The 141,993-nt window shown below is 42.3% G+C and overlaps 4 protein-coding genes across 6 annotated transcripts; 2 read left to right on the top strand and 2 right to left on the bottom strand.

Moving 5' to 3' along the window:
• Positions 1-20,442: 20,442 nt before the first annotated feature.
• mafk (v-maf avian musculoaponeurotic fibrosarcoma oncogene homolog K) lies at positions 20,443-41,073 on the top strand. The gene is made up of 3 exons (XM_060943089.1): positions 20,443-20,602; positions 35,824-35,870; positions 36,993-41,073. The coding sequence occupies exons 2-3, from the start codon at positions 35,835-35,837 to the stop codon at positions 37,425-37,427; spliced, it is 471 nt and encodes a 156-aa protein (XP_060799072.1). The 5' UTR covers positions 20,443-20,602; positions 35,824-35,834; the 3' UTR covers positions 37,428-41,073.
• Positions 40,858-79,743, bottom strand: tmem184a (transmembrane protein 184a). Of its 2 annotated transcripts, none has more exons than XM_060943087.1 (10): positions 79,360-79,743; positions 71,469-71,711; positions 59,716-59,881; positions 58,565-58,655; positions 54,081-54,156; positions 49,910-50,001; positions 47,974-48,143; positions 45,985-46,182; positions 42,449-42,688; positions 40,858-42,114 (listed from the first exon to the last, which is right to left on the bottom strand). In XM_060943087.1, the coding sequence occupies exons 2-9, from the start codon at positions 71,709-71,711 to the stop codon at positions 42,456-42,458; spliced, it is 1,269 nt and encodes a 422-aa protein (XP_060799070.1). In that variant the 5' UTR covers positions 79,360-79,743; the 3' UTR covers positions 40,858-42,114; positions 42,449-42,455. The 2 variants fall into 2 exon arrangements, with proteins under 2 accessions (XP_060799070.1, XP_060799071.1); XM_060943088.1 differs by having other exon boundaries at positions 40,858-41,552.
• An 11,201-nt stretch (positions 79,744-90,944) lies between these two features.
• psmg3 (proteasome (prosome, macropain) assembly chaperone 3) lies at positions 90,945-101,580 on the bottom strand. Of its 2 annotated transcripts, none has more exons than XM_060943085.1 (3): positions 101,473-101,580; positions 91,512-91,729; positions 90,945-91,412 (listed from the first exon to the last, which is right to left on the bottom strand). In XM_060943085.1, the coding sequence occupies exons 2-3, from the start codon at positions 91,719-91,721 to the stop codon at positions 91,260-91,262; spliced, it is 363 nt and encodes a 120-aa protein (XP_060799068.1). In that variant the 5' UTR covers positions 91,722-91,729; positions 101,473-101,580; the 3' UTR covers positions 90,945-91,259. The 2 variants fall into 2 exon arrangements, with proteins under 2 accessions (XP_060799068.1, XP_060799069.1); XM_060943086.1 differs by lacking the exon at positions 101,473-101,580 and adding an exon at positions 101,316-101,419.
• Positions 101,581-131,196: 29,616 nt separating this feature from the next.
• On the top strand, positions 131,197-133,107 carry LOC132900241 (zinc finger BED domain-containing protein 4-like). Its single transcript, XM_060942256.1, has 2 exons — positions 131,197-132,158; positions 132,761-133,107. Exons 1-2 carry the CDS (start codon positions 131,327-131,329, stop codon positions 133,105-133,107), a joined length of 1,179 nt encoding a protein of 392 aa, XP_060798239.1. The 5' UTR covers positions 131,197-131,326.
• The last annotated feature ends 8,886 nt before the right edge of the window (positions 133,108-141,993 follow it).

Here is a 141,993-nt window from a genome sequence, read left to right as displayed (position 1 = left end):
TGCTGCTGCATTCTGGACTGACTGGAGATTGTTTATGCACCTAATAAAATATCCAGACAGTAAGGCATTACAATAATCCAACCGAGACATAACAAAAGCATGAACTAGTTTTTCTGCAACATGTAGTGACAATGTATTTCTTATCTTAGCAATATTTCTGAGATGAATGAAGGCTATCCTCGTAATATTATCTCCATGAGCTTCAAATAAAAGACTGAACTCAATGATCACCCCAAGGTCTTTTACTGCTACACAAGATGAAACAGAAAGGCCATTCAGAGTTACAACACTCTTAGACGGAATGGGTTGAGAAATTACACAAATGATGTGTAGCACTCTAGTTTACACATTTTGTGTCAGTATTAAATAAAATCGTGTTGGAAGAATTCACCTTTTTTTACACATTGATATGTGTAGTTTTAAAATTAACATATCCTATGAATTTGTTCACAACGTTTAACACAATGTGTAGACTGAGCTGCTCGGCACATAATCACTGTCAGTTTATTAATGCATGAGCTGTTTAGCTGTTTGATTTCGCTAAACAGCAGCCAACCCATGGTCAGATAATGACATCATCCAGGGGTGTTTCTAGTTATTGAAAAGACCAGGGGCCAAGTCAAGTTTTCCTGGGGCTTGTATTTTTTAAGGGAGATTGGCATAGATAGGTTAGGGAGGTTATCTATAACTTTACAAAAAATATTATCACCTATGGGGCGGCACGGTGGTGTAGTGGTTAGCGCTGTCGCCTCACAGCAAGAAGGTCCTGGGTTCGAGCCCCGGGGCCGGCGAGGGCCTTTCTGTGTGGAGTTTGCATGTTCTCCCCGTGTCCATGTGGGTTTCCTCCGGGTGCTCCGGTTTCCCCCACAGTCCAAAGACATGCAGGTTAGGTTAACTGGTGACTCTAAATTGACCGTAGGTGTGAATGTGAGTGTGAATGGTTGTCTGTGTCTATGTGTCAGCCCTGTGATGACCTGGCGACTTGTCCAGGGTGTACCCCGCCTTTCGCCCGTAGTCAGCTGGGATAGGCTCCAGCTTGCCTGCGACCCTGTAGAAGGATAAAGCAGCTTGAGATAATGAGATGAGATGAGATTATCACCCATACACATTCAAAGGTTCTGTCATCTTTATTACTGATTTTTGCACTACTCTTTTTAAATTTATGTAGTTCACTTCAGTTTCTGTTTCCTTAGTATTAAGTTATTATCAACACCTATAATGTCTCAGGAAACTGAGGCATGTGCCAACTGATGATTAAATAAATCACTAGTAAAATTTATCATTAGTTTATTAAAAATATATAATTTCTCACTCAGATATCTCTCCTTTAGGACCACAAAGTCACAAATCCTCAGCTACATTATTACATTACAACGTTCAAAATCCCAGATGACATCCCATTTCACAAGACTATGATCATATAAATATGTCTTCCAACACACACACTCTCTCTCTCTCTCTCTCTCTCTCTCACACACACACACACATATAAATAGATACCATTTTTCCAATGCATCCAGGATCAGTTTACTGCAACAGCTCCTTTGTGGTGTCTGAACAACACAAATTTATGTTGATATTAATATTGCGTGGCAACTCCCCCCCCCCGACAAGTTGCCAGATCATCACAGGGCTGACACATAGAGACAAACAACCATTCACACCTACGGTCAATTTAGAGCCACCAATTAGCCTAACCTGCATGTCTTTGGGGGAAACCCATGCAGACGTGGAGAGAACATGCAAACTCAAACAGAAAAGCCCCCATCGGCCACTGGGCTCAAACCCAGAACCCGCTTGTTGTGAGGCGACAGTGCTAACCACTACACCACCATGCTACCGTTTCTCGGAGATGACGTAAAGAATTTCTACGTCTGTGTTGTACTGCAAACAATCTCCTCTGCAGGGATATACAGTACAGTGGAAAGTTTAATAATGGGCCCCCTGGATCAAGGTAGACACGTGTATCTTAAATTTATCAAATTAAGTCCCATCTTAAATTTATTAGTAGGTATAGCTTGTCGTACCACTGGTTGGTCTAGTGGTTAGCGTGTCCGCCTCTCGATCGGGAGATAGGTCATACCAAAGACCATCATAAAAATGTTACCTACTGCCGTCTGGCAAGGCACGCTGCAATACAGATGCGAGTGGGGAGTCAAACTCTCACAGTTACCAGAGGACCAGCCTGCCACTGTAACCCTAGCTGTATAGTAGGTGAGAGGCCAAGGGCTATGGAAACAGAGATCAGCGCTGCCCAATGCGCCTTATGGGCCTGGTTAGTACTGGGACAGAAGACTGCCTGGGAAGACCAGGGCATGGTGCGGCAAGGACTTTAGACTTTTAGATAGCTTGTTGTAAACTTGTTGGTAGGTGGTTCCACTCAGCCATGGTTCTTGGCAGAAATAAGTATTTGAAACAATCCTTTTTAGTAATGGCTGAGAGAGGAGATACGGTAGCTGATGATATTCTTGTGCGTCTTCTTTCTGCAGTAGGTTTAGTTTGATACTGGTCACAATCAATAGCTGTGACTATAATGGATAGATTTATACAAGAGTGTGAGTCTGGATGCAGCCCGATGATCTTCAAGAGCTTTCCAGCCCAGCTTAGTTATCATGGAAAAGACACTCCTAGTTCTTCTCATGTCTTTGCAGATGAATCTGGCTGCCCAATGTTGCACTACTTCTAGTTTGTTTTATGGTCTTGCTTGTATGGGTCCCACACTGAGGCGTAATATTACAACTTTGGGTGGACTAACCCTGACAACACTGCTAACACCAGTCATTCAGAAGCGAGTCAGTACTTATTTACTACTAGTATCATGCACCGGCCCTTAGCAGATAAGATTGAAGGCCCTGCTTACAACCCCCTGGAAATCGGTGGAATGATAGTAACTCAGGTGAGGGGTTTCAGTGGGGAATTTTAACTCGTGGGGTTACTCAAGTAGTGTTACTGTACATTAACACTAGCTCTCTCTATCTTCAGCTTGAACGTTAGCTTGCTACTTGTTTTTACAACTATATTTGATGTGCTGTTGAAGCAGGTAAAGGCTGGTTTATGCTGCAGTTACAGTAGTAGTTCACTGGTTTTGGCTGGCAAGTATGTGTTTCGTGTATGGTGTCACCGGGTAATGCTAACTTCTAGTGACTTTAGCTTAAGCGTTCAATAAGCATTATGGGTGTTGTATAATGCTGAAACCACCATTTTGACAGGGAGAGGATTCTCACCGGTGACAGCAAGAGCAAAATTGTTGAGGTAAGTTGTACTTGAAATTATATATTATCTTAATGTATATTTTCATGCAAAAATGATGACATCTGCTGATGTTATTTTTAATACTGGTTTAGTTTGGTTTCTAACAGAACTGTTAGACCGTGTATTTTACTCTATATTAACTTTAGATGTTCAGACAAATTTGCTGACTTTACCATAAAAATGGCAGAGGCAGCTAATTTAGCCCCTCATTTCACCGAGTACGATCTGGAAAAATCGCATGCGACTATGCGCGACTATGATCGTAGCTATGTTTTCCTGTAGTCGCGGGCAAAATCTGTGCGACCTAAACCCATTATTTTCTGTGTACGCTCTATGTTCGATGTTATCTCGTTCGACCTTCGATGTGTATGCTCTACCTGCATCCTATACACTCTGTAGACACTTTACATACGCTCTACTTGCGTCTATCCACTCTATCTGATGTGATCTTAACACCACCAAGGCTCGTTCTGTTCGACCAATCTGCGACATAGAGTCGATCTCTCGGCGATCTATCCTCGCACGTGCGCGACCTTGGCTGATCAAGGCTCAATCTTGGCCGATCTAGCTACGTACGAGTTGCAACGTACCCTCGATCAATACGATTTAGCCTGCGATATAAACGTTCTAGCCTCGCTCTGTACGCTCAATTCTCGATCTTTTCTAGACAGATTCTCGCCTGAGCTACGCGCAAATTTGTCATGGTCGCCCGGATTTGCGTGCAACCCACTGCGACCGTATAAAAAGGCCCGGCGATCGGTGGCCGATCATCAGTTTTTGACCAGCCTCCGAAGGGACAACATGGACCCAATCGCTCTGTATCATGCTATTGTGCCCTATTTATATGATGTTCAGTAGGCGTAGCTTAATCGGATTAGACAAAGGTAGGTCGCAACTTAAGCGATGGTCGGTCTTTATTGGTTGAAGTAGGTCGCACCTTAATCCTCTTTATGCTCCCTATTTATGCGCCCTATTTATATGACATTCAGTATGTGTAGCTTTAATAGGATCAGGCGAAGGTAGGTTGCAACTTAAGCGATGGTCGATCTTTATTGGTTGAAGTAGGTCGCACCTTAATCCTCTTTAGAATCCAATCGTGCCCATGGGAAGAATAGGGAGCATACGGGTCTCGGGAAGGTCTGGGACAGGTTGCACGGAGTGAGGCTCGATCGCAAAAGAGTGAAGCTAGATCGCACGGATTGAGTGAGTGTCGAGGACGGGCCGAGCAGCACAACCATGCACGCAATCAGTTCTCGCTCGAGAAGACTGAGCATTGCTCATCCCCGTTCTAGCCTCGATTGTCTCTTGACCAATGCATCCTTTCCTCGACCTTGTTCGCTCTTTCGATGCTCTCTGTGCGACTTTTAGGTCGAGGCTCAGTTTTTTGACATGTCAAAAAACTGAGCTACGATCTCTTTGTCGGGGAGACCATTCCTCGACCACATGCAACCACGGAAGACCAAGGCGTGACCAACCCTCGGTCAACTGTCGACTGCGTACAACCTGCGGCGACCAAGCCACGCTCTGAGATTGCAGCTCGGTCTTCCGGGAAGATTTCTCAGTGAAATGACCCCCTTACTTGGCACAAACACGACAGGGAGATTTTCTTTGTAAGTATTGTTGCTCCGCTTGCAAGATGGAAATTTAACTTATAAGCTATTTTCTGTGGGTGGCACGGTGGTGTAGTGGTTAGCACTGTCACCTCACAGCAAGAAGGTTCTGGGTTCGAGCCCAGCAGCCGATGAGGGCCTTTCTGTGTGGAGTTTACATGTTCTCCCCGTGTCTGTGTGGGCTTCCTCTGGATGCTCTGGTTTCTACCACAGTCCAAAGACATGCAGGTTAGGCTAATTGGTGGCTCTAAATTGACCATACACAGCAAAATCCCCAGTGTTGAATTAACACCCAGAGTGTTTATATATGTCCAATTGGTCACAAATTAACTCTGAAACTGTTAATTCAACACTGGGGATTTTGCTGTGTAGGTGTGAATGGCTAGCTGTCTTAATGTGTTAGCCCTGTGATGACCTGGCAACTTGTCCAGGGTGTACCCTGGGATAGGCTCCAGCTTGCCTGTGACCCTATACAGGATAAGTGGGTACAGATAATGGATATTTTCTGTAGTTGGGTGCCATTTTTATGAGCATTTAGTTTGTACTTGGTATTATTAAAGAGCCTGGACTGAACTATAAGTTCTACTAATTATTCATCATCATGAGGCAGGAATAAAATCATTTTTTCTTCTTCTTACTAACTATCAAATTTTGTAGTATGTATAGCTAACTAAGATGTACCTCATACAGTCATGGCTACAGTGCCTTGCAAAAGTATTCATACCCCTTGAACTTTTTCACATTTTTCCACCTTACAACCACAAACTTAAAAGTTTTTTATTGAGATGTTATGTGATAGACCAACACAGAGTAGCACATAATTGTGAAGTGAAACGAAAATGATAAATGGTCTTCAAAATTTTAAACAAATAAAAATCTGAAAAATGTGGTGTGCATTAGTATTCAGCCCCCTGTACTCTGATACCTCTAAATACAATCCAGTGCAATCAATTGCCTTCAGAAGTCATCTAATTAGTTAATAGAGTCCTACTGTGTGTAATTTACTCTCAGCATAAATACACTTGTTCTGTGAAGGCCTCAGTGGTTTGTTAGAGAACACTGAAGAACAAACAGCATCATGAAGACCAAAGAACTCACCAGACAGGTCAGGGATAAAGTTCTGGAGAAGTTTAAAGCAGGGTTAGGTTATAAAAAAAATATCCCAAGCTCTGAACATCTCAAGAAGCACTGTTCAATCCATCATTCAAAAATGGAAAAAGTATGGCACAACTGCAAACCTACCAAGACATGGCCGTCCACCTAAACTGACAGAGCGAGCAAGGAGAGCACTGGTCAGAGAAGCAGCCAAGAGGCTCATGATCACTCTGGAGGAGCTGCAGAAATCCACAGCTCAGGTGGGAGAATCTGTGCACAGGACAACTATAAGTCGTACACGCCACAAATCTGGCCTTTTTGGAAGAGTGGCAAGAAGAAAGCCATTGTTGAAAGACAGGCATACGAAGCCATGTAGGGGACACAGCAAACATGTGGAAGAAGATGCTTTGGTCAGATGAGACCAAAGTTGAACTTTTTGGCCTAAATGCAAATCGCTATGTGTGGCGTAAAACTAATACTGCTCATCACCCTGCACACACCATTCCCACTGTGAAACATGGTGATGGCAGCATCATGCTATGGGGATGCTTTTCTTCAGCAGGGACAGGGAAGCTGGTCAGAGTTGATGGGAAGATGGATGGAGCTAAATACAGGGCAATCCTGGAAGAAAACCTGTTGGAGGCTGCAAAACCTTAAGACTGGGAAGGAGATTCACCTTCCAGCAAGACAATGACCCTAAACATACAGCCAGAGCTACAATGGAATGGTTTAGATCAAAGAATATTCATGTGTTAGAATGGCCCAGTCAAAGTCCAGACCTAAATCCCATTGAGCATCTGTGGCAAGACTTGAAAATTGCTGTTCACAGACGCTCTCCATCCAATCTGGTTGAGGTTGAGCTATTTTGCAAAGACAAATGGGCAAAAATTTCAGTGTCTAGATGTGCAAAGCTGGTAGAGACATACCACAAAAGACTTCCAGCTGTAATTGCAGCAAAAGGTGGCTCTACAAAGTATTGACGCAGGGGGGCTGAATACTAATGCACATCACATTTTTCAGATTTTTATTTGTTTAAAATTTTGAAGATCATTTATCATTTTCGTTTCACTTCTCAATTATGTGCTACTCTGTATTGGTCTATCACATAAAATCTCAATAAAAAAACTTTTAAGTTCGTGGTTGTAAGGTGGAAAAATGTGAAAAAGTTCAAGGGGTATGAATACTTTTGCAAGGCACTGTAATGTGTTAACATTACACATGTTCACACATCTTCATATTAACCTTCCTGACACATTCACTGTGTTAAAATGTGAATGTGTCAAAAATAAACACAACAAGCTTTGTCCCAAAACTCACCCATTGATGTGTAAGAACATAGTTTATCACAGTTTGTGTCAGTTTTAACACATCCCTTCTAAGAATGAATGTAATCAGAAAGCTTACTTTTAGCTGGATGTGGTCCAAGTACAAGTACGTCTGTCTTGTCAGAATTAAGTAGAAGAAAGTTAATAAGCATCCAGAGTCTAATGTCCTTTACACATTCCTCAGTTTTATTAAGCTGGTGTCTCTTATCTGGGTTTGCAGAATACAACTCTTATTAACTTTGCAACATACAACTCTTTGTCAGCAGCATAACAGTGGAAGCTAATATAATGCTTACGAATAATATCACCCAGAGGTAACATATATAAAGAAAAAAAGCAGTGGGCCTTTGTCACTAAGAAAGGCCCATCACCCAAATAACAAACTTGGCCAGTAATGCTTGTGTATATATACCCAAGATATATGGTGATATTCGACAGATGTACTAGTGCATCCCAAAAACATTGAATATCATGAAAAAGTTCATTTTTTCATAATGAACTATATGAAAGTTTACCTTTTAATTCCAAACTTTCATATAGTCTATATTCATTACACAGAAAGTGAAATATGTCAAACTTTTTTTTTTTTTGTTTTAATTTTGATGATTATGGCTTATAGCTCATGAAAATCAGAAATCCAGTATCTCAAGTTATTACAGTATTTCATTCTGAGTTTGAGTGATGTTCGTCCTTCGCGTGCAAAGATGACCACGACTTCTATGAATCACTGGGGGGTGGGGTGAATGTGAAGATGGCTGATTTGGCCAATCTTCGCCTTGAAAAGTCTGTTGCAGTGGGGACATGGGATGTGCGGGGCTGAGCCAAGAGCAGAGGTGGAACTATCGGTGTTTTTCCTTTTCTGCCGATGTAGCTCCTTCTCCCTGGTGCACCTCTCCTCAAAGGCAGTCACGCCAGATATTATGAGGGAGTGCCAGACAGGACGGTCCTCAGTGGACTTTTCCCAGGATGTATATGGAATGCCTTCAAAGTGTCTTTGTAGCGTAGCTTCGGTCTACCAAGACGGCGCTTGCCTGTGGACAGCTCACCATAGAGAAGTCTTTTAGGGAGATGACAGTCATCCATGCGGTAGATATGACCAGCCCATCGAAGCTGAGAGCATATAAGGATGGCATGGATGCTCTCCATCTTAGCCTGCTGGAGCACTTCGGTGTCTGGGACTTTGTCGTGCCACGTCACATGGAGTAGGGTCCTGAGACATCTCATATGGAAGGCGTTGAGCTGCTTGGCATGACGACTGTATAAGGTCCAAGTCTTGCAGGCATATAGCATAGATGGCAGAACTACTGCTCTGTAGACTTTGAGCTTGGTGTCAAGGCTCAGTCCTCTGTGCCCCCATACCTTGTCTTTAAGCCTGCCAAAGGCAGTGCTAGCTCTCGCGATTCTGTAGGCCACTTCCTCATCAATATTAGCGGAGCATGAAAGAGTGCTGCCAAGGTATACAAACTTGTCTACCGCTGTTAGACTCTGACCACTGACGGTGATGTGGGGCTCTATATATGGAGCTGCAGGGGCTGGTTGATGGAGGACCTCAGTCTTTTTGGTTGAAATTGTGAGATCGAAGTCATCACAGGCTTTAGCCAACCGGTCCAAGCTACGCTGCATTTCTAACTCTGAACTAGCGTTCAGTGCACAATCGTCAGCAAAAAGGAAGTCACGAGCTGTCTCTTTGTGAACTTTTGTCCTTGCTTGCAGCCTCCGAGGATTGAAGAGTTTTCCATCCATACGATAACGAAAACCGACACCGATGTTGCCGTCACAGTAGGCGTCTGACAGCATGGCTGAGAACACCATGCTGAATAGAGTGGGGGCCAGCACGCAGCCCTGCTTAACTCCACTGGTGACGGGAAATGACTGGGAGAACTCCCCATTGTCCTGTACTCTCGCGTTTATGCCATCATGAAACTGCTGGACCATTGCAATGAACTTGCAAGGGCAACCAAACTTGGACAGGATCTTCCATAACCCCTCATGGCAAACAGAATCAAACGCTTTGGTTAGGTCCACAAATGTGGTGTACAGACTAACGTTCTGCTCCTTGCACTTTTCTTGGAGTTGCCGAGCTGCAAAGATCATGTCGATGGTACTTCGTCCCGTACGAAATCCACACTGGCTTTCAGGTAGCAGGCCACGTTCCAGGTGTTCGATGAGGCAATTAAGCAGAATGTGGCCCAGGATCTTTCTGGCGATGGAGAGCAAGGAAATGCCGCGATGGTTATCAAATACAAATCCGTTCCCTTTGCGCTTGTAAAGGTGGGCTATGAAAGCGTCTTTAAAGTCCTGTGGGAGCCTTTCTTGAGACCACATCAGATTGAACAGGCTTGTGAGGGTCTCGATCAGTTTAGGTCTTCCAGAAGCATAAATTTTGGCTGGAATGGAGTCAGCACCAGGTGCCTTCCCACTGGACATGGACTTGATGGCTTTTGATACTTCTGCTTCAGTAGGAGGATCAGCGAGAGTCTCGTTCACTGGGACTTGTGGCAATCTTGCTATGGCTTCTTCATTTATCGTGGATGGGCGGTTGAGGATGCTGTTGAAGTGCTCCGCCCAGCGCTCAAGGCTCTTCTCCCTCTCCGAGATGATTGTGTTCCCGTTGGCACTGAGGATAGAGGACGTTCCAGATGAAGTGGGACCGTACACGGTCTTTAGGGCGCTGTAGAAGTTTTTCATATCATTACTATCTGCATAGGCCTGAATGGCATTGGCCTTCATACAGAACCATTCATCATGCATACGACGTAACTCAGATTGGGCAGCTCGCTTGGCCTCTCTGAGCGCAGCTTTCTTAGAGGAAGAGGAGGGATCATTGAGAAGTGCTCTGTGGAGACGGCATTTTTCCTCCAGTATGGACATGATGTGACTATTATTGTCATCAAACCAATCCTGGTGTTTTCGGGTAGTAGGACCGACAACAACAGAGGCTGTAGCGTAAACAGTATCACGAAAATGCACCCACTGAGTTTCCACATCAGCCTCTGCATTTGTGTTGGGAGTTAATAAATTCTTATCAAGCTCCTCAGCCAGTTCATGCTTGATGAGATTGTTCTTAAGTTTGGAGACATTCAACCGCTTGGGGACTCTGACACCTTGGGGCCTTCTTGGTGGAGTGATGCGAAGATTCATCTTGGAGATCAATAGACGATGGTCAGTCCAGCATTCAGCTCCGCACAAGGTCTTGGTGACCCTAACATCTTGTCTGTCCCTCTGCCTGGTGATGACATACTGTAGTCCAAGAGATGCCAATGCTTGGAATGGGGGTGCATCCATGACGTCTTGTTATGGGTCGGAAGACGGAAGACTGAGTTGGTGATGAGAAGATCAAAGGCGGCACAGGTCTCAAGTAGGAGGAGTCCATTGCTGTTACACTTGCCAATGCCATGCTTCCCCAGCACACCTTCCCATGACTCGTGGTCTCTGCCAACATGGGCATTAAAATCGCCGAGAATGATGAGCTTATCTGATATAGGTACAGCAGCAATGGCGTTCTTGAGATCCTCGTAGAATCTTTCCTTCACATCGTCAAGGTTTGTCATGGTGGGAGCATAGGCACTAATCAGTGTGTCAAATCTATTCATGGGAAGCGGCATGCGAGCAGTCATCAGACGATCGTTTATCCCCTTAGGGGGAACTGCCAGCTTATTGGCCAAATTGGACTTAATAGCAAAGCCAATGCCTGCCTCGTGTCAATCGTTTGATCTGCGCCCGATCCAGAAGAACGTATAGCCGGCAGACTTCTCAGTCAGTTGTCCTTCCTCTGCTAGATGAGTCTCGCTAAGTGCTGCAATCTCCACATTGTAACAGGCTAGTTCACAGGCAATGAGGGCTGTCCTTCTCTCAGGTTGATTAGAGCTGGCACAGCCCAAGAGGGTACGCACATTCCATGCGCCAAGAGTGACCGAGGTCACTTTAGGTGATTTAGACTTATTTGTTCTCTTCTTGCCGCTGATATGAGACACCCGCCAGCCGCAGCATGCTGGCCAGGAGAGAGTGAGACAGGCAATGTTTAGGACACCTTTTCTAGTCCCTTCCCCAGGCTATGGGGGGAAGCAGTGCTATCCTGAAGAGGGCTGCTTCGTCGACCAGGGGGCTGCCGAATTCCAGCGCTGTCTCATTCACTGCAAAATGACCATATGGCCTGGTCCGCCTACATGTAGAGTTGTGACTATGACTGCCAGTGAGTCCACACCTGTCGCTTCACCACGAATCCATCGCCACAGGACTTGAGAAGAGTAGATGGAAATGAAGGGGTAATGTGATAAGGGATGAAGTCATGACATGCGCTTGACTTTGATTAAAGTGAGGGAGAGTTGCACAGCGTCAGCCTCACTCTCTCGTCCTGAAGTATCTGAACCCAGCAGCAAGACATAGTCGAGACGGCCAGAGATAAGACAGGATGCAGTGGATGGCCAACAGAATGCGTTTGTCCATCTGTGCCCTGAGCGATCCACAGGCACTTGGTGCATGTTGGCCGTTGGCTCACGAGGAGCTCATCTGCCCTTTGACAGGTCTTGCTTTTCATCCTGTGGGGTGACATGCCACCCTCCTCACCAGCACTAGGCTGGTGGGGGAGCCGGTTTAGACGCTGACCACTCATCCATTGCGGCAGGTTGTACTGTGTTACAATGATAGCAGTAGCAAGGGAACTATCCCCTGACCTGACAACATGAGTTTGAGTAAAACAGTATAAATACCGTGTATCTATCGGTCTAGTTCAGTCCACGCAACCACAATCATGGGGAAGACTGCTGACTTGACAGTTGTCCAGAAGACGATCCTCGGCACCCTATGTAAGGAGGGTAAGCCACAGAAGGTCATTGCTGAAAAGGCTGGCTGGTAAAAGTGCACAAGCAACAGGGATGGCCGCAGCCTTGAGAGGATTGTCAAGAAAAGTTGATTCAAGAACTTGGGAGAGCTTCACAAGGAGTGGACTGAGGCTGGTGTCAGTGCATCAAGAGCCACCACGCACAGATGTCTTCAGGAAAGGGTCTACAACTGTCGCATTCCTAATATCAAGCCACTCCTGAACCAGAGACAATGTCAGAAGTGTCTTACCTGGGCTAAGGAGAGAAAGAACTGGACTGTTGCTCAGTGGTCCAAAGTCCTCTTTTTAGATGAAAGTAAATTTTGCATTTCATTTGGAAATCAAGGTCCTAGAGTCTGGAGGAAGAGTGGAGAAGCACAGAATCCAAGATGTTTGAAATTCAGTGTGAAGTTTCCACAGTCCATGATGATTTGGGGTGCCATGTCATCTGCTGGTGTTGGTCCACTGTGTTTTATCAAGTCCAAAGTCAATGCAGCATCTTCCAGGAGGTTTTAGAGCACTCCATGCTTCTATCTGCTGACAAGCTTTATGGAGATGCTGATTTCCTTTTCCAGCAGGATGTAGCACCTGCCCACAGTGCCAAAACTATGGCCAAATGGTTTGCTGACTGTGATATTACTGTGCTTGATTGGCCAACCAACTTGCCTGACTTGAACCCCAGAGAGAATCTCTGAGGTATTGTCAAGAGAAAGATGAGAAACACCCGACCCAAAAATACAAACGAGCCAATGGCTGCTATAAAAGCAACTTGGGCTTTAATAACACCTCAGCAGTACCACAGGCTGATTGCCTCCATGCCACGCCGCATTGATGCAGTAATTTGTGGTAAAGGATACCCAACCAAGTACTGAGTGTATAAATGAACATACTTTTCAGAGGTTGGACATTTCTGTATTGTAAATCCTTTTTTGATTGATCTTAGAAAATATTCTAATAAGTTGAGCTCCTGGATTTCTGATTTTCATGAGCTATAAGCCATAATCATCAAAATTAAAGCAAAAAAAAAAAAACAAGGCTTGAAATATTTCACTTTACATGTAATGAATATAAAATACATTAAAGTTTAACTTTTTGAATTAAATTATGAAAAATAAACTTTTTCATGATATTCTCATTGTTTGAGCTGAAGGGTGGCACAGTGGTGTAGTGGTTAGTAATGTCACCTCACAGCAAGAAGGTTCTGGGGTCGAGCCCAGCAGCTGACGGGGGCCTTTCTGTGTGGAGTTTGCATGTTCTCCCTGTGTCTGTGTGGATTTCCTCTGGCTGCTCTGGTTTGCCATTTACAATTCAAAGACTTGTGGTTAGGTTAACATATGGTGGCCTTAGGCTGAGGTGCCCTTGAGCGAGGCACTGACCCCCAACTGCTCCCCGGGTGCTGTTAGCATGGCTTCCCGCTGCTCTGGGTATGTGTGTGTGCTCATTGCTCACATGTGTGTGTTCACTAAGTCAGATGGATTAAATTCAGAGAGGAATTTCACAAGTGTACGTGATGAATAAAGTTGTTATTGTTCTTCTTCTGCACTAGTATACATCTTATAGAGCCAAAGTTTCTCAAGATCCTCTCCAAACCTTTAACTGTAGGTTATCAATTGTCAATTCATTTTAGATGCTTTTGGGATACACATTTACACCATATTAAACCATGTAAGAAAACAGATCAGATCAGAGGAACACTACTTTACTATTGTGTAAGTGTAGTACTACTGCAGTATGTAGTAGCAATGACTTCATGAATTTTTTTAATGACAAAATTGAGAATATCCGACAAAAATTTCAAACTACTAATTTAAGGTCAGACAATGTAAGTGATCCTGTAGTTAACAATATAACTGTATCAGATCAGCAATTAGAATGTTTTACTCCCCTTAGAGAAATTGAATTGCTTTCATTAATCTTGGCATCAAAAGCCTCAACTTGTGTACTAGATCCCTTACCTACACGTCTATTCAAACAGATAATACCTGAAGTAATTGAACTGCTTCTAAAAACAATTGGCTATGTACCCAAATCCTTTAAACTAGCAGTTCTGAAACCCCTGATTAAAAAACCTGACCTTGATCCCTGTCAGCTGTCCAATTATTGGCCAATATCAAACCTCCCCTTTATCTCCAAGATCCTTGAAAAAGCTGTGGCACAGCAGTTATGCTCATATTTACATAGGAATAACATCCATGAAATGTATCAGTCAGGATTTAGACCTCATCATAGCACAGAGACAGCACTGGTTAAAGTAGTAAATGACCTACTGTTGGCGTCTGATCAGGGCTGTGTCTCGCTGCTTGTGTTGCTTGACCTTAGTGCAGCATTTGATACCATTGATCATTCCATTCTTCTGGCTAGACTGGAAAATGTTGTGGGAGTTAAGGGAACGGCCCTCTCCTGGCTCAGGTCTTATTTAACTGATCGCTATCAGTATGTTGATGTAAATGGTGATTTTTCTAGACGTACTGAGGTAAAGTTTGGTGTTTCACAAGGTTCTGTCTTGGGTCCACTGCTTTTTTCTTTATATATGTTACCTCTGGGTGATATTATTCATAAACATTGTATTAGTTTCCACTGTTATGCTGATGACACACAGTCGTATGTTTCTGCAAACCTGATGAGAGACACCAGCTTAATAGAATTGAGGAATGTGTCAAGGACATTAGACACTGGATGCTTATTAACTTCCTGCTGCTTAATTTTGACAAGACTGAAGTACTTGTACTAGGACCACATACAGCAAGAAGTAAGTTTTCTAATTACACAGTGACTCTGGATGGCCTTTCTGTTTCTTCACGTGCAGCAGTAAAAGACCTCGGAGTGATTATTGACCCCAGTCTTTCATTTGAAACTCATGTTGATAACATCACCCGGATAGCTTTCTTTCATCTCAGAAATATTGCTAAGGTAAGAAATTTAATGTCATTACATGACACGGAAAAACTAGTCCATGCTTTCGTTACCTCCAGGTTGGATTATTGTAATGCCTTACTGTCTGGATGTTCCAATAAGTGCATAAACAAGCTCCAGTAAGTTCAAAATACAGCAGCAAGAGTCCTTACTAGAACTAGAAAATATAACCAAATCACCCCTGTCTTATCCACACTGCATTGGCTCCCAATCAAATTTCGTATTGATTATAAAATACTACTATTGACCTTTAAAGCACTGAATGGTCTCGCACCACAGTACCTGAGTGAACTTCTGCTCCTCTATGACCTGCCACGCCTACTTAGATCAAAAGGTGCAGGCTATCTGCTGGTACCTCGTATAGGGAAGGCTTCATCAGGGGGCAAAGCCTTTTCTTACAAAGCCCCACAGTTATGGAACAGCCTTCCAAGTAATGTTCGGAAGTCAGACACAGTCTCATTGTTTAAGTCTAGGCTGAAAACATATCTGTTTAGTCAAGCCTTTTGTTAATGGTGTTTATGAGGTAAAGGAGTAGATCTGGAGGGTCCTCAGACATAGAGTGTTTTGGTAAACTGGGATGTATGGATGCTGTCAGTCCCCACTCGCTTGCTCACTCGAGTTTGTTGACGGTGTAGTGGCTGGCTGCTTTATGTCCCGGGGCTCCCTCATGCCTGCGTTACCTTCTGGCTCTCCCCTTTTAGTTATGCTGTCATAGTTAGTTGCCAGAGTCCCTCCTTGTACTCAGTGCAATATGTATACTGTTCCTACTTATTCAGGTGACATTAGGCATACCTAACAACCTGTGTTTTTTCTCTCTCTCTCTCTCTCTCTCTCTCCCCCCCCCAAAAAAAAAACATCTGTCCCTCTGAGTTACATGTCAATCCTGGGATCGAGATGTTGACCTCTTCTGCTCCTCGGACCTGCCTGATCCATGCTGGTGCCCTGTGTCTGGTTGGAGTCTCATTGCATCGCTCCTGTGGAGGATGGCCCCATGTGGACAGTTGAAAGTCACACCTGGAGGACACTCTGGACACTTACAGTAATGCTTTTATGGCTGAGGACTACAGTTGACTTGCTAACTTTAGGACTGCAGTTGTCATGAACAGTTTTGGACTCAGGTTTCCATCAATGAAGAGTTTATAACATCAACAAAACTGACTTCATGTTAAAGCTGTTAATGTTATACACGTAGTCGTCGACTTATGACTGCGTTTGGTTACGACTGACCGTTCGTAAACCGATCTGGTCGTAAGTCGGCCTATGTTAAATGAACGTAAGTATATTGTGATGTGTAATGATATTGTAATCATCTTAAAGTCTTATTTTATCAACATTTTCTAATCCTTGGCTCATTATTTGGTTTAAGTCAAACACTGCATACTACACTGCATACAGTACAATTCGTTTAATATGTGCAAAACAGAAAATATGAAATACAGGTGTGAAAAATAGAAAACATTTTAGTTTGAAACATGCCAAAATACAAATGTAAAACATAGCAAAATACAAAATTTAGTGACCGCTTGCATCACTGGTGCTTGGCTGTAGGTCGTCTACGTCATCATCAGCTGTTGCAGCGCTCGGGCTGGCGGGAGCATTTGCTCGTTTCATAAACCAGGAGCTGGGGCGGAAACTGTATGACAGAGTGCGCGAGGGCGCGAGAGAGAGACTGCGCATGTGCCTGGAGCTGGGGCGGAAACTGTTGTACGCGGCGAGAGGCGCTGCCGGGAGTTGGGGCGGAAACTGTCGTACTCTCAGCTAGCTCAGCTGGGAAACACTTGCTAGTCTTAACCAGACGGTAGTAAAGTCGATCGGTCGTAAGTCGCATAGGTCGTAAGTTGACGACTACCTGTAGTCATGTTGTCTGTTATTGCCCAAATGAGGATGGGTTCCCTTTTGAGTCTGGTTCCTCTCGAGGTTTCTTCCTCATGTCGTCTGAGGGAGTTTTTCCTTGCCACCGTCACCACAGGCTCGCTCATTGGGGATAGATTAGGAATAAAATTAGCTCATGTTTAAAGTTGTTCAAATTCTGTAAAGCTGCTTTGGGACAATGTTTATTGTTAAAAGCGCTATACAAATAAACTTGACTTGACTTGACTTGCCCAAGCCTTAGTCAGCAGCCTCGCAGTGGGCCTCATTTACCTCATACTGAATAAACATGACTTTATGAGCAAACAGGTTGCATTGTTGTTGTTGTTTTTTTTCTGTGAAGCAGAATCAGATGAAATTTCATTTTCAAACGAGCAATGCCCAGTGAAAATGACACACAGATTTCCCACATATAACAGGGTTAAAGGTGCTGCTATTCCCACAAAAGAGTTTTGAGGAGACTAAAAGGAGCAGGACAATGTTTCCCAAGAATCCTCACGTTACAAAATGATGTCAGGCGTGAAGACAGACATTACTCGTGCCTGCCAGACAGACTTTCACCCAGAAGAGAACAGCACACGGGGCTGTAAGGGCTGTGTTGTAAACAACATGTGCTTGTAACCTGACCTCAGTGATGTAAACACTAACAGGGCTTAGCCACAAATATGTATGCACTGTATATATGTGCTATATTTTCACGGTATGTATCAAATATTTTCTGAAAAATCAAACAGAATAGGATGTGCATTTGGCTTCCTTTAATCCAGCACTGGAAGTTCAGGAATTACTTCATACTTTTCCTTCCACTCACACATTACTATGAGCACACCATCATGGTGGTTCAGGGTTTTTTTTCCCCCGAAAGACTGATTCAGGGAAGAGTGATATTAAAAGTAAATGCACCATGTGATTCTTATGTGATCACCGTTTTTAAATAGTCTTAACATGAACCGTGTCCAACACTCTTAATAACTGAGAAGAATTCAAAGTAATAGTGCACGAAATGATTACTTCACCATCTGTCTGTTTCACACCAACAAGTTACTTAAACTGTTTTTCATATTGGCATATTTTACTTTATTTATTTATTTTTTTGATGAAGTCAGTGGAATGCTTAGTCAAGACTCCAAATATAACTCTGGTCTCACAAGCGAGGTCTATAAACCTGCTCAAGCATTTTGCAAATAAGCTCTTTCTCCCAAAACCACTATGTGGTACTGAGGTTATGATTCACTGTTTTTGAGGTCAAATGTCCAAAATATTGGAATCTCTTCTTTAAAAAAAAAGAGAAGTAAAGAAATTAAGAAAAAGAAAAAGTTATTTACTTATTTTTCCAAGTACTATTCCACGTGGTTTGAGTTTGGTTGTGTTATTGAAGCTCTGGATACAATTTGACGTCTGCACCACACCTTCTGGGGGTTCTGCTAGATTTAATACAACAATTTGATCACTATCATAGAACTGCCATTAAACCATTTATGCCAGTTTACATTTTAGGAACGTTTACAAAACCATGCTTGAGATAGGGCACTTGCTTTCATTGTAAAATGAGCTTTCCTTGTCTCTGTGTTAAGGCAATGGTTTCCGATCACTGTGCAGTAAAAGCCACCCAGAATGCAAACATGATTACTCATCAAGTCGTGTGGCCAACTTGCACTCGACTTTATACTGCGCCTGAAAGAACACAGCGCACTACTATGCAATTAGATCCATATGCCTCTTCAGGAAAAAAAAAAAGAAAAAAAAAGATGCATGTGTGGTGAGTCACTCAGTGGCGGTACTGCTCAACAGAAGAAAAGAATGAGCCAGCTCGGCTGGCATGCTGCCTGTAGGCCCACTGGATATGGCCTGCACTTACCCAGTTCCTTTGGAACTGAATAAGGAAATGATACGGTAATTTAGTATTTAGTTGTTAATTGTCTTTAGATCCAATATTTGCTTAAGGGGGTCTTTAATTTACTCAGCAGATTATCCATGACAATGCCAGACTGCTCTAGTTAAAACTGGAGCATATATGTGACTTGGTGAGATCAGGAGATCAGAAAGTAATGTTTTCATTATTTCCGAGGTATCTCATGTATAAATGCATGACAATTGAAAGTCTGTAAAACTTTTAATGCCAGCTGCTCTCGCCAGGACTAAGTGCAGTTTGTTAGAAATGTGGTATGCACAACCAAGTGATTTCCAACGTGCACCTGCTCTTGACTGTAGACAGAGGGCGCTGCTGATGCCTTTTAGTGTCTCACCGAGATCAAATAACAGGATTAAATGGGAAAGTTAATTAGACTGAGTAGGCTGATTGGAAATTATTAGTTATTTGTCCTTTTGATGATTCACAGCAGGCTGATTGCGTCGAGTGGAAAATATTTAACGGAGAAAAATGCAGTATAGTTTAAAGCAAAGATATTACAACAACAACAACAACAATAATAATAATAATACTTTAGTGAGAATTGTAGGTGTAGTTTAAAGCAAATAAATGACCAATAAAATTTAAATAAACAACAACAATATTAATAATAATAATAAGCCTTAAGTGGGAAATGTAGGTGTAGTTTAAAGCAAATAAATGACAATAATATCTCTAGCCGCTTTATCCTGTTCTACTGGGTCGCAGGCAAGCTGGAGCCTATCCCAGCTGACTACGGGCGAAAGGCGGGGTACACCCTGGACAAGTCACCAGGTCATCACAGGGCTGACACTTAGACAACCATTCACACCTACGGTCAATTTAGAGTCACCAGTTAACCTAATTAATTCATCATTCCTCTCTCTCTCTGTTTTATTGATTTTGTTAATAAACACAGATATTTTACTCAGGGCTCAGATTCTTTGGGGGAAACCAGAGCACCCGGAGGAAACCCACGCGGACACCATGCAAACTCCACACAGAAAGGCCCTCGCCGGCCACGGGGCTCGAACCCAGGACCTTCTTGCTGTGAGGCGACAGCGCTAACCACTACACCACCGTGCCGCCTAATAATAATACTTTAGTGAGAATTGTAGGTGTAGTTTAAAGCAAATATGTGACCAGTAAAAAATTAAATAAACAATAATAATAATAATAATAATAATAAACTTTGATGAGAAATGTAGTGTGGTTTAAAGCATATAAATGACAATAATAATAATAATAATAATAATAATAGACTTTAATGAGAAATGTAGTGTAGTTTAAAGGTAATAAATGACCATAATAATAATAATAATAATAATAATAATAATCTTTAGTGGGAAGAGTGTAGTGACCAAAGACCTTTTTTAAATTAATTCATCATTCCTCTCTCTCTCTGTTTTATTGATTTTGTTAATAAACACAGATATTTTACTCAGGGCTCAGATTCATTGAGTCCGATGAAAGAATTTGCCAGCTGCGTCTATTTCTGTCCTCCCTCTCTCTCCCTCGCTAGTTTCCCGCCTGGCTGACGTCAGCAGAAAGTTATTTTCATGAATGGAGGGGGCGGTCACGAGGAGCCGGTGACGCGCGTGCTTGCGGAAGCACAGAGTGGAATGTCGATACATTGTTGTTGTTTTCGTGGCTCGCTGACTTAGTGCACGGTTACCGCTCCGACTCGACGGCGGCGCGCGCGGCTCCAACAAGTGTCACGAGGAACCCGCGGAGTGTTCAGGGCTCCTGTCAGGATATACCCACCCCACCCCACCCCACCCCACCGGGCTCGCGCCGACAGCCATCCCGGCACAAACTCCGCGTCCACAAGGTAAGCCGAGGTGGTGTTACGGGACGGGACGGGACGGGACGGGACGGGGTGGGTGGAGGAGAGAGAGAGATGGAGGGGGAGATGTTTTGAAATTCCCGATGATCTCTCCTCTCATGTTCTCCTGATGACGGGTCTGAGAGTGGAGCAGAACCGAATCAGAACCTGTTCGGGAAAAGCTGCGGGTTTAACGGGTTAGAGGTTTACTCAGGGTTCGGGAGTTTGAGATGTATTTTATAATTAATTAAAAGGAAAAAGTTTGCAGAATATTTCGGCACGCGGGAAAGGTGAGGTAGACTTGACAAGCAGGTTGTAAACAACAACAAGAGCTCGTGCGTATTTTCCGACTTGGTGTTAGACAAGCGGTAGACATTACACGCGCGCGCGCAGTGTGTGTGTCTGTGTGTGTCTGTTTCCTTGTAATATAGGCTGAAATTACAAGTTACAAAAATTATATATATATATATATATATATATATATATATATATATATATATACACTTCACCTTTCCCGCGTGCCGAAATATTCTGCAAACTTTTTTCTTTTAATTAATTATAAAATACATCTCAAACTCCCGAACCCTGAGTAAACCTCTAACCCGTTAAACCCGCAGCTTTTCCCGAACAGGTTCTGATTCGGTTCTGCTCCACTCCACATATGTGACCACTTTAGGCACTTAACAGATCGTACACCATCCCCTTCCTAGTGCAAGGAAGAACTTTGAACAGAAGAGTCGTATTAAATATATACAGATTTAACTTTTATGCGTGTTTTTGATTTTGGCTGATATTGCTGATGGCACAAGGAGACACGTGGTCTGTACTTCAGAGTCGTAGCACAAAGGGCGCAACAGTCCACTGGCGCGAGACTCCGGGTAGGGGGGGCTTTCTAATGTAAATACCCCCCCTGACATGCTCTCACACCCCACACACACACACACACACACACCCCTTCCCTAAACCTGCACGTCTGAGCTGTGAACATCTGGATTGGGATTAATTTGGGTGATTTCTTTTAGCGCACGAGGAGTTGAAGCGACGTTACGTCACGTCGCATTTTGTGAGTTCATGCGCTCGCGCTCGTGGGCGTGTCTCAGGCTCAGGCAGCCCCCTCCCTTAAGTTCATGATGACAGACTGTACTTGGAAGCGATCTTGTCATTTGTTAACATGCTGCCTTCATAGACTTCTCTAAAAGAATAATAAGAGTGTTCTTGTGTCTTGAACTTTAGTGTCCATCTTTTGCCTAAGAAAGCTGCGCTACTGTTTTATCCACCTTAGATGTCCACTTCATCCACAGGTGAAATCTTAAAGCTACAAAGGACAGCAGTGAGGAGAGGAGAGGAGAAAAGGTTGTTCCTACTGCAGGTTCTTCCCAATCGATGAACCTGAATTGAATGAGGTCTAGTGTATATGAAAGTGTTTTCGAGTGTTCCTGAACTGTCCACTTTGAAGAAACATTTCGACAATAGGTCATTCTGTGACTGGTGGTAGCCTGCAGCTACACCCTCAAAGGGAAAGTGAGTCATAAGTGGATAATGTGATTCATTTCCACAATGGCTGATAAAGGAGCTGCCATTTAGCCCATTCAGAGGCACCAAGCCATTCGAGGGCTCCTCAAGGCAAGCGGTGCACTTGATTTCTGATGAACGTGCACTGTACGGGGTTTTAACCGAAGCTTTACCATTTATGGGGAATCATTTGAACGGGGCGTCCAGTTTATATCTGTGTGATGGAGTGCGCTCTTTATCTTTGCTAGTGTTGAGACTGGGCTTTTTGTTGTTTGAGTGTCAGCAATGACTGTGGGACGACTTTGATACTCCAGGCTTGTGGTTATAACCTTTGCTACGATGGAGATGATTTCGAATGACTGCTCCGAGTTTAAATCTTTTGATTTAAGACGTGCCAAAGCATCATCATCATCTCCTCTTATATTGCTGCTGATTGCATGGCTCAGGGTTGGCAGTGTGTAAGCTCATTAATGACCTTTGCCTTCTGATGTGGAAAATCTTAGGAGTCCCACCTCAGCACGTCTCTTTATGTCACACTATACGCAAACGGCGTGACCTCATTCGTGACTTACTCTGACTCACAGAGGCTTAGGTGTCTGTGGTGTTGACCTCCCACACCTATTGCGTCGTCTGCCTGCCTCTTTTAGAATCCCAGAGGAAGTGCACACTTGGCTCTATCATAAGATTCACGTGTGGGCTGATCACAAGTGTGGGTTGGGTTGTTAGCACTGGCCGACAAGCACGTAGTTCTGATCATAATCAGCGGCCCCATGCCTCGCTGTAGGTTAGTTAGTTTTGTGTGCGGAGTTTTGATGTTGTATTTCTGAGCAAAAACTTATTGTCAAAATATGACTGTGTGTGGCTTGACAAAAGGGTTGTGGTAAGAACTGCATGCTTGGGTGAACAGAACAGGATGCTTACTGTACTCATTGTGGTTTTTCAAAGCAGACATTGAAAGTGAACAAAACTGAGGTGGCTGGTGAATTAATTACTAAGATTGCAACGTGGGGAACTCCAAAATGCTTCAACGTTTCTATTTGAGTAGGAACTCTTGACCAAAGCGGCAATATTAGCCTTAGTCATCATGATACAAGCTTTAGTTATTCTGACTAATTTCATCTCCAAGGCCTCAGGGCTCACATTTTGTTGATGCGGAATCCTAGCAGCTGGCGATGAGCAGGACTGAAAGCAGATGATTGGCCAATATCTGATTATTTCAAAATCTAAAGCACATGCAGTCAGATTGTAATTCAGGAGTTCTTAGTGCTGCTGGATTTTGGTTGGTATGTGTATGGCATGCCGTGGCTCTTTCTAGGCCCCTGTGGGGGTGTTTAAACCATAATGTGCCAACTTTACCCTGCCCTTTTCCTGCTACTCTCACCAATTCCTGGATCTGACAGGAATGACCACACCACGCTGTGGTTTTGGGTTGCGGGTGAACCGTCTGGAACTAAGAACCCATTTGGCTGATTCGGTGTTTACGCTTGTAAGAAGCCTCCCTGTCTCATTAGCTGCTGTCTGTAGAGATACACGAAAGCATAAGGGAATGAGATTTGATGTTCCTGGAAGTTCAGTGCTTATTTAGCAGATCGGTTTTCCCAACACACCTGCACTAATGTCGAGTACTCTGGGTTTCTTAACTAACATAGCTTGTGCACATGTTCTTTCTGTGGGATTGTGTTGGTTGCTTTCTCAAATGTTACCCACGGGCTTGTCTTTGTTTTGTGCATACTTTGCATTCCTTCAAATCCCTGTGTCCCAAGTTGGGAGGAAAAAAAAAATTGCCTTGCTTAGATATTCACCTCTCCTCCTTATCCTCAGAAAGTTCCGGCAGTCACGCCAACCCTTTTCCCCATACTTTTCCTTCCACTCTGTGAAACGGCGGGATTTTCCAGGAAATGTCAGTTCGGGAGGGTGTGATTCCCTGCTGCTCGTCCTAGCTCTTACCAGTAAACAGCATGACTCACTGCTTGGGTATGTGCTCCATTTCCTTTACATAAGATCCTGCCGATTGTGCCGCCGCTGCACTACAGGCCTTTTTTTGCCTCCTTGTGAAAAACGGAGCAGGGAGGAGCTAATTCCCTCCAACTCCTCTCTTCTCCTCTCGTCTCAGCAGAGGGCCACAAAACCGAGAGCAGCAAATGTGCTGAGTCTGATTAGTAGATGGAGAGACAAGACACCAAACAGCAAGGACACACCAGTGTTGTTTGGCTTCATCTGTGAAATGGCCAACTCAGCTTCCACTCCACAAGATCAGCCTGATAACCTCAATGCTGAAGCGTCATATTTCCCGACGAATCTGGATTCTGTAGCTGTACCGAGACTTTGCTTGTCTGAAACGAGTCTCAAACTCTCAAAGCACTAAAACGGCAGCCATCCAACCATATCACTGTCTGGCCCCAGACACGACCTTTGCAACAATAAAATCTGAACCGTGTAAATGCTTAGTAAATATTATTGCTTTTGGCTGGAGGTTTAAACATAAAAAAAAAAAAAATGGGCAGTTTGTTTTATTGGTATCAAAAACACAACCACACCAGCACTTTACGTCATCATGTGAGGTTAATGGAAAGTGTTCAGGATTTGGCAGTGGGCTTGTTCAGAGATGCACATTTTCCTTGTTGTGAAACCCAGAGCTACGTCCAAAAGTTAAACATGTCTTCACAATAATAATATTCTCTGTGACCACCTCATGGGCTTTGGTACAGTGACTAACATCCTCATGATACCACCTACACGCTTGAACACATGGTGATGACCAAGTTTCCATTGTGTTTCCATCCTCACAAAATTTTGGTGCTGTTTTGGCTGCTTCCGCTCGAATATTTGCATAACTGCAGCCTGGATTTATGATTCTTGGCTCATAAAGTATGCCAAGTGTGGAATTACACAACCACAATTACAGTACCTGACTGCTGAAATGATCAGTGATGTAATTAATGGTCATTGGCCAGGAATCTCTTGCTGATGATGCCACGGCTTTGGACTGTAAATTGGTCGAAGGTTTTGGATGCACAGAAAGTTGATGTTTTTCCTATAACAGCATGTCCTATTATACTATTTAACTATTTTTTCAAGTTCAAGTCACATTTATTGTCAATAATGCCATATGTGCAGGACATACAGAGAATTGAAATTGTGTTTCCTTCTTATCCGCAGTGCAAACAGTAATAAACATGAAATATAAAATATAGGTACAAGATCTCATCTCATTATCTGTAGCCGCTTTATCCTGTTCTACAGGGTCGCAGGCAAGCTGGAGCCTATCCCAGCTGACTATGGGCGAAAGGCGGGGTACACCCTGGACAAGTCGCCAGGTCATCACAGGGCTGACACATAGACACAGACAACCATTCACACTCACATTCACACCTACGGTCAATTTAGGCTACATCCACACGACAACGGCAACGAGATGTTATTTAAAAAAATATCGCGTCCAAATGGGCAACGATTAGTAAAATATCAGGTCCATATGGCAACGCAACGCTTGCTGAAAACGATGCAATACACATGCCACACCTCTAGGGGCGCTGTAAGACGGTCCCCTCGGAGACACCAGAACAATAGAAGAAGTAAGGACGCATGCGCATAAACTATTATGCGCGAGACTTCATATTAGCCACAAAGTCAGGAAAATCTGTTCGTAAAATTACATTATAATGACCAAATACAATGAAAAGTATTTTTCCAGTCTCACCTGTGAAAGGTAATCCCATGTGATCTCGTTTGGATGGCAAACCTGTTGGTACAGTTAAACGCAGCTAATCTTTATTCTCCGCTTTGACCTATCCAATATGGCGGCGAGGATGACGTATGATTCTACATGGAAGGCGGCGTCTTTAATGGTCCGGAATAAATTGAATGCTACACGTTGATGGATTAATTTGTTGTTTCTCACCTGTGAAAGGTAATCCCATGTGATCTCGTTTGGACGGTAAACCTGTTGGTACAGTTAAACGCAGCACATTAATTTTTATTCTCCGCTTTGACCTATCCAATATGGCGGCGAGGATGACGTATGATTCTACGCGGAAGGCGGCTTCTTTAATGGTCCGGAATAAATTGAATGCTACACGTTGATGGATTAATTTGCTCTTCTACGCCCTTTTTGAAGAATGTATTGTAGGACTAAAACCAACATCTGAAGAGGTGAGATCGCTCCTTTTTTTCCCTATTTTTGCTGGCAGGATTGACTCTGCCCTAACTCACTCTCTCTCTCTCTCTCTCACTTTGCACCATTACACAATAAATATTCACAGTGAAAATATTTTGTAAGCGCGTTTCATGAACCAAGTTATAGGATTTGTTGACAACTCGCATCGAGTTCGTTACACTTCTACCCGGCGTGAAGCACTCAGTCATGTGGTTGTGACATCATCGTAAACAAATCCGTTCTACTCATCCAGACGACTTCACAATGGCAACGTTGCCAGATCTTTCCACTCTGGAACCCGTTCTCAAAAAGATTGCGTTTTGGGCACCCAAAACGCCGGTGCCGTGTGGACGCCAGGCCTAAACGATAAGCAATTGTATCGGAGTCACCTGAATCCGTTGCCGTGTGAACAGGGCCTTAGAGTCACCAGTTAACCTAACCTGCATGTCTTTGGACTGTGGGGGAAACCGGAGCACCCGGAGGAAACCCACGCGGACACAGGGAGAACATGCAAACTCCGCACAGAAAGGCCCTCACCGGCCACGGGGCTCGAACCCGGACCTTCTTGCTGTGAGGCGACAGCGCTAACCACTACACCACCGTGCCGCCCTAGGTACAAGATATAAACTATAAAAAGGAAAAAAGGGGGAAGGGAAAAAAATGGGGGGGGGGGGGTTACACACACAAGCTAAAGCTATCTAAGAAAAGAAAAGACAGTGGCAATCTAGAAAGTGCAAATGTGGCAGTGTGAACAGAATTAACGGTATAAATTTAAATGTGACGAATGACAATATAAACAGAATGAACAATGTAAACGGGAACAGCAGTCTGATAGTATAGTAATTATCAGTATAAATAAATAGCAGTATGAGCAGAATTTTCAGTGTCAGTATAAATATGGCAGATATGACCGTATAAACAGTGTAGCAGTGAAGTCTATCAAAGATTAAAGATGTATAAAGTGTAAACAGTTTTTATATAGTGCAATCAACTATTTAAAAAAGGAAAGGGCAGAATTGTTATGGACAATCAATATTAAGGAACATCTGTGAGACTCCTTCAGCTCCTTCAACAGCCTCTTTGATTTTCTCCCTGATTCGAAGTTAATAATATAAAAGTGCCTTTTGGATGAACGTTATCAAGAACCTGCAAAACACAGATGTGATCTCTCTCTAGTGAAGATTTTCCCATGGTGGAAAAACATAAAGGATCAGCTTTACCTTGATTCCAAACCTCTGACACCGGAAACTCCTTCGATAGTTAAAATAATAAACAAACGCTAATTTTTTTTTTGTTTGTTTATTGCTATTTAACAAACAATTTTAAATGAGTTTTATATTATAATAAGCATAATGCTGTATTATTAGATTATGTTGCGCATCTGTCATACAAGTCCCTGCGAATTAGAGCTAATTAGAACGAGCGCAATAATATAAACCTCTGATTTGTCTTGCAGTAGGACGTATGGTTTGAGGAGAGCCATGCTGTTTTAGGGAATTAATCAACACCTTTTGACCAATCTAACATCGTTTTAACTAGTGACCGGGAGAATCCTGATAAGCATGTCTTCTAAAACTGTATACATGTTGATGCCTATTTCATGTTTTCTCGTTTATAATGATAAGAAGAAGCCTTTATTTTTGTCACAAGTACACTCAAGCGCAGAGATATTCCTCCTTTGCATTTAACCCATCTGAAGCAGTGAACACACACACATACCCAGAGCAGTGGGCAGCTATGCTACAGTGCCCAGGGAGCAGTTGGGGTGAGGTGCCTTGCTCAAAGGCACTTCAGCCATGATACAGAAGGAGGGGAAAGTGCTGTTCATTTACTCAACACCCCTCACGTTTTTCCTGCCAGTCCTGGGAATCAACCCAGTGACCCTTTGAGCCCAAGGCTGCTTCTCTAACCTTTATGGCTGCCCCCAAATGTTGGCCATCTGATCAGTCAAACTATTGAGGAAACCCTTGATATTATAGGAATGACTGGCTTGCTGATAAGTGCGCAACAGAATGACTGACTGTACATTGTATACATTCTGAATGTAAAGTGGACGAAAAGCAAATCAATGCTGATGGATTATTATTATTTTTTTGTCAGCCTGAGAAGCTGAACATTTTTGAAGCATGACCAAACTTCACAGTCACTAACCCAATCCAAAGAAAGCACATTTATAACCTGCTAAGTATTTCAAATGACAGCAGGTTTGGAACGCTGAAGCTCAGCCAGAATGTACGCCAACTCCAAGAGAACAAGCATAACACACACACACACACACACACACCGTACAGATAGCAACACGCACATAAAGTCTATGGCTTGTAAAGCTATCAGACTCTCACAGAATCCGTAAATGAAGTATTTAGAGGATGGTTAATTAACTCCACCAAGATCTTCGGCCTTGAGGAGTCGAGTTTTTCTCTGTCTGAGACTTTATTTGGACAAATTGCAGCCAGTCGGATTTGGCCCGAATACACCGGTGTAGTCATTTCAGCAAATCATTACAAATCAAGTCACAAATTGTCTAAAAGAAACTGAAGTTGCTGTAAAGTTGGAATCTTTTTTCACAAAGCACTTCTTTCTGAGACTTCTCACTTTCATATTTTCCATCCACTTTTCCATTTAAACATTTAAGTACTGGACAACAGTTTCACCCTGCCTCGTATCACCATGTCTCCTGAATATATGGTTTATTAGTTTAACTTTGGTCTAAAAGTTGAATTTTGGTCTCATTTTGATTTCGCCTTGGTACTGAGAGTAGCTAATATACAGGAAAGTAACGACATAAAAAGCTTTCCAAATGATAAATAGGGCTTTTTTTTTTTTTGGGAAAAATACATGTGCGTTGATAAGTTACCCTGTTAGCCCTGCTTTTGCACATTTCTCTCTTCTCTATAACCTCACTCTCAGGGTCTGTCCCCTGTGACATGTTTTTCTGTTTTCCTATCCTGGCTCTTGATAGCCTGAATAAGAGCTCCAATGTTTCAGCGGCCCGTTGAACGCACGTCGCCAAAGGCAAGGCTGAGTTGGGTGGAGGGAAAAATGCGCCCGTTGTTCTGAGAGCGATGATGAAAACACGGCCTTGGAATGCCAGGGCTTTTCCTTTTTAGCAGGACTAAGCAAGTGAAGTGGGGCCCCTCTCTCATCAAGTCCCCTCACTTCCCCGTGCACTGGGAAAAGTGGACGACCACACGGCGAAGGAATGCGAAGGAAATTCACTGTATGTGTGTGTGTTTTTAAATACTTGGGTGAAAGGGAGAACTCAAAATCTAGAGCCCTATATATAGAGTGTGGGTTTTTTCCTTCTTTAAAAGCTTGATTTGATGGTCTTGCTTGGAAAGAAAAGCAGGAGACCGTTTTCACAGACAGCATTTGCTGTCTAGGAAAGCTTCTCGAATTTCTGCTAGCCTTGCATCACTTGTCTAATATTTCTGGGACTTAACCCTTGGGGACTGTGCTGTTTTTTTTTTTTTTTTTTCCATGTAGAGAGAGAGAGAGAGGAGGGAGAGACAGAGAGAGAGAGAGAGATAATTTCTGGATTGCAAGTGCGGAGCCAAAATACAAGCCATGTTGTCATCTCTCATGCATACCACGGTTGTATTCCCCAGACTTTATCTATATATGGTTTTGGGTGCTGTCTTTTTCTAGTTAAATTTCAGCATATGCGTTTTACCATAATTAGTTTTGTGCATTTGCCATTTTCATCCGAATAAAATGCATGGTGGGGCCCATTTTGGGACCTACACACTAGAGGTCCAGATGGTATGAATCAGGACTTGAGCGTATTCTTGTGTGGATTTTTGTTTCAACTTTGCGGTTCATTATCTATCCTGAACCTGACCGAGGATGCCCAAGCTCCGTGTTTGATCCCGTCATGGCCAAACCATTTGGACTGCTGGTTAATGCATGGCAGGTGTGCTTTACTCAAACTCGACCAAAGAGTGACTAAGAACTTACTATTATAGCCCCAACATCTGTGCTGAAATGGAATCTCACTGGTGGCACAGGAAATTCTCAAAGTTTTCCATTTTAAATCGATCCTACCCATTATTTCTTCAAACATTTCATTCCAATGTTCAGTCAAAATGTTTTAGGATGATGTGAACAAGCCTGAGGAAAGCAAAGCCATAACCAGATAGCATGCATTCCCAGGCAGGAAGTCATACGACACCAGACTGGAATAGATAGTTCTTCCTTGGAATAAAGAAGAACTATGTCTTTGCTCTTCTTCGATAATCATTGCACGAGAATATTGCTGCCTTTGGTGTGCACCAAGAGCCCTTTCCTCACTAATGAGGTATCACTTATCACATTTCCACTTAAATCGGATTGTTGGCAGAATTTTACGGTCAGCACACTGAGCTAAATATAACCACGAGAGTTAAATAAGGGCATGGAGCGAGCCAGGAAAGCCCAGCGTAACAGAATCCTGTCAGCCTGTCAGCCTTGGCCCTAAACCTGATAAAGCACATTGTGTAAAAACAAAAATATAACAGTGACTGTGTAAGGGAAAATATTCGTAGTGACACAGTGCCTTCTGGAATGTTCCGCATATCTCCTAAACAGACAAGTACAGTATAGTCTGGGCTGCTTAGCAAAAGCATATCCCAACATGCTCCAAAAAAGAAAAAAAACAACAACAACAAAACTTGTGTGACCGTTGTCGGGTGACATGTGTTGTTCTCTTTTCAGAGTGAGGTCATGTTTGTGTATTAAAATAAACTCATCAGGGACTTTCTGTTGTCATCTGATTTCATGCTGTACAGCGGAACTAAGTTGCCAAGTCAGAGACGCTGTAGTAGCAATGAGGATGAGGGACGAGTGTTACGACACGGTTTATAATATTATTACATCTCGACCATGTATCATATACAACATGTGGATGAGTCCATGGCTGGGTTGCCATTTAGTTTCTTTGCTGACAGGCTGCATTTTCTTCTTAAATGAGTAACAGAGTTGAGTTTTGGGTCTCTTTCTTTGCGTAGTGTTAGAAAATACCGTACTTTTCTTCTTCCCGTGATCTTCAGGAAATTCAGATGATGCAACTTCTGTAAGCACAAGACGTTAAATGGATTCAGGTACAGTACCAGGCAAAAGTTTGGACACCTTGTAACTCAGTGGTTTTTCTTTTATTTTTATTTAATTAAGTCACTTCATGTCTTAAAGTAACGATGGATGTCGTTTCTCTTTACTTAGTTGAGCGGTTCTTGACCTAATATGGATTACTACAGTTGTGGTGTGGAATAGGGCTATTTTATTATTTGTATTTGTATTATTTACTGTTTGATCTCAAACGCGGCGGCACGGTGGTGTAGTGGTTAGCGCTGTCGCCTCACAGCAAGAAGGTCCGGGTTCGAGCCCCGTGGCCGGCGAGGGCCTTTCTGTGTGGAGTTTGCATGTTCTCCCCATGTCCGCGTGGGTTTCCTCCGGGTGCTCCGGTTTCCCCCACAGTCCAAAGACATGCAGGTTAGGTTAACTGGTGACTCTAAATTGACCGTAGGTGTGAATGTGAGTGTGAATGGTTGTCTGTGTCTATGTGTCAGCCCTGTGATGACCTGGCGACTTGTCCAGGGTGTACCCCGCCTCTCGCCCGTAGTCAGCTGGGATAGGCTCCAGCTTGCCTGCGACCCTGTAGAACAGGATAAAGCGGCTAGAGATAATGAGATGAGATCTCAAACACATTAAGAAGGCAAGAAACTCGTCCACTAATTAACTTTTGACAAGGCACCTGTTAATTGAAAAGCGTTCCAGGTGACGACCTCATGAAGATAACGCTAAGTGTGCAAAGCGTCATCAAGGGAAACGTCGGATACTTCGAAGAATCTAAAAATATGAAACACATTGTTTAACACCTTTTCTGTTTCCTACATAATCCCATATCTGTTCCAAATCTTATTTCATAGTTTTGAAAGAAATACCTAACTGTCCAAACTTTTGACTGGTCCTGTATAAAATTCAAGTCAAGTTTATTTGTATAGCGCTTTTTAGCAATAGACATTGTCGCAAAGCAGCTTTACAGAATTGAAATGACTTTAAACATGAGCTAATTTTATCCCTAATCTATCCCCAATGAGCGAGCCTGTGGCGACGGTGGCAAGGAAAATCTCCCTCAGACGACACGAGGAAGAAACCTCGAGAGGAACCAGACTCAAAAGGGAACCCATCCTCATTTGGGTGATAACAGACAGCGTGATTATAACATTAACGGTTTTAACATGAAGTCAGTTTCGTTGATGTTATAAACTCTTCATTGATGGAAAATTCACAAGCAAGATGAAAAAAAAGTTTGTTTCAAAGTATTTGAATGATATTTCAGGGTAAAGTGTAGTTATAGTCGGCTGGAACTTGCAAAGAAAAAAAATGGCTTGCGTGAGTGTCTGAGGCTGGCACGTACGGTAGGTTGTTGTGGAGGACGCATCACCTGGGTTTGAAATGTCTGTCTTTTTGCTTTTATTTTACGTACGCATTTGAGAAAATAAGATCCGTGGAAGGCAAATGACATCTCAGTCATCTGTACTCATTACTGACTGTAGTTATTTGTTGCTATACACGTTTTTTTCCCCAGCCCTGTTCTGCCTGGACCCTGTCTATTAATGGAAAGTGTGGTGTTGGTGTATTAAGCACAGCACCGCTGAGCTGTTTAGAAACCCAAGCAATGTCACTGCTGGGTTAAGAATAGTTTGCCAACCAAATATATCCAGCCAACAGTGACCTAGTGGTCAGAGACTGACCGTGGATTAAGGCCTGTATGATGACTAATGCAAATTGTGCATGGAAAAAATAGATGAGCTCTAACCGTACACCTACAAGGTGAAACAAAGTCGAATAAAGGCTTCTGACTAAACCCTAAGTGGAAACGATGAAGCGTTTTTGCTGAAGTGACTCGAGCTGTCTGAGTGAACTCGAGGTTGCTCGACATTCTGTGGCACAGTTATGAATGAACGTTGTTTATCACAGGCCTGGTCATGTGACCAGCACACACACACTCATTAGGACGGAGTCGATATAGTAGCCGGTTTTATGGTGCATTCTCATGCTGGCTCACGCACTCCAGAAATGGAGACCGACTGCTTGTGCGTGTAGTTTTGGCGACAACCACAAGGCTGCTGAGCAGACGGATCAAACGAAGCTCAACGTTGCTTCTATTCCTGCACTTGCAGTGGTCCAGTAAACGATGTTGTGAGAACGCTCTCTCAGCACATAAACAGCGCTGGCCTTTGCCGCTCCTCGATTTGTTGAGCATTGCTGACTCCTGATGGCCAAAATGAGGAAATCCTCATTATCTCCGAGTGAGCACTTCAGGCGAACACTCTCGTTCCTTTGCTCAACGCACTTGACTCATAAGTTAATTATCAAACCCTTCATGTGCTGACTCTGGAGGAGGGGAACTAAAAATATGGCCTTGTGAGCTACAGAGCTACTCCAGTTGGTGCTTATGAAGGTCTTTTTTGTTCCACTCAAGCATTTTATTGTACTCTCGTCCAGATTCTCATTGGACTAATTATATTCTCTGGATACATGGTGAAAATGTGGATTTAATTGCATTTAATCTAAACCTTAAAGGAACCTTTAAGTATTTAGTAGTGTATTTAAGTTACATTTAAGACCAGGCCTTAAATTCAGTAGTAAAGTGAAGTACCTTTACTGAACTTTTTTAAATTCATTAAATATACTTGTAACTTTAAGACCCTTTATTGGTGGTATTAAAAGTAGTAGTGACTTTTTTTTTTAAAGTACATTTTAACAAGGGGCGGCACGGTGGTGTAGTGGTTAGCGCTGTCGCCTCACAGCAAGAAGGTCCGGGTTCGAGCCCCGGGGCCGGTGAGGGCCTTTCTGTGCGGAGTTTGCATGTTCTCCTCGTGTCCGTGTGGGTTTCCTCCGGGTGCTCCGGTTTCCCCCACAGTCCAAAGACATGCAGGTTAGGTTAACTGGTGACTCTAAATTGAGCCTAGGTGTGAATGTGAGTGTGAATGGTTGTCTGTGTCTATGTGTCAGCCCTGTGATGACCTGGCGACTTGTCCAGGGTGTACCCCGCCTCTCGCCCGTAGTCAGCTGGGATAGGCTCCAGCTTGCCTGCGACCCTGTAGAAGGATAAAGCGGCTACAGATAATGAGATGAGACGAGATTTTAACAACGTTTCATCTTAAACGGAGAAGCCATGGTCTAATGGTTAGAGAAACAGCTTTGGGACCAAAAGGTTGCTGGTTCGATTCTGTGGACTAGCAGGATTGGCTCAAGTGCCCTTCAGCAAGGCACCCTAACCCCCAACCGCTCTGGCAAGAGTGGTGGCGTACCTTGTGTCTGATTAGCCAGAGAAAAACTGATGATGCGATTATCAGTTCGGGCATTGAACCCGACCAACTGAACATCTTAAACGTTCTTTTTAACAGCATTTCGTTATCTTTAAGAAGTCATGCATGGAAAACCAGTTATCAGATAAGAATTCTTAAAGTTAGAAGTAAATACACTGAAATTTAGCATTTCGTAAACTTTTCTTAAAGGAACAGTCCACTGTACTTCCATAATGAAAGATGCTCTTATCTGAATTGAGACGAGCTGCTCCGTACCTCTCCGAGCTTTGCGCGACCTCCCAGTCAGTCAGACGCGCTGTCACTCCTGTTAGCAATGTAGCTAGGCTCAGTATGGCCAATGGTATTTTTTGGGGCTGTAGTTAGATGCGACCAAACTCTTCCGCGTTTTTCCTGTTTACATAGGTTTATATGACCAGTGATATCTGAGCTCCGTATCAATGCGCTGCCGAAGCGCGCAGAAGGTGTTAGTACGCCTGTCATTATAGTGCGGACTTTCCATAGCATAGAAAATCGCTACGTTTCAATTTGTGTAACTGAACTTGTTTCATATCACTGGTCATATAAACCTATGTAAACAGGAAAAACGCGGAAGAGTTTGGTCGCATCTAACTACAGCCCCCAAAAAATACCGTTGGCCATACTGAGCCTAGCTACATTGCTAACAGGAGTGACAGCGCGTCTGACTGCGTCTGACTGACTGGGAGGTCGCGCAAAGCTCGGAGAGGTACGGAGCAGCTCGTCTCAATTCAGGTAAGAGCATATTTCATTATGGAAATACGGTGGACTGTTCCTTTAAAGCATCCTAATATCTTTAAAGCTCTTAATTTGTCTAGTGATGGCTCCACGCTGCAGAGCTCTTTATTCCAGGCTGGAAATTTACCAAAGCAGCTGACTTTGTACATTAGGAGTAAATTGATATAGGTTTCATATTGTATGCTTCTTACAGGTGCCTCTTAGTAGTAAATTGAATTCGCAAAACCTTGTTCAGTACTAATTTTTGGTTCAACAGATGATTTATAACATTGAGTTAATTTGTTTATATGACGTCAGGCCACATTATACTCTCTACTCACTCGCGATGCCTCGCTTACTGCTGCCCGACTGTAGATAGAGCTCGATAATAGTGAATGAGTGAGCAATTTCTGATCCAGCACAAGCTCTGTGACGTTTCATGATCCAAATAGTAGTGTTGCTGTTATTCCCCCCCCTCATTTCATACAGTAATACATCTGTCATTCTCTCCACAGACTTTCAGGGTATGACGACTCATTTTAAACCAAGCAAAGCAGTAAAGGTAAGTCCTGGTTTTAATAACCTTTTAAAGAAAAGCTATCATTCTTATAAAAGTCATGTAAGTGATCTGAATAGATTCTGCATCTCCCCCAGCATAGAGGTTATTTCCACTCTTCGATGATACACTTTCTGAGTTTCAGCTAGGAGTGGAAATTCTGATCAGTGTTTGTTATGCAAGATTTATTTCAAGAGATCTCCTCAGAGGTAATAGAGAGGTATAAAAAAAAATGCTCCCTTTAAAACTGAGTAGAGAAAATGAATAGAATTATAATGAACAGAGGGCGGCGCGGTGGTGTAGTGGTTAGCACTGTCGCCTCACAGCAAGAAGGTCCTGGGTTCGAGCCCCGTGGCCGGCGAGGGCCTTTCTGTGCGGAGTTTGCATGTTCTCCCCGTGTCCACGTGGGTTTCCTCCGGGTGCTCCGGTTTCCCCCACAGTCCAAAGACATGCAGGTTAGGTTAACTGGTGACTCTAAATTGAGCGTAGGTGTGAATGTGGGTGTGAATGGTTGTCTGTGTCTATGTGTCAGCCCTGTGATGACCTGGCGACTTGTCCAGGGTGTACCCCGCCTTTCGCCCGTAGTCAGCTGGGATAGGCTCCAGCTCGCCCGTGACCCTGCACAGGATAAGCGGCTACAGATAATGGATGGATGAACAGAATTGAACGTTACACCAGAAGCCTGTTACACCAATACTGGACTTAATCCATCTCAGGGAATTTTATATTACTGTCATGTTGACTGTCGCACCTATGAAATGAAACACAGTGGGGTTACCGATATACATTTAAAAAAAACCCCAACATACTTTATTTTATCAGTTTACAGGTTAGTGTTGGATATGTTTCCAATAAACTGCGAAGCTACAAAGCACTGACACTGGAGACACCTTCAACAAATTCTAAGTGAACATCTCCTTATCAACAATTCAACACGTTTTTCTAATCTGGCTATGCAGAGCGTCCACTATACAAGAAACAATAACACGTGGCATTAATAGAAATCTGTGATGGAAAACTAATCAACGCTGACTTCTTTGTAGGTGTTAAGTGTCCACATTACATACATCCAGGACTAGGCTTAATGTTTCTCTATAGCTGTGAATTGCTGTGCTGCTCCTGATGCAGGTGAAGAAGGAGGCGGGTGAGAATGCGCCAGCGCTGAGCGATGATGAGCTGGTGGCCATGTCAGTGCGTGAGCTGAACCAGCACCTGCGCGGCCTCACCAAGGAGGACGTGGTGCGGCTGAAGCAGAGACGGCGCACGCTGAAGAACCGCGGTTACGCAGCGAGCTGCCGGATCAAGCGCGTCACGCAAAAGGAGGAGCTCGAGCGCCAGAAATCACAGCTGCAGCAAGAGGTGGAGAAGCTTGCCCGTGAGAATGCCAGCATGCGCCTGGAGCTGGACGCGCTGCGGGCCAAGTACGAGGCACTGCAGTGCTTCGCCCGTACCGTGGCATGCAGCCCGCTCACACCTGCCAAGGTGGCCACCACCTCCGTTATCACCATCGTCAAGTCGGCCAATCACGGCCCTTCGTCTCCGCCGTGCTCCGCTCCGTCATAGGAGGAGGCAAGGAGTGAGGAATTCTTCTGTCTGGTCCAAACTGGTTCCAAACCTTCCTAGCCTAATTCTCTACTGAGAGGACACTCAGTAATCAGACTGAAGGGGAGGCAGACTGCCATTTTACCATCACCTCTCTCTCTTTTCTTTCTTTCTTTTTTAAATTTCTCAGTTTTTCCTGCACACTTGTATACGTCCAAAAACAAAACCGTCTCCATTGTCTGTGCACTGTGCTCTAAAGCTCCAGCACCGGCAGGCCACACTGACCCTCTCGCCTTTTCTCTGACCCAGACTGACACTTAGCAGAGATGAGACTTGCAGACATGGGAATTAAGTACTTGATCAAACCTGCCATGACAGTCTGTGAATGCGCTGATGCCTGTGGTATCTTACATTTTTACATCAGAGAGTGAAAACGTATATTATCAATCTAGAACACCATTTGCAGTATATTCTTGTTACTGTGCTTTTTTTTTTTTGTAAAAAAAAGAAACATTGCTGACACTTGCAAGATATTTGAACACCTTTGTCTTGACCTTTTGTTAGCTGTACATGGATTATGTATAGACAATTTCAGGACTAAAATTGAGGGCCCTGGTTAAAATCCGGTGCGTGATTAATGGGTATGAGAAACATGGTGGTGGTAGACCAGCAAAGTCCTAAAGCCATGTGATATTTTTACTTTTTTTTTTTCCTCTTTTACACACACACATTGATGTGCATTCATAAACTGAGACAACGAGGAAACAAATGGAAAAAGCTGTAGGAAAAAAAACAACGAGTGACCCTTATACTCGGCAACTTCAGAATATTTTAATAGCACTTAAACTTTCTGTTGAATTACGGTTTAATATTATAAAAGCGCTTGCCACTTAGAATTACATATAGGACTATTCAGGACAAAGAAATCTTTTTTTTTTTTTCCTTTTTGCAAAAAGGCACTTGTCAGACTACTATTATAATAATCCTGTCATAATACCCATTCTTCTTCTATCCTAACTTCTATCTCCTGATAATATCTACTAAAGGGCACATTTTATTGTCACTTATCTTAAAAAAACAGAAACCAAAAAAATGCTTGGCAACTTGACGTTTGGTGTTTTTTTTTTTTTTCTTTCTTCCTTTCCTCCTCGTCAGCGCCATAAATGGAAGGTAATCCATATTGGATATAGAGACGTGAGCTGTCTTGGCAGAAGTAATGCAAGTCCATTATTACCTGTATATTACAGATTCGCTATCGCCTCACGAATGACAAACGAACAAGCGAACTGAAGATCTCGAATTCCGTCCGTTTAGAAAGCATTCCTACTGCTAAGGTCACAAGAGGTGGCACTGCCGGTGTTGGTATCCCCGATTTTAAAATGTTTTTGAATCTGCAAATAATTCGAGACAGGCTCTTGGGTAAAGACAATCCTGGTGTTTATGACGTGACTCAAGTTTTAAAGCGTGTCAGAAATACTGGAGGCGCTGTGAAGCCTATGTACGTGTAACCGCTTGTTCTGTCGGTTGGTTAATTGATCGTTTTAGAGAAATGACCAGTTGTGAGTTCAATCACATGGAATCAGGATTCTCTCTTACCCAAGTGACTATGACTGTTCCTTCTTCCCTGGCGAGGCAGTTAGGGGGGAAAATACCGTGCTGCTGTGTAGGCCGCTGTTAGCCCTGGCTCTGCGGCCTACTGCTGTGCTTTTGGCATACTTATTTTGTATCTCTTCTCGATGTTTGTTCGTTTTATATGTCCTTTTCATATCCAAATTGAATATTTAGATTTGTTGTTTTTCTGCTGATTTTCTTTGTATGTATTTTATACAGTTTAGGGCATGACCTGCATATCTTGGGAGTCGTATAAAGTTCACACATTTTTTATTTGTTCTGTTTGACAAAAGGCATCCTGATCACATCTTACAAACCCTCCTTGCAAATAAGGACGTGTCTAATCTAAAATCAGTGAACGTATCAGTGTTGATAATAGTGATCCAGGGGGTGTTCCGAGGACGTGGTTAACGCAACTCTGAGGAAGTGTATCTTCTCGCAAAAACAAAGCCAGAGGGCTCTTGTATTCGAACGATTACCACTTACTCCAAGTTAACTTAACCAGGTTTGTCACTAAACCATGTACTTGGAGTACACTCGAGTGCTTTTGCTTCTCGGATGCTTTAGTGGATTTAGTTATTTAGTCACGTTATTGTCTGTGAACTGCAGGTGTGTTTTTTTTTTTTTCCTCTTTCTTTTTGCAAGGCATTGTGATGATGGGCTGACAGCATTTCAACCTAGCTCAAGCCAGACAGTTTTTTTTTTTTTTTGTGTGTGTAGTTCTAAATAAATGTCACATTTAAATGGACATTTTCAACTCCCACACCTTTTGCTTCTAGTTTTGCATCATATAAAAGAAAACACCTAGAAATTCCCCAGGCCTACATAGTTTTTCACTTCCTATTCCATAAGAAGGAGTTTATTTCCCTATTCACTCCTATCACTTCCTCTTTAAGAATTCCAGTTCAATTCGATCTTTAACATTTAAAAAAAAAAAAAAAAAAAAACACCCCTTTTCTGTGACTTGTACTGACCTCTAGTGGTGAGCTCTCAGAATGCTGTGAACAAATACTAGTGAATCCAAGACACTTCCTATACTGTACATCAGCATTGTTTCTTTTATGGACCAAGCAATTAATTTTAATGTATTTTTGTTTTGTCAGAACATTAAACACGTGGATAAACATCTTGCAGGCAGGTAATACTGTCACCAGTGTTTACGTTGGCTGTTTAGGACAGTGTGTGTAATTTAATGTTGGAGAAAAGGACATTAATCATCAAAACACCGCTTAACCCCGTTTATCATTCATTTCTCTTTTAGCATACTTGAGATGCTTTTCTCACTAAGTGGGTACTTTTTTCCCCCCCTCCATATTCTACGTATGCTGTATGTGGCCTTTTTCTGGCTGAACAGGTTAAATTATTCTATATTTTACATATGACTATATCTATTTTTGTGAAAGTATATTATATACACGCTCAGTCCTTAAAGCTATTTACCATGAACGCACATATTTTAACTAGTGCTCTTGACCACACTTGCCTATAAACACACAAAGCCCACAAGGTATGCTGCTCCAAATGATTGATTACCCTGTATTTATCCATGTTAAGGTTGAATGAAAAGGTAACAGAAGCGAAGTCGTCGATATTAGGTGACAGCCATGTCTATAAGGAGCTTATCGTTTGTTTATGTACTGTAGGAAAGGATAATTTTATTTTTTTAAATAGCCAACCAGGCACAGACAAGTTCTGGAAAGTTTCATGAGGTATAAATCTGAACAGCGATTGTAAATACAGACAAGAAAGGCAGCAAACCTAGGCTTTAGATTAAATCATATCATATATATATCATACACATTTCTGTAATGGTGTAAAGCATATCTATTACACTTGAAAGTTGATATTTATTTTGATTTTATTTTTTTCAACCTCTAAATTATTGTATTTACATTGTCTAACTAATCTCATGTACAAATAAACTTGTGCTCTCCCCCCCCCACACACTCTGGCTGAATATAAGAAAGTAAATTATTCCTGTACATAGTATGCAGTGTCCATTTTGTACTTTTAAAATAAAGCTTCATTTCACAAGTGTCCATGATGGTGATTTAACACAAGATGGTAATAACAGACATCATGATGGAGGAAAAAGGTCAAACAAAAACAAAAAAACGTGCACCTTTATGATCTATCCCTCACTTTCATTCATTTTAGTTCACAAATCACCTTTTATGTGAATTTCGGAAACGATCAACAGCAGCATAACTTCATTTAAAATGTTATACATGTTCTGTATGTAATAAGTCCAGGTAAAACATTACAAGAAGCAGTCCAAATACTTTACAAACAGGGTGTATAAGAAAAGATCACCTTTATAGCTTAAAACACACTGGGCTGAGTTTCCCAAAAGCCTCTTAATGCTAAGCGCATCTTAACTAGGAGTGTGTCTTCGCTGTCTACCATTTAATGATGATCTTTGTGCTGCGATGCTTTTAGGAAACTCACCCCGATCGCTCGTCCTGTATAAATGGTGCAGCTGTGACCAACTCGTAATATGAATCACTTCAAGATTTGGTCACTCAGTATACTGCTCTGAGAGAGAGAGAGAGAGAGAGAGAGAGAGAAAGCTGAACAGTTTTTTTTTTTTAAAAGGATTTAAAAATATCTGTGAAAAAACCTGAAGCAACACCAGTAGATAAGTAATTCAATACAATTCCTTTACAATAATAATTATATTAACCTTTCCATTTCCCCTCATCACCTGTCCAACTAAATATTTCTATACAAATTATTTACAATTAAAAACACAGCTTCCTTCTAGAAGACTACGGAATTGTTCAGATAGGATTAAAAAGATACTTCAGAGCGCAAGGTAGGAAAAATGGCAACGCTTCCCGCAGCAGGAGAGAGAAGCTTTTAAGCCGTTCATTCATTGTGTCCTTGATGCAGGAGATATGAAGGGTTTCAGAGAACCTGGGTAAACAGTTTGAAGTGTCGCGCTCCAACACCACGGCATCTCGGAGACGTGCTTCTGTGCTTCAGGAGACCTGGAGTCGAGGGCCGCTGAGCAAATACTTCAAAAAGAGGTGCTTTGTGAAATGATGGCTCCAGCCAGTGTGAGCTTCCTGAACACATCCTTTACACTTATGGCATGCTAGAACACAAGAGCAGGAGTCACACAGGATCCCAACAACGGCAGGATCGTTCTGCTGGCTTGAACAGACGAGCGAACTGATTAAACAGCGACAACGGGTGAGGACTGCGAAAAACTAGCTTGAGAGTAGAAGGAACGCTATGTGCGTGGACTCTGCTAATCCTTTTATTGCCGAATGAATTCACTGGAATTTGGTGGATGTTCATTAATAATGTATTTATAAATGGGAGGGATTAAGACGACTCGGATCAGTCTGGGATTATGTAAGCTTCACCAAATACGTGTCTGGGAGGACGTTCTGTGTACCCGTCGTAACCCTTTCCCCTATACACACCTGCTCGTTAGAAATCATCGTCCGTGTCGATCAGGGTGATTTTGTCCGACTTCTTCGGGTTCTTGCTGACAGTGAGGCCTGGCTTGCTGTTCTGGCTTGGCTGCACCACCTCCTGAGTGGACTGCTGTGTGTACTGCTGGTAGGCTGGAGAGAAGTTATGGATGGCGTCTTGCACCATGTCTCCGGGGTTAATGGTCTCTTTCAGTCCGCTCGAGATGCTGTGCATGGGGGCGACATTATCTAAGAAGAAAAATAACAAATCATCTTGGAACACGATCAGTGATGTTGAAAGCACAAAACGTCTGAGCTCATCCTAGTCCTAGGAGCCTTGCTCTATTCAGCAGAAGTGCTGAGAGACCTCTGTAGGTACAGGTCTAGATTAATATAACTTACAATCCATTACATGAAGAAATGAAAAACGACAAATTTCATCTTGGGTAAATAAATTCAGATGACCCACGGGCATTGAAACAAGCACATGCAGGTAAAACGCAACTGACGTGATAAACTTTCAAATTTTTTACTATAATGAAACCCACAACGGACTCGATTTACACCTGCATTTTCTATGACCTTTCTAAAAAATATAATTTGTCCTCACAGCCACATGAGATTCTGCCACACCTGAGTTACAATGCATTATTTTCACTTTTGTGAGCATGTTCTGCCAAGAGCACTGCCCCCCCCCCCCCCCCACACACACAAAGTCCTGGCTGCACGTAGATAAATTATTATTTTTTTTATCAACCATGGCCCAGTGCTTCCTAATGTGCCACCTCCTGCTTCACTTCTCTAATAGTGGAGATGTTCAGTGAGTAGAGAAAGAAAAGGGGGGGGGGGGGGGATAATTACTGCTACCACGGTGAGACCTGCCGTCTCGTCTTCTGCCCTCTAGCGGACAACAGGGGGCCCTTACACTCCTGACTGCTAGAGGACTGCTCCATTTCAGCGTAGTGTGTGTTTGAGGGTCAGAAGAAGGGATGTGATGTGGAGGGTTAAGTCAAGTCTGGGTCGGTCCACTCACTGAGCTTCAGCTTGTAGCTGCTTTGCTTCGGGGGGGGGGGAGAGAAGGACTGACGCACTGAAAACACACGCTCCTCCGCTGAGACGTGCCGCCTTCTGACCTTTTCCCCAGCAGCAAAAGGTCATTAGAGCAGACAAAGCATTACCTCCGGAGTCCAGTTTCAGCCAGATTTTAAGTTATTTGGGTGTGTGATATCATTTAGAAGCTCATGTGACGAGTTTAAAGCAAAGCGCTAGCAAGTGAAGCTGCTATAATAATAATAATAATAACAACAATAATAATAGCAGCACGGTGGTGTAGTGGTTAGCGCTGTCGCCTCACAGCAAGAAGGTCCGGGTTCGAGCCCCGTGGCCGGCGAGGGCCTTTCTGTGCAGAGTTTGCATGTTCTCCCCGTGTCCGCGTGGGTTTCCTCCGGGTGCTCCGGTTTCCCCCACAGTCCAAAGACATGCAGGTTAGGTTAACTGGTGACTCTAAATTGACCGTAGGTGTGAATGTGAGTGTGAATGGTTGTCTGTGTCTATGTGTCAGCCCTGTGATGACCTGGTGACTTGTCCAGGGTGTACCCCGCCTTTCGCCCGTAGTCAGCTGGGATAGGCTCCAGCTTGCCTGTGACCCTGTAGAAGGATAAAGCGGCTAGAGATAATGAGATGAGATAATAATAATAATAATAATATCATCAAGGATGTAGTAGTTCATCTGGCCTGCCATCAAAACAACCAGAACTGCATGTGACAATGTAAGAGAGGACCAACCTCCATGACAAATTGTTTCCAACAGGAAAATCAAAAGGACTAAATTTTGTTTCCCAAGGAAAGATCGATCCAAAACAGTCAGAACTGAATTCGTATGCTAAACGGGAGGAGATACAATTCTAGTCAGAAAATTTGTTGACCTAATTACTATTTGTTAGCAAAAAATTGACAATACAATGATCAAGTTTTGTGCAGAAGGTCGAGCTCCTTCAAAGAAGAAAAAAAAACCATCAGAACTGAAATCAGTTGAGAACTGAGGGAGGAGACACGATTTAACTGAAAAGTGGTAAACAAATTGTCTACAACAGGAAATATCAACAAACAACCAAGTTTTGTTCCTCAAGGGAATATCTACCCAAAACATCGATCAGAACTGGAATCGGATGAGAAATGAGAGAGAGGAGATAAAACTGTAGTGAGAGGCCTGGAAAATTATTTCATTTGGCCTAATTACTCACTCGTTAGCAAAAAATTTGACAAAACAACGACCAAGGTGTTGTGCAGAGTGAGGAGTTCTTTCAAACAAAACAATTGGAACGGAAATCCGTGGAGCACTGACGAAGGAGATACGATTTAACTGAGTTCTAGACAACGAACGCCACACCATGGCAACAGCTCATCAACCTTATGGCCAGATGAGCTGATAATAATAATAATAATAATAATAATAATAATAAACAACCTCCTCAATTTGCATTTCTTGAAGGAAATACTCATGCTTGCAAAGCAAAAAAAAAAAAAAAAAAATTTATATATATATATATATATATATATATATATATATATATATATATATATATATATATATATATATATACACACACACACACATACACATATATACACACACACATTTTTTTAGAAAGATTATAGGGAGTCACAGAGAGAGAGAATGAAATAGATGTGGAAGTTAATATCCAACATTTAAAAAAAAAAAAAAAAAGACATAGAAATCACAGCCACCATCTTAGTTACGAGTCCTCCGCGACAAAATTTGAACAAAATTTCTATGTTAAGGGGTTCGAGCTGAATTAATCTTGGAAGAAGGAAGGAGGAGGAAGCCAAGCGATAACAATATCATGATTTGCTTTGCAAGTACTATAATAATTCACCAACAGGATGTTCCATTCCTTCCTGTCTATAGTGCACAAAGTGACATCAGCTTCCCCACTGAGATTTCATATCGGCATTCAAACCCACACAGGCAGACCAATGAAATGGAGAATTTGAGCTGCATTTCCTGCAGAATGCACGGAATCCTAATACAGGTCTAATGAAGCGCTTAACATTCAGGGGCCACAACGTCATTAGCCCTGAAATTGGAAAATATTAAATAGAAGTTTTCTGCACAACCCAAAACCTTGCACACTGCCAAATAGGACCAAGGTTTCAAACAAAAGGTGCTTTTACAATATGAAAAAAGACCCCACTCTCCAAAAGCATTGAACAATTTTTTTGTCTGCTCCCTCGCGGAATTTGAAAGCTAAAAACCCCGTGTCTAAAATGGGATCTATTTATCTTTAACCTCAAATGAAATGTTCTTATGCCACGTGCTGTGCCACAGATGTCGGGTTTTTTAGCTCAGAGGAGAACTGAACTTTACAGAGTTCCTCTGAACCCTGACTCCTGCTGTCTCTGGCCACCCCACTGAGAACCAGGACTCTGTGCCCATCTCCTCTCGAGCAGTCTGGCAAGCCGTCTTGACAACTGCAAAAGTGTAAACTCAGTAAGGTAGTCAGATTGCTAGGCAGCGTGCCAACCTGGAGCTTGGCTCTTCTTCTCCTGGTATACGTCGTACGTGAAGGCATAACGGAGTGCAATAGCAGCAAAGAACATTTCGATGCAAGTGATGAAATTCTGCCAGCCGGCCGCCACTGTCCCTGCGCCCACCTCGTGCCCGTCTATAAGTAGTGCTTCTGGGATCACACCACAACGCTCCAGGATGGCCAGGATCATGCCTGGAAAAACAGGCAAGAAATGGTTTTAGTAGCAGCCTATCATTACCATATCTCTGTGAAATACAAGTTTAACCCTTAAAACGCTGCATTCGGTGTAAATATTAATAAGTAAACGGATTGCTCTAACAGTATGCTCGAAATCTGTAAAATAAATAAATCTTCCAAATGTCCAAAAATGTTAACATTCAACAAGTCTTACTTCTATAATGAGCACAAATTATTACATCTTTCTGAACATACAAAATTTATACAGTTTGGGACCACTACATGATGAAGAGGTTTAAAAAAAAAAAAAAAAAAAAAGCCCCTCCCCGCAGCACGGTGGTGTAGTAGTTAGCGCTGTCGCCTCACAGCAAGAAGGTCCGGGTTCGAGCCCCGTGGCCGACGAGGGCCTTTCTGTGCGGAGTTTGCATGTTCTCCCCGTGTCTGCGTGGGTTTCCTCCGGGTGCTCCGGTTTCCCCCACAGTCCAAAGACATGCAGGTTAGGTTAACTGGTGACTCTAAATTGAGCGTAGGTGTGAATGTGAGTGTGAATGGTTGTCTGTGTCTATGTGTCAGCCCTGTGATGACCTGGCGACTTGTCCAGGGTGTACCCCGCCTTTCGCCCGTAGTCAGCTGGGATAGGCTCCAGCTTGCCTGCGACCCTGTAGAACAGGATAAAGCGGCTAGAGATAATGAGATGAGAAGCCCCTCCCCCCAAAAAGCTCATCTAAGACAATAGTTTACAAACAAATATAATTAAAGGAAAAAATGTGTTCAATTGATTTTTTTTAAAATTATATGTAGGAAGTTAAAGATTAGGAACAATAAATTATCTAGAGAGCTACAGAAGTTCCCAAGTGATCTGGAGGGGATTTCAAGATTTCAGGAAAATGCAAGATGTAAAAACAGCCTGAAGTACAGACTCTCCATGAGTGGACACACTGCATGAAAGGGTTAAACACGGTATCCGTGCGCCTCAAACCAGCGGTCTCACTGAAACATTTTTAAGTAAATCAGATCCGATTCAATAGTTTATCTCACAAGTATGTTTGACACCTAGCTGTGAAAAGGCAATATAAAATCAGTTCAGAGTTATGAACACAAGGTTTGTACTGAATATTTTATCCTCTATGGTAAAGCTCACCAACAGAGCACGGTGATCCGAGACCGATTAGTCTTTTCAGCCACCGTGTTGACTGCTCATGACCATATGGTCATGAGCTTTGGGTAATGACAGAAAGAACAAGATCGCGGATACAAGCGGCTGAAATGAGTTTCCTTCGCAGGGTGGCTGGGCGCTCCCTTAGAGATAGGGTGAGAAGCACAGTCACTCGGGAGGAGCTCGGAGTAGAGCCGCTGCTCCTCCACATCGAGAGGAACCAGCTGAGGTGGCTCGGGCATCTTTTTCGGATGCCTCCTGGACGCCTCCCTGGGGAGGTGTTCCAGGCATGTCCCCCCGGGAGGAGGCCCCGGGGAAGACCCAGGACACGCTGGAGGGACTATGTCTCTCGGCTGGCCTGGGAACGCCTCGGTGTTCTTCCCGAGGAGCTGGCCGAGGTGTCTGGGGAAAGGGAAGTTTGGGCTTCCATGCTTAGACTGCTGCCTCCGCGACCCGGTCCTGGATAAGCGGAAGAAGACGAGACGAGACGTGTTGACTGCCTGACAAATTAAGATTGCTGTGATGATATACTTCAACTGTTAACACTGCTAACATCCCACCACAAAGACCCTCAAGAGTGATCTCCATCTCTCTCTCTCTCTTTTCTCCCCCCAATGTTTCTTTCGCCTCTGATGTAAACAGTTACCCACCTTGCCAGAAGGACAGGAAGATGACCGATTTGATAGTCAGGAACTTGAGTACAGGTTCAAAGGGCCTCAGAAGGTCACTGGTAGCAGAGTAGAAGAGGAACAGAGCGTAGAGGGACAGACTCACAGAGACGTTGTAGATGATCGTAATGTAGAGGTAGCCTCCATTCACGCTACAGGAAGACACATGTTTTAGAAGAATAAATGTTTGTGCTTTGTGTTGGTTTTTTTCTTCACTTAAATACAAAATCACTGATTTGTTCACAATATAAAGCACATTATTAGCACTGTACTGGATTATGACCTACAGTACCAGTCAAAAGTTTGGACACACCTCCTAATTCAATGTTTTTTTCTTCATTTTTATTCCTCAAAAAAAAAAAAAAAAAAAAAAAAAGTCACTTCATGTATTAAAGTAACGATGGCTGTCGTTTCTCTTTACTTAGTCGAGCGCTTCTTGACATAATATGGATTACTACAGTTGTGGAATAGGGCTATTTACTGTAGTTTTATTATTTACTGTTTGATCTCAAATGCATTAAGAAGGCAAGAAACTCGTCCGCTAATTAACTTTTGACGAGGCACACCCATTAATTGAAAAGCATTCCAGGTGACGACCTCGAAGCTGATTAAGATAATGCCAATAGTGTGTAAAGCATCAAGGGAAATGGTGGCTACTTTGAAGACTAACAAATAGGAAACATTTTGTTTGTTAAACACTTTTTGCTTACCACAGAATTCCATTTATTTTTTTTCACGGCCCAGTTTCCATCAAATCGTGCGCTCCGATTGGCTCGTGAGCGGTCCGGAATTCTACGATCTGGACCCCGGTTACGGACCTTTAGCGACTCGCTCGTTCACAACAAACACAGTAGCAATTTTTTGTCAACATTTATTTTCACAATTCTCAGTATAATAGCATTAATTTTATAGTATCGATAGCAATAAAATCAGTGTTCACAGCGAAAGCGAGCTTTACTACCCCAAAGAAGACAAAATAAAAGAAAAAACATTGCAGGAGAAAGTTGAGTAGGCAGGCTTGTTCTAAATATGGTTTCCCTTTCAGGCGCTCTCATTTTCAGTTAGAATTTGGTAAAGAAAAAAATAAATACACTACCGTTCAAAAGTTTGGGGTCACTTTGAAATGTCCTTATTTTTGAAAGAAAAGCACTGTTCTTTTCAATGAAGATCACTTTAAACTAATCAGAAATCCACTCTATACATTGCTAATGTGGTAAATGACTATTCTAGCTGCAAATGTCTGGTTTTTGGTGTAATATCTCCATAGGTGTATAGAGGCCCATTTCCAGCAACTCTCACTCCAGTGTTCTAATGGTACAATGTGTTTGCTCATTGCCTCAGAAGGCTAATGGAGGATTAGAAAACCCTTGTACAATCATGTTAGCACAGCTGAAAACAGTTGAGCTCTTTAGAGAAGCTATAAAACTGACCTTCCTTTGAGCAGATTGAGTTTCTGGAGCATCACATTTGTGGGGTCGATTAAATGCTCAAAATGGCCAGAAAAATGTCTTGACTATATTTTCTATTCATTTTACAACTTATGGTGGGAAATAAAAGTGTGACTTTTCATGGAAAGCACAATTGTCTGGGTGACCCCAAACTTTTGAACGGTAGTGTATATTATTTACCAGCTTAAGGTCGGTCCGTATGGTGAAATACCATGACCTCGGCCCAGAGGGCCTCGCTCAGTACTTTCAAGACCTCGGTCACGGTATTTCACGATACGGACCTCCCAGCTGGTAAATAACATATGCATGTTCCATATGTTATTCCATAGTTTTGATGTCTTCAGGTGTTGTTCTACAATGTAGAAAATAGTCACAATACAGAAAAACCTATGAATGAGTCGAGTAGGGGTGTCCAAACTTTTGACTGGTACTGTATATAAAGTAAAATGTAAGAATGAATGAAAACTTACTTAAAATCTCCATCATGATATTTGCCAAAGGCTTGTAGAAAGATGGTAATGATGGCCATGATGGGTTTCACCACGCAGAACTGAAGCGTGGCCTAAATGACAATCAAAACCGAGCATTATTGAATGGAAACATTTTAAAGAATGTTAAAACCTAATCCTAGTATACAAGGGGCGTAACGAGACATTGTGACATCATGTATCGCCATTCAACAATGTGACAACGCACATCATGGAAATGTGTGAGTCACATTGTGGAAATCAGCATTCTAATCATTATGCATGTGCTGCAGTTGCACTGTTTGAACACCAGAGGTCCCAATTTGCAAATCCTATAGAATTAAAACACTGTATATACTGTAGAGCGCATGGTGGTCATTTGATTGTGTTCTTTCTTGGAAAACATTGCAAGATCTTCACTTAGGAATTCCAACAGCTCCAGACTGCAGCCAGCAAAATGCATACGTTATACAATTACACAACCATGTCAGAAAGAGCTCTCAAACACTAAAGGCTGTGGAACACGGGCATTTTAGCCGACTTTGGAGCTCCATTTCTGCTGTGGAGCTCATTATGCCTTAGTCAATTGTTTAAGTTCCCACTCTTTTATTCAAAAAATTATTTTTAAGATCCAGGTGAACCTGTAGTAAGTTTTGTTTACAATATCAAGCCTTGGTTCACAGCAATTTGTGATTTAGTTCTATACATCTTCATAGTTCTATATATAGTTGGTAATAGGACATCATCCAGCATCATCACAAACACTGGCACCCCACAGGGATGCGTCCTCAGCCCCATCCTCTACACCCTGTTCACCCATGACTGTGTTGCCTCCCACAAGGACATCATCCTGAAGTTTACGGACGACACCGCAGTGATGGGATGCCTCGCTGGCGGTGACAAAACGGCCTACAGGAGGAAGGTAGCCAGTCTGGTGTCATGGTGTGAGGACAACCACCTCACCCTCAACACGGACAAGATGAAGGAGAGGAGACCTCATCGGCCACTGTTCATCCGGGAGCTTGAGGTGGAGAGGGTGAGCAGCTTCAAATACCTGGGTGTTCACATCAGTGAGGACCTCATGTGGACACCTAACACCACACAGCTGGTTAGGAAGGCTCAACAGCGACTGCACTTTCTGAGGAGGCGAGGAAGTTTGGTATGTCACCCAAGATCCTCAGCAACTTCTACAGCTGTGTGATTGACAGCATCCTGACCAACTGTGTGGTACGGCAGTGCTACAGCTATGGACGGCAAACGCCTGCAGAGGGTGGTGAAGACTGCTGAGAGGATCACCAGAACTCCACTGCCCTCTCTGCAGAGCATCTACCATTACAGAGTCCACAGGAGAGCTGCCTCCATCCTCAAAGACCCCACCCACCCCCAGCACAGACTGTTCACACGTCTATCCTCAGGCCGGAGGTACAGAAGTCTGAAATGCAGGACTGTCAGACTAAAGAACTCTCTCTTTCCCACCGCCATCAGATTCCTGAACAGCTGATAGGAGTCTATAATCATGGACTACCTCCTTGTAAACGGTCCTTAACGGTTTACATTTGTTTGCACATTACTGCCCTTTTTGCTGCTGTTCCTTGACCGTTTACATCCGATTACATTGTTTGCACAATATTGCCATTTTGCTGCGGTGTCCTTGACTGTTTACGTCTGGTTACACTGTTCGCACGTTACTGCCCTTCTGCTGCTACATCTGATCATTGCCTTATTTTGGTATCACACTACCTATTTTGCACTACATTTAACCTTTATTTTGTACTACACTGGGTGTTTTTGTTGCTTTTTGCACCATGTTGCCTTACTTTGTATTACTCCTTCCGCCTATTTATTTATTTGTAATTGGCATTCATGGTGGACAGCAAACTAAGAATTTCATTGTGCAAGTGGACATGTCCTTACTGTGCATATGACGACAAACACTTTGAACTTCTCATCTCATTATCTCTAGCCGCTTTATCCTGTTCTACAGGGTCGCAGGCAAGCTGGAGCCTATCCCAGCTGACTACGGGCGAAAGGCGGGGTACACCCTGGACAAGTCGCCAGGTCATCACAGGGCTGACATAGACACAGACAACCATTCACACTCACATTCACACCTACAGTCAATTTAGCCGATGTTTACATTAGACCGTATCAGCGGATCATCAGATTAACGTTTTTAAAACGATTAGTGTGCACACAGCAACACCAATACACGATTTGCGTGCACACAGCAACACCAATACACGGATACGCTCGGCTCCGCAGGCATCCTGCGCTCCAAATCACTCCGCCCTGAACAGCGAGTGCCCTCTGGAGGGTGCGCACTCCGGCCCTGCGCAGCTCACAGAGCACGCGAGTGAAGTGCACAAGCTGTGATTCGGGACTGAGCCACTGTGTGTGAGATCCCAGCGCAGATCACTTACCACTTGTAAGTGGAAGGATGGCAAGCCTAAAGACAATCATAACTACACAATGGGCAGTATTTGCATCAGTATTTGCAGTATTTTCATACTTTTATACTCTTTAATGAAAGGTGATACAAGGCGGAAGTCCGCGCCGTTTTTCAGCAGTCGCATCACATGACCAACACCAGCGAATCAGGAAGGTGGATGTCACAGTGACGTTGTCCAATGAGACGCCAGCTAGAGCTCAGCACAGCGTATCCGCGTATTCTGAATGTTTACACAGCACCAGAGCTGACACGATCTGGATTGAATACGTGGACGCTGGCGGATTCCCGTTTCCCGGCGTTTCCAGGCGGTTTAATGTAAACATACAGTGCATCCGCGAAGAAAACGAGACAGATACGGTCTAATGTAAACGTAGCCTTAGAGTCACCAGTTAACCTAACCTGCATGTCTTTGGACTGTGGGGGAAACCGGAGCACCCGGAGGAAACCCACGCAGACACGGGGAGAACATGCAAACTCCACACAGAAAGGCCCTCGCCGGCCACGGGGCTCGAACCCAGACCTTCTTGCTGTGAGGTGACAGTGCTAACCACTACACCACCGTGCCACCCCCACTTTGAACTTAGACAAAAGAAAAAAAAAAGTACACTGACATTGTTCACGATTCAAAAAAGTCCTTTCAGTCATCATTTTTCTTCATTTAAATTTAATTCAAAATACAGAGAGAATCAAATCATATCGTGAAGTCATTATCATGAATCAAGATATTATTGTTACACCCCTAACTTACACTACTAAAACATTCTAATGTCTGAGAGTCAGCATCATTCGATGCGATTTGAAAATGCACCAAGGTAATAAATTACACAACTTTAACAACTTGGGTCTCATATGCAGGCAGGTGTGCAATATCAAGCTAATTAAAAAGAACCCCCTAATCAAAGCAGACTGAAAAACAGACTTAAAATAAATAAATAAAAAAAAGTCTCCTCGCTCAGTATGCTTCGACTGAGCTCATCACAAGGAGCTGCTTTGAAAAACGGCCACGTAGCCGTTCAGTCAAAGAGAACCATGTGTTTAGCAGTTTCCATTTTTCTATCTAAAAAAGTTCATTTCACAGACTATTCACTGTTTTGAAGACGGAGCGCTCAAATCCAATTTCCATCAGTGTTATGCTCGGAGTGCTGGGGGCTTCTCTGCTCCCTTTGCAGACAGCATCACTCTGACAACTATTATTTCTCTGTGTTTATTACCAAGGTGATCACACCTAGTGCTTATTGTTTTGTTTTTTTTTCTTGAGCTTTTTTCTGTTGGATGTTATTTGAAAGAAAGTGGACAAAAAAAAAAGTGTGGCTGCTGCTTTATGATTTAGAAGAAAACAGGTTATGTGATCGTTTTGGTGATGGAACATCCCAAGGCAAACATTTCTGTACTGTTTTCATTCAGAGGAAAAACAAAGAACGTCACTGGTTTCTGGCATTTGAATATATAGCAATGAATCCTCTTCCGTTTTGCCGATGGCATTTTTCATCAAATGGTTCCTCTGTGATATGGTACACAAAGTGCTGGCAAACCCACCTCCAAAGATTACATATTAATATTTGCACTCGGGCAGCCATTGAGCAATGCACAAACCTTAATTCAGCTCTTAGTGAACATCAAACTACATGGTGCTGAACCTTCAGCAGCAGTGATGTTATAAATAGTGATAGTGGAAGCAAATGAAATGCCGAAATATTCGCAGTAGGATGCAGGAGAGAAACAAACCTGTTTGCAGAATCTTAAAAAGCCAATCGAGTAACTCATTCCAGCCAGACAGCAGGTGCCATATATGCAGTTTGACCTGTTGGGGGAGAGCAGAAATAAGTGACAGGTATACAGGTATTTTGTGAGACAATAGATTTCCAGGAAAGCTTGATTTAGATGAGCCAAAGGATGCTTCTACTTTGCTTCGTCTCTACCATGTCATGAGTATGAACATGATTTAACTGCATGCATTTGAGCAGGTAAAGAAGGAAAATGGTGTCCGAGAATGGCACACAGTAGGGTGCATCAGTTGCCCTCACTTTCATAAAATCTGATGCATTTTTGTTTGGGTGTTCCTTTTCACCAATAAAGACATCCTGTAAAATTTTTTGACCATATTCAAAAAGTCTAATGGTGGCACCATGAGGTTCATTTTTTGCCAAAAACCGCTTATTTTATGTTTTCGCGTAAGGTTTGAATCACAATGTTGGAGTCCATTTATTGATTTCTTGTGAGCCAGAGATCATGTTAAGAACCTTTGCAAGGGATTGAGAAGCATTAATGTGATTCATAATACATTTGTATTGTTTAAAAGTAGTTGAACAATGATTCAATGAACAGCTGAAACTCAAACTGTGCTTGATAATATATTTAGAATATGTACTAAAAATGTGGATCCAAGATATTTGGTATACTCTATAAGGTGCCATAATGTTTCATGAAAAGTGATCGAAATTGTGTCATAAAATAGCAGCTTTTTCCATAACTTTGAGCTCCTGGTGCCACCATTAAACTTTTCAATTTTGTCAAAATATACTCAGCAAAAATAAAAACTTGACACTCATTTTTCAAATAGTGTTTAGAAACTTTTCTTGAAAGAGTTCTTGTTGTGATTATGGTTAAATGCATTGTCAAGGGCATTACGTCACACATTCATTCTACTGGTCGGGCCTACGTAGCACGTGCGAGAGCACTGCACGCTAAAATCACGTTTCCACGTGACCTATTGATACGCGTGCAATTGATCTCACGGTAGCAGAGTAGAGGGTCATCTCAGAAAAACAAGGTTTTATGGTTAATTATTCGTTAATTTGCAATGCCACGACTGTCAAACATTCAGCGTGAACGTGCCATTGGCATGCTGAATACGGGAACATCCGTCACTGACGTTGCGAGGGTTATGGGATGCAGTCGACAGACCATCCATAATCTCCAGACACGTCTCCATCAAACTGGCACCACAGGAACCCTCCACAGAACTTGCAGGAGCTTGGTGCCATGTTGGTACAAATATGGCGGCGCATTCCCCAAGCTGTGTTCAGACGCATCATCCAATCCATGAGGAGACGTTGTATCGCAGTTGTGAACGCCCATGGAGGACGCACCCGATATTGACATGATTTCATTAAGTTGTGACTCACAGTTTTTGATCATGGACATTGTCATCGCATTTCCAGTGGAACCGATTCCATGACAAACATGATCTGTATGCTATAGCATCTTTAATGACGAGATAATTGAATACAATCGTTATTTCAAACCTATTTTCCAAAATGTTCAAATTATTGACTTTGAAACAAGTTTTTATTTTTGTTGAGTTTATTTCACTCAGTGTGTTTTCTTACCAAAAGGAACATAAAAACAAAAATGCATCATGATCGGAGGAACTTTTCATTTTCAGGGGGCAACTGATGCACCCTAGCACACAGCTATAGAATATTAACTTATTTTAGTGCAGGTAGACCGTTCTAGTATTTTAATTAAATCAGTGACTAAAGAAAATCAATTTTCCCTTAGCTTTGTGTGGGCAGATGGCAAAACAACATTTAAAAAAAAAAAAAAGTTTCCATACTTCCCCACTTTATTGTATTTAGTCGGAACCAACAACGTTCAAAGCAACTGAAAAAAGCCCAACACATTATGCTAAATTTAAAAAGAAAAAAAAAAAAAAAATAGCATAGGCACAAATAAGCCAGGATGTTGGTTTGGGACATTTAGCACATCCCTTAACTGTAAATGAGCACGGATGTAGCCAATTTCCTTCCAAACAAAATGCTAATTAGCCCCCATCTGTGTACAAATGTAGTGATTCTGATTAGAGCAGAATAAATCCAGCTGTTCCTTTAGCACTCCTTTTCTGGATATTGCTTCTTAAAGTAAAGAGGGCTACAGGGAGCTTTTAGATGCTCTCAGTGTAATATTATTAGAAAGACACAAAACAGAAGGGGAGGGGGCATTAAAAACTTAAAACAGGCTTCCCTAGAAAGCTACACCCCTCCAGAGTCAGAGGTTTAATCAGTGTCTTTCAGGAGCACCTGGATATTACAACCAGATGTGTTCGACTAGGAAAGTAATTTCACGATTAGGTTTGGTATGAATCCGAGTTGCGAGCACGAACTCCATCCATCCGTGTGTGTGTGCGCACTTTCTCTACAGAACATGCAAACCACAGAGAGATTCTTGAAGAACCATATTTAGCGTATAATTGGGCCAGACCCTGACCTTAAGCTCAGTGCTAAAACAGAGCGGAGAGGATAAAGAACAGACACGAGCTGGAAACAGCCCAGGATGATCCCAGACCTCGGTCTGATTGAAAACCTGAGGTGTTGCCTGAAGTGCACCATCGACCCGACGCCCTCGCTGTCTCAGCCTCACAGAGTTTGATTAATTTGAGTGAAAGAGGAACGCTGATGCTGCATACCAACAAAACGAGTCAGAATTCAGTTCAAATCAAAATAACTAAACTTGTTGAATGCTGATAGCTTGATGTTGCTATTTAAGGCCAGAGAAAATCACTGCAACTGGCAACACTGGAGCAACATTCCTCACATGTGAAGTCAAAGTACAGTTATGTAATCAAACTACACTATAATACAGTGGTGCTTTAAAGTTTGTGAACCCTATAGAAATGTTCTTTATTTCTGCATAAATATGACCTAAAGCATCATCAGATTTTCACACAAGTCCTAAAAGTAGATAAAGAGAACCTGGTTAAACAAATGAGACAAAAATATTATACTTGGTCATTTATTTATTGAGGAACATGATCCAATATTACATATCTGTGAGTGGCAAAAGTATGTGAACCTCTAGGATTAGCAGTTAAAATTAGAGTCAGGTGTTTTCAATCAATGGGATGACAATCAGGTGTGAGTGGGCACCCTGTTTTATTTAAAGAACAGGGATCTATCAAAGTCTGATCTTCACAACACATGTTTGTGGAAGTGTATCATGGCACGAATAAAGATGATTTCGGAGGACCTCAGAAAAAGCGTTGTTGATGCTCATCAGGCTGGAAAAGGTTACAAAACCATCTCTAAAGAGTTTGGACTCCACCAATCCACAGTCAGACAGATTGTGTACAAATGGAGGAAATTCAAGACCATTGTTTCCCTCCCCAGGAGTGATCAACCAACAAAGATCACTCCAAAAGCAAGGCGTGTAATAGTCGGCGAGGTCACAAAGGACCACAGGGTAACTTCTAAACAACTGAAGGCCTCTCTCACATTGGCTAAATGTTAATGTTCATGAGTCCACCATCAGGAGAACACTGAACAACAATGGTGTGCATGGCAGGGTTGCAAGGAGAAAGCCACTGCTCTCCAAAAAGAACATTGCTGCTCATCTGCAGTTTGCTAAAGATCATGTGGACAAGCCAGAAGGCTATTGGAAAAATGTTTTGTGGACAGATGAGACCAAAATGGAACTTTTTGGTTTAAATGAAAAGTGTTATGTTTGGAGAAAGGAAAAACACCGCATTCTAGCATAAGAACCTTATCCCATCTGTGAAACATGGTGGTGGTAGGATCATGGTTTGGGCCTGTTTTGCTGCATCTGGGCCAGGACGGCTTGCCATCATTGATGGAACAATGAATTCTGAATTATACCAGCGAATTCTAAAGGAAAACGTCAGGACATCTGTCCATGAACTGAATCTCAAGAGAAGGCGGGTCATGCAGCAAGACAACGACCCTAAACACACAAGTCGTTCTACCAAAGAATGCTTAAAGAAGAATGTTTTGGAATGGCCAAGTCAAAGTCCTGACCTTAATCCAATGGAAATGTTGTGGAAGGACCTGAAGCGAGCAGTTCATGTGAGGAAACCCACCAATATCCCAGAGTTGAAGCTGTTCTGTACGGAGGAATGGGCTAAAATTCCTCCAAGCCGGTGTGCAGGACTGATCAACAGTTACTGGAAACGTTTAGTTGCAGTTATTGCTGCACAAGGGGGTCACACCAGATACTGAAAGCAAAGGTTCACATACTTTTGCCACTCACAGATATGTAATATTGGATCATTTTCCTCAATAAATAAATGACCAAGTATGATATTTTTGTCTCATTTGTTTAACTGGGTTCTCTTTATCTACTTTTAGGACTTGTATGAAAATCTGATGTTGTTTTAGGTCATATTTATGCAGAAATATAGAAAATTCTAAAGGGTTCACAAACTTCCAAGCACCACTGCATGTCTATATTTCCTGAAAGGAAAGGAACACACTTACGGAATCGGTTTTCCTCGTATTTCAGCCATGATGGCGCTCTCGCCTCCCAGGTACTCAAACGACAGGCTTAAGAAGTTGTAGATTACAAAAGCTGAAAACAAAATTGCATCATCAGCAGTTTCACAGAAGTATTTATAGAAAAAGGCAACACACTGTCTTCCTCTAGACACGTTACAAAAATCACATTAAGAACAAAGGTTGTCCATGATAATCAATCAATCAATCTCGATCTATTGTTTCTATTTAAAGAACATCTCGAAGGGTCCGTCTCTCGAGCCGCATTTCCATTAACCCGCTTAACGTGCAATTTGAAACTGCGGATTTAACAAAAAAAAAAAAAAAACCTTCACAATAAATCAATATTCCCCAAAATTGAAATGGAAACTTTTTTTGCCTTCAAACAAATATAAATGCTACTTTTCTGAAAGTGTGTGCTCTGTAAGAGCTACTGTGAGATGAAAAAAAATCCCAGCATTAATCACATAACATTACTTAATGGAAACACACCACTCGCAATGGTGGTCAATTTAAAAAAAAAAAAAAAAAACTTCCATTTTGCACAATACTGCAATGGAACCCCAGCTTCTGCCTCTCTCTCTCTTTCTCTCTCTCTGTGTGCCAGTCTTCCTTTCATAGAGTATTAAGTGAATGTAGAGAAAAAAAAAAATGAAATTACAATTAAAAGTAGTAAATACTGTATCGTAAGAAGTAAAGCTACATATTTGCACGAAACCTTTCCACATGTGCACAGTGCTTTTATGTAGTACAAACTACTTTGAAGAAATTCAGACTACATGAATATTTTATGCAGAGCCAAGAAGAATAATGAAAATGCCTGTTTAATATTAAAACTCCCTTAAAAGACTGAATCTCATTTAAATTCTATTGGTTTATAAAAAAAAAAAAAGTAAAATAATGTAAAAGGCATCTTTATAACTTGGAAAAAACCCTTGCCTTCCAGTTCTGAAGCCTAACAGAGGAGAAGGTGGTGAAAAACACATGACAACAGATATGATACTGCATTGTAGGTTGTTCTTTGTACTATTATGAAAGATGAGAGGAACAAGTTTGGGCAGTTAGATGTCTGCAACCTATTTGAGCTCAGTCTAAAGCCCTGTCTTAAGCCAAAAAAAAAAAAAAGTAGTACCTACCTTCATAGCAGTCACGGACGGAGTCAAAGTAGACATAGTACTGGTCGTTGCTGATTAAGAGGAGGCTAAGCCAGGAGTCAAAGGCATAAATAGGCACGATAAAGAGGATGCGGATGATGTAACGCTGCTCGTTTGGCACTGTATACGACCTCAGGTGCGAGTAGATCTAAAAAACACACACAAAAATATATTCCATGAGCTTCACTAAACATGAACCTACTGTGGAAAGTCCCACTTCTCCTTAAGCCTAGGTCACAACTGGATGTACAATTTTTTGGCCGTGCGATTTTTGGCGTTTCCCAAATCACTGCGGTTTTTTTGTTCGTGGAGAAAGACGCACGTTGGCCGCAAGTTTGTCTTGCAACCTGAAAAAAAACGTAAGCGCCCGTAGAGTTTGTTTGACATGACAAAGAACCTCTGCGGCCGGTCTGCGGCTCGAAAATCAGCACGTCACACGTGCGCCCTCCGTGCGTTTCTTGCACGTAGACCGGCCGTAGGAGCACGTACGGCCGGTTGTGACCGAGGCTTTAATCAACCCACTGTAAATAACAGAAGCAAATCCAAGTAAGAGACAAGATAGGATCTCAATAAAACAGGCAATGAATACAAAAGGATTTCTCTCCTTAAGGATTTTTTTCCTGAGGCAAAATATGGCTCCTGAGGTTGGGTTGATAGAGCTCTGTGATGAAAAGGGAATGGAAATTATTAATATGGAAGTAAGATCGAGGAGTGGCAGAATGTGATAGAATATCAAACGGATCATTTATCAGTGTAGAAGAGGAGAGCCAGCAACAGAAAGGAAGGTAAGGATTAAAAAAAAAACAAAAAAACAAAAAGTAGAATAAGAAGCAAGACCAATAATAATAATAATAATAATAATAATAATAATAATAATCCACTGACATTTGTCCCAGCAAAACACCTTGGCATCAACCTTATCTCTTCCACACCCAAGATGGATATCAGAGTTAATGATTACACTTGTAGGAACTTTTTTTTGATGAGAAATGATCTTGTAAAGATCATACTGGTCTTGCTAGATATCACTATAAAAATATAAAGTAACACATTTGCTGATATTTCAGGACATTTTTTGGCATTTAGAAAATCCTGAGAATGTTTCAGGTGAGAGATTTTGTACAGTCTCGCTTCCAGACCAGCATCTCGTCTCTATATGTGCACGACTGACTCACATAGATTTTTTTTCCCAGGCCTGGCTATTACGTGGGTGGAGGACTAATGTATGAAGGTGCTCGACAGAACCAAGGTGAGTCAGGAACCAGATTGATCTGGTCCATTTCTCCTGTAGTGCAGGAAGAGAAATAGGCTCCTCCAGGCAGAGCTAAAAGTAAGAAAGGATAATTATTCCCTCCACTGACTCTGTAACATGTAGATTTGTTGTTCATCTTAATTATTCTTATTACACAGTTTGATTTATGTGTTTGGTCTCGTTTCGAGCCACAAGCAGTACAGCATATGATTTTATTGTCTTAACTTTACAATTTTGTTCTCAAAGATATCTCGCCGTGGAGAGCATGCGACAAGGTTCTATCCAAAAGTACAGGAGCAGATTCGGAATCAAGCGCCGTGTTTATGAGAAGGTTTATGAATAGTTTATCCTGCCTTAAGAGGAAAAGCGTTCGCTCTTTCGTCAGGTGATCGAGAGTTCGATTCCCGATGATGCCACAACCATGTGTTGCCAGGATCCAAGAGAGCAAAACTGGCAGTGCTCTCAGAATGGGAGGGGCATACTCTCCCTCCCATGTCAATCAGAATGACATCAACCAATCACAGGTGTCTGCGAGCTCATGCACGCAGAAGAGGGCAAATTGCACTTTTCTCCAAATGTGTTATGAAGAGACGTGGTGACTGGTTTCGGATGTCTCGAAGGAAGCACGTACTTGGTAGCCGTTCTGTAATGGGGGACAGTTAGCTAATTGACAAGACCAAATTGAATGAATTAAGAGTCATCTTATTTATAATTAACACTAATACACTTGATACAAATCCAATTTGTGCTCCCTTACCACAGATAACACACTGGGGTTCTGTTCGAAATAGACTTGTTGCCACACTGCCATAACAGACGGGTGTCTCGTAAGGCATGGCATTCAACTGAAGACATCATCCAAGAACGTTTATTTCAAAAGAGCTTTTAAAGTAGCATTTATGGTAAAGCGTGACGTACACACACTGTCACTAATAACAACTAGCTAACATTAGCTAGTTAGTTAACAGACGCCTCACAAATCATATCAAACCGTGGTTACAAGTTACAATGTTTATGTTTACAATAAGTACAACTGTTTATTTCTTTAACTTTTCAAAAATCCCAGCCAAAAAATTATATTTGTACACAAATTCACATCTCTGAAGTTTGGTCTGCCACCTTTATTATTCCCCCCACACACACACACTGCTTGAGGGAGTTTCTGCACAGATTTATGGGTAATAATAATTTATGGGTAATAACTGATACATTTGCAAAATCAATCACAGGGCAGTTGAACACTAATGGAAAAATTGTCCCGTTCACATGAACCATCACAATATAAAGATTTTTGTCAGTTGAAGAAACCATGCTTAGCCATGTGTTGTGTTTATTTTTGTCGGTAACATATACCAACAAATCATTATTAACCCTTAAGGCCAATTTATGCTGACAACGCAGTCCTCGCAGATGGCGTCTGCGTAGCCCCCCCCCTCCCTTCGCAGACGCTCTGCGCAGCCCCCCCTTCGCAGACGCTCTGCGCGCACCTCCCAAAAATTGTGACCACCGCAGAAGCCTCGCAGACAAGAGGGCACTGATTGGTCCACTCTACATCCGCTGTGCACGCACTTCCGCTTCCCTACTTTCCCGGTTTGGTTTGTTTTCACGACCGCCATTTTTAAAAACACGAGCGAAGATGATGGAGCAGCACGAAGAGCGGTTGATCGAGGAAGTACGTACATCTATACGACTCCAGTTCTAGTCATTATAAGTAACCGGAGGATAAACACTCCACTAACCACACCCACCAACTACTCCTAGCGATTTCGCGACTTTGCGCCCCCTTGCGTTGTGGCGATGAATAACATCGCGCACGCCTATTACTCCCCGCTCAACGATAAATTACAACTGTCTGCGAAAGCCTTGTTGCAAGAGCATGCAGAGGCCCTTACGCAAGTCAGACCTAGCAGGGTTTCTGACTTCATTTATTTCAAATACATACACTATGTTCACACCACCACCCACCCTACTATGGAATCAATTTTGTGCCAAAATGTTCATACAATACTTTTGAAATAAACAAAAACGACAAATCAAAATACAAAAAAAAAGTCACTTTTTTTAGACTGGCAAACAAATGATTTGTGCAATCGTGCAAAATCAGTCTATTACTCTTCAGAAACCTTTTACTTTTGTTCTGTGTCTTTCTCAGTTTTGTTTGACGTAATTTATTTTGGTTGCGATTCCAGCTTTCTCGTTTGCGCTCCCTGACTTTTTGCTTGCAGTTTTGGCACAAACTTCACGTGTGGGTGGGCTGTCCAGGAATGCATTCCCATTGGCTAACTTGTGTTTGACTGACAGCTACGCTCAGCCATTCCCTACTCGGATTTTGGCGGACTGTTTGACGCGTTACCGATCCATTGACGGTAAACAAGGATCGAGTGGACTTCAGTGGCGACTATGATATTGAATTAAATTCAACAAAGTGTAAGTACGGGAAGGTGACATGAAACAAGTTCAGTTACACAAATTGAAACGTAGCGATTTTCTATGCTATGGAAAGTGCGCACTATAATGACAGGCGTACTAACACCACCTGCGCGCTTCGGCAGCGCATTGATACGGAGCTCAGATATCAATGCGCTGCCGAAGCGTGCAGAAGGTGTTAGTACGCCTGTCATTATAGTGCGCACTTTCCATAGCATAGAAAATCGCTACGTTTCAATTTGTGTAACTGAACTCTTCATATCACTGGTCATATAAACCTATGTAAACAGGAAAAACGCGGAAGAGTTTGGTCGCATCTAACTACAGCCCCAAAAAATACCATTGGCCATGCTGAGCCTAGCTACATTGCTAACAGGAGTGACAGCGCGTCTGACTGACTGGGAGGTCGCGCAAAGCTCGGACAGGTACGGAGCAGCTCGTCTCAATTCAGATAAGAGCATATTTCATTATGGAAATACGGTGGACTGTTCCTTTAAGCTTTGTTTTTGTCCCAGTGGCTTACAATTTCCAGCGTCATCAACACTCCAGTTTTCATTAACGTAATGAATAGAATGGCCACTGTATAGACAAAGCAACATGGCTACCAAATCTTTCAAAATCTACTCCACTACCTTTCAGAAGGATTCCAAGCACACTGGTCTAAACACCAAAACCCATACATGACATTGGAATACCTGTAAAAATGTCAGGATATTTTTAGAAATGCCCACGTTAGCAGTTTTGGTTGAATAGTACACCTGTGATGTTTGATTTCATGGCCATCCAGCTCAGAGTATTTCCCTTCAATTTCTTTTAAGTGAATGAACACTGGATTTTTATCTCACTCCACACACCTCTTCAGCATTCACGAAGAGGCAAAGCGCAGAAAAATCATTTGGTTAATGTTTACACACGAACATGTGACCTTACAGATCAGCCGAGCGGCGTCAAAATACCTCACGGGACTGTTCCTAAGACTTTGTTCTGATTTGATTTAAGCTTTTGATAGACTGCAAACAGAAGGAAAAAAAAATGTTTAGAAAGCTTGATTTTAAAGTCTCTGGTCTCCATGGATGAAATATTTTTGACAAAAAACGTGTATGAAGTCACAGATCATTGCTATGGAATATACACACTCAAGGTTAGTCATGGGGGATGTTTCTGTTAAAAAGCGATCTATGAAAAAGATTAAGACAGGTAGAAGATAAACATAGACGAGACTGTTCTTGAAAGGCAGTCAGCTTTTTGCGAATACTGGTCACTGAAGGGAACGCTGTCGAGCCAAAGCAACAGTGCAAGAACAAAGCAATATCAACCGCACACTTTCAACATGCATGGAGAACTTACATCACCACTGAAGGAAAAACTGCTTTATCGCTTCAGGATTTACATACATTTTCCTTGCAAACCCTTTCCACCACTCCTGTACAGGCTGCTCGCAGCACCTCAGATGAGCTGGCGGTGGGCAAATTGCTTGGCTGCAGGTCTATATGGCAAAATGAAACCGCACACACTTCCTTTCCTTCCCCCCGCCCAATGAATCCAGACTGTTTCGTGGAGATTCATTTTCCGGCGTAACACTGAAATGTTACTGTATAAGCTGCCCGAAAACCTCCTGCTTCTCAAAGGCATTATACTTTTTGCAGAGAGGACAAAAGACTTCGGAGGCAATCAAACATGTCCTCCAGGAGCCCTCTAGGCAAAGCACAAAAAGACATTCATTCTCTGACCCCGTCTCACAAAGACTACCAGGGCAGTCTGATTACAGAATACATCATTTAAAAGGGATTTGAGCCTGCGTAACGTATTGTTTGTTTACATCTGTGAACAATATTGCCTTACAAAATCCTTATACAGCACAAGGCAGGAACATGCAGATAAACATATTTGAATCTGCGTTGTGAGCATCTTGATCAATCACGTTTGAATCAAAACATACCTCTGTTACACAAACGTCACCATGTTCTAAATGTAGTGCAACCATACGAGTGAGTATACACGAACAGTCGTATTTGAAACAGAATACTTTTGTTGATATCCAGTTTGTGACTTAGGGTGTATTCACACCTACGTTGTTTGGTCCGGACCAAACGAACCAAATTTCCCTTGGTCCGGACCTTTTGGGTTGGTCTGAATACAAACCACCGAACTCTGGTCCGGACCAAACTAGCGGACCGAGACCGAGCTGCAAGGTCGGACTCGGTCCGGACCAAAGGAACCCTGGTGCGGATCTTTTGGAGGTGTGAAAGCAGACCGGACCTAATCTGACAGTTTTGCTTTTTTGTACCTCGGGAGCTTCCGTTGTTTCTCGAGCATTATGGGAAACAGAGTCTTGACACTCCACCGCAAAGTGCAAACACTGTTTCGGATGTCAAGGGAACCTTACAACAGTCATTCAGACCAGTGGTAGGCTAGACTACAGAGTACAAAAAATGAGTAGGGGGCAAACGTGGGCCGAGGAAGAAACGCGCACCCTTGTGGATATCTGGGCAGATGTCCACATACCTGAGCTTTTGGAGAGAACACACAAAAATGCCGACGTGTTTGCTGTATTCAGTGAGAAAATGAAGGAGAAGGGGTTCACGCGCTCCCCAGAACAATGTCGGCTAAAAGTGAAGAAACTCCGTCAGACCTACATTAAAATCAGGGACATTCTTTCAAAAAGTGGCGGTACTAGCGACTTGCGTGAAGAGCCAGAACTGTCACAACATGATGTGCGCTCATCAGCGCTATCCTCCATGACTACTTTTGAACTTAACGCTTTGTGCGCGTGTTGTCTCTGACCAATAGCTGAACGACCTCAGGGCGCGTGGCTTTGTTGACAGATTTTGGTCCGCTTACTAAAATGTAGTGTGAAAGCGAACTGCACCAAAATGAAAAAAAAAATAAATAAAAATTTGGTTCGGGCCAAAGCAAGTGAACTATCGAACTATCCTGGTCTGAATACACCCTTACTGACAATACAAACTACAATAAGCTCTTGTAAAAAGAGCTTGACTTAATGGCAAAATGTATCCACAAAGCTCTGGCCTCAAAAACATTGCAGCTGATACAGGGATATTGTAAGACTATATAGACCCCTTCGCAGTAAACATCATTCATACGCAAAAGGAAATTGCACGCGCAGCCTGGACCCAAAAAAGACTCGGCGATGGTAGAGACGAGAAGAAATATTTGGAAGAAATGCCTAGTTGTTGTGTTGTCGGGTGTCAGAATCGTAGCAGTGATGGGGTTGAAATGTACAGAATTCCAGCAGGATCTCACCCATTCCAAAAAAAAAAAAAAAAAAAAATAATAATAATAATAATTCGCCGACGTCTATGGCTACAAGCCATCAAACGTGTAGACTGGGATGAAAGCGCCATCAAAAATGCACGGGTTTGCAGCGCCCACTTCATCACAGGTAAGATCAGGCTATTTATTAAATCTTTATTTATTCTTTCTAGTCTTCATTTATTGATGTAGCAAAATACTTTGGTAGCGTTTGTCTGATTAGCTGGGTCATAGTTACACAATGTAATGAATATTGTTAGCATGTTTTTATCAATTTCAGTGTAAAACATGTTCTGTACATGCCCGCACAATCATATGCGTCTAAAGACTTGTAGGCACAAAGTTTTTCATGGGTGTACACTGAAGTCTTGTCAATAAGGTACGAGTATATATCTGGCCATTGTATACCAGGGAACTTACTAACATCGTCCGTCCACTCTTTAATTAAATACGGATCCGGTAGGCGATGTCCACTTGTTAGAGTTAACTTATTTATGTAGCATTCTCGATCTTGTAACGACAATTGTTTTGCATAATCTGACAGCTCATAATGCCGGTCTATGGGCAGCGCCATTGTTTGAGTCCAGGCTGCGCGCGCATCCTGGCAACGGTCGGTTTGTTTACAAACATGCGAAGGGGTCTATAGTACATTATGGCTCACATAAAAATCTACAAATAAGTCTACAGTGCATGAAATGTTAATCAGCTCAAGATATCCGTCAGTGGGGGAAGCCATGGCCTAATGGTTAGAGAAGCAGCTTTGGGACCAAACGGTCAGTGGTTTGATTCTCTGGACCAGCAGGAATGGCTGAAGTGCCCTTGAGCAAGGCGCCTAACCTCAACTGCTCCCCAGGCTGCTCTGGGTATGCTGTACATCGCTCTGGATAAGAGCGTCTGCTAAATACCATGGAAAATGATGCCCGCCATTTTGGATAATGCTGAATTATGGAAGTTCACTACAGTATGTGGCCCCAAGTATGTGCTTTCTCCCCCAAACTGTTGCCACAAAGTTGGAAGCAAACAATTGTCAAGAATGTCTTTGTATGCTGGAACATTACAATTTCCCTTCACTGGAACCAAGAGGCTCAAACCTGTTCCAGCATCACAATACCCCTGTGCACAAAGCAAGCTCCAAGACGACATGGTTTGCCAAAGTTGGAGTGGAAGAACTCGACCTCACGAATGCTCTTGTGGCTGAATCTCCACAAAAATCTAGTGGAAAGTCTTCTCAGAATCGTCCCATCTCCCTACTAAATCTGGATGGAAAGTTGTTTTCTAAAATCTTGGCCAATAGAGTGAGCCCTCTTTTAAATAAACTAATACACCCAGATCAGACTGGTTTTATACCAAATAGAAAGTCTTTTTTCAATCTCAGACGGCTATTCAACATAATATATTCTACTGATAGACAGAAAGAAGAGCTTGCCATTCTGTCACTCGATGCAGAAAAGGCATTCGACCAAGTCGAATGGCCTTACCTGTTCGAAACTTTGAAAAAAGATTTAAATTCGGTCAAAAATTCATTTCAAAATGGTCAAGCTCCTATATAACAGCCCTTCGGCGCAAATCCTCACAAATCAAATATTATCTCCTCGTTTCCATCTACACAGAGGCACAAGACAAGGTTGCCCTTTGTCTCCCTTGATCTTCGCCCTTGTAATTGAACCTCTTGCTGAGAGCATTCGTTCAGACCCTTTAATTTATGGTCATATATCAGAAAAATCAATAAATAAGATATCGTTATATGCTGATGTTCTTTTGTATATTACTCAGCTGGAGGCCACTATTGCAAAAATTTTAGAGAAAATCAATATATTTGGGACCTTCTCTGGGTATAGGATAAATTGGAATAAGAGCCAACTAATGCCAATACATATGCGAGATGCCTCTTGGTTACAGACTCTCCCTCTTAAAATATCACTGGACAAATTTACATATTTGGGAATCCAAATTACGAAACACCACAATACAGGGGTGATAGCGTTCCGGCGCCGCGGTACGCCGGAAATCCCTTTACTGTCTATCTGCGCATCTCAGAATGACACAGGATAATGGGCGAACTAGATTTTTTTTTTTTTTTCCGGCGCCGCGGTACGCCGGAAATCCGGCGCGGCGCCGGAACGCTATCACCCCTGCACAATATATGTTATTCAACGCAAATTTTCCTCCATTACTGTCTGAACTACAGTCGAAAATACAATTTTGGAGGACTCTTCCAATATCACTACCGGGCAGAGTTAATGCTATTAAAATGGTATTCCTACCCCAATTATTGTATTTATTTCAGAATATCCCAGTGTCTCTTACCAACTCATTCTTTAAACAATTAGACACGACTGTAAATCCCTTTTTGTGGGATTACAAAACACACAGAATTGGCAAGAGGCATCTCTGCAAATCTAAAGGAGAGGGGGGCCTTGCACTCCCAAATTTTCTATTTTACTATAGGGCTTCAAATATGATTATGACGCACTGGTTAGATGACAACATCTCCACCAAATTGGCTCAAGTTGGAACAAGAGGCATGTCAACCCTACTCGTTGGAAGCAATCCTTCTGTCTCCATCCATCGTTGAAAAGTCTGTATACAAGAGCAGTATAGTGATCCACACCACTCTGCGCATTTGGAAAAAAATTAGATCACACTTTAACTTACCTCCCATATCCTATGTCCTACCCATTGTCGGAAACCCTGGTTTTCCACCATCTAATCTGGACTGTGCTTTTAAGCTTTGGAAAGGGGCAGGCATCCACACAATAGGAGACTTGTACATTGGAGATACATTTGCCTCCTTTGCACAACTACAGAGTAAATATAAGTTGCAAGGGAATGACCACCTTAGATATCGGCAAATAAGAGACACCTACCAAATTTTGAGACCTTTGCAGGTTCTAGTCTAGATGGAGGTCTCCGACTCACATCATGCTCGGTTAAAGCAATATCTTACATATTAACACCTTACAATCCCTTAGTCCAGTTGATTCCAACCGAATAAAATCGAAGTGGGAGGAAGAAATGGGCATTGTGATCTCTGACATAACATGGAAGGGGGGGGGTTGGAGCACGTCCATCGATGCTGTAATAATGAAAGACACTGCTTAATTCAATTTAAAATCCTACATCGTCTTCACAGGGTGGCACGGTGGTGTAGTGGTTAGCGCTGTCGCCTCACAGCAAGAAGGTCCTGGGTTCGAGCCCCGGGGCCGGCGAGGGCCTTTCTGTGCGGAGTTTGCATGTTCTCCCCGTGTCCGCGTGGGTTTCCTCCGGGTGCTCCGGTTTCCCCCACAGTCCAAAGACATGCAGGTTAGGTTAACTGGTGACTCTAAATTGACCGTAGGTGTGAATGTGAGTGTGAATGGTTGTCTGTGTCTATGTGTCAGCCCTGTGATGACCTGGCGACTTGTCCAGGGTGTACCCCGCCTTTCGCCCGTAGTCAGCTGGGATAGGCTCCAGCTTGCCTGCGACCCTGTAGAACAGGATAAAGCGGCTACAGATAATGAGATGAGACATCGTCTTCACTATTCCAAGGAGAGATTACATAAAATATATCCTGAGCTCTCCCCGATATGTGACAAATGCCTGTAAGCAAATGATACACTACTACATAGCCTTGTTGACTGTCCCAAAGTTCAGGCTTATTGGATTAATATTTTCAAATCAATATCTGAAATACTTCAAATCCAATTGGAACCAGACCCACTAATTATCATTTTAGGAGTATCTGAGGATACCATGAAGTTGACCAACACTCAGCAATGTTTCCTTTCCTACAGTCTTATTACTACAAGGAGGTTGCTTCTCATGCACTGGAAAGAGAAGGAGGCCCCTCCTACAAAGTTGTGGCTCAGTGATCTTATGAACACACTCCACCTAGAAAGAATCCGATACACTCTTAGGGACAAACTCCCCTACTTTGATAAGGTGTGGTCACCTCTAATTAAGTATCTGGCAAATTAAAATCATGGTTCACTTAATGTCAACAAGCTTGACGGAGGAATGGGGTGGGGCCTGGGGCGAGTCGGGAATAGAACTCTGAGACTAAGTTAATGGAGAGTTGTTTTTTTTTTTAATTGTTCGTGTTTTTTGTTTTCTTTTGTTCTATTGTGTTTTGGTCCTGTGGGTATTGTGTGTGTGTACGGGTGTTCACGGGGAAAAAAGGAAAAAGAGCAACAAATGATGAAACGTGTGTGAAAGATACGCGACATACTGTATATGTATACATTGCTCAAATAAAACATATTTGAAACAGAAAGTCTTCTCAGAAGAGAAGAGTGGAGCTTATTAGAACAGCAAAGGGGCAATACATCAGGGATGTGATGTTCAACTACGACTTAATTGCTATGGTCAGGTGTTCACATACTTTTGGCCATATCGTGTACAAGAACAATAACGGTCTCGCAGGTTTGTATTCGTCTCTGCAATTTATTAATGGTTACCTGTGAGAAAAGGCTCAGGGACAGCTCAGACAGGCGTGCTCAAATTTAACTAGCTGCAGTGTGAATCACCTCGAAGCGAAGGTGGAGGGAGGGGACACCAAGCAGCTTCACACAAAGAAATCCGCCCTCCGCCTAGTCTATTTGTTTTTGATTTTCCTGACCTGACTTTCAGCTACAGCTTGCTCTTCCTCTTTCCTGGCTTGCAGCTCACAGAACCATTCAAAAGCTTCCTTAGACATCAGCATACTTCAGTATTGTTTTTAAGCTTTACTTTCATTACATGTTGGGAGAATACACAAAGCGAAACATGACTTGACCTAAAAAAAAAAAAAAAAAGGGCAACTTACCTGGTGACACGTGATAAGGAGTGCAGACCAAACAAATATCCCTGAGAGAGCCCGAGCAGCAACAGTGGTAAGAAAGATCTCATCCTCCACCAGAGTCCCGTTCTCAGATATGACTACGGTCATGTTAGACCTGTTAGAAAAGTTTGACAGCAACAGTGAAGAAGACCGAGAGGCTGAATCGCTCGTGCTGTTGCTGGAATCCATCCTCAAAGTACTGTTAGCAGAGTCCAACAATTCATCCATCTGGGGGGGAACAAAAACAAAACCATACACTGAAATGCAGGCAAACTAAAGCAACATCAATCTGTCCTCTATACGGCTCATCCATCAATCCCAGCTGGCTTTGCATGAGAGACAGGGTTCACCCTGGGCACCAGTTTATCGCAGGGCTAACATAGAAACAAACCACCATTCACACTCGGATTTACACTTCTGGGCAATTTAGAGTAGCCAGTTGACCTAAATCCTCATGTCTCTAGACTGGGAGAAAGCTGGAACACCTTGAGGAAACCCATGCAGTCATGAAGAGAACATGCAAACACCACGCTTCAGTCGGCCATGAGGTTTGAACCCAGAACCTTATTGCTGTGAGGTGACGGTGCTTGTTATTACATGCTTTCTTGCTAACCGCTGGGCTGCACTCAAGCAAAAACGCTGCATTGTCAAATTTTTTTGCCACACAGGATTCTGGGACAGATTAGCCACCTCTTTAAGGTCCTGGAGTCAGTTCTTTGTACAGAGACACCTGAATTAGCTTTGCATTGTTGAAGATTTTACATGATCCTGGATTCCTTCAAAACAAGTCCATTAGCAATAATTAACAAGGAGTGCTCCGAGAGCACAATACCCCCTACCACAATATACTGCAAACGAAATTGCAATATGCGTATTACTGTCCTGTAACAAAGTCTTTTGCCAAGTTTTGTGAAATTCCTCCAAAAATTGTAATAGGAGTTGATTTCAAAAAGGCAAGAACCCTTTCTGGAACGGACGGATGGACAGAGACGGACTTCGCCACGACATAATCCCCCTTTGGGCCTTGCGGCCAGCGGGGGATAATTAGCATGCAAGTAGTTCACCAATTCAAAGCATTTTTTTCAATAATGAAAATCGCACATGATACTTACACTGTATCTATAGATAGACCTTAACATTTAAAAATGAAGGTGTTATAGGTCTTTTTTTTTTTTTAAATATTGGTCTGTACTGAGATTAAAGTTCACCCACTTCAATGAAATCATCCTCAGACAAGCAGCCAAAAAAAACCCCAAACCTTGAAATCACAAACCAAGTACAAATTTATCAGACTTCTTTCAGTGGGATTAATGAAGTCAGTTAATTTCTTGAGTCTCTGCATGAAACAGAAGTTTAAAAAGTCTTTTTTTTTGGTCATCTCATTGCAACCACTCTCATGTAGTGATCATGAGCATTTGAGTTCGTAATGACTGCATATCGGGGTGGCACGGTGGTGTAGTGGTTAGCACCGTTGCCTCATAGCAAGAAGGTTCTGGGTTCGAGCCCCGGGGCCGGCGAGGGCCTTTCTGTGCGGGGTTTGCATGTTCTCCCCGTGTCCGCGTGGGTTTCCTCCGGGTGCTCCGGTTTCCCCCACAGTCCAAAGACATGCAGGTTAGGTTAACTGGTGACTCTAAATTGAGCGTAGGTGTGAATGTGAGTGTGAATGGTTGTCTGTGTCTATGTGTCAGCCCTGTGATGACCTGGCGACTTGTCCAGGGTGTACCCCGCCTTTCACCCGTAGTCAGCTGGGATAGGATCCAGCTCGCTTGTGACCCTGTAGAACAGGATAAGCGGCTGCAGATAATGGATGGATGACTGCATATCCATGATTCCAATTGTGAGCCATCATGAAATCACAACCATAATGTACTGAGAAAAAAAAATAAAAATAATTCAGAGCACGTAAATGATACACAAATTCAAATTTAATTCAATGTGATACGATAGTGTCTTGATATGGTACGTTCTCAAACACAGCAAAAGTAAACATTACCCCGAATACAGTATGTGGCTTTGGTTTCCAATGCCAATGGATTAAAATATTCGGTACTCGTAGCAGCATAAAAATCAAATAAACAAACACACAAAAGCTGTTCTTTAGAATAACACAAAATTAAACATGGCTAAACTGGTGTGACTCATAAGGGGGCGTGTCTGAAATTCAGGGCTTTTAACTAGACATGCTCTCTGAGTCACAGAGCTCTCTGTAGCACTAGATGCATTTTTAAATTCTACATTCTCCACTACCCAACATGAACATCCCAATCGGTGATGGCATGAGGAACTGGCCCTCACTGGAAAGGTGTTTGAACGTGAATGGTGCACTCACGTGACAGGAAGGGGCAGCATTAAGCTAAAGGTGAAAGATACTGTATATAGTGATGGTCAGGTAGCAGCAGTGTGCCTAACAGTGTGAGCAACAGATGCTCCATGTTGAGCGTTATGTCATGGTAGGGGTCAGAAGGCTGTGATCATGTTGTCCATCATCCAGTGTGCCATTGCCTGCTGGGAAAGTGGAGCTCCTCATGTCTTGCGTCCATGACAGATGACATGAAACTCTCAGCAGGTTCCCTCTCTTGGAACCTTGCAAGGTCAATCAAGTAATTTTAACCAAAAAAAATAAATGAGAGAGAGAAGAAAAAAGTATTGACATGACTTTGGGTAGAAACGTCAGGTTCAAACACAAGGGCAGTTTTCAGAGAGGCCCATTTCAGTTCGCTGTCCTACATGGCTCATATGATATAAGGATGGAGGCATCACATTGCCAGCCAGTAAGCTGGCATGTGTGGAGACTCGCTCTCTCTTCAGTGACTTCCACGCAGAACCCCTGCTGAGAGCTAGGGCTTATACATCTCTCACCGAGACGAGGACGTGTCTGTCTGTGACATTTGTATTCAGACTCAGGGTGATAACCCACTTCTGAAAGGTCCTTCACTCCAAGGGAATTATCACCGTATTTACAGTCACTGATCCTGGAATCCTGAGCGAGAGCCAGCACCACACATTACCACTTGCTTGAATTCAACCGTCAAGTGTAATAATGTCTGGAAACATGGAGGTGACGTGGTGTCAAGCCTTCTCAATCTCAACGAATCTCGCTTTATGTCAGTTAATTGTATAGTCTGCTTTGATTATTTTCTCAAATGCACCATGAGCCCGAGTGCCATAATGTTGTGTGAGGAGGGTGAACATGCCCCAGATGGCCTTCTCCTCGGGTGAGGGTGCATGGGAGCCAGTAGTTCTGGCCAACAGAGACGAACGGGCTGCCTGCCTACATCTTGTGAACACCCAAGGCACTAGAGAAAGGCCAAATGGTTGGACCTGGAACGTATATCCTTGAAAAGAGAATCTGTGTTATGGGGTAATGGAGACATGAACACAACGCATCCTACAGCTGCACCGTCGTGAATCAGTCTTGTGACTACATGGCACCTAGTCATTACCAACAAAAGACATGCAGAACTAATTTGGTCTTCAGTGGGCCAGATACTTCGTAGATATGTTTGAGCAAAAGATATTTGAAATTAATTGAGAAAATTGTCATGTTCATTCATCATTTCAAAATAAAACGGGAAAACAAGGAAACGTTTGATTTTTTTTTTTGTGAAAAGACACCATTTAACTACTTAGCCAACAGTAACAACCCAGTCACCCACAACGCTACCTAACGTCAGCCAACATCAAGTGATTAACAACTGCACGAAATACAGATTAAAATCCTGCTAAATTTTTTTTACCCACCAAGTCCTCCTCCTGCTGTTTTGAAAAAGCACACAGTGATCTAGATTAGTAAATCAGGCACTAACAGCAATCTTTAATCTACCCTTCTTGCTCCTAGCAACCAGAATCAGAAAAAGAATCAGAATCAGGTTTATTGCCAAGTACATTCTCGCATACGTTAATAGTACGTTAACTGGGGACACACATACAGGGTATTCAAGACTGTTCATTAATAGGGTGCATCAGTTGCCCTCACTTTCATAAAATCTGATGCATTTTTGTTTGGGTGTTATTGTTTTCACCAATAAAGACATCCTGTAAAATTTTTGACCATATTCAAAAGTCTAATGGTGGCACCATGAGGTTCATTTTTTGCCAAAAAATGCTTATTTTATGTTTTCGCGTAAGGTTTGAATCACAATGTTGGACTCCATTTATTGATTTCTTGTGAGCCAGAGATGATGTTAAGAACCTTTGCAAGGGATTGAGAAGCATTAATGTGATTCATAATACATTTGTATTGTTTAAAAGTAGTTGAACAATGATTCAATGAACAGCTAAAACTCAAACTGTGCTTGATAATATATTTAGAATATGTACTAAAAATGTGTATCTAAGATATTTGGTATACTCTATAAGGTGCCATAATGTTTCATGAAAAGTGATCAAAATTGTGTCATAAAATAGCAGCTTTTTCCATAACTTTGAGCTCCTGGTGCCACCATTAAACTTTTGAATTTTGTCAAAATATTTCACCCAGTGTGTTTTCTTACCAAAAGGAACATAAAAACAAAAATGCATCATGATCGGAGGAACTTTTCATTTTTAGGGGGCAACTGATGCACCCTATTCATTAACTTTGGCCCTAACATGAATATGAAATGATGAAAAATGAGAAAAGGCAAAATACAAGTGAGTCGTGCGAATGCAAGTCGGTGTTCCAGTTCATCCCAAATGCATTCAGTGGGATTGAGGTCATCCAACATGGAACACGGAATATATTTGGACCTTTTATTGTAATGCGACAGCATACATCGGGGACATTACACGGTTGTGCAAAGATATGAAGTTTATGTTCAAGTGGTGAATGAGTGAAACATTTTTCAACACGAGAAGATAAACTTCATATCTTTGCACCACTGTGTAATGTTCTTTACATTATTTGGACACACCCACAAAAAAAAAAATCAAAAGGATTTTAATTTTGAACTGGTTCATCATTTTGACAATGCACGTCCAGTCAGTGGGAAAACAATGGAAGTCATGTCATTGGAGTGAAATACCAGGAAACGTGTCACTCAGATCCGCAATGGATTTCGTATGAAAAACGTGAGTTTTTCAACATGAGAAGACAAACTTCATATCTTCAAGTGAATGTGTGATTTTCTTTATATTATAAATCGACACAAACAAAAAGTACCCAAATTTATCAAAACTATTCATCGATTTCTTCACGAGTGACCTATAGAGACTTAGGTCACGGTTTTGGTTCTCCATGTCCCGGGTTTAGGTCATATGCAAAAGACGAGTGGAGTATTTCCCAGTAAACCACTCATGTCCATATTATAGGTATTGTGAGCTTCCAACTTTGTGGCAACAGTTTTTGCAAGGCCTACATTTGGGCGTGACGATCACAAACTTTTGGTCATATAGCTCAGACAAATGTATATGAAAATCTCATCTCATCTCATTATCTCTAGCCGCTTTATCCTTCTACAGGGTCGCAGGCAAGCTGGAGCCTATCCCAGCTGACTATGGGCGAAAGGCGGGGTACACCCTGGACAAGTCGCCAGGTCATCACAGGGCCGACACATAGACACAGACAACCATTCACACTCACATTCACACCTACGGTCAATTTAGAGTCACCAGTTAACCTAACCTGCATGTCTTTGGACTGTGGGGGAAACCGGAGCACCCGGAGGAAACCCACGCGGACACGGGGAGAACATGCAAACTCCACACAGAAAGGCCCTCGCCGGCCACGGGGCTCGAACCCAGGACCTTCTTGCTGTGAGGCGACAGCGCTAACCACTACACCACCGTGCCGCCCCGTATATGAAAATGTATTATAAAAATATATGGGCTTCCCCCCATTTTAAAAATGGATCAGAGTTTAATACCAGCGCAGCTTGCAAGCAAATATAAAGTTATTGGGCCACAAAGTTTAATACTATAGATACCATCTGACCATGACTGCCTCGGTCACTGGGATTTGTAAGCAATTCAGTTTCACATTCACGCTTTGCCATAAATAGTTTTTTTTTTTTTTTTAAATAGGTTTCCTTAGCTTCAGTACAGAGTACAAAGTCTGCGTTCAGAAGAATTATCTTCCTCATACCCTCGACGTCTGGCCAACCAACTGACAGGCCAACTAAGACAGCGAGATTTAGTCGATTCAAAAAACAAAAACACACACACCAAATTCCCAACACAAATAGTGCACGAAACTCTCAGTGATGCCTTGTTTATTTTTCCGAATCTTAATCATCTATAAAAGAGGATAAGACATCAATGTTTGTCATGCGCCAGTTAAGAATGTTTGCACAGGCGATGATTTAGTTCCTCTGGGACTGGCAACCTTCTGGATTGGCTTTATTCATCAAACTCAGTGAGTTTCTCAAGTCTTCAGTGTCCAGGAGTTATATATGTAGAATGAGTTATATGTATGTGTGTAATATGTCTATTTCTTATCTAGAGTGTTTATTTCAGTTATTCTATTTTTATTTATTGCATTGCCTGTTTGCACCGTGGGTCAGAGAGGCCTGAAATTTCATCTGTGCTGCATGTCGAGCATGTATAGCATATTTGACAATAAAATTGACTTGACTTGTGAACTATAGTCAGGTTTCTCACTGCTGAGACGAGGTTCTGAGAAAAAACACAGGCCGAAATAAACTGGCTTTACCAGGTATTTTATATTATACTACTTTAAACTTATACTATTTTATATCTTGCAAAATATCTGCACACTCATACTGTCATTCTGTGCTCACTGTTACTTATATTTATACTTGCTTAAAATTTACTATTTATCTTTGCACTATGCACCAAAAGAGAAATCCTTTCTGTGATGAACAGCTAAAATCCAGATTCATATAATCAGTAATATCACTTGTAAAATATCTGAACACTTATACCGTCGGGGCGGCACGGTGGTGTAGTGGTTAGCGCTGTCGCCTCACAGCAAGAAGGTCCTGGTTCGAGCCCCGGGGCCGGCGAGGGCCTTTCTGTGTGGAGTTTGCATGTTCTCCCCGTGTCCGCGTGGGTTTCCTCCGGGTGCTCCGGTTTCCCCCACAGTCCAAAGACATGCAGGTTAGGTTAACTGGTGACTCTAAATTGACCGTAGGTGTGAATGTGAGTGTGAATGGTTGTCTGTGTCTATGTGTCAGCCCTGTGATGACCTGGCGACTTGTCCAGGGTGTACCCCGCCTTTCGCCCGTAGTCAGCTGGGATAGGCTCCAGCTTGCCTGCGACCCTGTAGAACAGGATAAAGCGGCTACAGATAATGAATGAGACTTATACCGTCATTGTGCACACTGTATACTTTATGTTTATTTAACTATTCCATACTTGACTTACCTGGATTACTTTGCACTATGCACCTATTTTGTTGTTTGTGTCTACGCTTTTTTTTTTTAAAACTGTTTTGTACTATGAGAGCTAAATGAACCGGAGTCAAATTCCTCGTGTGTGTCCACATACCTGGCAATTAAAAAAGTGTTTCTGATTAAAGTAAAGTAAGAGGAAAGTAAAATTTATTTATATAGTGCTTTTCCCAGACAGTCACAAAGTGCTTCACAATAGCAGAAAAATTAAAAGGCTAAAACACAATAACATAAGACACAGTCACAGATAATATAGCAATAGGTATACAATGTCAACCAAAAGCTAATTTAAAAAAAAAAAGTGTTTAGCCAGTGGGTTCTTGTATAAACTAGTCAAAATACTAACAACTACACTAAGCTGAGACAAGATAAATGTGTCCAGAGTCTTGTCTTTTCTGTATTATCAGGGGAAGTCAGTCATGTGAATGAATCAGGACATTACACACTTAAACAATATGCCAGAAATGGGCTCTAAAAGTAAATAAACCCGCCTGTAAACAACACAGTGGAACTATAGAACAGGAATACTGTTTACTGTTTACACTTACCTTCACCAGAAGACCTCAGTCACTTCGAATATGTTTCCCTCTTTCTGCTTTTCCTTCTTTAAAGCGCGCTATCCCAGCTGTGAGGGATTAAAGGCGTCAGGATGAGAGTGAACAGAAGTGAGGCGTTCAAAGTTGCCATTGGCGGAAATGACTTCAATTGACAGACGCACTTCCTCGTTCTAGTCGACAGGTGAGTTAAACACACACACACACACACACACACGACTCGAGTTTATAAAACACTTTAGCTCGGTATTGCGCTGTAAACCAGAACTAAAAGAAATAAAGCGAGTTTTCCTCCTGATTCAAAACCTCCGGAAACTTTCTCACAGGCGCTCCAAGCAACCAGGGACTAAACCTGCGCGCGGTGCCGGATCACGTGACTTACGGATGGGTGGATGACAGTGAATCACGTGACGCCGGTGTGTTCCATTGTATATGAGACCTCATCTCATCTCATCATCTGTAGCCGCTTTATCCTGTTCTACAGGGTCGCAGGCAAGCTGGAGCCTATCCCAGCTGACTACGGGCGAAAGGCGGGGTACACCCTGGACAAGTCGCCAGGTCATCACAGGGCTGACACATAGACACAGACAACCATTCACACTCACATTCACACCTACGGTCAATTTAGAGTCACCAGTTAACCTAACCTGCATGTCTTTGGACTGTGGGGGAAACCGGAGCACCCGGAGGAAACCCACGCGGACACGGGGAGAACATGCAAACTCCGCACAGAAAGGCCCTCGCCGGCCCCGGGGCTCGAACCCGGACCTTCTTGCTGTGAGGCGACAGTGCTAACCACTACACCACCATGCCACCCCAGGTTTGTTATCAAGTTTTTGATTTACATGTTTTTATATATATATATATATCTCCATCCATTATCTGTAGCTGCTTATTCTGTTCTACAGGGTCGCAGGCGGGCTGGAGTCTATCCCGGCTGACAATGGGTGAGTCTCAGGGCTAAGACACAACCATTCACACTCACATTCACGTCTTTGGACTGTGGGGGAAACCCACACGGACACGGGGAGAACATGCAAACTCCACACAGAAAGGCCCTCGCCGGCCACGGGGCTCGAACCCGGACCTTCTTGCTGTGAGGCGACAGCGCTAACCACTACACCACCGTGCCGCCCGGGTTTGTTATCAAGTTTTTGATTTACATGTTTTATATATACAGTTAGGTCCATAAATATTTGGACAGAGGCAACATTTTTCTAATTTTGGTTCTGTATATTACCACAATGAATTTTGAACAAAACAATTCAGATGCAGTTGAAGTTCAGACTTTCAGCTTTAATTCAGTGGGTTGAACAAAATGATTGCATAAAAATGTGAGGAACTAAAGCATTTTTTAAACTCAATCCCTTCATTTCAGGGGCTCAAAAGTAATTGGACAAATTAAATAATTGTAAATAAAATGTTCATTTCTAATACTTGGTTGAAAACCCTTTGTTGGCAATGACTGCCTGAAGTCTTGAACTCATGGACATCACCAGACACTGTGTTTCCTCCTTTTTAATGCTCTGCCAGGCCTTTACTGCAGCAGTTTTCAGTTGCTGTTTGTTTGTGGGCCTTTCTGTCTGAAGTTTAGTCTTTAACAAGTGAAATGCATGCTCAATTGGGTTGAGATCAGGTGACTGACTTGGCCATTCAAGAATATTCCACTTCTTTGCTTTAATAAACTCCTGGGTTGCTTTAGCTTTATGTTTTGGGTCATTGTCCATCTGTATTATGAAACGCAGACCAATCAGTTTGGCTGGATTTGAGCACACAGTATGGTGCAACAGGAACCATCTGCAGCTCAACACCTCGAAGACCAAGGAGCTGGTCACTGACTTTGGGAGGTCCAGACCAAGGTCACGACCAGTTCTGATTGAGGGAATCGAGGTGGAAGCTGTGGATTCCTACAAGTACCTCGGGCTGTGGCTGGACAGCAAGCTGGACTGGACTTGCAACACCAATCACTTATACAGGAAGGGACAGAGCAGGCTATACTTCCTTAGGAGGCTGCGGTCCTTTAACATCTGCAGGAAACTCCTCAGAATTCATCTGGCTGCTTCTGTCCTGTGTCACATCATCAATAAACACTAGTGACCCAGTGCCACTGGCAGCCATGCATGCCCAAGCCATCACACTGCCTCCACTGTGTTTTACAGATGATGTGGTATGCTTTGGATCATGAGCTGTACCACGCATTCGCCATACTTTTTTCTTTCCATCATTCTGGTAGAGGTTGATCTTGGTTTCATCTGTCCAAAGAATGTTCTTCCAGAACTGTGCTGGCTTTTTTAGATGTTTTTTAGCAAAGTCCAATCTAGCCTTTTTATTCTTGAGGCTTAGGAGTGGCTTGCACCGTGCAGTGAACCCTCTGTATTTACTTTCATGCAGTCTTCTCTTTATGGTAGATTTGGATATTGATACGCCTACCTCCTGGAGAGTGTTGTTCACTTGGTTGGCTGTTGTGAAGGGGTTTCTCTTCACCATGGAAATTATTCTGCGATCATCCACCACTGTTGTCTTCTGTGGGCGTCCAGGTCTTTTTGCATTGATGAGTTCACCAGTACTTTCTTTCTTTTTTAGGATTTACCAAACTGTAGATTTTGCCACTCCTAATATTGTAGCAATTTCTCAGATAGGTTTTTTCTGTTTTCACAGCTTAAGGATGGCTTGTTTCACCTGCATGGAGAGCTCCTTTGACTGCATGTTTTCTTCACAGCAAATCTTCCAAATGCAAGCGCCACACCTCAAATCAACTCCAGGCCTTTTATCTGCTTAATTGAGAATGACATAACAAAGGAATTGCCCACACCTGCCCATGAAATAGCCTTTGAGTCAACTGTCCAATTAATTTTGGTCCCTTTTAAAAACAGGGTGGCACATGTTAAGGAGCTGAAACTCCTAAACCCTTCATCCAATTTTAATGTGGATACCCTCAAATGAAAGCTGAAAGTCTGGACTTTGTCCATGTCCATTACATAACTATAACTTGAATATGTTTCAATAAACGGGTAAAAAAACAAAATTTGTGTCGGTGTCCAAATATATATGGACCTAACTGTATATATATCTATCCATTATCTGTAGCTGCTTATTCTGTTCTACAGGGTCACAGGCGGGCTGGAGTCTATCCCGGCTGACGATGGGTGAGAGGCGGGGTACACCCTGGACAAGTCGCCAAATCATCTCAGGGCTAACACACAACCATTCACACTCACATTCACACCTAACATGCATGTCCTTGGACTGTGAGGGAAACCGGAGCACCCGGAAGAAACCCACACAGACACGGGGAGAACATGCAAACTCTACACAGAAAGGCCAGTAGGCTTGAACCCAGGACCTTCTTGTTGTGAGGCGACAGTGCTAAAAACTACACCACTGCGCCGGCCACTTCAAACATCCATCCATTATCTGTAGCCACTTATCCTGTTCTACAGGGTCGCAGGCAAGCTGGAGCCTATCCCAGCTGACGATGGGTGAGAGGCGGGGTACACCCTGGACAAGTCGTCAAATCATCTCAGGGCTGACACACAACCATTCACACTCACATTCACACCTATGGATTAGCCTAACCTGCATGTCTTTGGACTGTGGGGGAAACCAGAGCACCCGGAGGAAACCCACGTGGACAACATGCAAACTCCACACAGAAAGGCCCTCGTCGGCCGCTAGGCTTGAACCCAGGACCTTCTTGCTGTGAGGCGAGAGTGCTAACCACTGCACCACTGTGCTGCCCACTTCAAACATCAGAATGGGAAAAATTGTGATCTCAAAGTGTGACTTTCTTTCACTATGGCATGGGTGTTGGTTTGAGCCAGATGGACTGGTTTGAGTATTTCAGAAACTGCTGATCTCCTGGGGTTTTCACACACAACAGTCTCTAGAGTTTACACAGAATGGTGCGAAAAACAAAACACTGAATGAGCAACAGTTCTGTGGGTGGAAACGCCTTGTTGATAAGAGAGGTCAGAAGAAAATGGCCAGATTGGTTCAAGCTGCCAGGAAGGATATCCTTATTCGAGTGACCATATTTTCAAACTCCAAAACCGGGACCCTTCAGTGCACTGCATGTTCATGCGTGCGCACATGGATGTGCTTATGCATGCACCATTGCCATTTTCATAAGGATGGGGACAAATCAGTGTTGAATTCAGACGCGTGGTATATTGTTTGGTTTTTAATTGGGTGAGGTAATAATGAGTGGGACAGAACATGATAAACGTATGTGTGAGCACTGAAAACAAGTATTATTATTATTATTATTATTATTATTATTGTTATGTTATTTGCGATGAAATCTGGAACAATTTGTTGATGAATGTTGAAAATCGGGACATTTGAGTGTTTTACAGATATTTGTTAGGACTCAGGACACCCAACTCGAAAGCGGGATGTTTGGTCACCGTAGCTGTAGCAACTCATTTAACCCTTTGATGCAAAACATATGCACATCCCTTCTAATGCACAACATGGGTCAAAAATGACCCGCATTCATTTTCCAGGTTATTTCATGCTGACTGAGTTTTTCTTTGCTCTATCTTTTGAAATCAATTTATTTTATGATTGAATATTCCAAGTATTCTTTAAATATCCTGTTTTTAATTACCACAAATCATTAATTTAATTTTTTCTTTCCTACTTTATGAACAAAAATACTTTTTATATTACTACACATGGGTCATCCAAGTGTGATTTAAAATTAAATGTCTTAATACTCATCTCATTATCTTTAGCCGCTTTATCCTGTTCTCCAGGGTCGCAGGCAAGCTGGAGCCTATCCCAGCTGACTACGGGCAAAAGGCGGGGTACACCCTGGACAAGTCGCCAGGTCATCACAGGGCTGACACATAGACACAGACAACCATTCACACTCACATTCACACTCACGGTCAATTTAGAGTCACCAGTTAACCTAACCTGCATGTCTTTGGACTGTGGGGGAAACTGGAGCACCCGGAGGAAACCCACGTGGACATGGGGAGAACATGCAAACTCCGCACAGAAAGGCCCTCGCCGGCCACGGGGATCGAACCCAGGACCTTCTTGCTGTGAGGCGACAGCGCTAACCACTACACCACCGTGCCGCCCCTGTCTTAATACTATAATAATAATTTGTTTCAAGTAATTGCTTTAGCAGTGAATGGGGCCAGTTATTTATTTATTTATTTATTTATTAACTATGTAGTTAGCTAAGCCAACTACAATAAAATTAGCTAACTAAAGTAGAATATGTCAACAGCTAGGTAGCTAATAGTAATTACTTGTAACTTTCTGACAAGTAATCTACTCACTCTCAAGGTAACCTAATCAATTTTTTTCTAAGGTAATGTTAGAACAATTGAAAAACATTACTTCCATGTATTAGATGGGCAAAGGGCGCTGTGCTGAGCTGTGAAATGTCTGACACAAGCACAATTCACAGTTCCCACCAAACGCTGTAGTAAATGCATGCGGGTCGTTTCTGACCCATGTGTGTAAACTTGATGTAGAATTACAAAAGCTGTGCTTGTTCATAACTTAAGAAAGGAAAAATAAAAATGATGATTTGTGCTAAACAAAAACAAGATATTTACTGCATATTTGGAAAAGTAAATGACAAAATGAATTTATTTCAAAAGTATATCATAGAAACACTCAGCCATACAACCCGGATTCCAAAAAAGTTGGGACAAAGTACAAATTGTAAATAAAAACGGAATGCAATGATGTGGAAGGTTCAAAATTCCATATTTTATTCAGAATAGAACATAGATGACATATCAAATGTTTAAACTGAGAAAATGTATCATTTAAAGAGAAAAATTAGGTGATTTTAAATTTCATGACAACAACACATCTCAAAAAAGGTGGGACAAGGCCATGTTTACCACTGTGAGACATCCCCTTTTCTCTTTACAACAGTCTGTAAACGTCTGGGGACTGAGGAGACAAGTTGCTCAAGTTTAGGGATAGGAATGTTAACCCATTCTTGTCTAATGTAGGATTCTAGTTGCTCAACTGTCTTAGGTCTTTTTTGTCGTATCTTCCATTTTATGATGCGCCAAATGTTTTCTATGGGTGAAAGATCTGGACTGCAGGCTGGCCAGTTCAGTACCCGGACCCTTCTTCTACGCAGCCACGATGCTGTAATTGATGCAGTATGTGGTTTGGCATTGTCATGTTGGAAAATGCAAGGTCTTCCCTGAAAGAGACGTCATCTGGATGGGAGCATATGTTGCTCTAGAACCTGGATATACCTTTCAGCATTCATGGTGTCTTTCCAGATGTGTAAGCTGCCCATGCCACACACACTAATGCAACCCCATACCATCAGAGATGCAGGCTTCTGAACTGAGCGCTGATAACAACTCGGGTCGTCCTTCTCCTCTTTAGTCCGAATGACACGGCGTCCCTGATTTCCATAAAGAACTTCAAATTTTGATTCGTCTGACCACAGAACAGTTTTCCACTTTGCCATAGTCCATTTTAAATGAGCCTTGGCCCAGAGAAGACGTCTGCGCTTCTGGATCATGTTTAGGTACGGCTTCTTCTTTGAACTATAGAGTTTTAGCTGGCAACAGCGGATGGCACGGTGAATTGTGTTCACAGATAATGTTCTCTGGAAATATTCCTGAGCCCATTTTGTGATTTCCAATACAGAAGTATGCCTGTATGTGATGCAGTGCCGTCTAAGGGCCCAAAGATCATCGGCACCCAGTATGGTTTTCCAGCCTTGACCCTTACACACAGAGATTCTTCCAGATTCTCTGAATCTTTTGATGATATTATGCACTGTAGATGATGATATGTTCAAACTCTTTGCAATTTTACACTTTCGAACTCCTTTCTGATATTGCTCCACTATTTGTCGGCGCAGAATTAGGGGGATTGGTGATCCTCTTCCCATCTTTACTTCTGAGAGCCGCTGCCACTCCAAGATGCTCTTTTTATACCCAGTCATGTTAATGACCTATTGCCAATTGACCTAATGAGTTGCAATTTGGTCCTCCAGCTGTTCCTTTTTTGTACCTTTAACTTTTCCAGCCTCTTATTGCCCCTGTCCCAACTTTTTTGAGATGTGTTGCTGTCATGAAATTGCAAATGAGCCAATATTTGGCATGAAATTTCAAAATGTCTCACTTTCGACATTTGATATGTTGTCTATGTTCTATTGTGAATACAATATCAGTTTTTGAGATTTGTAAATTATTGCATTCCGTTTTTATTTACAATTTGTACTTTGTCCCAACTTTTTTGGAATTGGGGTTGTACATGAAATAACCTGGAAAATGAATGCAGGTCGTTTTTGACCCATGTTGTGCATTAGAAGGGTAGTGATACAAAAAGGGTTTTTATTCAAAAAGTAAGAAAGGAAAAAATAAAATAAGGATGTATGATGATCAAAAACAAGTTAATTGAGGAATACCTTGAATACTGAATGATGGAATTAATTTATTGCAAAGATATAGAAGATAAAAACTCAGCCAGGTCACTTTTGACCCATGTTTTGCATCAAAGGGTTAATCACTCTTAACAACCGTGGTGAGCAGAAAAGCATCTCAGCATGCAACAGCAGAAGACCACATTGGGTTCCACTCCTGCAGCCAAGAACAGGAATCATAGAATCAAGAACAAGTTCCTATTAAAGTGGCCAGTGAGTGTCTAAATAAAATGTGTGTATGTAGGTGAGAGAGTATAAACACCTATATATGGTTCATCCCTAATCTGTTACCACAGAGCTCATCAATTGTCTAGAGTTTATTTGTATGCTGTAGCATTACAATTTCCCTTCACTCAAACGAAGGCCCAAACCTGTTCCAGCATCACAATACCTACTTCTGTACACAATGCAAGCTCCATAACGCATAAGGTTGAACTGGAAGAACTTGAGATCCCTGACCTCAACCCTACTGAACACCTTTGTGATGAACTGGAACACTGACTGCACCCCAGATCTCCTCACCTGATCTCACTGTCGTTGAATGAACACAAATCCCAACAGGCACACCCCGAAGACAAGTGGAAATCTTCCCAGAAGAGTGGCGCTTATTATAACAGTACAGGGGGACTAAATCTGGAATGTAATGTTCAAAAGTGTGACAGTCAGGCATCCACAAACTTTTAAACCATGTAATGTACTAGTGCATCTCAAAAAAATTAGAATATTGTGAAAAAGTTCAATATTTTCCATCAGTTATTTAAGAAAGTGAAAATGTTATATATTATAGACTCGTTACACATAAACTAAAATGTTTCAAGCATTTTCTATTTTAATTTTAATCAGTATGGCGTACAGTACAAAAACATGAAAAAACCCATCTCAAAATATTAGAATATTTCATTTCGAGTTTGAGAAAAACAGTATGAACACAGTGTATCTCTCGGTCTAGTTCAGTACACACAACCACAATCATGGGGAAGACTGCTGACTTGACTGTTGTCCAGAAGATGATCACTGATGCCCTCCACAAGGAGGGTAAGCCACAAAAGGTCATTGCTGAAAAGGGTGGCTGGAAAAGGTGCACAAGCAACAGGGATGGCCGCAGTCTTGAGAGGATTGTCAAGAAAAGTTGATTCAAGAACTTGGGAGAGCTTCACAAGGAGTGGACTGAGGCTGGTGTCAGTGTATCAAGACCCATCATGAACAGACATCTTCAAGAAAGGAGATACAACTTTCGCATTCCTAATATCAAGCGACTCCTGAGCCAGAGACAATGTCAGAAGTGTTTTATCTGGGCTAAGGAGAGAAAGAAATGGACTGTTGCTCAGTGGTCCAAAATCCTCTTTTCAGCTGAAAGTACATTTTGCATTTAATTTGGAAATCGCGGTTCTAGAGTCTGGAGGAAGAGTGGAGAGGCACAGAATCCAAGGTGTTTGAAGCCCAGTGTGAAGTTTCCACAGTCTGTGATGATTTGGGGTGCCATGTCATCTGCTGGTGTTGGTCCACTGTATTTTATCAAGTCCAAAGTCAACACAGCCATCTACCAGGAGATTTTAGAGCACTTCATGCTTCCATCTGCTGACGAGCTTTTTGGAGATGCTGATTTCCTTTTCCAGCAGGACTTAGCACCTACCCACAGTGCCAAAACTACTACCAAATGGTTTGCTGACCATGATATTACTGTGTTTGATTGGCCAGCCAACTTGCCTGACCTGAACCCCATAGAGAATCTATGGGGTATTGTCAAGAGGAAGATGAGAAACACCCGACCCAAAAATACAGATATGCTGAAGGCCACTATCAAAGCAACCTGGGCTTCAATAACACCTCAGCAGTGCCACAGACTGATCACCTCCATGCCACACCGCATTGATACAGTAATTCATGGTAAAGGAGCCCCAACCAAGTATTGAGTGTATAAATGAATATACTTTTCAGAAGTTGGAGATTTCTGTATTGTAAATCCTTTTTTTGATTGATCTTAGGGAATATTCTAATAATTTGAGATAGTGGATTTCTGATTTTCATGAGCTATAAGCCATAATCATCAAAATTAAAACAAAAAAGCCTTTAAATATTTCACTTTACATGTAATGAATATAGAATATATGAAAGTTTACCTTTTTGAATTAAATTATGGAAAAAAATGAACTTTTTTATGGTATTCTAATTTTTTGAGATGCATTAGTATGTTGGAGCTTTGGATATTATGGGAAGCTTGGGTTCTCTGTAAAATTCTCATCTTCCTCTGTAATCTGTATTAGTTTCCCACACATTCTTAATGCTCTGTTCCCAGAGTTCTCCATGTCCGGTCCTAGACATCTTGAGTTCCGAAGTTTACATACACACTGATATTCTAGTATTATTCCAAATAGGACAATATTGTGAATTTGACAGTCATGTAAACAGCATATACCTTTTGGATATTCCACATTTGCCTTTATTCCTTTTCTGATTAAGAAATGTGGGATGCGCTGATATTATTCAGGTTTTAGGAGCATTCTTGTGCGGCACGGTGGTGTAGTGGTTAGCGCTGTCGCCTCACAGCAAGAAGGTCCGGGTTCGAGTTCCGTGGCCGGCGAGGGCCTTTCTGTGTGGAATTTGCATGTTCTCCCCGTGTCCGCGTGGGTTTCCTCCGGGTGCTCCGGTTTCCCCCACAGTCCAAAGACATGCAGGTTAGGTTAACTGGTGACTCTAAATTGACCGTAGGTGTGAATGTGAGTGTGAATGGTTGTCTGTGTCTATGTGTCAGCCCTGTGATGACCTGGCGACTTGTCCAGGGTGTACCCCGCCTTTCGCCCGTAGTCAGCTGGGATAGGCTCCAGCTTGCCCGCGACCCTGTAGAACAGGATAAAGCGGCTAGAGATGATGAGATGAGGAGCATTCTTTGGACATACAGCACAAACAGAACATGCGTCTCAATTGGGGTTTTTAGGGCAATTTTCGACACACGGCCTCTTGCCTGTTTATGGTCAGCTCAGTGCACATGACCATCCCTTGCCACCCCAGCATTTGAAATAATGCAGAAGCTTTCCATCTTCTCTCCAACCACTGGACTGCAATGCATCATCCAAAACTCTGGGAAGAGAGACTCGAGAAATCTCCAGAGGACAGTCGTCTATCTGTCGATCCCTCAGAGAAACTCCCTCCTGGTTCTGACCAACCATGGATAACATGGTGCAGTCTGAACAGACTGCGGGCACACATAGGGAGATGTCAATCTAATATGGCGAAGTGGGGATACACCAAAGATACGGTAGAGTGCGAGTGCAGACTGGGCCCCCAGACTATAGAACATCTCCTGAGCTGTGGCATGCTGCATGACACACGCACTGTCAAGGACCTAGCAGAGGCCAGCGATGTGGCGCTCAAATTTGCTCGCTATTGGCAAGCAGCAGTGTGATGATGATGAGCTCAGTGTGTTGGACATGGATTGGTAAAACCTTCAGTTTCATTAGCTGTGTTAACAGTTTAGTAAGAATATGGGGGTTTTCAGAATAAGGGCAAAAAGGATTATTCTATCCACATTCACTGGATATGAGCAATCACGTGCTCTTATTAGCTACTCTACTACTAGGATATCAGCTCCTATACCATGAGTCGAGAAAATCAAAATGGCAGAGCGTGTTGCTGAACCAACTGAGGATGAAATAAAAACTATTCGAAAACAAAACCCTAAAAATAAAAAAAAGCAACAAAATGTGGAATGAAAGTATTCGATGGTAAGAACGTGCCTTTTTTATTTTTCAAGAATTACTACTATCCCATTTTTCACAAATTGCTACTGTCATTTCACCGGTTTGCTTACATTCTAAGCGGAAATTATTTTGTCAGACGTTTTGTATAAAGTATTTATTTATCGAATTTGCAAAAAAATGAAAATAAAAAAATGCTGTTTCTTAAAATCCAGTGAATGTGGATAGAATAAAGCAGTTATTCCACTCAATGTCATCATACCGTACACGGCTTATAGCCAACTCAGTGCTGTCAGCTCATGTATGCCTTGATTTCATGGAATAACTTAAATATTTTGTGCATGTAAACATTGTGAATGTTTTCCTTTATCGTGATCACCTACAGTAATTAGTTAACAGCATTTTCTGAGCTAAAGTGGGTGTTAGAGCAGGAAAACCACGAAAACCTGTTGGACAGGGAGTACACTCCATCCATGAGCAGGGCTCGGAACCTGTGATTTATCCTTCATTGAAGGAAAGAATAAATCAAAGGAACATTTTTGTTTATTTTTGTCATCATGACATTGTTACATACCTTACAGTACATTGTTTATGAAATAGCCTCAAGACAGAACAGTTTTTAATCCAGGTAATGTATTAGTACCAAAAAAAAAAAAAACCCTACATGAATTTCTCAAAGCAATAATGAAAGGATAATGATCTTACACCAATGTTACATAAACACAAACATCATAAACACAGACTCAACAGTCATCATTTTGCACAAATTCTCTTGGTCACCATACTTGGCAGCTTTTGATCATTTCTTGGAGCGTTTTCAGATTTTCAGCGCTGCAGTCTTTAAGTGCGAGCCCCAAAAGAACGGGTCGATTTCCTGCTTCCTGGCACACGAATGCTGCAATGTTTTTTGCGTAGACGTGCGTAAGAGCCTGAAACAAAAGGAAAAAACAAACACAATGTGGAAATCTGAATGAGAAACGGAGCTGCTACGACTGAGCTGCATGGTAACGGACAAGACTTTGAAATACCTCATCTTTTCCGAGCAGCACTTTTGTCGTGAGGATGCTTGAGCTGATGTCACTGGATCTCGAGTCAGGTGATATCGATACCAGCGTCCCAATCTTCCCGTACTGCGTAAGCACGATGAAGATGTAGTTACTGAATTCCGTGCAGACGACCTGAGTCGAGATCCCATCAACGATCTTCTCGGTCTGTCGCGTTCTGAGGAGAGGTGCCATGATCAATCCTGTCCCGTGAAAACATTAAGACATGAAGGTTAATAAAGTTCAGGCATGGCAGATACAGCATTTTTAGAACGTTCGGTCAACATTAGGACTGTTTGAAATGATCAGACTTTCATGCAACAAACAGGAAGTTACAGGAAACTCAAATTTTGCACGTATCATGTGAAGCAGCATGTGTTATTTAGCACAACAGAATTCGATATGAGGAGAATACAGTGGTGCTTGAAAGTTTGTGAACCCTTTAGAATTTTCTATATTTCTGCATAAATATGACCTAAAACATCATCAGATTTTCACACAAGTCCTAAAAGTAGATAAAGAGAACCCAGTTAAACAAATGAGACAAAAATATTATACTTGGTCATTTATTTATTGAGGAAAATGATCCAATATTGCATACACTATATTGCCAAAAGTATTTGCTCACCCATCCAAATTATCAGAATCAGGTGTTCCAATCCCTTCCATGGCCACAGGTGTATAAAATCAAGCACCTAGGCATGCAGACTGTTTTTACAGTTTGGAGCTGGCCCCTTGGCACGGTGGTGTAGTGGTTAGCGCTGTCGCCTCACAGCAAGAAGGTCCGGGTTCGAGCCCCGTGGCCGGCGAGGGCCTTTCTGTGCGGAGTTTGCATGTCCCCCCCGTGGGTTTCCTCCGGGTGCTCCGGTTTCCCCCGCAGTCCAAAGACATGCAGGTTAGGTTAACTGGTGACTCTAAATTGACCGTAGGTGTGAATGTGAATGGTTGTCTGTGTCTATGTGTCGGCCCTGTGATGACCTGGCGACTTGTCCAGGGTGTACCCCGCCTTTCGCCCGTAGTCAGCTGGGATCGGCTCCAGCTTGCCTGCGACCCTGTAGAACAGGATAAAGCGGCTAGAGATAATGAGATGAGATGAGCTGAGCTGGCCCCCCCTTCCTCTTCCAACATGACTGTGCACCAGTGCACAAAGCAAGGTCCATAAAGACATGGATGACAGAGTCTGGTGTGGATGAACTTGACTGGCCTGCACGGAGTCCTGACCTCAACCTGATAGAACACCTTTGGAATGAATTAGAGCGGAGACTGAGAGCCAGGCCTTCTCGTCCAACATCAGTGCGTGACCTCACAAATGCGCTTCTGGAAGAATGGTCAAAAATTCCCATAAACACACTCCTAAACCTTGTGGACAGCCTTCCCAGAAGAGTTGAAGCTGTTCTAGCTGCAAAGGGTGGACCGACATCATATTGAACCCTATGGATTAGGAATGGGATGTCACTTAAGCTCATATGCGAGTCAAGGCAGGTGAACGAATACTTTTGGCAATATAGTGTATCTGTGAGTGGCAAAAGTATGTGAACCTCTAGGATTAGCAGTTAATTTGAAGGTGAAATTAGAGTCAGGTGTTTTCAATCAATAGGATGACTATCAGGTGTGAGAGGGCACCCTGTTTTATTTAAAGAACAGGGATCTATCAAAGTCTGATCTTCACAACACATGTTTGTGGAAGTGTATCACGGCACGAACAAAGGAGATTTCTGAGGACCTCAGAAAAAGCATTGTTGATGCTCATCAGGCTGGAAAAGGATGACATGATGTTTCTTCAGTCTGGTCAGAATGCCGTTTGTGTTAATCATCTCATTTCTTTCTGATGAAATCTCATCATTCATATTCACCGATACGTGCAATACGAGCTGGATACGCCAAGTATAATCCTTTCTTCAATTCAAAGTGATGACTATGTAACTGGGATTAAAATTATCAGATGATTGTTGAATTGGGAGAAAAACGGCATGTAGTTTGGCCTGTAACTTTCCCAGAAGAGGACGGAGAAAAACACCAATCTGGATGGAAATAAAGTCAGGAAGGAGCTGCTGTAAAACAGATGATTAACCAGGAACCTGATGTAAATTTTAATTCTGTCCAGACCAGACTGGAGACCACGTGACACAAACACCCAGGTTTGTAGAAAATACAACCCACTGGAAACTCGCTCCTCCTTTCTGTCTGGATGAGAGTTTATCATTGAGGAGACGTGTAAAGAAAATCATCTATCTAGGAATCATCACCTTCTCCATCTCCTTCTTAATTTGTGTCAAACTCTGTATAATCTCTCTTTCATTCACTCCATTTCTTTCCATCTTCATCTCTCAAATTTGTCTTTCACTCACTATTTTTATTTATTTACTTCTCTCTCTCCCCATGTTTGCCTTTATCAACTTCCAATTTCTATCTATATTTCTCTCTCCCCCCCACAGTAATAAATTGTGATTACCACCTCATATTCTATTTTTTTTATTTCTCTATGAAGGACGCGAGTGGTTTTACTGGGAAATAAACCACTCGTATTTTTCATAGGAGTTAAACATGGCGATCCAAAACCGTGACATAAATCTCTGTCACTCATGAGGAAATCGATGAATTGTTTTGATAAATTTGGGCACTTTGTGAATGTGTCGAAATAATACAAAGAAAATCACAGCTGTTTGGTCACCTATAAACGCTCCATCATCGGCTACTCGGTGATTTTTTTTTTTTAATTTCATTTTCCCTTGTATTTTTATGCAACATACTTTTTGTTTGTTTTTATTCAATGAGAAAAGCGATCTTTTTAGACAAGAATCACATTGCTGTAACAACGACCACTGTGTACTAGTATCTGTGTCAGTACTGCGTATGCGTTATCTAGCCGAGTGAGATTTAAACTTCATAAAAGTGAAGTCTGTTGATTTTGTTGCCTGTAAAAAAAAAAAAAAAAAAAAAAATCATCACATGGTTACAGAATTTCTCATGAGATTTTTAGAAATTACAAGCTTTTATTTGATGGCTCTGTGGGAAACGAAGGGAAACAGTGAACGCGTCAGCTACATCACAAGCAGATATCCGGTTTTAGTGCAAACGGCCATGCCCTGGGAAGCGATTCTTAGCAATATCCCAACTTTTAAAATGGAAAAACTGTTGTTAAAAATAAAAAGTTTATATTAAGCCTAGGTCACAACCGGACGTATTTTTTTGGCCATGCGATTTTTGGTGTTTCCCAAATCACTGCGTTATTTTTGTTCGTGGAGAAAGACGCACGTTGGCCGTAAGTTTGTCTTGCAACCTGAAAAAAATGTAAGCGCCCGTAGAGTTTGTTTGACATGACAAAGAACCTCTGCGGCCGGTCTGCGGCTCGAAAATCAGCACGTCACACGCGCGCTCTCCGTGCGTTTCACGAGTTTTTTGCACGTAGACCGGCCGTAGGAGCACGTACGGCCGGTTGTGACCGAGGCATTATATGGACACGTGTTTTACTGGGAAATACTCCACTTGTATTTATTTTTCATACAAGCTCCATCTGGGACATGGAGAACCAAAACTGTGACAAATCTCTCTATGCCATTCGTGAGGAAATCGATGAAATGTTCTGATAAATTTGGGTACTTTTTGTTTGTGAATGTGTCTATATAATAAAAAATAAAAATCACACGGTTTGAAGATATGAAGTTTATCTCCTCGTGTTGAAAAACTCGCAATTTTCATATGAAATACATCGCGGATCTGAGTGACATATTTAAATAATATTGGCTGGCGTTGAGTGGTATATCAGATATATTCCATTCAGCTAGCATGATACTGAACGAGTTGAAAACGAGCTCAATATCATGCTAGCTGAATGCAATATATCTGATATATCATGAAAAAGGCAGCAAATATTATTACTATTATACATGCACACAAGGGTGCATCAGTTGCCCTCACTTTCATAAAATCTGATGTATTTTTGTTTGGGTGTTCCTTTTCACCAATAAAGACATCCTGTAAAATTTTTGACCATATTCAAAAAGTCTAATGGTGGCACCATGAGGTTCATTTTTTGCCAAAAAACGCTTATTTTATGTTTTCGCGTAAGGTTTGAATCACAATGTTGGACTCCATTTATTGATTTCTTGTGAGCCAGAGATCATGTTAAGAACCTTTGCAAGGGATTGAGAAGCATTAATGTGATCCATAATACATTTGTATTGTTTAAAAGTAGTTGAACAATGATTCAATGAACAGCTAAAACTCAAACTGTGCTTGATAATATATTTAGAATATGTACTAAAAATGTGTATCTAAGATATTTGGTATACTCTATAAGGTGCCATAATGTTTCATGAAAAGTGATCGAAATTTTGTCATAAAATAGCAGCTTTTTCCAAAACTTTGAGCTCCTGGTGCCACCATTAAACTTTTGAATTTTGTCAAAATATTTCACTCAGTGTGTTTTCTTACCAAAAGGAACATAAAAACAAAAATGCATCATGATCGGAGGAACTTTTCATTTTCAGGGGCAACTGATGCACCCTAGTACACACTTCATATCAGCATTCTCGAAGGCCAGTGCTAGCTTACCCACGACTTGGTGCTGTTAGGGCATCAGTCCAGTTAGCTTCTAGCTGGTGTAACGTTAGCGCAGGCCAATGCTAGCGCAGTCAAGCCGAATATTATTATTATTTTCCCTGTGTAATTTACTTCTTCCGCTTTTAACGAAGCAAACCTCGTGGCCATGTTTGTTTACAAACTGTGAGTCACTCGCTAGCATGGAAGTTTTACATCTCCGACATGTCTCTTTTCCAGTTTTTCTTTTGTAAATGTGTGTGAATAATCTATAATGAAGTTTTGGTAGCCTTTCAGGTGTTCAGCGTGTCTTTAGTTTCAGTTTATTTATGTATTTACCTAGCACTGGATTAGCCTCGTCTTCTCTCTCTCTCTCTCTCTCTCTCTCTCCTGGCTGACAAAGAAATGATTGTGTGCATGTGCAGCAGAAAAGTTTTGTCACTGGATCTTTGCATGAGCGCTGATGTGTGACATCGTCTTCACAATGTGCAATATTATAACAATACTGCATGCTCATTCTCCATTGGGGAGAGTGGCGTAATACACAGAGGATAAGCGATAGAACAATATTGCATGCCATCAATAAACCCGCTAGAAGGGAACAGAATACATGCTATTTACCAGCTGGGAGGTCCATATCGTGAAATACCGTGACTGAGGTCTTGAAAGTACTGAGCGAGGCCCTCTGAGCCGAGGTCAGTATTTAAGGCCGAGGTCACGGTATTTCACCATACGGACCGAACTTAAGCTGATAAAGAATATATTTTTTCTTTACCAAATTCTAACAGAAAATGAGAGCGCCAAAAAGGGAAAACCGAGCCAAGCTGCCATTTTGAATCCTCATTCATGGCTGTAATGCAAATGGCTTCCTCCTCGGTATACAAGTGCACTTCCATGGCAGGAAAAAAAAAACTACATTTTGCCGCCTATGTAGTCCCCTATTTATACAAATAGGATTCATTCAGGATTCAGCCATGTTTTTGCTCGGCGTTAGCAACAGTTAGAGGTTTTTAGCTTTCTCCTGAAATGTTTTATTTTATTTCTTCTTCCTCAGGGTAGTAAAACTCGCTTTCGCTGTGAACACTGCCGTTATCGCTATCCATGCTGTAAAATTAATGCTATTCTCCTGAGAAATGCTGGCAAAAATGTATAAGATTTTTGATAATCTTATTGAAAAAAAAAAATGTTGACAAATTCTACTCAGTTTGTTGTTACGAACAAGCGAGTCGCCAGAGGTCCATAACCAGGGTCCGTATCGTAGGACATGGACCCGCTCGCCAGCCAATCAGAGCACAAGATTTGATGGAAACCGCACCGTGAAAAAATAAATGGATCTTATTCCATGGAAAAAAGTGTCCCATATGTATAACAATTCCTAATGTTTCACTTCGATGACATCATTCCCAGTGTTTTCCCACTGACTAGATGCGTGTTGTCAAAATGGTGAACCAGTTCAAAATTAAAATTCTTATGATTAACTTGGTGTATTTTTTTTGTTTTTGTGTCCATATAATATAAAGAACATTACACGGTGGCACGAAGATATTAAGTTTATCTTCACGTGTTGAAAATATTTTCCACTTGTGAACATGTTCACCACTCAAAAATTAACTTCAAACCTTTGCATGACTGTGTAACGGGAGCGTTCGCCGTGATATCACGAAATGGTCACGTGATGTTTTGGTTGGGGCGGCACGGTGGTGTAGTGGTTAGCGCTGTCGCCTCACAGCAAGAAGGTCCGGGTTCGAGCCCCGTGGCCGGCGAGGGCCTTTCTGTGTGGAGTTTGCATGTTCTCCCCGTGTCCGCGTGGGTTTCCTCCGGGTACTCCGGTTTCCCCCACAGTCCAAAGACATGCAGGTTAGGTTAACTGGTGACTCTAAATTGACCGTAGGTGTGAATGTGAGTGTGAATGGTTGTCTGTGTCTATGTGTCAGCCCTGTGATGACCTGGTGACTTGTCCAGGGTGTACCCCGCCTTTCGCCCGTAGTCAGCTGGGATAGGCTCCAGCTTGCCTGCGACCCTGTAGAACAGGATAAAGCGGCTACAGATAATGAGATGAGATGGCAAGAGGCTATAAATGGCCGACCGGAGTTATCGGGTCATTAATTAATTATGGTAGTGTCGTGTTGTGTTATCGGCTGCACATGTAGATTTGATAAGAATGATCCCAAGAGCTTTTACCGCATACCAAAGAAACCTGAAGCTCGCCGAAAGCTTTGGATCACAGCAATTAAGCGTGACGAGTGGGAACCTACCGACAACGACTGTGTTTGCTTTTGACACTTTATATCTGGTAAGATGCATTTTTTTTTTCAGTTTAATGTTATATTTATATTAGATAAAATTTCCTCATCAGAAATAATTGGTTGTGCTCTGACATTGCTTAGATATCAACCAAAAGATGAGTAAAAATGCACGAAAAGCTGATTTGTATGCAGTACACATGAGTAGGATTTCCACAAATGCACTCGCGGCAAATTTATGTACTTTTTGCGGTATAAATATTTGACATTAGAAGATATATATTTGAAGATAAATAACACTGCTTGTGCATTCTAAATGTAGAACTTGCTTAAGTTTAGTACCGTACTGTACATCTTTGGTGTGTGCGCGTGTGAAGCAACATCATTAACTTATGTTTCAAAGATTATATTGTGCCTATTTAATCTTTGTCTTTTTATTATTAGGCACAAAAAGCAAATATAAGAGTTCAATAAAACAACTGAATAATTAACACTTGTATGCATCAAGAGACTTGTAGGCCTTCATTGATTCTTTTGTGTATATTGAAGGCGTGTCAATCACATACAGTAGATATTGCTGAAGGTCAGGTCAGGTGCTTGGATTTGGGTCCCATTTGTCCGTAACTGCGTAATGATCAGGCAAAACTTTGGTGCCAGTGTGGTACAGAAGCTTTGCTGCATATCTTTGCTTAGATTAGATAAAACTTTATTGATCCCTTTGGGCGGGTTCCCTCAGGGAAATTAGCATCAGTTGGCAACGAATTTGCATACTGCGATAAACTGCTACGAAAACTAGGCAATGATGCAACTTTGTCAGCTATTGTGAATGGTTCTTGCCAACCAATTTTATGCGCTTGTGCAATATTACATCACGCTCTAGTTTGGCGAACGCTCCCATATCCACTACTAGTGCATCTCAAAAAATTAGAATACCATGAAAAAGTTCCTTTTTTTCATAATTTAATTCATTCAAAAAGGTAAACTTTCATATATTCTATATTCATTACATGTAAAGTGAAATATTTAAAGCCTTTTTTGTTTTAATTTTGATGATTATGGCTTATAGCTCATGAAAATCAGAAATCCAGTATCTCAAATTATTAGAATATTCCCTAAGATCAATCAAAAAAGGATTTACAATACAGAAATGTCCAACTTCTGAAAAGTATATTCATTTATACACTCAATACTTGGTTGGGGCTCCTTTACCATGAATTACTGTATCAATGCGGTGTGGCATGGAGGTGATCAGTCTGTGGCACTGCTGAGGTGTTATTGAAGCCCAGGTTGCTTTGATAGTGGCCTTCAGCGTATCTGTATTTTTGGGTCGGGTGTTTCTCATCTTCCTCTTGACAATACCCCATAGATTCTCTATGGGGTTCAGGTCAGGCAAGTTGGCTGGCCAGTCAAACACAGTAATATGGTCAGCAAACCATTTGGTAGTAGTTTTGGCACTGTGGGTAGGTGCCAAGTCCTGCTGGAAAAGGAAATCAGTATCTCCAAAAAGCTCATCAGCAGATGGAAGCATGAAGTGCTCTAAAATCTCCTGGTAGATGGCTGTGTTGACTTTGGACTTGATAAAATACAGTGGACCAACACCAGCAGATGACATGGCACCTCAAATCATCACAGACTGTGGAAACTTCACACTGGGCTTCAAACACCTTGGATTCTGTGCCTCTCCACTCTTCCTCCAGACTCTAGAACCGCGATTTCCAAATTAAATGCAAAATGTACTTTCATCTGAAAAGAGGACTTTGGACCACTGAGCAACAGTCCATTTCTTTCTCTCCTTAGCCCAGATAAGACACTTCTGACACTGTCTCTGGCTCAGGAGTAGCTTGATATTAGGAATGCGAAAGTTGTATCCCCTTTCTTGAAGATGTCTGTTCGTGATGGGTCTTGATACACTGACACCAGCCTCAGTCCACTCCTTGTGAAGCTCTCCCAAGTTCTTGAATCAACTTTTCTTGACAATCCTCTCAAGACTGCAGCCATCCCTGTTGCTTGTGCACCTTTTCCAGCCACCCTTTTCAGCAATGACCTTTTGTGGCTTACCCTCCTTGTGGAGGGCATCAGTGATCATCTTCTGGACAACAGCCAAGTCAGCAGTCTTCCCCATGATTGTGGTTGTGTGTGCTGAACTAGACCGAGAGATACACTGTGTTCATACTGTTTTACTCAAGCTCGAAATGAAATATTCTAATATTTTGAGATGGTTTTTTTTTAATGTCTTTGTACTGTATGCCATACTGATTAAAATTAAAATAGAAAAATGCTTGAAACATTTTAGTTTGTGTAATGAGTCTATAATATATAACATTTTCAACTTCTTAAATAACTGATGGAAAATATTGAACTTTTTCACAATATTCTAATTTTTTGAGATGCACTAGTGTGTATATAATTTAAATGTGTGGAGGGTAAATCAGGGCACTTGCCATGATCAGCAAATGGAGTTTAATTTGGGGTTTTGTTTGACTTTGATATATATTAATGCACTGCCCTATTTACACACCTTTTTAATCGTATACTTGGCATATATATATATATATATATATATATATATATATATATATATATATCCTTAGATTACAATTAATCTGCTTTAATTAATCATTTTATATCAACAAAAGTACTTTATATAAGTACCCCCCTCTCTGTGCATGCATTAAATATCTTTTAAACTTCCTCATATTTTGCTTTTTATTTACTTTTGAGCTTTTAATTTATTGCTTTGTAAGCACTTATTCCCCTCAGGAAATGCTATTATTATTATTCTTATTATTATTGTTTATCTTGAACATGATGTCGCCTGACACATTTGTTAAATTGTTCTGATTATATGATTTATAGTTAAATAGTTCTGTATGATTCACAACCTCAGCTGATGTGAATTATATTATCAGGAGTAACCATTAGCCTGTTTATTCCCATTTCCTTCATGCTACACAACTGACTGCACTCGTTAGCACGATGCTAACCGGACCAGGCCTCGTGTCCTCACCGGGGAGGAGCTGCTCAAACCCGGTGTAAGGTCGCAGGAAAACCCGAGGATGTCCGCTACCTACCAGATTAACCAGTCCTGCTTTAAACAGGACAAATGATTAAACATACACAAAACACACCACTGCACGCGCTTTCTTTCCGCCATTTTACCTTACCGTTCTCTCGAGCACGTGACGGGAAAGACAAACGCTCATTGGTCCATGTAACGATCTGAGCTAAACATCACGTACTTTTAAAACTTCCGGGATATATGTTTTGTAACTCGGGAAAAGATATCACGTGCGCAACACAAACACGCCCAAGAGATGTTGCGCATGCGCGTTTGATAATCTACTCTCTCCATGAAAAAGAAATGCTGCACCTTTAGTCAGTGTTGTAAGGTGATAAATAAATTATAGTCTTTATATTTTTAGTCCTCATATTTCCCGTCCTTGTTGTTTGGGATCCCAGACCCCAATGCTGCACATATACAATGGATGCTTAAAAAAATAATAATAAATAAATAATTTTAAACTTTATCTCATCTCATCTCATTATCTCTAGCCGCTTTATCCTGTTCTACAGGGTCACAGGCAAGCTGGAGTCTATCCCAGCTGACTACAGGCGAAAGGCGGGGTACACCCTGGACAAGTCGCCAGGTCATCACAGGGCTGACACATAGACACAGACAACCATTCACACTCACATTCACACCTACGGTCAATTTAGAGCCACCAGTTAACCTAACCTGCATGTGTTTGGACTGTGGGGGAAACCGGAGCACCCGGAGGAAACCCACGGGGAGAACATGCAAACTCCACACAGAAAGGCCCTCGCCGGCCACGGGGCTCGAACCCGGACCTTCTTGCTGTGAGGCGACATTGCTAACCACTGCACCACCGTGCAGCCCATTATTGTTATTATTTAGGAGAAAGAAGAAGAAACCTTTATTTGTCACATGCACACTTCAAGCACAGTGAGATTCATCCTCTGTATTTAACCCATCTGAAGCAGTGAACACACGCACACACACACACACACAGAGCAGTGGGCAGCCGCACTAACTGCCTGCCCAGGGAGCAGTCAGGGGTTAGGTACCTTGCTCAAGGGCACTTCAGCCCCAGGCTGCCCCATGTTAACCTAACTGCATGTCTTTGGACTGTGGGGGAAACCGGAGCACCTGGAGGAAACCCACGCAGACACCGGGAGAACATACAAACTCCACACAGAAAGGCCCCGCCAGCCGCTGGGCTTGAACCCAGAACCTTCTTGCTGTGAGGCGACAGTGCTAACCACTACACCACAGTGCCGCCCATTAGTATTAATATTATTATTATTGTTGTTATTCTTCATCTTCCATCCATCCATCCATCCATCCATCCATTATCTGTAGCCGCTTATCCTGTTCTACAGGGTCACAGGCAAGCTGGAGCCTATCCCAGCTGACTATGGGCAAAAGGTGGGGTACACCCTGGACAAGTTATTATTATTATTATTATTATTATTATTATTATTATTATTATGTAATAAGTGTTCTGTAATGGGTGGCCAGGGTGGTTTGATGTGGCATGAAACCACGCCCAAAGTGCAGTATTGCATGATCTGGAGTGTGCGCTTCTACTTTTACCACAGTAATGTGCCAAATATTACAAGTTTAATTTATTACTGAACCACACGGAACACATTTTAATGGTTTTGGTTAGATTTAAGAAATTAGTTTCTGTTATCACTTACATTATAGCAACAATAAACAGTGAATCATTACATTGCAGGCATTTATCGCTTCTCCAGAGTGATGTACAACATACCCAAAGCAGCTTGGGGAGCAGTTGGGGGTTTGGTGACTTTGCTCAAGGGCACTCCAGCCATTCCTCTTGGTCCAGGGAATCAAATCGGCAACCTTTTGGTCCCAAAAGTTGCTTCTCTACCCATTAAGCCATGGTTTCCCAAAAGTCTCCTACTACATTACATTACATGCATTTAGCAGACACTTTTATCCAGATGTACAATATGCCCAGAGCAGCCTCAGGAGCAATTGGGGTTAGGTGCCTTGCTCAAGGTCACTTCAGTCCAGGGAATCAAACCAACAACCTTTTGGTCCCAAAGTGCTGCTTCTCTAACCATTAGGCCATGGCCTCCCCATCTGGTTACCTCACCATCTCTCTCTTTCTCTCTCCACTGCTTATCATTTTACAGAGAAACCAAAAAAGCTCCTCTGTTCTGAAGACTTTCCTGTGCCCCAAACTTTGCAAAGCACCATGACAGTTACAAAGTGCATTTTATATATATATAAAAAATGCACAGGTTCTGAACCCTCACCCAAAGTATTATTGGCCACTCCAGAATTGATAGGGCTTTATTGAATTTTGTTCAAAAACCCCTGGCTTTTTATGTACTTTATTTTCAAACCAACATCCAGTCTAATCAGATTAATGTCAAAGACCCAAAGGGAAGGCAATAAACCAATCTCATCACACAGTTTGGTTAAAAAAAAAAGGTACGTGCTGTTTAAGCTGTTTAATGTATCCTATGAGTAAATTAACTCAGTTTGTGAGGTGTGAGTTGGCCACAGCAGCACAGCATACATATGAGAGCGAGTATGTTGTATTATTTAGGACATATCAGGAATAAATATCCAAGAAGAAAATTAAACATTACATTTAATGTTGTGGAACATCAGTAAAACAAGTTCTCCTGATGTTGTACTGTATAAAACAGTTATATACAGTTATTGCCTGACCTCTCTCTCTCGCTCTCTCTCTCGCGCTATTTGTAATAAGACAAAAAAAAAGTACTTTATATTTGACATATTACACTCACCGGCCACTTTGTTAGGAATACCCACCCACCCACCTGCTGTTTTATGCAGTTCTCTAATCATCCAATCCCTCGACAGCAGCACAATGCATAAAATCATCTCATTATCTCTAGCCGCTTTATCCTGTTCTACAGGGTCGCAGGAGCCTATCCCAGCTGACTACAGGCGAAAGGCAGGGTACACCCTGGACAAGTCGCCAGGTCATCACAGGGCTGACACATAGACACAGACAACCATTCACATTCACGGTCAATTTAGAGTCACCAGTTAACCTAACCTGCATGTCTTTGGACTGTGGGGGAAACCGGAGCACCCAGAGGAAACCCACGCGGACAACATGCAAACTCCGTACAGAAAGGCCCTCGCTGGCCACAGGGCTTGAACCCAGACCTTCTTGCTGCGAGGCGACAGCACTAACCACTACACCACCATACCGCCCCTGCATAAAATCATGCAGATACAAATCAAGAGCTTCAGTTAACATTCACTTCAAACATCAGAATGGGAAAAATTGTTATCTCAAAGTGTGACTTTCATTGTGGCATGGGTGTTGGTGCCAGATGGGCTAGTTTGAGTATTTCAGAAACTGCTGATCTCCTGGGGTTTTCACACACAACAGTCTTGAGAGTTTACACAGAATGGTGCGAAAAACAAAAAACACTGAGTGAGTGACAGTTCTGTGGGTGGAAACAAACGCCTTGTTGATAAGAGAGGTCAGAGGAAAATTGCCAGATTGGTTCAAGCTGCGGGCGGCACGGTGGTGTAGTGGTTAGCGCTGTCGCCTCACAGCAAGAAGGTCCGGGTTCGAGCCCCGTGGCCGGCGAGGGCCCTTTTGTGCGGAGTTTGCATGTTCTCCCCGTGTCCGCGTGGGTTTCCTCCGGGTGCTCCGGTTTCCCCCACAGTCCAAAGACATGCAGGTTAGGTTAACTGGTGACTCTAAATTGACCGTAGGTGTGAATGGTTGTCTGTGTCTATGTGTCAGCCCTGTGATGACCTGGCGACTTGTCCAGGGTGTACCCCGCCTTTTGCCTGTAGTCAGCTGGGATAGGCTCCAGCTTGCCTGCGACCCTGTAGAACAGGATAAAGCGGCTAGAGATAATGAGATGAGATGAGATGAGGTTCGAGCTGCCAGGAAGGATATAGTAACTCATATAATCACTCTTTACAACTGTGGTGAGCAGAAAAGCATCTCAGCATGCAACAGCAGAAGAGCACATTGGGTTCCAATCCTGCAGCCAAGAACAGGAACCTTAGAATCAAGAACAAGTTCCTACTAAAGTGGCCGGTGAGTGTGTATTTGGTAAACCATGATTTGCCTGTGTACATTTTCACTATGGCTTGAATTTGAATAAATAATAGCATTTAAATAGGCGATGTGATATTTTTAAGAGTTTCTGTGTTCCATGAGCCTTATCCATTTATTTAGAGAAACAAGACAGATATATCATAAAGACTAGAATGCATGACAGTATTACTTTACATCACATGGACTAACGACCTTTAAAAGTTTCGTGATTGCTTTATAATGCTTTATTATTCCAGTCATGCTCATGGCTGTTGACTGAGGCTACATCCACACGACAACGGCAACGAGATGTTATTTAAAAAAATATCGCGTCCAAATGGGCAACGATCAGTAAAATATCAGGTCCATATGGCAACGCAACGCTTGCTGAAAACGATGCAATACACATGCCACACCTCTAGGGGCGCTGTAAGACGGTCCCTTCGGAGACACCAGAACAATAGAAGAAGTAAGGACGCATACGCATAAACTATTATGCGCGAGACTTCATATTAGCCACAAAGTCAGAAAAATCTGTTCGTAAAATTACATTATAATGGCCAAATACAATGAAAAGTATTTTTCCAGTCTCACCTGTGAAAGGTAATCCCATATGATCTCGTTTGGACGGTAAACCTGTTGGTACAGTTAAACGCAGCACATGAATGAGGCATCTTTATTCTCCGCTTTGACCCATCCAATATGGCGGCGAGGATGACGTATGATTCTATGCGGAAGGCGGCGTCTTTAATGGTCCGGAATAAATTGAAAGCTACACGTTGATGGATTAATTTGTTCTTCTACGCCCTTTTTGAGGAATGTATTGTAGGACTTAAACCAACATCTGAAGAGGTGAGATCGCTCCTTTTTTTCCCTATTTTTGCTGGCGGGATTGACTCTGCCCTAAGGGCTATTCTCTCTCTCTCTCTCTCTCTCTCACTTTGCACCATTACACAATAAATATTCACAGTGAAAATATTTTGTAAGCGCGTTTCATGAACCAAGTTATAGGATTTGTTGACAACTCGCATCGAGTTCGTTACACTTCTACCCGGCGTGAAGCACTCACAGTCATGTGGTTGTGACGTCATCGTAAACAAATCCGTTCTACTCATCCAGACGACTTCGCAACGGCAACGTTGCCAGATCTTTCCACTCTGGAACCCGTTCTCAAAAGATTGCGTTTTGGGGCACCCAAAACCCCGGTGCCGTGTGGACGCCAGACCGAAACGATAAACAATTGTATCGGATTCACCTGAATCCGTTGCCGTGTGGACAGGGCCTGAGTAACAACAATGATCATAGACCAATCTCTGACAGCTTGTGGTGATGATGATGATGATGGCCTGTGAGATTATTGTGCTGTATGTAATAATAGTGTGTTGGCGACCCAAACAGAACATCTAATTGGCATTCATAGTAACAAGCCTGTGTGACTGACCTGTGCTATTCCAACACATCCCTTTAGTAACTGGAGCTCATGCAGGCTTTTGTTCTAAAAAGCATTTACACAACCAGATGAAGAAACAATGCTTACACTGATTTAATTTGTTGAAATAGCTGGGAGTGCAAATGCTCGGTTGGGTTAAAAGTCAGAACTTTTGTGAGGTATATCCAAGCTAAACAACACCCTTAGTTAAACAATGGAAGACATAAGTGTGATGTTTTTGTCTCTTAATTTAAGCTGTGTATGTTGCAGTGTTATCTTGGAGGGTAACAATTTTTTGGGAGGATAGCAAATTACACCAGAGCCTACCAACAAAATATCTACTTGTCAAGAAGAAACAAAGCAAGCTTGACAACAGTTTTCAAGCCCTTCCACTCGCTGCAGTGCTAAAAAGTCTCACTAATATTCACTTGTCTTCCTAAGTCCTTTCTGGATACTTTATTTTCCACTTCACAGTTTTTCCCTCTAGGCTGTTTGATAGTGTATGCTGTTTGTGAAACCAGAATATTCAGCAAAGCATAAGCTTTGTCTGCAAAGATAAATCAATGGCTCCAGAATAATCCTGGGCTTATCTCTTACTCCTTCAAACTAAAACTCCTTCCTGTTACATGTGTGTGGCTGCACATGCAAATATAAATGACATGCAGAAAGGACCGCTTCACAGAGACGTTTCCTGATTGCTTTATATAGCGGAATGTTCATTTATTCCGCTACAATAATGACTTTATCCTGATCAGATTTGTATTGGATCCAGACCCTATCCCAGGAACATTGGGTGGAAGGCAGGAATACTCCACCCTGGATAGGATGCTAGTTCATCTCAGGACACTATGCATATACTTGTTCACACCTAGAGTCACTAATCCAACTGCTGGGAGGTTGGAAGAAACCAGACAACCCAGAGGAAACCCAGATGGAGAGAAAATGCAAAAAGTCAGCACAGGAAGTCATCTGAACTCAAGAGATGTGCAGTGAAAATGCTACCTGCTAAGCCACTGTGTCACCCACATATGCCCCTTTTCCACCAAAGCAGTTCCAGGGCTGGTTCGGGGCCAGTGCTTAGTTTGGAACCGGGTTTTCTGTTTCCACTGACAAAGAACTGGCTCTGGAGCCAGAAAAACTGGTTCCAGGCTAGCACCAACTCTCTGCTGGGCCAGAGGAAAGAACCGCTTACGTCAGCGGGGGGGCGGAGTTGTTAAGACCAACAACAATAACAAGATCGCGAAAGATCGCCATTTTTAAGCGACAAGAAGCAGCAGCTGTACAAATGCGAAGTCATCCATTATTATTATTGTTGTTGCTGCTGCTTCTTCCGTGTTGTTTTTGCTTCGATAGTCGCGCCAAGGTTTATGCAAACGTAGCGACGTAACTGACGTATACAGCGACGTAACTGACGTATACAGCGACATAATGACGTGGCTTCCCTTAGCACCACGAGCTATGGAAAAGCAAACTGGTTCTCAGCTGGCTCGCAAGTTGAACGAGTTGTGAACCAGCACCAGCACTGGCCCCGAACCAGCTCTGGAACTGATTTGGTGGAAAAAGGGGTAATAGATGGGACTGTGCTGACATTTTTAGTTCCTGATTGCATCAAAGCCCTGGAAGAATTAGAGACATTTCTTTTTCTCAGACTTCTCAGAGCATTTATTTCAGCTATCAGGATGGAAAGGTAGACAGTTTAGCAGACATCAAAAGTTAAATAAATAAATAAATAAATAAATAAATACAAATACAGCTAACTTAGAGGGGCATTCTGGAATAAGTGTTTAATATGTTATACAGCCGCAAATCAGAAAAAGTTGGGATGGTATGTTAAATTCATGAAACTTTATGAATTTTATGTTGCTTTTTTCAAAATAAACACTGATGTCAATTTTGATTCTTGCAACACATTCCAAAAAATAAAAAATTGGGACGGTAAAGCATTTACCACTTTATAATGTTTCCATTCTTTCTAACAACACTTAAAAGATGTTTAGGGACTGAAGATACCAAGTGACAAAGTGTTTCAGGTGTTTTGTCCCATCCTTCCTGTAAACAGAATCTTAAGGTGTGCAACAGTACAGGGTCGACGTTGTCATATTTTTCGTTTCAAAATTCCATCCATTCAATCCATCCATTATCCATAACCGTTTATCCTGTGCAGGGTCGTGGGCGAGCTGGAGCCTATCCCATCTGACTATGGGTGAGAGGCGGAGTACACCTTGGACAAGTCGCAAGGCTGACACATAGGTGGGGTTTACATTAGACCGTATTAGCGCATCATCAGATTAACGTTTTTAAAACGATTCGCGTGCACACAGCAACGCCAATACACGATTCGCGTGCACACAGCAACGCCAATACACGGATACGCTCGGCTCCGCAGGCATCCTGCGCTCCAAATAACTCCGCCCTGAACAGCGAGTGCCCTCTGGAGGGTGCGCACTCCGGCCCTGCGCAGCTCACAGAGCGCACGAGTGAAGTGCACGAGCAGTGATTCGGGACTGAGCCGCTGTGTGTGTGATCTCAGTGCATATCGGGCATGCGCGTCACTTACCACTTGCAAGTGGAAGGATGGCAAGCCTAAAGACAATCATAACTACACAATGGGCAGTATTTGCATCAGTATTTGCAGTATTTTCATACTTTTATACTCTTTAATGAAAGGTGATACAAGGCGGAAGTCCGCGCCGTTTTTCAGCAGTCGCGTCACATGACCAACGGCAGCGAATCAGGAAGGTGGATGTCACAGTGACGCTGTCCAGTGACGACGCCAGCTAGAGCTCAGCACAGCGTATCCGCGTATTCTCAATGTTTACACAGCACCGGACCAGACACGATCTGGATTGAATACGTGGACCCTGGCGGATTCCCGTTTCCCGGTGTTTCCAGGCGTTTTAATGTAAACGGACAGTGCATCCGCGAAGAAAACGAGACAGATACGGTCTAATGTAAACTTGGCCATAGACACAAACAACTATTCACACTCACATTCACAACTACGGTCAATTTAGAGTCACCACTTAGCCTAACCTGCATGTCTTTGGACTGTGGGGGAAACCGGAGCACCCGGAGGAAACTCACGCAGACACGGGGAGAACATGCAAACTCCACATAGAAAGGCCCCTGCCAGCCACTGGGCTCGAACCAAGAACCTTCTTGCTGTGAGGTGACAGTGCTAACCACTACACCACCATGACGCCCCATTTCAAAATTCTCCACACATTCTCTATTGGGGACAGAGGGGACAGACACCCTGCTCTTCCACAGCCATGCCTTTGTAATGTGTGCAGAATGTGGTTTTGCATTGTCTTGTTGAAATATCCCTGGAAAAAAAATCTGTGTATCTTTCTGCATTAATGCTCCATCACAGAAGTGTAAGTTACCTTTGCTAAAGGGACTGTCACAACCCCATGCCATGACAGACCCTGGCTTTTGGACTTGTTCCTGGTAACAGTCTGGATGGTCCTTTTTGTCTTTGGTCTGGAGCACATGGTGTCCATTTTTTCCAAAAAAGACCTGGAATACTGATTTCATCTGACCACAATACACATTTTCACTGGGTGATGGTCCATCCCAGATGTTTCTGATCCCAGAGAAGTCGACGGTGTTTCTGGACACAGTTAACATAAGGCTTTCTTTTTGCACAATAAAGTTTTAACTGGCATTCATGGATGTAACTCTATCTTTTAGTGCTTTACAAAGGTTTGCCAAAGTAATCCCGAGTCCATGTGGTTATATCAGCGATGGATGAATGATGGTTCTCGATGCAGTGCCATCTGAGGGATCGGAGATCACAGGTATTCAGATTAGGCTTGAGCCCTTTACACACTGAAATTCCTCCAGATTCCTTGAATCATTTAATGATATTATGCACCGTAGAGAATGAAATATCCAAATCCCTTCATATCTTTCTTTGAGGAACATTGTTTTTAAACAATTTCAATAATTTTCTCATGTATTTGTTGACAAACTGGAGATCCTCAGCCCATCTTTGCTCCTCAAAGACTAGACCTTTCCTGGATACTGATTTTGTACCAAATCATGATTATAGTCACCTGTTGACATCACCTGTTTCAAATCACATCATTATTTAATTGTTTTACCTCATTAGTAGCCCTGAATTCCCCCATCCCAACTTTTTTTGGAATGTGTTGCAGGTCTGAAACACAGGAATGGATGACAAAGGAAATGAAGTTGGCCAACAAAACATGAAATATCTTGGGTTCATTCTGTCTGCAATGAAATACAAGTCAAAGTCAATTTAGAAATCATTGCCTTCTTTTTTAATTTCCTTTTCCATACCATCCCAACTTTTCTGATTTGGGGTCTGTTTATTTTTAAAGATGAGATTGCTTGTTTGTTTTCTGTTGTGCAATATTACGTCTCTTAAGCTCAGGCAAATCTCTTGTTAATGTATTTTTAAATTGGAAACAAATTATAAGAGTTTAATTGTTCTTGCTTTTCACCTTAGTTTGTAAGAGTGACAGTTATTTATTTATTTTTAATAAAGGTCTCGAAGGAGTTCTGGGTCATCATATGTGGTTTGCAGTAGCCATTGTTGTTAGAATACAAATGACCATCTGCATTGGTCTATGCATGTAAATGATGTGTCCTCATACAAACATTCATTCATTCATTCATTCATTCTCTCTGCCACTCATCCATTGCAGGTCACGGTGAGCTGGAGCCAATCCTAGCTGACGCTGGGTGAGAGGCGGGATTCACCCTGGACACGTTGCCAGTCTATCACAGGGCTAACACAGAGGGACAGACTGCTCTTCACACTCACATTCACACCTATGGGCAATTTAGAGTAGTCAGTTGACCTAATCCACAAACATACAGTTTGCATGGAGGAAACCCATGCAGGCACGAGGAGAACATGCAAATTCCACACAGAAAGGCCCCAGTTGAACTCAGAACTTTCTTGCTGTGAGGCCTCAGTGGGAGAGCTGCTTGCTATTTCATGCTTTCTTGCTAATTTTCACATAGATCAAATTCAAATCATCTGTCAGCCACATCAGGTAGGGCTGTTCCTCGTATTTACACCAGGAAATCTTGGTTGAGAGCAGGAGTGTTAAAACTGATGGAGCAATGCTAAAGAGATTTGTTTTCCCTTCGCTATAGCACGCCCACGAGGACCTTGGAAATTAGCTGATGAATTAAATCAAGTGTGTTAAATGGGGTACAACACTAAACTCTACTCTAGGGAGTAGGCCTGTGCATCATAGCCAGGATGAGTAGGTATGCTTACAACAGATCGGAAAGGTGATAATTAACAAAGTGCAATTGTTATTGTGGTTTTTAAGTATCTCTACTTCACTTGAGATTTTCCTACACCTACGTAATTCTGAATTTCTGAAATTTACTTTGTTAGAATTCAAATGGGGCATCACGGTGGTGCAGTGCACTGTTGCCTCATAGCAAGACGGTTCTGGGTTCAAGGCTGATGGGGGCCTTTCTATGTGGAGTTTAGATGTTGTCCTTGTTCCTGTGTGGGTTTCCTCTGGGTGCTCTGGTTTCCTCCCACAGTCCAAAGATATGCAGATTAGATCAATTGGCTACTGTAATTTGCCCATAATATGTGAGTGAGAATGGCTAGCTGTCTCTATGTATTGGCCCTGCGATGGATTGGCGACCTGTCTCAGGTGAACCCTGCCTCTTGTCTGATGTCAGCTGCGATTGGCATATTTGGCATGTTTCATATTTTAGATTCTTCAAAGTAGCTAGTGTTTATCTTGATGACGCTTTACACACTACTGGCATTATCTTAACCAGCTTCATGAGTGGAACACATAACAGGTGTCAGAAGTTAATTAGTGGACGAGTTTCTTTCCTTCTTAATGTGTTTGAGATCAAATAGTAAATAATAAAAATACAAATAATGAAATATCCCTATTCCACAACTGTAGTAATCCATATTATGCCAAGAAAGGCTGAACTAAGTTAAGAGAAATGACATCCATCATTACTTTAAGACATGACATGCCTTTTTTAATTATAAAAATAAAGAAAAAACAGGGCGGCACGGTGGTGTAGTGGTTAGCGCTGTTGCCTCACAGCAAGAAGGTCCGGGTTCGAGCCCCGTGGTCGGCGAGGGCCTTTCTGTGTGGAGTTTGCATGTTCTCCCCGTGTCTGCGTGGGTTTCCTCCGGGTGCTCCGGTTTCCCCCACAGTCCAAAGACATGCAGGTTAGGTTAACTGGTGACTCTAAATTGACCGTAGGTGTGAGTGTGAATGGTTGTCTGTGTCTATGTGTCAGCCCTGTGATGACCTGGCGACTTGTCCAGGGTGTACCCCGCCTTTCACCCGTAGTCAGCTGGGATAGGCTCCAGCTTGCCTGCGACCCTGTAGAACAGGATAAAGCGGCTAGAGATAATGAGATGAGATGAGAAGAAAAAAACATTGAATTCGAAGGTGTGTCCAAACTTTTGGCTGGTATTGTATATGAAAAAACAAAAACAAAAAAACCCCACTGGTATTTTAACAGGGGTGTGTAGACTTTATTTGAACTTGGGTTAATATTTTCCTACATTTCTTGGTTACTTGGTGAAAGAATTAATTTACTATCAGTAACTAAAATCAGCATGTGGTTTGAGGCAGAGTTCTTTTTCTTTTCTTGTAATTTGACTTTCATACTTGCAGTAAAGTTACGAGTTTATACTTTTGCACTTGAACGAAGAATTTAAAGCTGTACTTCAACTTTTACCAGGATATTTATTTTAATTCCACTTTTCCTTGAGTAAAGGATTGGTGAGACAGTTAGGAAATATTATGATAGAATATATTATTTCAGTTAGATTTTGCACTGAGCTTGAAGCTGAAGTCTTTCGGATTTAGAATAGGATTTTCTGAAGTTTTTTAATATTACAGTACTGTACATTTTTCATAAGTTTATACAGTAAGTCTCTGAGTCATTGTGGAAATGTATATTATAGATCCTTTGTAAGACATCAGAAGGTCTACACTGTAAAATATAATAAGTTGACTTTACTTAAAAAAAATATGCAAAGTCGTTGCCTCAAAAAAAGTCATTTATGTTGATTTAGATAAATTAGATTGGGTTAACTTATTTTTTGTGAGTTTGCAGTACTCAAATTAACTTAGATTAGTTTGATTACATTAACTTATTTATTTTGAGTTTGCAGTACTCACATAAACTTATATTAATTTGATTACATTAACTTATTTATTGTGAGTTTGCAGTACTCATCTTATATAATTTTGATTACATTAACTTGTACTGTAAACTTAAAATAAATAAGTTAATGTAATCAAAATTATATAAGATGAGTACTGCAAACTCACAATAAATAAGTTAATGTAATCAAATTAATATAAGTTTATGTGAGTACTGCAAACTCAAAATAAATAAGTTAATGTAATCAAACTAATCTAAGTTAATTTGAGTACTGCAAACTCACAAAAAATAAGTTAACCCAATCTAATTTATCTAAATCAACATAAATGACTTTTTTTGAGGCAACGACTTTGCATATTTTTTTTAAGTAAAGTCAACTTATTATATTTTACAGTGTACCTGATACATGGGAGTGAGCTAAATACTGTATTGTGCAATCATATCGGAAAACTGTGAGAGCTGCCACACCAAAATGGTATGTAGAAATGAGTCACACCTCTGACGTCATCTCTTTACATGTGTCAGAAAAAAAAAAGCAAAGGATGGGACTGGAAGGAAGTAATTAAAGGACTATCTAACATAAAGGGAGAGATTTCATTTAACTAAATAGACAGGGGAAACCAAGCACACAGGATAATCTTCCATCCTATTTCAGAATAATGTATAGTATATATTTTTTTAAAAAACCCACCAATTCAGAGAGATATTTTCATCAGTTATCCTCACACCTTGACTTTCTATCTCTGAGTCGGAATGCCACAGTCATAGACTACACACTGAGCATGATTTATGCCATATGTGCAGTTTGACTGCAGCACTTGAGCACGTATTTCTGCATCTGTGAGCAAATCTCGGCAATTTGCAAAATCTGACACTGCAAGGCACATTTTAGGGGACAGACCCAAACTCATTAAATTCATTAAACACAGTCAATACAGGCGGCACGGTGGTGTAGTGGTTAGCGCTGTCGCCTCACAGCAAGAAGGTCCTGGGTTCGAGCCCCATGGCCGGCGAGGGCCTTTCTGTGCGGAGTTTGCATGTTCTCCCCGTGTCCGCGTGGGTTTCCTCCGGGTGCTCCGGTTTCCCCCACAGTCCAAAGACATGCAGGTTAGGTTAACTGGTGACTCTAAATTGACCGTAGGTGTGAATGTGAGTGTGAATGGTTGTCTGTGTCTATGTGTCAGCCCTGTGATGACCTGGCGACTTGTCCAGGGTGTACCCCGCCTTTCGCCCATAGTCAGCTGGGATAGGCTCCAGCTTGCCTGCGACCCTGTAGAAGGATAAAGCGGCTAGAGATAATGAGATGAATGAGACAGTCAATACAGTGCTCAAACACTTGTAGGACATGCAGTAATATTTTAACTATACAAGTCTGCCCCTTATCTGTGAACACTCAGCCACATATTTTCCACATGAACTCTCGGTGAATGCTGAACAACAGGAGTGATGACATTTTTCAGTCACTTTCGAATTGAACCCTTTCAGACGACAGATAGTTCTAGAATTGGGAGGTTTATTTGAACTCTCACTTCACAGCTTGCTTCTGTTCCAGAGCACAGTAAAAATGAAGAACTGAAAAGACCATGATTTACAAAGTATAATGTTTTGACTTTGAAACACATACATTAATAAATGATCAGTCGTAATAATCACGAAAATGACTGAAGCTTTGTCAACCCTGCCTCAGAAAGCCGTGCCCTTGAGGCTTGTTAAAGTAGCTTTGTCAGTGAACTTTCAATCTTTGACTGACAGCATTGACCATTCCCAGGGCTGCAGGGTGTCCAGAAAAATGTTAATATTTAATAAGACTGCAATCAAAGCATATTTAAGTAAATGAAACCTTTTTTTAAGTAGAGCTGCCGCTTAGCTACAAATGATTGAAAACCCATCCTGTGACTGGAAAATCTTTCATTGCATGATATTTTTCACTGTTGTCTTTATGCTTTTTTTGGGGTTTGTGTTTTAAGAGAATATGATAATGCATCCACCTCATTTTTCATGGCTATTGTGACTGTACGATGTCCGTACATACTGTACGTGGCGCACTACAGGGAACCTGACCGTAAGTGCAAGGCAATGTATCTCATAAATACTTGACCACCAGACAACAAAGTTTGTATCTTTATTTACATAAGATAAATGGGGTTTTATCCAGCACTTAGTTTTAATTTGATTTTTAAAAAATTACCTGGGATTATTTACAAACACATTTTACTGAAAATATTCACGACAGTTTCATATAAAATGAGTTAAAACAGTTTTAATAGTCCACTAGGTTGTTGGAAAGTTGACAGTTTCTGTTATGTCAGGGCGATAGATGGATGTAAGTGCAGGAAGAGTTTTATTGAGAACGTGAGCAAACAGATTCAAAACATAGACAAAGGCAGAGTTGAAAAACAGGCAGTGGTCCAGTGAGATACAGACAGAATATCAGAGGTAAAACAGTACTCACAGTCCAAAAACACAAACAGGGTCAAAACCAGAAAAGTGATACAAAATACAAAGCTTGGTAATATCAGATGCAGGGTACAGAGTGTATACTTCGCAAAGTTTGTGTGTTACTAGGAGTCCTTATATGTCTGCGCTGTGATTGAGCTCAAATCAGGAACATGTGCATGGTAATTAGTCCTAATGGCAGGCACGTGCTTTGCAATCTGCATCTGCGCTCTCGAGCTCCAACATACGTGGACATGACAGATGTAACCAGACAACTGTTTGACATATCAAGTTTGATATTGGATGGTAACTCTATAGTATTGATGTAAAGTGAAAGCGCTGGTTCACTGCTGTCCACCAGGCACCCAGCAGAGTCACACCATAATAAATGTCGTGGTGGTGTTTCTGGTGCATGGCATGTGGTGTCAAAGAGAGGAATAAATATGTATTCAGAACTGCAATGTGTATCTCACTATTGGTGTCACTGTCACAAGAAAATACAGCAGGTTATTGACATGAAATACACAACACTATACAATTCATTGGGTCATATGCAATAATATTATTATTCTATTCAGGCTGATTTTGTGCCCTTGTAAATATTTTGATCATACACTCATCAGGAGCTCTGCTTTTAGGCAGTGCTCAAGTATATAGTACCATTCAAAAGTTTAGACACACCATCTATTTTAGTGTTTTTTCTTTATTTTTATTAATTAAAAGACAGTTCATGTCTTAAAGTAATGATGGATGTCATTTTTCTTTACTTAGCTGAGCGGTTCTTGACATAATATGGATTACTTCAGTTGTGGAATAGGGCTATTTACTGTGTTTTTTATTATTTACTATTTACTGTTTGATTTCAAACACATTAAAGGAGATATGCAGAACCTTTATTTTTAAATACATTTCAGAGTGGATAGTATCTCCATCATTGACTCTTGTATGCTGCATAATTGGGAATAAAAAACATATTTTTGAGAGTTAAAATTGACTGCAAAGTTGGCATTCGAGCTGCCCCACTAAGCCAGCCAACCCTGGGTGGGTGATGTCACAGTGGGAACCGGTGCTATAGACCAAAGCCAGACTCGGCAGGCGAGAGTGGTTGCAATGGCCTCTTCGTTCAGATTTATTGGAGATTCCTCGGATTCCTCAGATAGAAGCACATCTGACTGTGATAGTCCTGAAATTGGAGTGTGTGTACATGCTACTGCTATACACATAGAACCATATCAGTTCAAACCATCGGAAAGCGAACCTGATAGTAACACGTTGGCCACGGAGGCCCCCACCTTATGAAATAAAGCCAGAGAACAAAGCCGTCTAGAGAATTGGATGGAACTGAACTGACAGTCTCATGTGACTCTCATTAAAACAGGATAGGTGTTATAACTTATGCAACATACATGTACATGCATGCATTTTCACTGATAAAACATAAAAGGCTAATTAAATAATCAGATGAACTGAGACAATCACATTCTGAAGCAAATTAAATAATCTTATACCGGTAACTTAAACACACAATACAAGTTACATGTATTTAATCTAAATGCAGGTAAACAACAAGTGTTGTTGTTTTTGTTGTTATGTAACCAAATGAGAGTCGCATCTTACCCGTCTGTGTTCTCGCTTCTTGAAGGCCGAGCTTGTGGCCGATTGTTTTGAAACAATCTGACTTTCAGTTCTTCATTCAGTTCTTCGTTCATTCACTTCTTCCACGTAAGGGCGAGATATTGCTGCTGAGGTAAGCATCTCATCTCATCTCATTATCTCTAGCCGCTTTATCCTGTTCTACAGGGTCGCAGGCAAGCTGGAGCCTATCCCAGCTGACTACGGGTGAAAGGCGGGGTACACCCTGGACAAGTCGCCAGGTCATCACAGGGCTGACACATAGATACAGACAACCATTCACACTCACACTCACACCTACGGTCAATTTAGAGTCACCAGTTAACCTAACCTGCATGTCTTTGGACTGTGGGGGAAACCGGAGCACCCGGAGGAAACCCACGCGGACATGGGGAGAACATGCAAACTCCGCACAGAAAGGCCCTCGCTGGCCACAGGGCTCGAACCCGGACCTTCTTGCTGTGAGGCGACAGCGCTAACCACTACACCACCGTGCCACCCTGAGGTAAGCATATCCAGTGGGGGGGGAAAAAAAAAAAAACATATCCAGAGGAGAAATCTGATGACTAGTCCACTCATTCTCCATTTTCTTCAAACTGAGTACTCTGCCATTACTGCTTGGCTCACACTCCAGGAGAACTGGTGCAACTGAACTTACTTTCCTTTTCTTGTAGTTTTCTTTTCCTTTAATTGCTGGTACTGCACCCTCATTTAATACGGGCTTATAGCCAACGCTCCTCAACAGATCAGAGGTTTTATACGAGTCTTCAGTAAAATGTGCAGAACAGAGGAGAGACCACTTCGTAGTGGTCAATGTGCCCATGAACTTCTCGCAAAATGCATCCAAATCTTTGCAGTTTGAACATTCTTGGGCCATGAATGCAACCTAAATCCACCTTCTGTCATGTTGCTGCACCCGCCAGCAACACATCTACATGGCATGGCGATAAATTAGCTCAAAATGGAGGATCTTAGTTGCAGTCAGCTCTGTGTTTTAGTATAGCGGAAATGGCGATGAGACCGATAGACTTCCTGCTGTGACGTCACAGATGTCAAGGTCATTCACTCAGACCGCTACCTGTATGAACCATTTTAATCATAAAAATTGCTATATTAGATTTATTGTTAACGCTTAAAACGATTCCTATGCCATTCTTGAGGTCTCAAGGCATTTATAAACAAAAAGTGAGGCCATGGTTCTGCATATCTCCTTTAAGAATCAAGAAAGTGGTCCACTAAATACCTTTTAATGAGGCACTTGTTAATTGAAAAGCATTCAAGGTGACTACCGCATGAAGCTGGTTAAGATAATGCCAATAGTGTACAAAGCATCATCAAGGTAAACGTTGGATACTTTGAAGAATCTAAAATATCAAACATATTTTGTTTCTTTAACACTTTTATGTTTACCACATAATTCCATATATGTTCCATATGTTATTTCATGTTTTGATGTCTTCAGTAATGTAGAAAATAGTCACAATACAGAAAAACCTATGAATGAGTAGAATAGAGATGTACAAACTTTTGACTGGTACTGTCTGTCTGCCTGTGTAATAATAGTGTAATAATAACTTTCTACATGTGCTACAGGTTAAAAAAAAGCATATTCTGTGTTTATATACGGCACATACTTTTTTTTTTACCCCATTTCTTTTCCCATCATGTATCATAATGAAACATGTTTTGCATTTTGCATGCCATTGTCACAGACATTTCCCATTTAAATTCCATCCATCCTTCCATTATCTCTAGCTGCTTTATCCTGTTCTACAGGGTCGCAGGCAAGCTGGAGCCTATCCCAGCTGACTACGGGCGAAAGGCGGGGTACACCCTGGACAAGTCACCAGGTCATCACAGGGCTGACACAGAGACAAACAACCATTCACACTCACATTCACACCTACGGTCAATTTAGAGTCACCAGTTAACCTAACCTGCATGTCTTTGGACTGTGGGGGAAACCGGAGCACCTGGAGGAAACCCACGCAGACACGGGGAGAACATGCAAACTCCGCACAGAAAGGCCCTCGCCGGCCACGGGGCTCGAACCCGGACCTTCTTGCTGTGAGGCGACAGTGCTAACCACTACACCCCCATTTAAATTCATTAAGACATATTCAAAAGGAACACTTACCTGGACAACTTACATAGTTTCTGAATGAAAAAAAGGAAAACGCACCTAAAAGTAAATGAACCTAAAATGCTTTATTTTGTTGTTTGTCTGTTTTTTCTTCTTCTTTGCTTATTCTAACAAGTCACAGTTTGCAAATAAAACAGAAGCAGGAAGTCCATGTATTGCCATAACCAAAGATACAGAAGACCTACGCAGATGTCTAATTACCTGCTGTTGTTCTCTACCTTCCTACATCAGCACTTCCACCACAGCACCAGGAAAGAGAATCACTTATGATCCAGTGAAAGTCTCTAGGGAGATGCGAGTCTACCCTAAAAAATGACTAATTGATGACTAATTTTCACAATTTTTTTTTCCCCATTGAGTCTTAGCATGCTACTCATTTCGGAAATTGTGTCTCCTTATTTCCTGTCCTTGCTTGTTAGCTCATCTCTGTGAAGAAGCAGATAAAGGACGCAAGAAAACGAGGACGGGAGGAATTGCATACTTATATATATATTACACACACATACATTACTGTGCAAAAGTCTAAGGCACATGTAAAAAAATGCTGTAGACCAAAAATGGCTTAAAAATAATGAGATGAAATGTTTCAACATAAAAAAAAAATATATACTATAAACAGCAGTAAGCCATAATAAATGAAACAAAGTCAACATTTGGTGTGAGACAACACTTTGCTTTAAAATTAATTGCAGTCTCAGGTACAGTGAGTGCAGTTTGATAAGGAAATGAGCTGTAGGTTTTATTGAGCATCTTACAGAACCAGCCACAGTTCTTCTGGACACTTTGACTGTCACACTCGCTTCTTAATTTTGCACCAAAACCCAGCAGCCTTCATTATGTTTTCTTTTTTAATCTGAAAAGTGCTCTCTTGTGTAATATGCTACTCAGACAAAAAACAAAAAAACAAAAACTGTAACATTTAATTTTGTGCTGGAAAATGAACATTCGGAACTCACATGTTTTTGTATATATATAAACTGAGATGTTCTTGCTCATTAAAGTGCCCCTTTAAACTTTAACGAATACACTTACTGATGATGTTTCCCAGCTGTATTAACTATATAATGGATCTGCATATACAGAACAGTGATTACATGCTAAATTATCTCATCTCATTATCTCTAGCTGCTTTATCCTTGTTAGGGTTTTACTGGGAATCAAACCCAGGTCGCTGGTGTAGTAATCCAGCAAACCCCCACTAGGCCACCAGGGGAATGACTCAAGTGCAGAGGAGTGAGGCGAAAGTAGAGTAGAAAAAACAGTTTATTTACAATGTTAAAAGTCCAAGGCAAAAAATATATATATATATATAATCCAAACGCTCAGAAGATAAACGGGAAAAAAATAAAAAATCCAAAAGTTCAAAGTCAAATCAAAAGCCAAAAGTCAGAAAAGAAAAGGCAAAAATGCAAACGCTCAGAAGATCCAGAATGTAAAGTACATAGTCCAAAAGAAAGCAAAATACCAAAAACCACAAGGGCATAAGCAAGGTACACGGGATAGAGGTTACTAGCCATAAGCAGCACAAAGACTCCATGACTAGAGGCCAAACTGAGGGAGTATAAATACACAAAATAAATTGAACACAGGTGAAGATAATGAGGACTAGGCAGGGCACAAGGCACATGAAAAACAAAAGCACATGGCTGTCAAGCACAAACACAAAACACAGAAGCAGTGGCGGCTTCTAGAGGCCAAAACAAACATGACAAGATAAAAACATAACAGCGGCCTCTAGAGGCCAAGACAGTCCCCAGTCCTAACAATCCTGTTCTACAGGGTCGCAGGCAAGCTGGAGCCTGTCCCAGCTGACTATGGGTGAAAGGCGGGGTACACCCTGGACAAGTCGCCAGGTCATCACAGGGCTGACACATAGACACAGACAACCATTCACACTCATGGTCAATTTAGAGTCACCAGTTAACCTAACCTGCATGTCTTTGGACTGTGGGGGAAACCGGAGCACCCGGAGGAAACCCACGTGGACACGGGGAGAACATGCAAACTCCACACAGAAAGGCCCTCATCGGCCACGGGGCTCGAACCCGGACCTTCTTGCTGTGAGGTGACAGCGCTTACCATTACACCACCATGCCGCCCATGCTAAATTATCCTTAATTAAAACATTACACCTGTACAGAACACTCTTAAGTGCTGATGTATTAGTTTCTAAAAAGATTCTGCTCATCACTCAATTTTTTTTTTAAAGCAAGAGATTGTAATTGACATTCATGCATGAATTTTATTTGTACCTGTTATGTAATTAAGATTAATTAAGATTTGTGGTTCTTATTATTACATATTTTATTGTAATTTTTTTTTTGTGTGTGGGAGGAGCATTTATATAACAGGCTTCTGCCAAACACTGCAAAAAAAAAAAAATTACATCTACCTGTAAAGCACTTGTTTATCCTCTCTTGGTACATCTTTAAAGATGCCGGACTTCAGTCGATTTCTGAGTCACGGACTAAAGGAGGTTGGATCAATCAGAGCTTTGGGCAGAATCCTAACTTCAGGAGACTTGGGGAAAGCAGTGGACTAAAGTAAAGAACATTTGGATGGAAATGATCGTAAAACTTGCCAGTCTTGAGCAAGCATTTCATTTGATATTTTTTAAAGAAACAGAGATCACAATAATAAATATGACAGGAGTTAGGAATAACAACATTGCTTAAAGTCAGAAAGTATGTGCTTCATGTAAAAATACCTTTACAACAAAATATTTGCTATAAATTGATCAAGTAACACAATGTAAGCTAAAGTTAATATAACAATCCAGTGAAGCTAGCTTAGTTAGTCATGATAAACAATTGATTTGACAAACTAAATCAGTGATCCTCAGTCACAAACCCGCTATAAAATAAATCTTACTTTAAAGGTGCAATAGACATTTAAAAAAAATTCTGATAAGCACAAATATCTCAGAAAATATGCTGAACTTGATAAAAAAATTTAAGCAAAGGCATCAGCACAATTAAAAAAAAAGAAGAAAATCCCCCACCACCAACAACAGAAACACATTTGTACTGTGTGCCAGATGGATTGATTGTCTGTATTTACATGAGCCTATTGTCAGAGTGATCCCTTCACTCCACCCTAATCTCAGTCTGTTCAGGGGGAAGGAAAAAAAAAATATATATATATATATGGGCAGCATGGTGGTGTAGTGGTTAGCGCTGTCGCCTCACAGCAAGAAGGTCCGGGTTCGAGCCCCGTGGCCGGCGAGGGCCTTTCTGTGTGGAGTTTGCATGTTCTCCCCGTGTCCGCGTGGGTTTCCTCCGGGTGCTCCGGTTTCCCCCACAGTCCAAAGACATGCAGGTTAGGTTAACTGGTGACTCTAAATTGACCGTGAGTGTGAATGGTTGTCTGTGTCTATGTGTCAGCCCTGTGATGACCTGGCGACTTGTCCAGGGTGTACCCCACCTTTCGCCCGTAGTCAGCTGGGATAGGCTCCAGCTTGCCTGCGACCCTGTAGAACAGGATAAAGCAGCTAGAGATAATGAGATTTTATATATATAAGTACCCAGTGCAGACAGATACATTTACTGTGAGAAAAAACACCCTGTGTTTACAAAAATCTTAATGACAAAAAATGTGGAAGAACTTGAATGAACTCTGGTCACAGTTGTCCATGATGAAGAAACTTATTACTGGTGAAGTGATTGGAGTTGGATGTAGAATTAATGGCATTGCTCCTGGACATGTATAGTATGTAAACGCAATCTGCATAATGAGTTGAACTGTTTGAACCAGTGAACAGCCAGGATTTAACAGTGGTGGTTCATTCATACGGACACATGGGGCGGCCCCACCCCATACTAGTCCAGTTCTTTATTAACAGCGCTCTGACTCCGGTGTGACTGAGTAAGGTGACAAGTTTTATGTTTCATCTAATTTAGGTCATTTTAAAAATATATAATATTGTTTGGTAGTGGGCACATTGGAAAGTGTAAAGTATAAATTTTCTGTCAATATGTTTATCACGCTTGCATGATAAAAAACTCGCAAAGATATTGATCTAAGTGCATGACCTACTCATTCTAAACCTGCCGAGCTTCGCCAGAGAAGCTCTCGACCCCAGGGGGTTAAAATGCGATGGAAAAAACACTTTGTCAGGGTCCAAAACCTGTAGTAATCTATTTTCTTTTAACATTAGTGGTATACCTACCCAGCTGATAACAGCGTCGTGTGGTGTCATGCCAGAATGCACTCCTACTTGCTGATGAGAGGTGACTTGTCATTCATCACGATTGTCTGCGATTGGCCAATCACAGGCCATGTTATGACATAATGTATTCACCCAGTGTAACATTTGGAAGAAAATTAGAAGTAGATTAGACCATTATCTTTACCATTTTTTCATGGGCCATCCGGTTTGACACTTTTGAAATACCGACGGACAAATGCAAAAATTACCAGTCAATGTCCGCTGGTCTGGTCTCATTTCCCGCAGACACTGTTATTATGTAGATGCACGAAGTTCCCGTGCCCTGTTAAAATCCAACAGGACTCGCCCAACTCACTTTTCACTGCATTTGTGTCATGAGTGAAAAAACCTAAGCTAGGACCTACTATTAAATATAAATTTATACCAGAAACTCTTCAGCTCAATCCTACATAATGATTTATTTTGTTTACTTTTTAAAGCTTAATAATTAAATAAAAAGCAGTGGGCATATCTCGGTATCTGCAATACGAAAACTATTTCTTTTTTTGGGGGGGCTCCTTAAACCCGTGCCAGAATGGTATGTTATAAATTGACAAATGCAATAAATGGCTATCTGCCGAGGGGACAGCAGCATTGTAGCCATTTGATGCTTAACTTGGGCTAGCTATAAGCTAGCTTATAGCCATGCTATTTACTGTTAACAATGTACTGTGGGTTCTGGGTGCCATTGTAGGTTCTGGGTGTGTGACTGTGTGTAAATGGGTAGGAATGGGAGTCAGGAATAAGGAGTTAAAAAAATTAAATGCTGTTAAAATCTACCTCCTTAACCACTAAATACCAGCTTACAAATTTTATTTCAACAGATCTTGCATAATGCACCTTTAAACTTCACATGGCCTGCCAAGTAGTGAAGAGAAGCTAAACATGAAAGAGTAATAACAGAAAACTTACCTCAGCCTGACTCAACTGCTGCTTTATCCTGTGAAAAGTAATTCTTTGGTCTTTTATTCTGAGGTGTGAGTGATTGGATTACGTCCAAATGATGCACAGTATGCCCACATTTTTGCAAAAAATGACCCTACCAAGAGAGTAACACTGCTGATTTGTGAATCTTAGCCCTCTCAGAACTTCAGACCTGATCTGAAGAAGCCATTTATAAAGGCAAGGTATAAATAAACTTTTCAGCTGATAGTAATTACACAGATCAGCCATAACGTTATGAGCACTGAGAGGTGAAGTGAATGACATTGATTATCTCATTACAGTGGCACCTGTCAAGGGGTGGGACACATTAGTATTAGGCAGCAAGAGAACAGTCAGCTCTTGAAGTTGATGTGTTGGAAGCAGGAAAAATGGGCAAGCGTAAGGATCTGAGTGACTTTGATAAGGGCCAAATTGTGATGGCGAGATGACTGGGTCTGAACATCTCCAAAATGGCACATCTTGTGGGGTGTTCCCGGTATGCAGTATTTAGTACCTACCAAAAGTGGTTCAAGGAAGGAGAACCGGTAAACCGGTGACAGGATCATGGGTGTCAAAGGCTCATCGATTCACATGGGGCACAAAGGCTAGCCCATATGGTCCAATCCTACAGAAGAGGATTACAGATCCTACAGAAACTGCTGAAAAAGTTAATGCTGGATAACACAGAAAGGTGTCAGCATTAACTTTTTCAGCAGTTTGTGCTACAGTAGCTCTTGGACCATATGGGCTAGCCTTCGTGCCCCATGCGAATTGTCCATCCATCCATTATCTGTAGCCGCTTATCCTGTTCTACAGGGTCGCAGGCAAACTGGAGCCTATCCCTGCTGACTATGGGTGAGAGGTGGGGTACACCCTGGACAAGTCGCCAAGTTATCACATGGCTGACACAGAGACAAACAACCATTCACACTCACATTCACACCTACAGTCAATTTAGAGCCACCAATTAGCCTAAAGCCAGTATCTCACTGGGCTGCGACAGCTTGCAACAAATTGCGAACGTCATTCGCGAGAGAGTTTCAAAAGTGTCTTGAAACATTCGTGGAGCTTCTCAATTTCCTCGCATGAGTTGCAAAGTGTCACTCCTTTGTGGCTGAAATTTTGAACATGTTCAAAAAATTTGTGCGACAAAATTTCTCTCAAATTAGCTGCAAATGCGTCGCTGGTGTCGCAAAGCCGTCGAGAAACCTTCTCAAGTCAGTTTCCATGAGGCTTCCTCTACTTCCCTGCCTGCCGAGGGAAAGCCAGGCTGCGACAGCCTGTGACTAGTTGGAGACACAACAATTGCAGTAAAATATGCGTATATCAATTCAGTGTGATTCCAAGTGAAAATTGTCACTAATTCACATATTTTATCACAATTGTTGTGTTTCCAACTAGTCGCAGCCCAGTGAGACACTACCCTAACCTGCATGTCTTTGGACTGTGGGGGAAACCAGAGCACACCCATATGGGGAGAACATGCAAACTCCACACAGAAAGGCCCTCGTCAACCTCTGGGCTTGAACCCAGGACCTTCTTGCTGTGAGGCGACAGTGCTAATCACTACACCACCGTGCCACCCCCATGTGAACCAATGATCTTTATATATAAGATATACTAGTTACTTAACACCAACGTAACACTCATTGCTATAAATTCAATTCATTTGTCATCTTCATTTGGTCCGAAAGGTTTCAAAGCGTTTGAACTCCTATGTACCTCACAGTGGGTTTAATCACTGACTGTGAGCAGTGAATTTTACTTCTGGGGGTTGAGTGAGACTTTGTGGGTAGGTGTGAAAGACCGGAAGATATAAGTGTGTTGTGCTGTTTCAGAGTTTGACATCTCGCTCAATGTTGTTGCTGCTGCAGCAGCTCAGTTTATTACTGAAGTTTCCTTGTGAGGTTATACAGGAAACCGCTGTGCTGCCTGCACAGGAATGTATTTTTACACAAATGAATTTATGCACAGTGGTCAGGGTGTGCACATGTGAAATGACACCAGTAAGCGAGTGAGAAACATTCGTTATAAACCAAAGAGCTAGGAAATTCACCTGAAGGGAATTTCAGGCGTAATCCCCACACTGGACAGGAAGATGAAATGATGCCAGGTTCTTTCTCTTTTACTGGACAGTGACATGTGAATTCTGCCTCGTGCTACATTTCTAAAAAAAAAAAGAATGCAAGGCTTGTAATGAGCCAAGTGTTCACTGAAAACCCTGTAGCTATATTTTGTCTCAATAGTAGGGTTTTTTAAGGGCACTATTTGAGCTGATTTTCTAGTAAATCAGCTTATTTTACATTTAAGAAGCACTTTATTCCATCCATCCATCCATCCATCCATCCATCCATCCATCCATTTTTGCATATCACTACCATGACGTGGGCGCTCTGACAGCTTCAGCCATCAAAGTGTCTAGGGAACATTACAGTAGTGGTTTCCCATTGCCTTCTACTGGATTATTATAGAGGTTTTCTCCTCTCAATCATTCACACTCATAGTCAATTTAGAGTCACCAGTTAACCTAACCTGCATGTCGTTGGACTGTGGGGGAAACCGGAGCACCCAGAGGAAACCCACGCGGACACAGGGAGAACATGCAAACTCCACACAGAAAGGCCCTTGTTGGCCGCTGGGCTCGAACCCAGAACCTTCTTGCTATGAGGCGATAGTACTAAGCACTTACCAGACATGGGGACTTGAGACTTAGTGACTTAGACTCGAGTTGACTTGAGTCGCTTTTTTAAAGACTTGTGACTTGACAAAATATTCAGTACTTGAGATTTGACTTGGACTTGGCAGTCTAAGACTCGGGACTTGACTTGACTTGCGACAAGATGACTTGAATGACTTGAGTGTTCACATCATGTTTTCAGTGTGAATATAAAAGGTAATTTTTTTTTAAAATGATGTTGATCACCATGCGGACTGCGGGCTGAGAAAAGCACTGCCTTGTCAATCAGTCATGCCCTCTCTGCGTGGGCTACTTTACATACACCACGCCCACGCCCCGCTGTGCCCCTGTGGCGAATGTCTTGTGAGATATCACATAAACATGTCAGCCATACTGAGGGTAATTACTTTCGCCTTCAAAGACTACTTCCAAGAAGGTAAACGGCGAACAGCGCAGTGCAAGCTTTCATCTCATCTCATCTCATTATCTCTAGCTCCTTTATCCTTCTACAGGGTCGCAGGCAAGCTGGAGCCTATCCCAGCTGACTATGGGTGAAAGGCGGGGTACACCCTGGACAAGTCGCCAGGTCATCACAGGGCTGACACATAGACATAGACAACCATTCACACCTACGGTCAATTTAGAGTCACCAGTTAACCTAACCTGCATGTCTTTGGACTGTGGGGGAAACCGGAGCACCCGGAGGAAACCCACACGGACACGGGGAGAACATGCAAACTCCACACAGAAAGGCCCTCGCCGGCCCCGGGGCTCGAACCCAGGACCTTCTTGCTGTGAGGCGACAGCGCTAACCACTACACCACCGTGCCGCCCAGTGCAAGCTTTGCGACATAAAAATTTCGGACAGCCAGACCACGACCTCAAATTTCATCCGTCATTTGAAGAGCCAACCTGCGCAGTAAGTGTTTGTTAATGTGATATTATCTGGTGTGTTGGTTGTTAGCTAATGTCTGAATATTCTCATTCACCCAGATCATGTTATCCAAAGAGTTTAGTTATAGGCAACTAGATTTCTAATTTGAGTTTGAAGACGTCTTCAACGAGGAACATCTTCAAAATCAAAGAAGAACAGTTGCCTACAACTAGCAGCTAGCTAACTATTGGTTGCTAGCTAATGTCAGCTACGAGAGTGAGCGGCGGTTTATCATTGTGAAATTTTGATGCCAATGCTGGTTAGTAATGTAGTTAAGTCAAGTTTAATGATTCTGTATATCTGTTGTAAGTAAATTGTGCACTTTGCACTCGTGATGCAGCATCACTTTGCACTCATGATGCTGTGTAACATAAGCAGCTCACCTACCCCGTTGTCATATGCTATTGGTCAACTTGTGCATAGTAAAATGTCAAACAGTTGTCAGAAGTTCGCCAGAATGTTCATACCAAGGCAGGGGAGTTATATATTAAGTGTGTTACCAGAGTTGCAAAAAGATCACCAGACACGACTTGAAGTTAAACAATGGCTTTATTGAATTAAGAACATTAAAGTAGCTCCAAGACACATCACCACAACAGACTTCCTCCTGTGAGCTGTACCATCCCTGCTGCAGCTTCTATTCGTGATCTTACGTGAATTAGGCCTGTGTCAATTATTCTTTTCAAGTTTTTTTTTATTTTGTACTTTTTGGTAACTGTTTAGTATAAAAAAATATGAGCTGATGAGACGTTTTCATTTCAAGCTTTTGATTTCATGGTTGGAAATGTTAAATAAATAGTTAATAAATAAAACAATCACATGGGGGCAGCACGGTGGTGTAGTGGTTAGCGCTGTCGCCTCACAGCAAGAAGGTCCTGGGTTCGAGCCCCGGGGCCGGCGAGGGCCTTTCTGTGCGGAGTTTGCATGTTCTCCCCGTGTCCGCGTGGGTTTCCTCCGGGTGCTCCGGTTTCCCCCACAGTCCAAAGACATGCAGGTTAGGTTAACTGGTGACTCTAAAAATTGACCGTAGGTGTGAATGTGAGTGTGAATGGTTGTCTGTGTCTATGTGTCAGCCCTGTGATGACCTGGCGACTTGTCCAGGGTGTACCCCGCCTTTCGCCCGTAGTCAGCTGGGATAGGCTCCAGCTTGCCTGCGACCCTGTAGAAGGATAAAGCGGCTAGAGATAATGTGATGTGTGTGTGTGACAATCACATGGTTAAGATATGTCAGCTTTAGTTGAGCTTACAAAAAACAACATCTAATAAAAATAATTATTTGTTAATCGTAATTGTGGTAAAAGCTTCAATTAATCATAATATTGATTGATATTAATAAGTAATATCATCCAGCGGGGCGGCACGGTGGTGTAGTGGTTAGCGCTGTCGCCTCACAGCAAGAAGGTCTGGGTTTGAGCCCCGTGGCCGGCGAGGGCCTTTCTGTGCGGAGTTTGCATGTTCTCCCCGTGTCCGCGTGGGTTTCCTCTGGGTGCTCCGGTTTCCCCCACAGTCCAAAGACATGCAGGTTAGGTTAACTGGTGACTCTAAATTGACCGTGAGTGTGAATGGTTGTCTGTGTCTATGTGTCAGCCCTGTGATGACCTGGTGACTTGTCCAGGGTGTACCCCACCTTTCGCCCGTAGTCAGCTGGGATAGGCTCCAGCTTGCCTGCGACCCTGTAGAAGGATAAAGCGGCTAGAGATAATGAAATGAGATATCATCCAGCCCTAAGCAAGATAGTGGTTTTAAAAAACTTCAAACAACTATTTTTTAACCATATGTCATGTTTTCATGTCTGCCCAACCGTACAGCACATCCCATTCTTGTTTTTGCTTCTGCTTCACAGATATGCGGAGTATGAAAGGACAAGAAATGCCTGCGCTGATAGTACACAGCCTGCAATTTCACCGTTCATCCAGTCTCGTCCTCTGGAAGCATATTCAGCCAATCATCCAAGACAGAAGGCCATAACCAACGCTATGGTTACAGACCTTGTGATTGGATGTAGCATGCCTCTTTCAATGACAGAAAATAAACATTTCCGGCATTTCACGTCCGTGGTGGACTCAAAGTACCAGCCTGTCTGCCGCAGAACAATGACTTCAAAGATAGAATCCCTTGTTGCCGAGACTCGGGAAAAGATAAAACTGATTCTTGCTGGTGTAGACCATGTTTCGGTTACCGTAGACATTTGGTCAGATAGGAGGATGCGTGGGTTTTTGGGAGTTACTGGCCATGTCTTGGCAACCTCTGAAGGAGTTATGCTGAAGTCATACCTGCTGGCATGAAACCGATTCAAAGGACCCCACACAGGGGAGCGCATTGCAAAACCCTTCGATTCCCTGTGTGAGGAATTTGGAATCAGACATAAACTCGACTTTATAATCTGCAACAATGCCGCGAATATGAAGCGAGCCTTTTCAGTGTGTTTTCCAAAAGAACAAGATGGCGAAGTAACTGATGATGACAATCTGGATGATGCAGAATTGTGGGAAGACCTCTCCAGAGATGAATGGGAGACTGTGGACCGCACAATCAACAGAGGAAGCCCTAAACGTCAGCAGTGCTTTGCGCATACTCTGCAGTTAACTGTTGGTGATGGTCTGAAGGATGCACGGATCATGAACAGTTCCTTTGCAAAATGTTCCAAGCTGAGCTCTCTCCTGCATACATCCAGCACCTTTAAGGATGCATTTGGAGATAAGTTTGGGCAGCGAGGGATACCTGCTTCTGTAAATACACGGTGGAATTCAACTCTCCGCCAAGTCAAGGCAGTGCTTTCATTCAGTCATCAGGAATTGAGCAGTGTTGTTCAGGACACAGGACACAATGAGCTGGTCTTCTCAATTAGGGAGTGGAACTTGATGAAGGAACTTTGTGATGTGCTACAACCATTTGCCGAGGCCACTGATCTTACTCAGGGAGAGAAGATTGTGACTGTAAGCTCTGTCCTTCCCTGTGTATTGTCACTAAACCACCATTTGGAAAAATTCAGACCGCAAGCGCGCTTCCTGGGAAGCATGAGCCATAGCCTGCAATCCTCTCTGAAGGAAAGATTCCGGGGGATCTTTGTTAATGTGAAGATGTTGTCAGCAGCATCAGGAGAAGAGCTGCCATTTGCAGACCCAGTCTACATCAGGTCAGCTGTCCTGGACCCAACTTTCTCCATGTTGTGGCTTCAGCATGATGTGCTTGTCACCGATGACATCAAGAACAACATTGTTGACATGGTGAAAGGTTAGTGATTTTTTTTTTTTACATTATGTACAGTTAGGCATGTCACCATTATCAAATTATGGAAATTAAATTCACAACAGTTGTATAAATAATATAATACATTTTAGAGACAATTTTTCAAGCATATCAAACTCAGCTGTGAAATGATGAACGAGTATGTTCACTTTTTACGATCATGATATCTCATCTCATCTCATTATCTCTAGCCGCTTTATCCTTCTACAGGGTCGCAGGCAAGCTGGAGCCTATCCCAGCTGACTACGGGCGAAAGGCGGGGTACACCCTGGACAAGTCGCCAGGTCATCACAGGGCTGACACATAGACACAGACAACCATTCACACTCACATTCACACCTACGGTCAATTTAGAGTCACCAGTTAACCTAACCTGCATGTCTTTGGACTGTGGGGGAAACCGGAGCACCCGGAGGAAACCCACGCGGACACGGGGAGAACATGCAAACTCCGCACAGAAAGGCCCTCGCCGGCCCCGGGGCTCGAACCTAGGACCTTCTTGCTGTGAGGCGACAGCGCTAACCACTACACCACTGTGCCGCCCCATCATGATATCTTATATCGCAATTTGTCTTTGTTATTACTAGATCTGATTCTACGTGAGGTGCAACCTCACACAACGTCCCAGAGTCCTGGATTCCAAGACGTCGAAAGTGAAAGCCATCAGGAAGACAGCGCTGGCTTATTCTCAGACTACAGAAAACGCCGCAAGCAGGACCCAACCACCAACCCAGAGACACAACTAAATAACTATTTTGGTCTTTGTTGTGGGCAGCCTTGTCTGTCCTTCTGGGATGCAAACACGGCTGTCCTCCCTGCCCTTTTTCCTGTTGCAATGAAAGCTTTGTCAGTGCCAGCCTCAAGTGCCCCAGTTGAAAGTCTTCAGCCATGGTGGAATCATCATGAGACTCCATCGTGCTCGGCTTGCAGATAAGACTCTCTCTAATCTTCAATTTTGCAAGTGCAATACTTTGTAAAAAGGGAATGACTTGTGGATTGTGTGTGTGTGTGTGTGTGTGAGAGAGAGAGGGCGAGTGTGAGCGAGAGAGAATGTGAGGGTGTGTGTGAGAGCAGAGAAATGTGACAAAGCTTAATGTACTGTAAGTTACAGTGGCGTGCACAGACATTTTGGGGGGAAAGTGCTCTGGGGGGAAAAAAGGGCACTTTTTTGCGCATGTGGAACACCTTATTATAAAAGTCTGAGATTTAACCCTCCTCTTGTGTTCATAATCATATCAAAGTTTTGGGTATTTTTCTGTAGTTCCATCTTTAAAAAGTCTGATAAAGTCTGAAAGTCTGATCTTCCCGTCATTGACTTGAGTCTCAAGACTGTTTATTCACAGATTTCCGTGAGATCATCTTAAAATTTGTAACGAAATATACACACTCAATGGGCTCAACGGAGCTCTCCTTTATTTGCATAACGGCGTGCGTGCATACTAGCATAACGTGATATTCTTAATCATGTTATAAAAACAGATCGGAATTGATGGAGAATGGGGTTGCCTCAATGGTTTAGGCTACATTTAAAATGTTGTTCAGTTTGTTTCTCCATATGGAAAGGGAGCAAATATAAGCTGGCAAAGGCTGCCATGTGCAGTTGTTTCTGTATGCGACGGGCTACTTCACGACAAAATAATTACAGCTTGGGCTTAGAGGGCAAACAATACATTTTCACTCGGTTCATGTGTTACCTGGCTGGTGGGGCAGGGGAAGAGCTGACTGACTGCCCGATGTGTTGTCTGCGCTACGACAAGGCCGTGGCTTCCAGGACGCTATGCTGCTGCAACCTCACATTGAATGCACTGCACGCTTGTTCACGTGACAGAGCAAGAGAGACAGAGGTCCGGTGTGTGTGCAGAGGGGGCACACATTGGGACATTATTTTCACACACGCTTTTAATGCCGCGGCTTTTCTAAAATATCATGTCGACATTGGCCTCAGTAAACTGTAAAAAAAAAAAAAAATTCAAAAGGGCACTTTTTTGGACAGAGGGCAGAGGGGCAGGTGCTTGAGCACCACCTTGTGTCTATCTGTGCACGCCACTAGTAAGTTGTTATTTGTTTTAGCTGTTATTTGTTACTTTGTAATTGGGGAGTTACTTGTGGGTATACTGTACTGTGTGTGAGTGAGATGGCGAGCTTCTGTGTGGGTGTGAGTGAGTGTGTGTGTGTGTGTGTGTGTGTGTGTGTGTGTGTGTGTGTGTGTGTGTGTGTGTGTGTGTCTGGGAGAGAGTGATTGAGAGAGAAGTGTAACAGTTTAATACAAGTTACTTTTTGTTTTAGCTGTTACTGGTTGCAACTCACGGTTGAAAAAATGTTTAAAACGTGAAATACAGTTGGCTTTTGATCTACAGATCACTTTTGCCATCAATAAATGACTAATAATTACGTTATTACTGTTTTGTTTGATTCCATGATGTCTTTTACTGAACATGAAGATCTCATCTCATCTCATTATCTCTAGCCGCTTTATCCTGTTCTACAGGGTCGCAGGCAAGCTGGAGCCGATCCCAGCTGACTACGGGCGAAAGGTGGGGTACACCCTGGACAAGTCGCCAGGTCATCACAGGGCTGACACATAGACACAGACAACCATTCACACTCACATTCACACCTACGGTCAATTTAGAGTCACCAGTTAACCTAACCTGCATGTCTTTGGACTGTGGGGGAAACCGGAGCACCCAGAGGAAACCCACGCGGACACGGGGAGAACATGCAAACTCTGCACAGAAAGGCCCTCGCCGGCCACGGGGCTCGAACCCGGACCTTCTTGCTGTGAGGCAACAGCGCTCAGCACTACACCACCGTGCCGCCTGAACATGAAGATTTACAATGCAAATATTTTAAACAGGGGCGGCACGATGGTGTAGTGGTTAGCGCTGTCACCTCACAGCAAGAAGGTCCGGGTTCAAGCCCCGTGGCCGGCGAGGGCCTTTCTGTGCGGAGTTTGCATGTTCTCCCCGTGTCCGCGTGGGTTTCCTCCGGGTGCTCCGGTTTCCCCCACAGTCCAAAGACATGCAGGTTAGGTTAACTGGTGACTCTAAATTGACCGTAGGTGTGAATGTGAGTGTGAATGGTTGTCTGTGTCTATGTGTCAGCCCTGTGATGACCTGGCGACTTGTCCAGGGTGTACCCCGCCTTTCGCCCGTAGTCAGCTGGGATAGGCTCCAGGGTGCCTGCGACCCTGTAGAAGGATAAAGCAGCTAGAGATAATGAGATGAAATGAGATATTTTAAACAGGTTGGGCACATTTGCTAGTGATGTTTACTTACAGTTACTTATGTTGCCTTTTCACTTTATTAAGATCAGATTTTGCAGCTAAAATTACCATACGCCTAAGGTGACTTGACTTGGACTTGACTTGACCTATTACAGGACTTGACTTGACTTGACTTTACTTGACTTGCCCAAGAAAAAAAATACTTGGGACTTACTTATGACTTCAAGGTTAAGACTTGAGACTTGCACATGTGTGACTTGGTCCCATCTCTGGCACTTACACCACTGTGCCGCCAAGCACTTTATTAGGTATCCCTAATTAACACTTACATTCCTCCATTTATCAGGGGCACTTTCTAGTTATCATCTCACCACTTATCAATGTCACTCATCAATTATTATGTTCAATTCTTCAGTCAATTCTGCTCTGTCCATCAATGGAAAGGGACCACCAGAGGACTGTTGAGATATGATTTGGGTGGTATATCATTCTCAGCTCAGCAATGACACTTACATGGTAGTATGTGGTCCTGGTACATTGGCATGGCTGGGTTTTGTAAGCACTATGTAGTACTTACTATCCAATTTATTAGACACACCTACCTTCTTAGCTCACTACAACTTATATTTCCACGCGCAGTTTGTATTATTTGTCCTCTGAAAGGCTACAGTAACTCACATGACTAATCTTTACAACCGTGGTGAACAGAAAAGCATCTCGAAACACACAATACTTTAAACCTTGAAAGCTGATGGGCTACAACAGCAGAAGAACACATTAATTTCCATTCCTGTCAGCCAGGAACAGGAATCTGAGGCTACAGTGGGTACAAGCTCACCCCAACTGGACAGTTTAAGATAAAGACAAGGTGACGGTTTTCCAATCTTTAAAATCCAGTTTCAGAGAGCCCGTTTGTCTTGTCCTGTCAGGTAGTGTTCTGTGGATGACATGCTCTCAGAGAGCCTGGTTTATTTGACAGCACATGTCATGCTCACAGAGGCTTTTCTTTATCTTGCAGTGGGTGCTACTGCTATAGTGACTTATTCTACAAGAGCCGAGCCTCACATCTTCCTAAAAAAATAAAAAGTAGTTGCCACGTCTGCACTTTCATCATAGGCACTGCTCTTCTTTTCGTTTGTGTTACCATGGGAGGACTCTGTGCTGTATTCTTTCTCTGGCTCTCTTTTCCCTTTCTACGTTTCTCACTCCCTGCCTGTCAATCCCCACCTCCCACTCTGGCAGTATGCATGTAATGTGAATGTGACAGCAGGGTTAGCTATGCAGCCTTTTCACTGTTCGATGAAATTGAATGTATAATTAACGGTACGTCTCTGCATTTTTCACAGTGCTGCTTTCATGTTTCTTCGAATAACCAAAGCACAGAATTCTTATACTACATCATACAGTACTGTATGTTACACTTGTAGAACACTCGAGATTTTTGACTAGATCCATATTTATTACTATTGCTTCTTTTTTCTTTTTATGGCTCTCTCTGTATGCAAATAGGTTCATTCCTGTGGGTGGGATTCTGTAGTCATTTGCCTTGATTGCTACCCATTTACTGTGATTCCCTCCAGCCTGGAGCTGTGCATCGCTTGCCCCTAAGTGATTCCTTTAGGAGGTCTATGATGCTCATATAAAGTAATATACACTCACCGGCCACTTTAATAGGAACTTGTTGTTGGTTCTAACGCCGCTTTTCCACTACCAACGCGGCTGAGTTGGGCTGAGCCGTGCGGTGCTGAGTTGGGCTGAGTCGAGCTGAGCGGGGCTGTTGGAGTTGCATTTCGACTACAACCGCGCTGAACCGTGCTGGCTGGAAGTGGGTGGACACATTGGGTGGAGTTAGCGAAAGTGGGTGGACGTCACGTGATGTCGTTAGGCGGCGCAAACAGTAACATCAGTGACCTTTTAAGCGGTAGTCTCACAACCCGGAGAGTAAACAATAAACATGGAGGACATGGAGTCGTTAGTGTTGCTGGTCTTGGTGCTGTGGCTTGTTGTCACCGACAACGCCAACAGATACTGGCAAGAGCGTATAGATGAGGCGAGGCGCATAAGGCTTCATAATTCTCGTAATTCTCCTTCTTCCGGGTTTACTGTGTTTACAGATCCCAGCGTGCTCGCGGGGCGTGTGTGGGCGTGTGAGGACACTCCTCCTCACCAATCAGTGCACAGGGGAGTGTCTCCTCACGCCCCCAGCCTCACTCAGCTTGGTTTGGCTCACTTCAGCCCTACTCCAAAACCGTGCGAGTTTTGGGGGCTGAGCAGGGCTGAAGCGAGCTGAGTCATGCTGTTCTTAGATAGTCGAAACGCAAGCCGTGTCGGGCTGAAGTGAGCTGAAGTGAGCTGAAAAAGGGTAGTGGAAAAGGGCCAAGATTCCTGTTCTTGGCTGCAGGAGTGGAACCCAATGTGTTCTTCTGCTGTTGCATGCTGAGATGCTTTTCTGCTCACCACGATTGTAAAGAGTTGCTATGAGTTGCTATATCCTTCCTGGCAGCTCGAACCAATCTGGCCATTTTCCAAGGCATTTGTTTCCACCCACAGAACTATCACTCACTCAATGTTTTTTTGTTTTTTTGCACCATTCTGTACAAACTCTAGAGACTGTTGTGTGTGAAAACCCCAGGAGATCAGCAGTTTCTGAAATCATTAAACCAGCACCCGTGCCACAGTGAAAGTCACACTTTGAGATCACAATTTTTCCCATTCTGATGTTTGAAGTGAACATTAACTGAAGCTCTTGATTTGTATCTGTATGATTTGATGCATTGTGCTGCTGTCAAGGGATCGGCTGATTAGAGAACTGCATCAAACAGCAGGTGGATGTATGGGTGTTCCTAATAAAGTGGCTGGTGAGTGCATATGTGTGGGTATAACTGTGTGTTCCGGTATCCTCCTTATAATCCAGACAAATCGGTATGTCATCGTGTACAGCTCAAGGTTCCATTTGGTAAAATTATTAGCTTGTGAGAGAGGATTTTTCAACAAGGAGAGGGCCTTTTAGAAATGAGCCAAGCCAAATATCAAAGATAGGAATGACAACTAATCTATCAACAAATTAAGGTCTGACAAAGAAAGGGGCGAGGAAAAGGTCATGCAGACCAAAATGAAAACTAGTTCGAGTCATGTCTAAAACAAATCTACTTGTGTAATTGATCATCTATCACCATCATTCAGGGAATGCCATAATGATTAGTGATATCAATTTAATGAGTGAATAATTGTTTAAGCTTTAACAATGAGTAGAGCTAATTTTGGTAAGCCAAATCAGGTTATGCCATCTTCCTTATAAATGTAATTATACCTCCTTTTCTAATCTCCAGTGAGTTTTTTCCCTCCAAACTGTGAGAAGGAGTGGGTGCCTTTCAAATACAAACCTACCTTATAACAATCCACATTATCCATTTTATTCTGATGTCCATTCTTTATAAAGGAGAGGAACAGCTCTTGTATGTTTGCAATGATCTCCTTCACGCTGCTGTACTTATAATAATAATCTCATCTCATTATCTCTAGCCGCTTTATCCTTCTACAGGGTCGCAGGCAAGCTGGAGCCTATCCCAGCTGACTATGGGCGAAAGGCGGGGTACACCCTGGACAAGTCGCCAGGTCATCACAGGGCTGACACATAGACACAGACAACCATTCACACTCACATTCACACCTACGCTCAATTTAGAGTCACCAGTTAACCTAACCTGCATGTCTTTGGACTGTGGGGGAAACCGGAGCACCCGGAGGAAACCCATGCGGACACGGGGAGAACATGCAAACTCCGCACAGAAAGGCCCTCGCCGGCCCCGGGGCTCGAACCCAGGACCTTCTTGCTGTGAGGCGACAGCGCTAACCACTACACCACCGTGCCGCCCTATAATAATAATAATAATAATTTTTTTTTTGCAAGACCTTAGTGCTGTCAGAAGTGTTAAGAAGGCTCGTTGTTATTTCTGACACTTTGCTTGCTTAGTTTCTGCCAAGTTTCACTCTATGTTAATTGCTAATTAGTATAAATACGCAGGTGATTATAGAAAATCACGTGCTGATTGGTTGAGAAATTCAGACTATTTCTTGATAATCACCTCGAGCAACTCGACAAAATGGTGGCCAATCGCTTCGTCACCGTGAGGAAGAATTACAATTGATGAAAGAAAACGCTGTTCCTAAAAGAACTAAAGATGCTATGAAGTTTTGTCTAAAACTATTCAAAAGGTAAGGTGGAATTGTGATTTATTTTATCTATTTCAAAACAAAGTATTTTATGTGACTCAGTGTAGATAAGTGACACCAGTCTGCAATGCGCCGTTATTACATTTGCATACCACTTCTGAAGATTGAAATAATAAAAAAAACCCCAAATGATTAATTAAAAAAAAATAATCACCCCTGTATTTATACTAAAACAATTATCCGCCTCAGGCTCAATGAATATCGACTTCAACTTTGTCTCGGTTATTATTCACCGGCATTCACTTCTCCTTCCGCAAATAATTGTTAATTAATCATTTTTTCTGCCCTTCACACAAGTTATCCTCAAGAATCAATTCCTTGTCCTCTTTTCTTCATCGTATATATTCTTGAATTTGGATTTATAATTCTGTCATACTCTCGGCAATCATTCCTTTGACATTTAGATCCATGTCGACCAGTGCTTGAACCTGAAGGAACCTGAAGGAAGAACTGCACACAGAGCCCTGACCTCAACCCCACTGAACACCTTTGGGATGAACTGGAACACCAACTGCACCCCAGACCTCCTCACCCAACATCAGTGCATCATTTCACTCAGCTGAATGAACACAAATCCCTACAGCTACACTCCAAAATCTAGTGTAAAACCTTCCCAGAAGAGTGGAGGTTATTATAAGAGCAAGGGGGGAATAAATCTGGAATGGGATGTTCAATAAGGATGTATGGGTGTGATGGTCAGGTGTACGCAAACCTTTAGTGTATTTAAAACACTTTTAAAGCTCCTCACAGAGATATTTTGCACTTCTAGCCCAGATCACATACTCAGACCCATGTGTGAATGGGTGTGCTTGCTTGATGGTGTTGATTCCATCTATTCTATACATTGTGGGTCATAGCTGAGCTGGAGCCAATCCCAGGAAGGGTTTACCCTGGAAGATCTCTGGTCTGTCACAGGGTTAACACAGAGAGACACATAACCATTCACACCTATTAGCAATTTAGAGTAGCCCGTTGACCTAATCCAGATGTTTTTGGACTATGGGAGGAAAACCATGCAGGCACAAGAAGAACATACAAACTCCCAACAGTTTGCAAGGTTCAAACCCAGAACCTTCTTGCTGTGAGGTGCTAGTGCTAACCACTGCACCACCCTGATTACTGAAATGAATAAAAGAATATTGAAATCATTACTTTCCAGTTTTTCTATCTAGCAATGTGAACAGCTGTCTATAACTGTATACTGCCATTTTAGATAGTATCTCAAAATAGTGCTGGTGTATTTTGGCATACTATAAACATATTATAGGGCTTTGGATATACTGTAATTGGAAATGGCATCCATGACAGTGAACTGTCTCATCTCATTATCTCTATCCACTTTATCCTGTTCTACAGGGTTGCAGGCAAGCTGGAGCCTATCCCAGTTGAAAGGTGGGGTACACCCTGGACAAGTCGCCAGGTCATCACAGGGCTGACACATAGACACAGACAACCATTCACACTCACATTCACACCTACGCTCAATTTAGAGTCACCAGTTAACCTAACCTGCATGTCTTTGGACTGTGGGGGAAACCGGAGCACCCGGAGGAAACCCACGCGGACACGGGGAGAACATGCAAACTCCGCACAGAAAGGCCCTCGCCGGCCACGGGGCTTGAACCCGGACCTTCTTGCTGTGAGGTGACAGCGCTAACCACTACACCACCATGCCGCCTACAGTGAACTTTCTACCTGCCAAAAAAAAGCGAAGAATGAACACAGTCATGAGTTCATGTTTATGAACACGACTTGTGAAAGACGGCTATCGTTTTTTAATATCTGTTTTATGGAAAAAAAGTAGAAAGGTATGCGCTGTTTGGAGACATTTTCTGCTCTCACAACAGGGAGATAAGGCCAACTGGCAGGCAGGATTTAATTAAAAATACATTTCATCCTCAGTGTTGGTGCTGTGTTCTGCCACTTACCCCCCTTCTTTGTTTCGGTCCATCTTAAATGCAAGTGGCTTAGCTCACTCATTTTTCTAATGAGGAGAGAGTCATAAAACTGCAGTGGACGTGGCAAAATTCACTCCTTTATGGTCAGAAACTGGCAAATGAAAGCCAGTCATATTATTTGAATTAAAGAGTGTAAAGAGTAAAAAGTGTGTGAAATTAAAGGGAACTCTTTTCCAACTGTGCCGTACATTTTTAAACAAAGTATGCTAAACTAGCATAACGTTTATTCTGTATAAAGGCTCATCAGCTGTTTTAGCATGCTTGCCGTAAGTCCAGCTCCAGCTACAGTGGTGCTTGAAAGTTTGTGAACCCTTTAGAATTTTCTATATTTCTGCATAAATATGACCTAAAACAACATCAGATTTTCACACAAGTCCTAAAAGTAGATAAAGAGAACCCAGTT

The sequence above is a fragment of the Neoarius graeffei genome, chromosome 16, assembly GCF_027579695.1.
Source record: "Neoarius graeffei isolate fNeoGra1 chromosome 16, fNeoGra1.pri, whole genome shotgun sequence".
NCBI lineage: Eukaryota > Metazoa > Chordata > Actinopteri > Siluriformes > Ariidae > Neoarius > Neoarius graeffei.
The sequence above is the reverse complement of the archived record's forward strand: the minus strand, read 5'-3'. Positions and strand labels throughout refer to the sequence as shown.

Excerpts from the sequence above, each read along its gene's own strand:
- mafk (XM_060943089.1), top strand. The coding sequence starts at position 35,835 with ATGACGACTCATTTTAAACCAAGCAAAGCAGTAAAG. Across the intron at positions 35,871-36,992 it reads AACCAAGCAAAGCAGTAAAG|GTGAAGAAGGAGGCGGGTGA; the intron begins GTAAGTCCTGGT and ends CTCCTGATGCAG.
- psmg3 (XM_060943085.1), bottom strand. The coding sequence starts at position 91,721 with ATGGCACCTCTCCTCAGAACGCGACAGACCGAGAAGATCGTTGATGGG. Across the intron at positions 91,413-91,511 it reads TGCTGCTCGGAAAAGATGAG|GCTCTTACGCACGTCTACGC; the intron begins GTATTTCAAAGT and ends CTTTTGTTTCAG.
- tmem184a (XM_060943087.1), bottom strand. The coding sequence starts at position 71,711 with ATGGATGAATTGTTGGACTCTGCTAACAGTACTTTGAGGATGGATTCC. Across the intron at positions 59,882-71,468 it reads TCCTTATCACGTGTCACCAG|ATCTACTCGCACCTGAGGTC; the intron begins GTAAGTTGCCCT and ends TGTGTTTTTTAG. Across the intron at positions 50,002-54,080 it reads TTTTAAGATTCTGCAAACAG|GCCACGCTTCAGTTCTGCGT; the intron begins GTTTGTTTCTCT and ends ATTGTCATTTAG.
- LOC132900241 (XM_060942256.1), top strand. The coding sequence starts at position 131,327 with ATGAAGCGAGCCTTTTCAGTGTGTTTTCCAAAAGAACAAGATGGCGAA. Across the intron at positions 132,159-132,760 it reads CATTGTTGACATGGTGAAAG|ATCTGATTCTACGTGAGGTG; the intron begins GTTAGTGATTTT and ends TGTTATTACTAG.